The sequence below is a fragment of the Mercenaria mercenaria genome, chromosome 9 (assembly GCF_021730395.1).
Source record: "Mercenaria mercenaria strain notata chromosome 9, MADL_Memer_1, whole genome shotgun sequence".
NCBI lineage: Eukaryota > Metazoa > Mollusca > Bivalvia > Venerida > Veneridae > Mercenaria > Mercenaria mercenaria.
In genome coordinates, this window is record NC_069369.1 from 57,386,169 (window position 1) to 57,530,347 (window position 144,179).

The following is a 144,179-nucleotide window of genomic DNA, read 5'->3' on the forward strand; positions in this document are numbered from 1 at the left end:
AAAGAAGCAAAAATACATGTATATTTTATTTCATATTTGACTATAGCCTTTTTGATTTATGATTTTTTTATCATTTCAGAATCTCTGCCATGGACACACGCTGATGTTGAAATCACTGTTCATTTCATTATCCATGATTTTCACAATAAAATATCATTATCTTAAATTTTCATGTTTATTCTTTCACCAATATCTTAGTGTTTTGACCTGGTTGTATGAAATCAATCAAGTCCTTACTCTTATATCTCAAGAGATTTAAACTGCCGGTGGTTAGTTCGACCTCCGATGTAGGCCTATTTTACCCCCAGAACAACGAAGTTGTAAGGGTGACGGGGGGTGGGGGCGGGGTATACTGGTTTCAGGATGTCTGTCCGTCTGTCTGTAGACACAATCTTGTGCGCACCAACTCTCCTCATCCCCTTGACAAAATTTAATGAAACTTCACACAAGTGATCAGTAACAACTGTTGTTGTGTATGGTGCATGTTATGTTCCTTCAGGAAAAAAATGCAGAGTTACGGGACTTTGATTTTTGTTACTAAAATAGTATACATAGAGTCTGCATATGTAATTTTGTGCGCGCCAAATTTCCTGAACCCGTGCGCACTAAATTTCTTGAAACTACACAAGTGATAAGTAGTAACCCTAGTGGTGCATGGTGCATGTTAGGTTCTTTCAGAAAAAAATCTGCACAGTTATGGGAATTTGTGTTTTGTTAACATACTATATACATACAGTCTGCATATGCAATTTTGTGCACGCCTAATCTTCCGAACCCTTGCACACAATTTAATGAAACTTCACACAAGTGATCAGTACCAAGCCTAGTGGTGCATGTTGCATGTAACGTTCTTTTAGATAAATATTCTGCAGAGTTATGGAACTTTGTTTTTTGTTACTATACTATATACATAGAGTCTATCTACATACAGTCCACATAATTATGCAATCTTGGGTGCGTCAAATTGCAATGTACTGTGTCAGTGTGTGCGGAGGTACTTTCGTCACTTTTAGTGATAACTCTAATTTTCGCTGTTGACCAATTTTACTGAACAAATCATTCAAAGATATTTAGATGCCCTCCATTATTCAAATGTTTATATAGCACTACAATGGTACTTGATTATCTGATTAAAGGGTGGGGGGGGGGGGGGGGGGGGATGGGAGGGGCAAACCTGCAGATGTACTTATTTCTAAACAGACAGAAACGATTACATTTATAAGGTATTAAAATGCATTATTCGATATCAGTTTAGAGTTTAGTTAATATTTAATAAAATCAGTATGACAATTCTGTCGGTCTTGGATCAAATGTATATTGCGTCGCTAACGCAGTATTTATACATGTGTATTTAAGATTTCAACATATAGGTCATATGATGGAATGGCGCTATTTTCTGTCTAGAATTCACAAATCAGTTGGGACTGGCTTTTCATTAACCATTATATAAACAAATGAAATTTAGTGTTAAAAGTTTCAAAACAAATCGAATATAAATCTGAATAAACTATAAAACACGAAAATGAAACTCAGCTGTAGTATTCAATAAAATGAAGTCATAAAACATGTAATGGGTTTATTTTGTTTCTTAGTACATTTGTATTTATTCTTCATATATACAACTGAAACAAACTGTCTGAGATACCTGTAAGATGCATGCTTTTGTGTGTGTGTTTTTTTTTCAAAATTGGTACATAGGCTGTCATTGATAAAATAATATTAAATCATGAATAAAACAGATAAAAAGAAATAACTGTAAACATTTACAGGAAATATTTATATAGCATGTAAAAACCAGAAGCCCACTTCACGAAGACAAAGTTTGGATGTATATAATTTCATTTTAACTATTCAGCTATTTCTAAAACCTAAGCCAAAAAGAACAATATAGGTCTGTCAAAAAATTAAAATAAGGACGTTTTTACATAATATTTATGATGGAAACTAGGTAGTTATCAATGAACACGCATGATTTTAAAGTCGGCTTTATTGGAATTGCCCGGGCTATAAAATTTGCATCGGACTAGCCCGGACCACTAAATCTACATTTGAATTGCCCGAGTGTACAAGATGTCGGAAGATCAGTCGGTAAAAATCAAACACTACTAGTATGTACAAAGTCTTTTCTAACATCAACATTGACATTCTGGTCAAACTAGTGTTAAAACAACGAGAAACTAGAAATTCAGCTAGAAATTTAAATAATTATATTCAGATAATTACATAAATGATTTATTTTTTCTCTTGTGCTTTAAGTATTTTATTTGAAATAGGCAAAAATGGTTCACCCCTTAGGAAGACTAAGGAAAAAAAATCCAAATTGCTATACATGTAATTTTCTTTTAGTTATCTACGACAATAATTATGTTGATGTTTAAATAAATAAAAGTTTGTGTCTCCTGACACTGTACATGTAACGTGTAGATTTGTTCCCTCAAGGTCACTAATCAATGTTACTAGTCAAGATCACTGGTTTGGAGAATTTTATTTAACAGTGATATCAGCTGTATACTGTCCCTGGTGTCTTGAACGCACTTATCATTGAAAGAACAAGCACCTGAAACACACAGAATAAAGCACATGAAATACATAGATTAAACAACGTACATATTTCTTTCTGAGTCAACAATTTCATGACAAAGGGTTTAGAAGAAACATCCCTTTCAAGAACAAGAAAGAAATTATACATAATTGTAAAGGTCTCTAGCGGTGTTAATAGGAATGTTTTGAATTTTGAATTCACTGTTTTGATTGTATGTCCAAGAAGTGTACATACTTCTATACAGACAATCTGCGTGTGCAAACTTCTATACTTAACCAAAGTCTTAAAGTCCTCTCGATATGTTAGCTATATGTTTCATATTACAAATAGTACATGTAATACCATTTATGTAATGTCTTACACATTTAGAAAAGTGTTTTAAATAACTTCATAAAATCGAGTAATGCTTTTTGCATTTTACGACTTCAGCTCAATTTTCTCTAAAAAGTCTCTAAAATGCACAAAATATCTACAATTTATAAACGAACGAATTTCTTTTGACCCTTATCATGCTGGACACGATTGATTCTGCCTTTGCGACCAGTGAGAATCATGATCAGCCTGCACATTCGTGCAGTCTAATCATAATCTGCACTGTTCGCCATTCAGTCAGTATCTTTTTGGTAAGCACCCCTTTTAACAGTTAATGGTAATGTTGAAATTGAAAGATGGACAAGTTCATTATAAAAAATTAGCAAGGTAAGGATTGAAGGGCCTAGAGACGTTTCAAAATAATAAAAATTATGTATATCTGTGTAGAGGACGTAACATGAATAAAATTATACAATTGCAATACTCAACTTTGTTGAAACTAAAATAAGCCCACTTGCAATTCATTAACTGAAGACTTTAATCTTCACATCCACGATGACACAAATGCAGTAACAGAATTCAATAATTCTTTGTACGCCATGTATTTACAACAACATGTACAATTTAGTACACACACTGGTGGTAACATTCTTGATTTGGTCCTTACGGAAGTCGTAAATGGAGTTGAGGTAGTTTCTTGTGAACAGGGTCCATATATTTCTGATCACTGTGTAGTCAAAATTGTGACAAATGTTAGAAAGGAAATTATAACCAGTGAGGTGGTGCTCTTTAGAAATTTCAAAGACATGGATACGAAGACATTTTCAAGCGATCTGAGAAAAATGACAATCGAAAGTGATAATGTCGACCTTTTTGTTGAAGAATTCCAGACAGCAGTAGAAAAGATTATGAACTCACACGCACCATTTATAGAAAAAACAGTCATCCGTCGCGCTCCAAAACCCTGGTTCACAGAAAAACTTCTTCACCTTAAAAGAGTGGCTCGCAAATCTGAACGTTTGTGGAAGAAACATAGACAATCACACCTGCACGAAGCCTTCAAAACAGCTCGTAAAAACTACGAAAAAGAACTCGAACATGAGAAAAAATCATCTCTGAGTGAAAAAGTTCTTAATGCAAAAGGTGACTCGAAAAAGCTTTATAGGTTTGTATCTGAGACAACAGGCACTAAGTCTGAGAACCCTATGCCAACTGGACATGACAGTACACTGGCTGAGAAATTTGCAGATCATTTCATGAATAAAATCGAAAAAATTCGAGAATCGTTGAAACATTTCGATAATTTTCAACCATGCGAAAAAGATATTCCTTGTTTTGACAGTTTTAAAGATCTGAGCGAGGAAGAAGTTAGAAAACTTATAAACCAACTACAGACAAAATCATGTGAACTTGATATTCTACCAACAAAAGTGCTAAAATCATTCTTGGATGAGCTGTTGCCTGTTATTACCAAATTGGTTAATTTGTCGTTGCGCGACGGCGTTTTTTCCAACAAAGTGGAAACAGGCAATTGTAAGACCTTTGTTGAAGAAAATGGGACTGGAACTTGAATTCGCAAACTACAGGCCTGTTAGTAATCTATCGTTTCTGCCGTTTCTGCCAAAATTAATTGAAAAAGCAGCTCTGTTCAGGCTCAATGATCATGTGAACAAACACAATCTTCTATCAAAAAACCAATCTGCTTACAGGAAAAACCATTCTTGCGAATCAGCATTTTTACGTCTTGTAAATGATTTACTGGATGCTATGGAGAAGAGAGAAGTTACGGCGCTAATTGCCATCGATCTCAGTGCCGCCTTTGATACTGTAGATCATGACATTCTTGTTGATGTGTTAAACAAGCAGTATGGCGTTCGTGGAACAGCACTGAGCTGGGTTGATTCCTATCTGCGCCCCAGAAGTTGTCGTGTAAGTGTCAATTCAGCCATGTCATTCCACGCCAATTAAATTGTAGCGTTCCACAAGGGAGCTGCTTAGGGCCATGGCTATATTTGACATATGCGGGGACACTGTTTGATGTTATTCCGCCGTCGATTTCAGTTTACGGCTGTGCGGATGACCACACTGCTAATAAACGCTTTAAACCATCATCTCCAACAGTAGAATCCCAGGCAATACAAGAACTTGAACAATGTGCTAAAACAATCAACAACTGGATGAATGAGAATAAGCTTAAAATGAACACTTCTAAAACCGAGTTCATCATGTTTGGAAGTAGGCAATAGCTCTCTAAGTGTTCAACTGACAAAATATGCATTGTAGGTGATGAAGTGAAATCAGTGAGCTTTATTCTATATCTAGGTGCATTCCTGGATGAAAACTTGAATCTAAAAGAGCATGTAAAACGAAAGTGTAGAACAGCAATGCACAACTACTTCAGAATAAAATGTATCCGGAAATATCTTACCAAAGAGGCTACCGAAACCCTTGTCCTGTCATTGGTGATATCCCATTTAGATTATTGTAATGTCATTCTGTTTGGTATTGCTCAAAGCGAAGTAAACAAAATGCAACGAATTCAGAACATGTGTGCAAAACTTGTCCTAAATCGAAGAAAATATGACAGTTCCAAGCAAGCGCTGTATGACCTTCATTGGCTACTAACAAAGCCAGAATCACATTCAAATGCTCACCTACATGTATAATTGTTCAGTTGGAAACTCTCCAGAGTATCTTTCTGAACTTCTCATAAAACAAACACAGACAAGGAACTTGCGTTCTTCAAATTCCGTTACTGAGTGTTTCGTTGTTCCTTTCAACAAGCGCAAAACGTTCAGCGACAGAAGTTTTGGTACTGTTGGACCTAAACTCTTGAATGAATTGCCTCTCGAAATAAGGAACTCAGACACAATAGATGTTTTCAAAAAGAAGTTGAAAACTCATTATTTTGGAAATTACTTTGCACTCTTTTAGAGACTGTGACTGTAATTTTTAAGAAATTGAAGTAACGTGAACTGGATGATTTTATTGTGTAAATACATTCGAATATGAACTATATTATAACAAATACAAAATACAGTTGTTTGTAATAACTTCTGGACATGTCGCAATAACCCACTTATTCTTACTTAATAACAAACAGCTGTCTTACTGTATCTTAATATTCTAATATTTTATTAATCTTATCTGATGCCTGATCTTTTTTTAATGCTTACTAAATAGTTTATTCACAATGATATTTATGCTCATTTATGCCATATGTCATTTAAAATATCTTATTTTTTGTCGTATTTTTTATGTATTTGTAAAACGCCATTGAATATGTTTTGCGTAAAAATAGGCGTTTAATCAAATAAAACAGTTTCAGAAGATATACGAGAGGTTTTTGTGCATTTTGTAACATAAATATCATAAATATTACAAAAAGTACAGTTATAAAATTTCTCATACGTTGTGAAAAATAGATAGTCAATGGACATACAATACATAATCAAGCACCGCAGTTATATAGACATGTAATAGTTTTTACATGTTATATCAGGAATAGCTTCTAATTTCAGAGATAAATGCAAAAATATTCAAATTTGCTCATGCATATACTACATATCTAACACTAAACACTTTGAACAAGTAGGACCTTCTCCCCAAACTTCACAACTGTAACGCCAACTAAAGAAAAAGGACCTACATCTTTAACAAGACAATGGTCATTATTAACTTCTCTTTCCGCTCTTACTGTTTTTCTTACACCTTGTATATTATTAAATTACTGTCTTAAACAACTATTCGGTCTTAGAAATAAACTTGTAATATACGTATACCTGTTTCAAGTTTTTTGATTTTCTTATTATTAGAACTTCATTTTCCCTTTTCATACCAAATCAATCCATTAATTCTGCTTACAGTCTTTATTTTTGCTAGGATCAGTACTACGTGTTCTTTTTCGTTTAATTCACACATCTTTGTTCCCCAAAAATATAGTTAATTGTTATGTAAGTATAAAAAATAGAAAATTGTGTAGTTATTACATCGTGCTATGTGTTTTACAAGAGAGAAATTTATATACTTCTTAATCCTGTTGATATATAATATTGTTGACTGACAGCACCACAAACGCATGCTCTGCAGGGTCTACTTTACTGTACTTTATGCCTTAAGATATGTAGGGGATGGTTGGAATATCAGTATTTATAGCAAGCTCAATCAGCAGGCTGCTTTGGGCCTGCTCGAGATAATGCTAGTGTAATTCATTATATTGATGGATTTGAAAACTTTTCTGGAAGTCACCAAGGCGCTTCTAGCGGATAAAGAGCTGAAACAGGGAAGAGACAGAGTCATTTGAATTCTAAAAATGATTTATCACTTTAAAAGCCTACACGACAGATTTCCAGTTAGTTGACAATACTGTATAATTACATTCTTAAAATCTTTAAAGCTACCGCAGTGAAAAAAAAATATTGTCAACATCTGCTCTAGGCAAAATGGCTTGTGTGTCTGGTTGTGTGTTTGTGTGTGCGTTGGGGGGAAGGAGGGGGGGGGGGCGGGGCGTATGGTTTGGCTATTTTACAATGTTTTGTAAGCTTAGTACCACATTTTAAACATCATACTATTCTCTATTTTACACAAATCTTAAGATGGTTAAAACAATTTTATACAGTCAAGTTTTACATATTTGAATTATTATTATTTTATAAATCATAAAAACGAGAAGTAGCGAAAACTAATGCTAAATAAAGATCATCAAAATAACATGGAAAATAAAGGGAACAGAAGTCAGTTGAAAGATGTTCTTCAAAAGGGAGAGGGTAGTATTATGTTATGTTCAGGAGAGTTTGAAGTACTGATCGCTGAAATTGATTAGGTTTCTAAATAGGATAGTGTTCAGTGAGTATTTAAGTACAAATAGTCAGACCAATTGGCCATCTTGAGGAAAATATCAACATCCCCGTTGAGGAGCCTCAAATGTTTCTAAGTGAGTTAATTTCTTCTGTCAGATGTAAAAAATATGGAAGGATAACATTAGTGGTTGGATACATTGACTTGCAGATTAGTTATATTTTATATCTAAACGCGGATTAATTAATATTTGCTTACGAATGGAGAGGGAACAACAGAGGTTGCGAAAATGGATGGCACAAAACATGAAGATTACATTGAAATGCTGACACTTTAATTAGATAGTGTTTAATTGATGTCTTGAATTGTGCACTATAACAACAATTAACTAAATGTGTTGTTGCAAGTAAAGGATGCGATGCCTCTTTCTTCCCTCGCAATCACTTGCTTTTTGTAGCCGTTACTGGCAGCAGCACATTTAGTTAATTGAGCACGCAAAATGGTCCGTCTTTAGATTAAAATTTTGTAAGTGGAGTGACAACTTATATACAGGTAACACAGTATTGTGCTATTGTATTTTTCAATGTTCTAAGTGAATGTATAACCAGTTGTGTAAGATGTTGTTATTTTTTTATGCATTTTATCGTTAGCTAACGGAAATTTTAACCTGAAAATTTAACGATTCCTTAGCAAACAGAATAATAAAAATTCGAGCGTCAAGTTAACGATTCATTGTTTTATTGCAATAGTCTTTCGTGGCAATTCAGACATTTCAGACATGTTCATGAGCTTTTAATATGAATTCATTCAAATTTGGTCCCGGAAGTGTCTGCATCTGCCATTATTATCATGATTTAGATTGGAAATAGTTGCATATCTTCTGTCCAGACGCACTTTCAAGTAATTTAGTATGTAAATGCCATAATAAGAATGTACTTTATATAAATCCATAAATGAGCCACTTCGAACATGTGTGCAATGTTTATATTAAAGTGTATGTGTGTAGGTTTGCATTATGTACACAGGTGTGACATTTCTAATCTAATATGAGTATAGTTATTTTCACGTTACACCTTGTAACAGAGTTGAAAATGTGTGACTCTTTTATAACAACATTTTGTTGAAAGTTGCTAAAACATTACTTACTGGGGTGTTACACTTTTGTCCAGTTGTAACTTTTACCGAGCTCAGACAGCTCTTTCCAGGCAAGCATTAAAAGCTTTGTATTTGTTTAAGTCATTTTTATGTGCTATCATTAAATAAAAGAGAAAAGTGCAGAAAAGGTTAGATTCTTTGAAAGTATGGTCATGCCAATATTGTCATATGGGTTAGAACTATGGTAGTTCCATTTGGCAGCGGATATTGCAATAAAATACAGCTCAAATTTGTAAATTACATCTGCTGTATAGGGAATTTTGGCATATCACCGCTATCATTAGTACGTAAAATCAGAATAATTAAATACTGGCATATAATTAGTAAAAGTCTAAATGCATTTGCATATGTATTGTTTCATTTGCATATGTATTGATGTACTATGCGTTTAACAAGTCTCATAATTAGTCTAAGAATTCTATTAGTTGACTTGTGATACGCATGCCTGCGGAATAATGTTTTGTGATAGTGTACTATATTTTCAACAATTGTGTTCTGAGTTAAATAGTTAGTGTGAATTAGAGAACTAGTGACTTTATTCAAGAAATGTACCCCAGTGTTATAGAAATTGAAAAGTGTAGAAAAGCGTTATCACGCTTTAGTTGTTATTCAAATGAACTAGCCACTGCAGCGGGATGATTCAGAAACAAACATTGACTGGAACCAACGTTTATTTACCAAATGTAATATGCATCATATCGTTTTTGCTTGTATGTACTTATTACTAAAACTTTAGAAGAGAACTATTACCTAAATGTTATAGTGTACATGTATAGCCAACAGAAACTAAACAGAAGTATCTACTGAAATCAGCTGATAAAAATAATTTATATATGAAGTTAATCTTAAGAGAAATAAAATAAATTGCATTAACATGCCACTAAAACGCAAACTGTGGATTATATATAAAATAGTTTTTGATTAAGTGAGATTTATTTGAATGTTGTATATATATACTACTTTAAATTACTATTCGTACCATGTATAATACTTTCCAAATTTCGTGTATAACGATGGACATTAAGAAGGATTATGCTTATAAAATCTTTGACTTTGAATTGAATTGTAAGTTGAGAAAGAAACCACGTTAAGTTTTTAGTTTTTATAGAAATTAAGGATGCGATTTTCCACAAATTTCTCAATTTAATAAATTACGCTGGTTCAGTTCGTCCTAGACGTATAATAAAGACTTCCGTCTGCTTATACAGCTTTTTCACTTAAGCATTAAAATCTAAAATTCAAAGTAAATGTGAAATTACTGTCATAGTAACAAAAATTTCCTGAGAGAATGACTTTATTCCTTTAAATTTTCTTTTTATTAAAACAAAATTCTTACTAGAATCGCAGCAAATACCGTCTGCTACACAAGAACCTTGACCTCTGGCCCCGCATGGTTCACCACGGATTTCACAGGCAATAGTGCGTTCATTTTCTTTTTGACAAATCTGAGTTTCTGTTGTACCAAAATAGCAGCCGAACGGCCCACAGCAAATGTTCGGACCAACACATTGTCCGCTGTTTCCAGGACCACAAGACAGACACTGAAAGAAAAAAATATGATGATAAAGATCCAGTAATGGTAAAAGCAAACTAGGACACCATGTTACTCCCCCTTATTGGTACAGTTTGACTGCTTAACAATATTACGTCAAAAGGTCAGTAAGGGATACAGTCAAAATTTACACTTCCGCAGTAAAGTCAGAAAAATGTCCAAGATAAGTATTCTCCATTTTCGCTCTTTTAACAGGTAATGCAAAAGTGCTGCTATAATCTCGAGTCGTCTGCTTCAAAAATAATAGCAATGCTTAGTTTTTCAAACCTTATTGTAATTTCATGTTTATTTTTGGCCTTTAGAATTTTGCATTAATTTACTTACCAAGCTATTATATAATTATATTCTTTTTTGCTAAAAACTAGTAAAATGTTTAAATATAAACGGTCCCCTTTTGCGTGACAGCTCAGATATAATACTTCTCATTGTTTCGTACGAAGAACATTGTTGTTTTTATAGAAAACAGAATGTACTTTTGAAAAGCATAATTCAGCTCTACATGAATATTTTATTTCTGTGTAAATTGAACCAAGTGAAAGCATGTCTAATTATATTTATCACACCACCCACTGTAAGGAACACATTAAATTTTATCTTTTCAGCTCTGAATAGAAATGTCTATTTAAGGAACAAAAATAAACACAAAACTCTACAACTCGTATCTTAATTTTCGTTTATTTGAAACCAAGTTTTAAAATTTTAATTAGAACTGCTTGCATTAACAAATAACATATATAAGATAGTATTTATACTGCGTAAGATTTATCTCCCAACTGAAGTCAAAGACAAATTAATTTGTACGAAAAATAAGACAAATCTTGCCAACAGCAAATAGTATTCCGGAAATGTTAGTGCATGAAGCTACCTCCAGCAATGCAAATGTTATCGATTTGACGTACGGAGAACATCTATAATTTGGTCAAGAAAACCGAGTAATTTAACAGCACTTAACCCCTAATTTATTCTTTTATACAAGAAATTTGAGCGTAGAAATTTCTGTTTATTATACAAATTAGTTGTTTTCTGAAAGCGTAAACAGAACATGCGTCATTGAGTGTTGTCAATGCTAGACATGTCAATGGAAAATGTAATTTTAGACATGTTATAGAAAATGTGGGAACGAGTTAACAGGCAGTGTAAACTCTCGTGTTAAAATAAGATCAACTGCATTTTTAACAGTAAAATAGAAGCACAAACGATACACTGTCAGAAAATATGATGTAGATACGGCTAATGAGCATTATATGTGTAAGGACGCTTCATAAAGTTTAATCTGTAATGCAATATTATAAATAAATTAATTTAATAATAAATAATATATCAATAAAAAATTTCGAATGAGTAAGCAACTTTTCATTTTAAAATGCCAAAAATCTTAGCGTCCTAGATATGGGTTTACAGATGGGGGACATGTTTTATAACCTATCAATAAATAGATGTTAGTAATGCCCATTAAAGATGAAATTATGTACTAGTGTGACAAATACTAGTGTGACAAATAGCAAAATTACCTGTTCTGTTTAAGTTATAAATGTTAAAAGACACAATTCTAAGCTAATCTTAAGTCAAACAAAAAGAAATACATCTGAAAAAAATTTAAACATCTTGGCATTTTTTTCATGTAACTGAGCCGCATTTTAAAAATTTCAAAAAGATATTATTAATTACATTTTGCATTTCATCAAAACATGGAACCAGCGCTCAGCGTACTCCAGAGCCCGGTGGAAATCATGTCAAATGAGTTTTTGTCTATCCTTTTATGCAGTCAGTTTTTTCATTTGAACTTTTTTTTTTGATAAATGAAATGACCTTATATGCCATTTTGACCGAACAATTGAGTTTATCGGAAAGACTGTCATTTTTTTTTGTCGACGCTAGAATCATTACGTGAGGGTGAATCTAAGTTCACCTGACCTATGACATCAATCTAAGAAATCTCATTTTACATAATGCGATATATATTCTAACATCGAGCACGTGCTCTCTTTTTTGTCGGTTAGCAAAACATTTACATAACGTCTGCTTGCCCAAAAATACATATAATTTACTTTTTTTAATTTCCACCTATGTAATAATTTGTAAAAAATTGGATTATGAATAAAAATATCAAAAATAAAGTTTTATGTACGTTTAGTTTCATTTTAGGTTAATATTCAATGTGAAATAACACTTAATGTCGATTCCACTATTCCATGATACCTTTTGTTTATTTTACGAGCTCAACCAACTCTAAAATGTCATTAAACACCCAAAAGACGTAATAAGGCAAGATATTCAAAACAAAAACAATACACCTTTTTATCATGTCATTGTAAATGAATTTATAATTGGATTGATATTTGACCAAGGCCCAGTTGTTCGAAACTTTAACCAGCTGTTAAACTAGCTGCCTATTAAATCTTGATTCAAAATATTAATCTTGGTGGGAAACATTAGTATAATGATTTTATTTTACTGTAAAGATGTTTAAGTGTTCATACTTTTTAACCCATATATTCCTTTTTCTAAATCTTCTAACGTGTCGTAATATATCTCTTAAAGTTAATCGGCCGTTAGCTTAATCGCCTGTTAAAGTTTTAAACAACTGGGGACAGATATCTAGTATTTTTGTATTCTTATCAATGCTGTTTGCTCATTTGATAATAACAAAAGATTTCTCTGTATGTTTCTGACATGCTACAAAATGTGTTTAGGTCTTAAAATGAATAAAAAGATACATTTGCACCATTTGATTTTGTTAAAATTATGGAATATTCCTGAACACACATTTAGTTAATGTATTTTAAGAATTAGAAAAGAGATTACAAAAACATTCAAGTGTCGTTACAAGTTAGTTCTGTAGAATTCTTTTGTGCGGTTGCGATTCAATTTATCGCATGTTTTTGAAATTCAATGGACCGACCAAACAACCAGTCAATATGAAACGCGATCTAGTGCATTCATTTAAGTGAGCAGGGTCACATACTTTGTACCAAGCTGACTTCGCTGTTTGAAAGAGTGCAACTTCGCTTATCTTTTTGTAACAAATCGCATATAAAAGAACAACAGTAAATACAGTAACCATAAAGTAAGCCCGTCATGAAAAAAAGCTCTTCAATAAACATCAACCGACGCAGTTTAATACAAAGAAGAGAAGTTTTTTTTTTTTATTTATAGACCAATAGGGCATATATCACGACCACTGAGATCAGGATGATCGCAAACAGACAGTTGGACTCCCACGAGAATTCCATTCAACTTGCTGGTCTATTGAACGCCGACAGTGTTTGTCAAATGATAAAGAACCGGACAAAATCTGAATCCCTTTGGGAGACCACTTTATCTAAAAACAACAATACTGTTAACGTATAAAATGAATTATGTTTGTTCCTGTGTAAAAGTTATAACTGATTATTTACATGAGTGTAACTTGATAAGAACTAATGAAAATAAAAAATTAGGTTCATTAAAGTTATTAAAGATTAAAATGTACGCAAGTTCTAGTATTATGACCTTTCAAGCTGCCATAAACTGAGCATATAATATTACCAAAGCGCGTGCGAGCGTATGAAACATAACAAAACAAGTATTAGTATTACAGAGTGCAAAACATAACAAAACAAGTATTAATATTACAGAGTGCAAAACATAACAAAACAAGTATTAGTATTACAGTGTGCAACTTTTATAGAAAAGTAGAATACGTTGTGTTTTTATAATAAACTCCCATTGTCTGTTCAAACAATTGTGAAGAGACCTAGATTTGCCTTGATGAATTTAATATATGCAAAACGTTGCAAAATTATTGTTCAAAGAAACTTTAAATGCGATTTTAGCATACATGCAAATAAAATTACCGAAAATGCAAACGTGTGAAGTTTTAGCCTATACTGTTCGTTTTACTCATCCCATAATACTTAAGCCCTCTACAGACGGTAGGATTTTGTTGTACAACACTAATTATCTCAAAGATGTACAATTTTGAAATTGTACATTTTTCACATACAGACAGTATTCCATTCCAATATAAATCACAGACATTTACCTAGTAAACATAGTGCATCAGGTACTAAAAAGAATGTAACCATTAATAATAAAAAAATGATATTCACCTTTTTATGTCCCATGAATTTGATTAGCATGACACAATTACATAAGCCACACCATGAGAAAACCAACATTGTGGCTTTGCGACCAGCATGGATGCAGACCAGCCTGTGCATCCGCGCAGTCTGGTCAGGATCAATGATGTTTGATTTCAAAGTCTATTGCAATTAGAGAAACCGTTAGCGAACAGCATGGACCAGACTGCGCGGATGCTGGTCGGAAACGCACTATGTTGGTTTTCTCACGGCGCGGCTCAAATCATTTAACTTTTCAGTGTCATCCGTTTTCCATTATGCATAAGAAGCCATTTTATATTCAGATTTGTGTTTATTTTTTGGGCAATTGTTTCTGGAATTTCATTCACTTGCCTCTTATCAACTAATTATTTACCAATGTGTTGCTTGTCAACGTGGGTGGTACGTAAGGCAAAACTTACAGAATAGAACATGTCCTAATCTGTAAGTCAAGACAGTCACTTAAGATTTACGAAATTAAGGAATAGCATCATACACACGATAATATTCGGCTGTACATCTTGAATTTAATTGGTGTTGTACAACAAAAACCTACCGTCTGTAGAGGGCTTTGGCAAACTGCTTCTTACTGGTGTGTTCTTCATGATTCCCCAAAAATTCAGAAAGAACCCGGTTCTTATTTCGTAATTTTTGACTGACAGGTTTAAAGTGTTATTGGCAAACTGCTTGTTAATGGTGCGTTCTTCATGATTCCCCAAAAATTCAGTAAGAATCCGGTTTCTTATTTCGTAACTTTTAACTGACAGGTTTAATTGGGAAGGTCATGATAAGACCACAATCAGGTGATAACGGCAATTTATTTATCAGATTCATTTATTGTGGTGTACTATACAGGAATGCAGTGACATACTGATATTATGAAGTGTGAAAATATTTAATTAAACATTTAATTCTTTGCTCAACATAATCCTTTGGAACAAACTGAAAACGGTCCACCATTTTACTAGACATTCACATCTGTTTTGGCTCCAAATTACAGACAAAATAAATGACGTAATTCACACTCAGCTAATACCTCTGAAGATACAAATTTGTTTGACAACAGCAATTTCATGGTTAATTAGGAAGGTCAGATTTCTTCACCCCCACATATTTGCCAATAAGTAGGTAAGAGGTTCTGATAACCTCTTACCTATACATAAAGGCAATTTATTTATCAGACTCATTCATTTTGGTGTACTTTACAGGAATGCAGTGAGATACTGATATCACAAAAGTTGTTTGACAACAGCAATTTCATGGTTAATTAAGAAAGTTAGAATTCTTCACTCCCACATATTTGCCAATAAGTAGCTTCGCCCGGTTATCAAAACCTCTTACCTATACTTAGAAATGTCAATCTTTTTTAACGTTTTCTGATCCTTTAAGGACGTAGGAGCGATTTTTTTCTAACGTTAGAATTTTTTTCATACTCTGTGAGCTTGAAGAACATTAGTTTCCAAGACAAACAAGAGAAGAAAAAACACAGGTCACCGAACTCGTTTTAATTTTATAGGGCATTTTCTTCACCCACTGTTCAAGCATTTCTGAAATTTTTGTAAAGTTGAAAAAATGGTGGTACTTTATAAAACATATAAATATTATAAGGATTTCAGGTCTTACATGTTAATAGAGTTAGGGTTAGGGTTTAAGGTGATGTTAGTATTATATAAGCATAAATGTCACTAACAAATCTCTTTCATATTTACATGTTGATATAATTACCCCACCCACTTTATTTTCAATGGAAAAAACGTATTTAGATCTACAAAAAAAAAATTCTGACGTAAAGATTTTCAAAATATTTTGCAGCTTTAATGACACACAAACATGCTTCAAAATGGAAAGAAAAAAAGTTGGGGTCACCGTGCATCTAAGAGATTTATTAAGAAAAAAACTGTTAAAAACCTGTGAATTTTTATATTTTTTGTTCGTTTTGATTTAATTTATATTTTCTAGATAATATAAAGTGCTATCCTGAAAACTTTTATTTCAATGATATCATCATATCATTATATGTATCAGCCAGGAAATATCGAAACCAAACCTGATCTAACGCTCGTACATCCTTAAGTCACCTTTTGAACTTTGTGTAAGCTGGTTCATACTGATTTTTTGGGGAATCATGAAGAACGCACTATTAAGAAGCAGTTTGCTAATACGTACAGGTAAGAGGTTTTGATAATGGGGCGACGCAAATATGGGGGGTGGGGGGAGGGGGGGGGGGGGGGAAGAAATCTGACCTTTCCTAATTAACCATAAAATTGCTGTTATCAAACAAATTTGTGTAATATTTTCACACTTCGTAATATCAGTATGTCACTGCATTCATGTAAAGTACACCACAATAAATGAGTCTGGTAAATAAATTGCCATTATCAGTTGATTGTGGTCTTATCATGACCTTCCCAATTAAACCTGTCAGTTTAAAATCGGGTTCTTACTTTTTGGGGAATCATGAAGAACGCACCATTAAGAAGCAGTTTGCCAATAATGGGTGTAATAGTACGTCTTTAACTAAGTATATGTAAGAGGATTCATATAACCCGCTACTTGTCTTACCTTCTTATTGACAACACGGTTCAATGCAACTGACATTGATGCTGATTAAACAAGTCGAAATGTGAACCCCAACATTCCATCCAGTACAATTTAGGCTAGATATATTTTTTACAGTGTTTGAAAACAATGTATACATTGTCATCAAGGTAAAGGGTTCCTAGGAATAAATTTAAAAGTACAAAATGAGATAGGAATAATGGAGAGATGCATATGAAATTGAATGCATCTATCATTTCTGAATGCCAAAACAAAGCGATAGCAGACAGGGCATTAATTAGTACTGATAAGAAACAAACAAGACAGAATGTATCCAGAGACGATATTATCCAAATAAAGGTCAAATCTGCTCTTTAAACAGCACAGGTTTACTCTTTATTTTAAATTTCAGTATTTTTTTGGTTGCCTGGTAATGTTGTTGTTTCCATCTAATGAACCTGTTGTAACTAATAAATTTGATAAACTCAGAAGAGTGGTTGTTATTATCAAAAAGAGAGCACTTTTGCATGGCCCGTGGAATTAAACATGTCAATTATACAATTACCAATATACCCTACTGCCTATAACAAAATTTGTAAAACTGAATAAACATGGGTATTTGTCAATAATTAGATGATATATTTTTAAGAACGTGGCCCGCATATGTATCCACAAAGAAAAGAAGTATATGACCTAGTGTACGAAACTGAAATGAACCAATGCTTAACCTGATGATCACATTATTGTTTAACTTAATTGCAGGGATATTCAATACTTCTATTTTCTTATATATAAACTCTCTAGAGAATATATATTTGGTATGGTTGAGATTAATATAACACCTTGATACAGACCCGTCTGTGTTAATTGAACAACTGTATTTCATACCCAGATCCATTGAAAATTATTTAGAACAAGTAGGACTCAGTAAAGGTTGCTCTGTTTCTGCTATCATATAGTACATAGCACTGTGTCATAGGTTATAAGAGACATTTTATATATCATTAACATGCTAAATTACCATTAACTGTTAAAAGGGGTGCTTACCAAAAAGATACTGACTGAATGGCGAACAGTGCAGATCATGATTAGACTGCACGGATGTACAGGCTGATCATGATCTACACTAGACGCAAAGGCAGAATCAATCGTGTCCAGGATGATACAGGTTAAAATCAAGAAATATCCCTTCATCATGGAACTTAGGTTACACAATGACAGTACCAAAATCAAGCCATGATTATATAGCCTTAATGCTAAACAGAAAATTCATTATGTGCAAAATCAAAATCCAGAAAGATCTCTTATTCAAGAATTATTATAGAACTGTAACTATGAACATAGAGGCATCGTGCCTCTTAATTCAAGCAACACATAATGTGTCAAAATGTAATTAAACAAGAGCTGTCACTACCCCGAAGCATGCCCAAGAAAGCTACAGTTGTCTGCGCAAAATATACCATAATAGTTCAGGTATGAATCATTTTGTGACCTTGACCTTGACCTGAGAGACCCGGGTCATAAGTGCGACACATCTTCTCAAAATAGTTAACATTTGTGTCAAATTATTATATATCCCTTGATAAATGGCAGAGTCATGGACCAGACAAGAAACAGACCATGTTAACCTTTGACTTCTAAGTGTGGCCTTGACCTTGGAACTAGTGTCTTGGCTTGAGCATGACATGTCATCTCATTATAGGGAACATTTATGCCAAGAGATTTTAAAATTCCTTCATCAATGGCAGAGTTATGGACCGGACAAGAAACAGACAATGTTAACCTTTGACTTCTAAGTGTGACCTTGACCTTGGAGCTAAGGGTCTGAGTCTTGTGCACGACACATTGTCTTATTATGGGGAACATTTATGCCAAGTTATTTCAAAATCCCTTGATGAATGGCAGAGTTATGGACCGGACAAGAAAAAGACCATGTTAACCATTAACCTCTAAGTGTCACCTTGACCTTAGAGCTAAGGGTCTAGGTCTTGCGCGTGACACATGGTCTTATTATGGTCAACATTTATGCCAAGTTATTTCAAATTCCCTTCATGGATGGCAGAGTTATGGACCGAACACGAAACAGACCCTGTTAAACTTTGACCTCTAAGTGTGACCTTGAAATTGGAGCTAGGGGTCTAGGTCTTACGCATGAAACGTCGACTCATTATGGTAAACATTTATGCCAAGTTATTTTAAAATCCCTTTATGAATGGCAGAGTTACATCCCGAAAGATAATTTACACAGACGCTTGCACGCACGGACGGACGGACAGTGCGATTTATGTATGCCCACCTTCGGGGGCATAAAAAGATGTTTCCAGAATACATCGTGGGCATTGTGACTGTGACAGAATCTTTCATGGGTTTTCGAACAAATTTACAGAAATACATAACAACAGAGCGAACTTGCCGCAAGTTGAGGGGACTAATATAAGTATCTTAATACATACCCATTCTACCCGTTTCCCCCACCCCTATTAAAATCCCCACCCAAAAGAAAACTTTCTTGTTGGTCATTCTTCCTTGTCTTTGTCTTAAGTTACTCCATATTGTTTCCTAGTATCCCTCATACACATCAATTCTATTCTTGACCCTGCATTTTAAATCCAAATATCCCACAATTCAAAAGGAAATTCTTGTTTTACTTCATTCTAATTCAATAGTTCTTTTTTGCTTTAAAAATGAAATGTTTGTACGGATAAATCTGCTTACAATTTTCTAGGGATATGGTCCCAAGTTACAAAATAATTGTATCTTTATAAAGAGAAGCTGAACATAGAGCACTATGCAATGTTGGAAAATCTGATAGGTTTAGTTATGATCCTTTGTAATTTGATAATGAACTGGAAACAAGTACAAGAAGAAAGAAAAGAAAACCTACTTTTGGTAATTTTCAGAACAGAATAGAAAGAATACGTTTTATATTGCATGCATTCATAGCATGTCCATACGGTGAATATCAGAGTCTGGACTGAGCACCAGTTGAAACCTGTCAAGTTTTAATTGCAAACCATTTGTTTTTATCAACCGGTTACGTTCGTGGCCTCAGGACAGACAGTGAATGGTGTCTTTTAACTGTTACTTTGTCATTAATTTTATTTAATTCAGATGGATCTATGACATTTCTTGATCCGTGCCTAAGTGTTTTAGGCCAGGCTGCTTACAAGAAAAGCGTTTAAGACCATCCCATTAAATGAAGTGATTTTAAATAACCAGCAACGCTCGACTATTTAATTGCATTTTCCGTAGAAATATTGAAGACATGAACAAGTCCAATTTTGTGACACTTTCTCTACTGAGATAACTGACTACAACAAAAATACAAATTTGAAAAAAGGTCATAACTTTGTAAAACTGCTAAACAGAGTAATGGAACATGCGCACTACATTTCAAATCACCACTGTGCACAAACGTGTGAGGTTTCAATCCATTCCCATCAGTCGATACTGGGATACCTTCTTACAAGCAAACCTTAACCAAATCGTGACGTCAACGCCTACACAGACGCCAAGACTGGCACCAACAGGTGGTGAGTGCAGAGGCTCTACCACTTCTTCGAATAGCTGAGCAAATTATTTATAAACACCACCCATTTTATAACAACGCAGGATACCGGAGGAACCGAGGGAAATACATTTGACCATTGAACCAATTAGTAATTATATACTAGAAAGTGAGAAAAACTTCTAACCTTGGGAAAATAGGTTTGACTATTGACAGTCAAACCATATAGTGTACACTGGAGAGAGAGAACAACATTCGTACCTCGGGCGAGTAGTTTTGACAATTGACTGATAAGCCATTAAACAAGTGTATTCGAGAGAGAGAGAGAGAGAGAGAGAGAGAGAGAGAGAGAGAGAGAGAGGGGGGGGGGGGGGGGGGGGGGGGAAGAGAGGAGAGAGGGGGGAGAGAGAGAGCAACCTTCGAACCTGGAAAAAATACTTTTGACGATTGACCGGCAAGCCATTAAATAAGTGTATACTAGTTAGTGAGAGCAACCTTCAAATCAAGGGCAGAAAGGTTTGACAATTGACCGGCAAGCCATTTAAAAGCATATATTAGAGAGTGTATGCAACATTAGGACCTCGGGGAAATAAACTTGACAGGTAAGTCAATTAATGAATGAACACTAGAGATTGAGAAAAACTTTCGAACCTCTAGTAAATAGTTTTGTCTGTTGTTCCGAAAGCCATTTTGTAATTGTATAGTAGAGAATAAAACAACATTTGGAGCATTGGCAAATAAATTTGACTATTGACCGGCAAGACATTTAATAAATGTATACAATAAAGTGGCTTGAGAGTATGAAAAAACGCTGGATATTAATAAATTACTACCTGCGATAAATACACCTTATGAGCCGTGCCATGAGAAAACCAACATAGTGGCTTTGCGACCAGCATGGATCCAGACCAGCCTGCGCATCCGCGCAGTCTGGTCAGGATCCATGCTGTTCGCTGTCAAAGCCTATTGGAATTAGAGAAACTGTTAGCGAGCAGCATGGATCCTGATCCGCGCAGGCTTGTCTGGATCCATGCTGGTCGCAAAGCCACTATGTTGGTTTTCTCATGGTGCGGCTCATATATTATATCAGCGGAACTTGATTTTCTTTCTTAATTATAATAGCACAGTAATATAGCTTCATTCACCACGGTGACATTTTGTAATAATTAATATTGATCATCCTAGACCTTTCCTTACGATCTATGAATATTAGAATATATTATGAGTTTTAATGTAACAAACAAAATACTTCTATTACTGTGGTAAGCCAAAAAACATACAAAAGTTGATGAGATCTCTGCGTATTATAAACAACTAGACTGCAGCGTATAACAGATATTACGATTTAATTAATTATTAAAATATAAGTATGAAAAAAATTCTGATTTTCTCATAATGGAAGATATCAAATGTTTTTTTTTTTGTCTCTGGCACATAAGTATAAAATTGATAAAAAAAATTGCTAGAACAAGAAAGAAACATGAAATAAAAGTAGAATTATTTAATTTGTTAATGAGAAGTCGTTGCTATGCCACTAGTGAAAATAGAGCATCGGGTGTTCACTCGGTGGAACATATTTTGACACTATCACAAACAAATATCTATATATATTGTGGTAAAATGCTCCGACTTTTAATAACGATTTTATGCATTTGTCAATTATCATTTGTTTGCATTTTAACAACAAAATAACTACAAGCTTAATAAATCAGCTATTATCTTTTATCAAAGCCCGCCCGCTTAGCTAAATCGGGTGAGCGCAGATCTACGGATCGCGGGGTCGTGTATTCGATCCCCAGGTGAGACGTTTGTTCTCCGTGACAATTTGATAAAGGACATTGTGTCTGAAATCATTTGTCCTCCACCACTGATTCATGTGGGAAAGTTGGCAGTTACTTGCGGAGAACAAATGTGTACTGGTACAGAATCTAGGAACCCTGCATGGTTAGATAAACTGCCCGCCTTACTGAAATACTGTTGAAAAACGGCGTTTAACCCAAAACAAACAAAACAAATGTTTTATCAATTTACGACCGTTTTTTTTTATCACACAATTGCATAATACTGAGAAGAAGTTTATTACCTTAAAGGCTAATGCAAATTCAAATATATTAAGTTAAAGAGAAAATTGAGAGATCTGACTTTCTAGTGAAAGGTTATTTTGTATACATAGCTCTCAGTGTCAAATGCAATATTACAATAACTCTGATCATTAATTAATAGCCAGCCAGGTAATTATCAATATCCCCGTTAGCTAATAGTATTATGGGCATTGAATCAATCATTCAACGTTTACCTTTCAAATTGCAGGGAATGTTATATGTTTGCTTCAGAATTACTGCGTGATATAAATCCCTGCAAGCAAGGTAATAACAAATAGTCGAACAGAGTTTGTTGATATTTGCAAGATAAATTATCCTTTTAACAGACAAATATGCCGGTATAACATTATCCGTAATTGGTCTTAACTGTAATAAACAAGCTATTATTTATAAGGAACACTTTACTCTAAACCCCATACATAGGCTCTCAGCCTATAACAGATTGAAGTTTTTTAGTTGAATGGACATTAAGAAGTTTGCACAGACTTGTTCGGTTATTTTTGTCAACAAGTTAAAAGCAGAGGCATTAAGAGGACATACTCATGAACATGAAAAATTGAGAAATATTCAAATAAAACACAATCTTACAACAGGAACTCCAACTTGTCTTACCCTTCTTTCTACATATCAGCATCGCTTCCGTATGCATATTTGGAAGTAGGACATTTTGAAATTTTATCATCTGAAAAGTTAACAGGTTGCAAACCTTTGACTCTTATACAGGTGTCTTAGATTAATATCGATCTGACGTTTATTTTTGTCTGTCTCGCTCAACAAGCTTAGCAATGGGTTACCCTCTATAAATAAAGAATTTATTTACTTACTTACTGGTCATAAAGCGTTTAAGACCACCCTATTAAATTACCTTCTATAAAGGTTACTGACCTTTCCAAGGCGGTGCTTCTATTTTCAACGTAACATATTTTGTTTTGTCTGTCTTCTGTCTTCCCCAATTTTATATTATTTTTGTTTATAACATATTTGTTTTTCTTTTTAATCGTATCTTGTTGATGGGGTCACACATTCCATCGTCCTTTGTATCTCTATAATGGGCCCATACATTTTACTGTCCATTGTATCTCTATATATGGATTGTCCCATATATCACACGGTTCATTGTTTCCTATATGTTGAAGGGCCTATACATCCTATCGTCCATTCTTTCTCTATATATCGATGGCCTCATACATTCCACATCCCATCGTCCAATATATCTCTATGCTGAAGAGCAATACATTGCATAGACCATTGTAACGCTATATTTTGATGGGCCCATACATATACCTAAATGTTGATGGGCCCCATACGTTACAACATTCATTGTATCTCTGGGTGTTGATGGTCCATACATCTAACCGTCCGTTGTATCTCTGGATGTTGATGGCCCATAAATCCAACCGTCCGTTGTATTTCTAAACAGTGTTAACGGTTGAAATCAATTCTGAATTGACGGTATCAATTCTGAATGGCTGCGTGTAGCTCAGTTATGTAATGGCGGCAAAATATTGAGGACTTCGTGCCAGTGCTGATTTGTACACTGCAGGTAACGTACGAGTTTCCCACAGGAATCAGAGGTGGAGGACAACCGATTTCAGAGTCATTGCTTCCTTTCAGATCGCCTGAGAAAACATCCACCTCGTTAAGGAATCGAGCTCATGACTTTGTAGTATTGTCTTAAAACATACGTTTCTTTCAATGATACAATCTTTAAAGATTCTAATACCGTCATAATGTTGTCAATAAACCACGCTCCAACGTTTATTATTGACTCGCATATAGAAATTAAAACCGTATAATAATTCTGAAACAAACATATGCTGCTTTAAAATTTCTAAAGTAAACGTTGAATAATTGACTTTGTGGTTATACTCTCTTTGTACTACAGAGGAATCGTTAATTGCCATGTTATATATGAATTATCAATTAGAAATATTGTAATATTGCACTTAACATTGAGAATTATGTAAACAAAAATTAAGTTATCCTATTCTCATAATTCTTCATGTGTTGTTGTCACCGTAAAAGTGTTACTGTAAAAAAAAGTAGATACTTGTATTTTCTCAATATTTCGATGCATATTATCATCATAGATACTCAGAAGTCTACCGTTATTCTATTAAAGGGATATGCAAAATTTGAAAGCATGTACTATTGGAAAAAGCTTGGTAAACATTAACCCTTACCAGGCTGGAAACGATTGATTCTGCCTTTGTGACCATTGCAGATCATGACCAGCCTGCACATCCGTGCAGTCTGATCATGATCTGCACTGTTCGCCATTCAGTCAGTATCTTTTTGGTAAGCACGCCATGGCAAATGATATAATTTATTTATGCGCTATATATGTCTTGTAAGGCCATTTCCCATTGTTTTTGAGCAATTTTCTTATGTTCTGTTGTTAACCGGTTTGACATGTTAATGTTCTGGGACTGCAAAGACGTTTGCAATGTACAAACTTTATTGAAACACACTTATACATTACCAAGAACATAAATGCATCATAGCCCTGATAAAAGTGGCAAGATATTCGAAATAAGGCTTATCAAGATTTGATGAAATCTGCTATGACGCTATGAGCGAATTCTCGGCATATATGGCCGTATGGAATTTCTTAAAAAACTCCCATATTTTATATAACATTTGAACATCAGAGAAAGTATAAAAGAAATTCTTAGTACAGAGTTCTTCACATAACAGTTGTACCAGATGGAAACAACGAAGGATCATAACTGAAGTAACATTAATTAGTCAAGATTTTGATGATTATCAAAAACAATTGGTTCAAAAATTATTTCCAAGGCTATGATGACGTGCCAGTCTTACGTATAAAAGTAATTATTACGTGGAGAATGACTAAATCCGCACCTTCGACAGAGATAAGACGATCCTATACGCTATATTATGTTTCTAAGATGTTCTTATTTCATTAAGTTATTTTTTCGTACAGATATACAGCTAAGAAGCAGTTATTATTCAAAGGCAACACAATTCGTTGTAATGTAATAACAATCGATTCTGAATTTACTTAAAATATTTTCACGCATTTCATATAAACTCAGGGTTAACAAGGCCCTCATTATCTGAAGCATTCAAGCAGCTTGCTTTCTGAAAAGATCTGTGATCGTGTACAGCATCTCAATGATAACCTTTTTCTATGCACCAGTAAGCATAAATTGTTAATAAGCTATGCTTTCGTTGGAACCTTGCACTCATTGTTGTTAAGCGCATTAGTCATTGTTTTGACATGAAAAATGGTTATAACTTTCAGCAATTTATTTTCTGTATTCCAAAGTCGTATTTAAATTCATTGAAACAGACAAACCTAAAAGTCAATTAGTTTCAATGGGGGCTCTATTTATGTATTTATGATTGATTGCCAAAGACAATATATATCGTTTTGTGTGAATGCAAGTAATAAAGAGCGGTAATAAAATCAAGAATTCAATCTTTTATTTTGCAATGACGGATCAGAATTGTAAATGTTAAACATTCGTCTTATTTGTCAAATAAATATTAAAATACAGATATTTGTCTCTGATAACTTTTACTATTTCAGACACATGCTTATAAAAGAACGATGACAAAACGTTTTAATTTTGATATTGATTAAATCTATAAGAAGATCCTTTGGAAGCACAAAGTGCAACAAAGCAGTAAAAGCAGATTCTGTTCACAGAGGTATTGAAATGTGCAACACGCCCCCACCAACAGCACCAGCTTAAGATGAATTCTAATTTCATGAGACGACATATCAGTATCGTACTGAAAGACTACACTGCAGTACTTAGACATCACTGTTGTGATTGGTGTATCGTACTGAAAGACTACACCGCAGTACTTAGACATCACTGTTGTGACTAGTTATAAAACTTAAAGGAACATTATTTAGAATCAAAGAATGCAATCAAACGTTTATCTTCAGAGAAGACGTTCATATATATATACCTCGGGGACAAAGATCGAAGGGAATCTGTTTTTGGTATTACGATTGAAAAAAATCCCAACCGGTTTCACCATTAACATGAATCTTGAGGAGAATGTTAATAATGACGTCATCCTCAGGCCACGGCGTTACCGATGACGTCGATTATGTAAATAATAGAAAAAGTACTTGTAAAACTGTCGTTCGCATTATTGAAAAAAAAAAACACACAGTAAAATATGAAATCATTTTTAAAATTTAATTGAAGGTTCTGCAATTACTTCATATAAATTAAGCATTCAGAGACGATTTAAACAGTTTGATTAAATATGTTCCTTTCATCTTCCAAAGGGTAGTGCTATTTTCTTTCGACTTGTAAAATGGAAATATGTGAAATTTCGGTAAAAGTACAGTTTTAGCACATCTTGCTATGCATATATGCTTATTGTTAGTATCGCCGTGACGTTGATTATGAAGTGTCGCCCTGCTTGTTAGATTGATGGTTTCTCCTATATAATTTTCTTCAGAACCAAAGTAGCGTATCACATATACTACATTAATATTTTCGTCAGTTGCCAAACAAACTTGAGTTCAGAAATTACAGTAACCTAATATTATCTGTTTCTTTGCTACATTTTCCTACGTTGTTTTTTGTGTTATAAATGACTTCTTGCAAATGTAAAATGATGTTTGAATATATGAATAAAGATATATCCTTTCAGATGTTTTACCACACAAAATGACAAATGCTGATTAAATTTGTTCTGTAGAGAATTTTAGAAGCCCTTATCATTTTCCGGCTTTATGTGTAACACTAATTTACCTACTATTACCGCAAGCAATGTTGCAATTTTCTTAAGCCATGCCCTTCCATGATGCAATATTATGAAATATAGGCAGAACTATATCTGAATTAGAAATGTTTCTGAGAAATTACTGTCCTCATATTTTCACATTAGCGCTAATGTTTGATGCAGAAGTAACCCAGTAAATATAGTATGATTTATTGACTATACATGCTGTAGAGATACCATATAAGCACGCCTTTAGTTTGTGGACAACGAGTATAAGTGAAATACATTTTCTACATAATTGTTTATCTATAACTTGTTCCATTTCTTACTGCTTGTAGAAAAGTGAATAACGTACGTAAAAGCAATGTGTGTGTGTGTGTGTGTATGTGTGTGTATGTGTGTTCGGGTTTAACGTCTTTTTCAACAATATTTCAGTCATATAAACGACGGTGTCTACTTGTAGCAGTGAGCACAATGCCCAACTTTATAGTGCTGCCTTACTGGAATATCACGCCGTAGACACGTGGCATGATACCCCACCCAGTCACATTATACTAACACCGGGCTGACCAGTCCTAGCACTATCCTCTTAATGCTGAGCGCCAAGCGAGGAAGCTACCAGTACCACTTTTAACGTCTTTGGTATGACGCGGCCGGGGATCGAACCCACGACCTCCCACACTCGAAGAGGACGCTCTACCTCTAGGCTACCGAGGCGGTACGTAAAAGCCAGGTTTAAATTTGTAACGAGTTTAGGTAAGAAATGAATAGGTATGAATTATTTTTCGAAAGATTTATGGTGAATCTGCGAAATAAATTGCACTGACTTCATAGGTTTTGTATTAACTACCCACACTTAGTGTATATAAGGAAACCATTGAGCAAACTCCCTGATCTCACAGATACAGAACTGATGAAAATATTGGGTTAGATTGCGGTTTGTAGGGGTTAAAGGGTTTTGTTAGGCGCCAATAAACTAGTTTAAATCCTCTGTGGTATTTTGCCACTGACCGTTCCAAGGCGGTGCCATGCCTTGTTTCTTCTTCATGTTTGTTTGTTACTTCAAACGTTTTATCATTGCATTGCATGAATTATACTCACCACTGTGTATAGATTTACGCAACACAATATTTCCACGAGGGGTGTTGTATGGGCGGCTGTGCTCTTTGAATTAGTTTTTTCATTTTAGACTTTTGTCTTTGTACTTTTAAACCGAGGTGGTGCTTAAGAATAAAAAAAAATCCCAAAGACATAATAAATAAATAAATAAATAAATTAATTAATTAATAAAAAAAGAAAGAAACGCCAAAAAAGAAAGCAAACTAATTAATTGAAAACAAAGAAGAAACTTTCATGAATATTGTACTAAAGTAAAAAATACTACATAGAGTTTATTTTAAGATTATTTGGTTCAATTTTTATTTTATGTCCAGTATAAAAGCAATTTTAGTATTTTTTTCCAAAATAGTCCATAATCAGTTTCAATAAATTTTTCCTCTGTTGTTATCCGTGTTTGAGTTTTCTTTTTATTGTTTTCATAAATTCTAAAGTTCACGAAATTAAACCAACGCTAACTACGTCTGTCTTGCTTAATTAATACTTATTGGTTATTCTAGGCAGGATTCGTCTTATATTATTATTAAGGTCGTTTAAGCAATTTAGTCTTAAACAAATTTAGGGGTCGGCGTACGTTCAGTAAGTCCATGTATCCTTATTTGGAGTTTGAGTTTTCATATTAGAAAATGAATAAACTGTACGAGAGCGAAGGAATCTATAAGACAACTGAATAACCCTGAACTCTCAAAACAATTTTTTACAATAAAAGCAAGAATGTATCAAGTTTTGAAGAATAACTAAAATAAGGTCTGTTAGTACTTCGTAAATAATAAATACGTAGAGAAAGTTTATTCATTCAATTACTACGTACAGAAATATGAACTTAGTTTATCTCGCGGTGTAATTATAAGTAAAGAACTTCTGTGTTTTGTTAATTAGGTATTGCTTTACAATATCTTATTATTCTTAAGGGAATGTTTGGCTTCGGAAATATTTTGTTTACTAGTTAATCCATGCCACTGCCAAGTATCCGGTTCGTTCTGACCCGAGGATAGACCATTCGCTGTTTCGATATTAGCCCAGAAATTTTCAGAAACAGAACAAAATTCACGAAATTAAACCAACGCTAACTACGTCTGTCTTGCTTAATTAATACTTATTGGTTATTCTAGGCAGGATTCGTCTTATATTATTATTAAGGTCGTTTAAGCAATTTAGTCCTAAACAAATTTAGGGGTCGGCGTACGTTCAGTAAGTCCATGTATCCTTATTTGGAGTTTGAGTTTTCATATTAGAAAATGAATAAACTGTACGAGAGCGAAGGAATCTATAAGACAACTGAATAACCCTGAACTCTCAAAACAATTTTTTACAATAAAAGCAAGAATGTATCAAGTTTTGAAGAATAACTAAAATAAGGTCTGTTAGTACTTCGTAAATAATAAATACGTAGAGAAAGTTTATTCATTCAATTACTACGTACAGAAATATGAACTTAGTTTATCTCGCGGTGTAATTATAAGTAAAAAACTTCTGTGTTTTGTTAATTAGGTATTGCTTTACAATATCTTATTATTCTTAAGGGAATGTTTGGCTTCGGAAATATTTTGTTTACTAGTTAATCCATGCCACTGCCAAGTATCCGGTTCGTTCTGACCCGAGGATAGACCATTCGCTGTTTCGATATTAGCCCAGAAATTTTCAGAAACAGAACAAGACTTGATAGGTTTAATCAAAACACATAAAAACATATATGTAAATATATGATTTACATTGCGGTTTCAGAAATTATCATTTTGGTAGCAAATACATCGATAGTGTTAAAAGTAACTTACTTTAAAAGCTTCCAAACGGCAATTTATTATCTATTACCTCTCTTGGTTAATAAGCAACAAGTTGAATACTTGTATTGCAATAATAAACTAGCTTGCAACTTTTGTTTAGTATGTATTTCGAGCTGTATACTTTCGTAAAATGTATGTCATAGCAAGAAATTTATTTATTAAATACTTTCATAGAAAAATGCTTTCTAATCGAAAATGTTGTTATATTGTCTGGTCCTTTGGTCCAATTTAGTACATTCATTTTTCGTTTACGCCAGTGCTTGGGGCGTGAGGGGTGTTTCACATTTCATTACCTCTCAAGAACAGGCTAAATCAAATCGAGTCTACAAACACGTTGCTTGGTTCGGTTCTATGCTTCCAAAGTATCGTTTCACACATTTTATTATGATATGAGCCGTGTCATGGGAAAACCAACGTAGTGGGTTTGCGACCAGCATGGATCCAGACCAGCCTGCGCATCCGCGCAGTCTGGTCAGGATCCATGCTGCTCGCTAACAGGTTCTCTAATTGCAATAGGCTTTGAAAGCGAACAGCATGGATCCTGACCAGACTGCGCGGATGCGCAGGCTGGTCTGGATCCATGCTGGTCGCAAACCCACTATGTTGGTTTTCTCATGGCACGGCTCATATGACTGCATTACAAGTCATTCCGAGGGAGCATGGTACGTTGTAATGCAGACCTGAAAAATATTATGCGTGCTGGGATGACAATGGACGTGCATAAACAAAACAATAATGTATTAATGATTTGTATCATTTATCTTAGTATAAAAGGTAACAAATTTAAGTTAAATGTTATATTGTTTATAAAAGAATTGAGAAAAAAAAAACCAAACCTCTTTTTATGCACCTAACTTTACACAAGGAAATGAATAAAATTGGTCAAGCAAGTGAAATTATTTAAGAAATATCTAAATTTAGAAAATTTATACTACTACCTGGTGAGACTTTTAAAATACCTAATTACATAAAATATTTTGATCTTGCAAAATGAATTGTTAGTCGGTATTTACTGAACGTATCTATCAAACAATGTAGCTGAAATACTTCGTTAACATATTTTTTCGATAATGCAGTATGCGTATTACATTTACACGCATGTTTAAACAGACAGAAATGTGTGGGAATATGTGGGAAAACCATGTATCTAATTACTGATTAGTACAAGGGACAGTTTCGGTGTTTCAAACTTTCTCCTTTTCACTTTCATACTTTCTTCCCATTTCCTTTACTACTTTTCTCCAATCAAAGATATCGAAATGATAAAGACTTATTATTTGAACAGCATTTTAGTCTGCTATTCCATTTGTTTTAAGTGCAATGACGGTCAGCTGTATTGGCTTTTATGACCATTGTCCAAAAACCATAAGATCTGTAATCTTTATTGCCTACATTTACACATTCTAAATGTATACATACAGTTCCTTACTAAGCAGAATATTCGTATTTAAATGCACTCACTAGTTTTAATAGTAAGGAGATGTTGCGTTGTTTTACTTTATTTCAGCTGTTACTGTTTTAGTCAAGTGAGTGGTGCTATATTGAATAACACTGTACTGTTTTACTAAGATGCAGGATGCTATAATGGTTTCGTGAACTGTGGGCACTGTAATGGTTTAATAATTTGAGGGAGGCTGTCATGGTCTAATCATTTTAGGGGCGCAAGATATTCAGTGAACTGAGAGCGCTATAATTGTTTATAAAACTGAGGGATGAGGCAACATATTAGTAAGTTGAGGGGCGCTGCAATTGTTTAGCCAGCCTAGGGCACTGTAATGGTTTAATAGACTGAGATGTACTGTAAATTTTCAATAAACTGAGATGTGCTGTAGTTTTCTGTAAACCTTAGAACTCTGTTATAGTTTAGTAAATTAAAGTACGCTAGATTGTTAAGTGAACAGAGAGACGCTGTAACGATTTAGGAAATTTAGTGTTCCCATGTAACATTTTAGTTAATTGAGGGGTGCTGTGATGGTAGAGTAAATCAAGGGGCGCTGTAAAGGTTTAGTAAACCTAGGAGCACTGTGATGGTTTTGTAAATTGAGGGTGCTGTAATGGTTTAGTAAACATAAAGGCACTGTGATGGTTTAGTAAATTGAGGGTGCTGTAATGGTTTAGTAAACCTAAGAGGACTGTGATGGTTTAGTAAATTGAGGGTGCTGTAATGGTTTACTAAACCTGTGAGCACTGTGATGGTTTAGTAAATTGAGGGTGCTGTAATGGTTTAGTAAACCTAAGAGCAATGTGATGGTTTAGTAAATTGAGGGTGCTGTAATGGTTTAGTAAACCTTAGAGCACTGTGATGGTTTAGTAAATTGAGGGTGCTGTAATGGTTTAGTAAACCTAAGAGCAATGTGATGGTTTAGTAAATTGAGGGTGCTGTAATGGTTTAGTAAACCTTAGAGCACTGTGATGGTTTAGTAAATTGAGGGTGCTGTAATGGTTTAGTAAACCTAAGAGCAATGTGATTGTTTAGTAAATTGAGGATTTAGTAAACCTTAAGGCACTGTAATGGTTTAGTAATTGTGAATAACCTTCTCTCTGTATTCCCATCATTAGTCTTCAGTTTAAACAGTATGTTGTAAGAATTCACATGTGGGTTAAAACCAGTTACATGTAATTGAGAATAACCTTCTCACTGTATTCCCATCATAAGTCTGCAGTTTAAACGGTCTGTTCTAAAAATTCACATGTGAGTTCAAATCAGTAACATGTATTTGAGAATAACCTTCTCACTGTATTTTATTGTAACAAAAAGCACATGTTAGTTTAAACCAGTTACATGTAATTACGACTAACATTCTCTCTGTATTCCTATCATGTTCCATGCTATACTGATATTACTTATTTTTTCTAATGTTTATCTTTTTGTTTCACTGAGGATTAAAGTAAAAAAATACTGTTACTTGTTTCTCAGTTTTCTTCAATTAACACAACATCATTTTTGTTGCACTAAGATGTTAAAAGATGACATAACGCAATTACTGAGTTATTCTTGAATTGTTCCTTAAAGCAAGTCTTTTCAGATTTCTTATTAGTGATGTATATTTTTTATTCAATGCGATTAGAAGTTCTTTTTAACTTCTTAATGGGAACACGAATAATTGCATTGTCTGAGGAGAATTACACCCTTTGGGAATTAGATCTTTTGCTAATGCACAGAATCTATGTAAATTGTCTGTATTTGGTTCGGGCAAGACAGATATGTACCATATAATCCATGAATGGTTATTTCATAGAAATCGGGTACTAAATTTAGATTTATAGAGTTAATTAGTTAGTGCATGCATGTAGAACCTGTGCAAAACATAATATAACGTGTGTATAGAAATAGGTAAAAGAATATGTACACCAATTTTCTGATAGCATAAGCGGGGATGAAAATACATGCACGGTAAATATTAAAGGAACAGATGACACGAGCTACGGTTATGATATTCTTTCAATGTTTGTAGGTACAGATTGAAATATTCGATCGAGTTACTACCAAAACTAAATACTTGAGAGCAGGACATTCCTGTCCGCACCTATAACAAGTGATAGAATCTTTTTCTTGTATGCAAGATTCACGAGTTATAGCAAAATTAAAATAAAACGACTAATTTTATAGCAATATTTCCTAACAACAGCATTATTCAACCAAGCGAAGGAAAAATGCCTTTATACGGGAAAGACGACATGACGGTTCAATGGCATACAACAATTCGGAGTTCCGATTTAGTTTCGAAATTTATATTATGTATTTCTGGTAAGCTAACATCGAAACGGTTAGTTGTAACAATAAAACGATCGTGGGCGTTGCTGATATAAAGTTATATAAAACATTCTCTTTAATAGGAATGAAACGTGTTTGTTACCAATGTTAATAAAAAATGTTCATATACTACTACTAGTTATAATTCTACCCAAAAGGGCTTGTATTTTATAAGTAGAATCAATAGTTTTTTCCTAATAAATATAACGTTTTATAAACAAGCGTTTCTACAAAAATAGACACATAAAGTTACTGAAATACGAATTAATAAATTGCATCTTATACATTGTGTGTGTTTTTGTTGAGTTTTAAGCCTAAATGACTTGCAGACAAATACGGCGCCGAAAGAGCCGAGTGCCCCTTCGGAACCTTATACAAGACGGACATATTTAATATGTTACATAGTGTAATTTATATATTTTACCATATTGGCTTTGCGACCAGCATGGGTCCAGATCAGACTGGTCAAAATCCATGCTGTTCGCTTTCAAAGCCTATTGCAATTAGAGAAACCGTTGGTCTGGATCCATGCTGGTCGCAAAGCCACTATGTTGGTTATCTCATGGCGCGGCTCATTTCATTTCAACCTTATACGAAAGTTCCCTTTCATTTATTCTTTGTGACTGTTATGTTATATTAATGAAGGATTCTTTGGTAACTAAATACCGATAATTGTTTAATCTTTTTTTATTAGATTTAGTTATTGCTGGCTAATTCTGAAATTAAAACGGCCGATGATAAATCGGCATTGATTTTCTTGATATAGTGGTGTAAGCGGAATTGCTGCAGGCATCCTATAACAGAAAAACTCTAGCCTTGTCAAAGATCTATTCCATAAAGATGATTAATAAAGTCAAACTGAAAGTTTTAAAGAGACTGCGACAATTTACAACTCGTGTTTGGAAACTTAAGGCAAATATAGGCTTGTCAGTAACCAGGTGCTATATTTCACATTGATAGGATGGTAGTTATGTAACTGGCATACAAATGAATCATAAACAAATAAATAATGCATGCTGATGACAAATTTGTATAACAAATTCATTCAAATGTCTTAAAGAAGTTTATCTCTGGAGTATAAAAATATCAAGTCAAACTTTTGCTCGTAGAACAGAAGATGATTCGGTGACGAAATATGCCTAATATAGCAATGTTTTTAAGCACCTTTTACATTCTAATGTACATGAAGACCTTTTTCAGATTTTCAGACATCTGAAAAAGATGCGTCTAACACGTCAACGACATCCTCTGTCACTAACATTTTGTAAAGCAAACAACAATGTTTCCCATTTTTGTCACTTGTGAAGAAGTTTTGTGTCACACAACGCTTTGTCAAATTATATCGATGTTTCAAATGTATGGTTTTCAACATTAATCTTCCTTATGATACATCAATTTCAGTGAAATTATATGCTTTCTTCTTGAAACTTGAAGCAAAATATAATTTGCCGAACTTTATATTTTCCAATCTAGACATAAGGTGACAAATAACAATCCCTTCGTTGAAGTACTAGATAGTTTAAAGAAAAAAAATTAAATCGCCTCTGTTCCCAAGAGATGTCTAATTACTATCGACAATATCAGAACAATTTGTATTTTGATACATCATATAGAATAACAGTTCCAAATTACATGTTTGATTCACCAATTTCGTTACTGGATTTTTCAAAATCATCCCCTAATATGGAAAGAAAAAAGAAACATTTAAATTATATATTATTTACAAAAATCACAAGTTGTGGAAGTGGAATCCGTCTATATAAATTTAAGGCACAAGTCAATACAAGTTAATAAGATGTTTTTTTAATAAATCTTGTATACCCACGGAAATGATTATAAATATAGATTCAATTCAACAATAACATATATTTTTTATGCTTTTGGCAGAATTACTAAGATATAAGTGAAAAAAGATATTTAATAATTCCGCAGGAAAAAATATCAAATATATACTTTTCACAGTACTTAAAAGTTGAGACTATTTTAAATAATTTCCCCTTATGGTACCTCAAACACTGTTATTCATTCCGACAATTGAATTTGTTTTAAGCGTACAAATCAAATTCATATAGAAGCCAAGGCTTCCTTAGTTTTTAGCTTCCGCCCCGCGTTGGGCCATGTATGAACAGAAACAGACATCGTATAATTTAGTATGGTTTAGACTTACTAGTAGTTGTATCTGATAACATTATAGTAAAACGGTCTGTTCTGTAAAAAAACAACAACAAGGATAAATATCAAACAGGGAAAACGCAGCCTCCCCGAAACGAAACTCACAGCACGCAGATGTGCACACTACAACACACACACACACACACACACGCACACACACACAAACAACACAGTTATGCACCGCCTTGGAACGGTCAGTTGCAAAAACACCACTGGAGAGTTTAAACCGGTTTATGGTGCGCACCCAGCCTCACTCTTACCCCCACCATGTTCCAAAGACGGAGCAGTGTTACAACAGTAAATAAACGTAATCCCCGTCACGTGAATCTCTAACACACGCCTTGGAAAAAAGGCATGGCATGTAAAACACAAAAATGCTACAGTACTGTATAATTATATAAAAAGTAAACCTTAAGAACCAAAAACGTATGTACTCAATGCCTTTGCAGAAGACAGAGCATCTAGAGAAACACCCTTAAGGGCCAGACGAAGCAGGTCAGAAGGGTTCAGTTCTGGTGGGATTTAAAACTGCTCATTACAGAGTCCCCCCTCTCTTCCGCCAAACACAATCAGAAAGAGGCTGTAAACGGATGAACACTAAACATGCAGTATGTCTCAAAACAGTTGGGTCGTAACCTCTTTTAATAAAACGTTTAATAATTTTACCAAATACAGTTGGAAAATTACCATGACTCAAGATCTTACGAAGTTTGTAAACCACATCAGGTTTTTAAAATATACCTTCTTTAAGTCGTCTTGCACTACATTTGAAGATTTTCGGGCAGCTAAAACTGACATTAAATTTATAAATCACAAAAAATCTGTATTTTACCAGGCCAGAGAATACAATATTCGTAACTCACTCGGTAAAATAGAATTACCTCTTACACAAAAATAACAAACAAATATCCTATATACATATTTAGATTAAACAAAAACACAATATACTCGTATTGCCACTGTCTGAGTTCTTCAAGTAAATGTTTTTCATCATTGCCATTATCAACTATTTAATTAAACAAGAGAATCACGCTGCAAAGAAAAATGTCAACCATAAGGCTGGGTTAGAAATATCCGAGCTGATTTTGTGAAAGCAATAACTTAATATCGTTTTGAAATTTAATAAAATTTGATTCTAAATCCTATAGTGATTACATTGTCGAGTTAAATTCTGATATTTCGTTTCAAATCTTAAAGAGATGTTCTATCATACAATGTTTATCTTATTCAAAATATATAACCGCAACATGCTCTGCACAGCCATGTGTATTTATTTTAAAATGTACTTATATGGTCAATACCTGCATGTCATAACAGGTTGGCATTTACAGCAGACTGAAAAATGTCGAAGTAATGTGTAAGTAAATACGTATTTGATTAATTTGTCACTCTGGTTTGATTCCCAAAAGTAAATGCTAATTATGAAGAGAGAGTGAACTGTGCGGTGGAGACGTCCTCCATAAACATAAATATTAGAACAAGATCTCGCTATCATATGCTCAGAGTGATAATTGCAGGAAAACATTCTGAGTATAATAACGTCGAAATTATCTTGTGATGTGAAAAGGCGAAATGTGCCTTTATTAATTTTACATGATCAATCAAGTTGTGTACGATTTGATACCCGCCTGCTGATATCATGGTCTCCATTAAGCCAATCAGATTACGTGCATTGCCTCGATTAATAGATAGGAAGACAAATCACTCCTCTGCAAAGAAGGAAATTATTAGTTTTCATAATTATCTATTTTTACATTTTAGAGTTGTAGTCAATTAGTTACATTGTCATTTTTCATTATCATCTGTTTTAACATTTAAAGTCGTAATATATTAATTATGTAAATGTATAGAGTTACATTTTTTATTTACACACCATTTTCAGTGTCAGTATAAAAGTCACATATTATGATTTCAATTTTTATTTCCACTATTTAGCATAAAAAGGTCTAAGTTAATACTGCCAGTGAAATCTAACTTTTTCACGGCTTGTACGCACGCGTTTAAATGCAGGGCGACGAAGAAACAATAGACCTATTCTATCTTTATAGTATATAGTGTTTATACTGTATCTGATTTTTATATGTATACTTTTATTCTCAATTACTCTGTAAAATCAGATGTGTGCGCATAAAACATTTTTCATATGGTACTCATATGAATGCAGCCAGCCTCGACTACGTTTTATATAGTTCACCAAATTTTGACAATAATTTATGTGGTAAATGTAATGTTATGATTACATTATTTCTTTATCTAAAGAAAAGTATTTAGCGTAATACACATAGTAAACCGTTTTTGCAGTTGCAAATAATTTGATTTCAGCAGTTACGTCATAAAAAATTACTTATTTAAAATAATACGTAATGTTTGTAAAGTAACCTGTTGAAAGATTACAATTTTATGACATTGTTTTCTATGATGCTACCACTACGTTTGTTGTTCTCAATGGTAACATAAATTAAACAAACTTAGGTCTCTATATAACATTTTATTAGCTATCAAATGTTAAAATATGACACATGCACTCGTCTACATGGGGTCTATTGTTTCATTTGTTTAACTCTTCAATAGCTTTTTACCTTGAATGACTGTACCACAATGATCTAACACAATTCTACGCGGGACAATCTATTAGACCGTTCCGAGCGTCTACGTGCTCTGATGGTCAAACATTGTTCAACATCAATGTCAACAAGATGCCTGCTGAGTGTTTTGATTGCAATAAGCGCGCGAATAAAGTAAGAGATTATCTCAGAATTTTTGCAAACAAATAGGGAAGATGACTCCAAATAATAGAGTGCCTGCTGTGATATGGCTAGATATTAATGGTGATTTAAATGGCGACTTTAATGGTCACATGTGTAGGATACTTTTAAAATGGATATTTATAATAGACTTCATATTAGATATATGGTCGTATATACTGGTTCTATATTGAAATATATTGTAGAGTTACAGATACATTATGCCGTTGTTTTCATTGCCACTGTTTTTATTTTCCTTTGAGTGATACATTCTTTATTTCTAACATTGTAATTTTGTATTTGCTATAAGCATTGTACAATGTTTTACGCAATAAATTGTATTGTTGTTGTTGTTGTAATTCGTAGTATTTAAATTTTATTTTCTATGAAAAACACTTATTATATGCTAATATCCACCGAAAATCAACCCAAACTTTACATATACATGTGTGGATGTGTCTTTATTATATCCTAGTACTTATACGATGTGTAAATGTTGAGTTGTGCTTAACCCGGGGCCAGAGGGTGTGGACGGTAGCTTGCATCCCAACTACCGTCCATAAACAGGGTCAATCAAACCCAGTCTGCAACATTTTCATTTATGCCGTGCTGGATTACCTGTGATTTTCCACTTCTTTATGTTACAAGTAGTCAAGGCCAATGACTCGACCAAAAAGTATCTTTCGAGTATTCAAATACAGAAAGTCGATCATATTGTTTTAGACGTATATTTAAAGATGATATTTCTACCCTGCTTGCTGTATTGTTGCTATATTGTAGGGAAAGAAATATTACATAAAAATGTGGAGAAAGGCTACGTCCTAGATTGCAGATTTATTGTCTATGACAATATAAGTGTAGGAGCTTTGTAAAATAACATTACAGGTCTAATGTATACAATTTGAAAGAAAAACAAATGTCTTAAAAAGCGTTCAGCCAGTGTTTACAATGCAAACAGTTTTTACTGTCTTTGTTGTGGAACATTACTTATTCTGGTTTTTATTTGAAAACTTGATATACGTCTCAGGAATGAGAGTCTCAATATTAGTTTGTTCTAACTTCAAAGATTTATTACGAGGGTTATTTCTAGTCACTGACACCACGAGAATACATCAATTAACATCGCTAATTACTCCAGTATGACTTTTGCTAATTCAGCAAAATAGTAAGAAAACGTAAAGTAGATATTGTACACACAATTCTTAACTATAAATGTTGCAGCCTTTATCTACGACATTTGAGTTGAAGAAGTTTATTAAATAAACACAATACACACCAGTTTTACTGATTGGCTAATGACATTGCTTGAAATTGGGTCACCTTTTCTATTTCAGGTCAAAGTATTAAGATCAATGACATGGCATTCAGGTAAATAATGGGTGAATTAGTGAACAAAACACCTGTATGATCTTAATAAACACTGTAGGTAATGTGCTGTCTATTGAAGGTACAAATGAGCCGCACCATGAGAAAACCAACATAGTGCAATTGCGACCAGGATCCATGCTGTTCGCTAACGGTTTCTCTAATTGCAAAAGGCTTTGAAAGCGGACAGCATGGATCCTAATCAGACTGCGCGAATGCGCAGGCTGGCCTGGATCCATGCTGGTCGCAATTGCACTATGTTGGTTTTCTCATGGTGCGGCTCTATTGAAGTTGCAAAACATGTCTTCCAAATATTTTATACGTTTATTTAGTCTCAGAACTATTTTGTTATAGTTTTTGAATATTATGCTGTCCTTGTCACTTGTGCTAAAAAACGATAGAATTCATTTACGGTATGAATAATATGGTAATATTTAATACATAAGTTAAAACTCCACTTAACTGCTGTATCAAACTCACAAAGTACAGTTATCAACAAGGGTATTAAAGCTCCGTTACACTTTATATTTTATCTAAAAACAAATAAAGCAGCTCTCAAAGTACAGAATATGTTAGAAAAACACTATAATGTTGAATGTTGCATATAGACATATTCTGTCGGGACATGAAGGATATGTGTGTGGGGAAGGGGCGGGTGAGCAGGGGTGACAAACAATTCTTTTTACTACATTAATAAAAAATTCAAACATATGACAAATACATGAGAAAACTATTACCAAAAGCTAGGAAATAAAAAGAAAGTAATATTGTTTATATACATAGCACAAATGCGGCAACAACATTATAGCCGAAGTCATGATGATACTTTTAGCTATACAGCATTACCTTCAGTTATATAATAAGTTTAGTGAAAAGATTATGTGGAAGCAACCAAGCAAGATAATATGATAATATGATTGATTCAGTCTGTTCACGAGAGGTAATGAAATATGCAGCACCCCTAGCACCGGCTTGAGCGGAATTCTATTAAAGTAAAATTGAACGTTCTCAATGATCCCAAAGATCTAGAAAATATTTTTTAAAAAATGCGTCAAAAGTACGTGGAGACTTTTTACAGTCGCCACACGGCATCAAAGACTTAATACAAATCTGTTTAACGATCCTTTGGAAGCATTGAACGTAACTAAGCAACATAATAGCTGGCTCTGATTGAGTCTGTTCACGAGAGGTAGTGAAATATGCAAAACAATTCACGCCCCTAGCACCAGTTAATAAACCTTTCTCGGTACTACTAAACAAATACGGAAATGTTATACCTTTAATTAGCTGATTGATGGCGAAGGCTGTATTACGAATTTTAGCAAATATTACAATTTCAATAGCACCAATATGTTTCCATATTGTGATAATGTAAATCCATTATGATAGGACATTCAAGCATAATTACTATAGCATGTATTTCGACACGATTCTATTTTATAATGTTACAGTCCCCATCATATTTGACAGGTTTTGTGAAGCTTTAATAGATCAAATGCAAATGAAAATTAAATGTTCTTAGCTCGAATTTCTTTTTAATGACAGTGCTTATAAGCACTACATTTTGATATGTGTCCTATTTCTTCAATAATGGAAGTTCATAAATAATTTATTAGGTTAATCAAAAGGGACGATCATAGAAAATTATTCACAGAAAACGATCACCAATACAAAAGAATTGAATCCAAATTGCTTAATATTCAAACTGGAATTTTAAATTGATATGTTTCTTGTTTTTTCTTATGAAATACATATTTTACTTCGTTGAAAAAATATCAATCGGCAGAGCCTCTTTACCGCCTACATAGCAACCTTGGAACTGTAGATTCTCATCTGGTTAAACAGACCTAAATAGTATTTCCTAAACATTCTATATAACATTAACAATGTCACACATAGTTATACCCATTCCAGAGTACAGTTCTGTACAACATGCTGAGTAATGATCCTAAAACTGTCTTACAGATCTTTGCTTACAGCAAAATTACGTTTAAGGTACGCTGCTGTGACCTGGCTACTCATACTAAAATTGAGTTTTATTTCACAAGACATAACCTTCACTTTCATTAAACAACAACACTGTCCACCGGAAGGCTGCCGCTCTGGTTCTTTAGTACTTTTAGGTCATCTGCCTCTTCAACCAGTGACAGATTATCATATGTTGAAATTTTCACAAGACTGCCTTATTTTGCACATCTCTCAAAAAAGCAAACCACGGTGACATTATCATCAAAGGAATGTCTAAAAGGACATATCTTTTAACTATTGTATAATCCAAATTAATATTAAGTAAGGCAAAGCCTCAAAGCGAGCTCGAGGAAGTCCGATGTTAGAATTTTAAAGAATTGTTTAAACGGAACTATTCACTACACAAAATTTGCAAGAAACTATTCACTTTAGAAAAACTTTAAATTTAGTTTTTTCGTAACTGTTACAAGAAAGCAGTTGTTATGGTAACGTCTTTATCTATTCAGTACGTTCTCATTAGGAATACCTTTGACAAACGAAAGTTTTTGCTCCCTATCGAAAACCTATCTTGCAGGAGCTTTGAATTCAGAAATAATTGTTTGAGCAATCTAGAGACGTTCTCTCTTCACTGCGGAGATACAAACGACTTCCTGCTTTAGTCACTTCTGGCGAAAGTTCCAAAATCCATCAATCAGAATATGGAAGTATACTCACGTTATCATAAAGAAGTCTTTTGGAGCGGACCCTTTGGACTTGCTTTTCAAGTACATTTCGGGAATTGAAATTAGTTCAGTAAAGGCAAAGAAATCAAACATCCAATAAATACATCTTAAATTGGCATTTTTCCATTCAAAAATGTATTATCTTAAACGCCATTCACATGGTTCAATCGAAAGCAAACATTAAAGGGGCACAACAATATACGGTACGGACAAAATAGTAGCAGCTTGATGAAATGAGGACATTGTCGTGTAATAGGCACTGGAAAATGTAGGCATTTTGAGGTTTAAACAGGTTTCCATCCTCGCATTTAAAGTCTTGCTGTGCTGTTACACAACAAAGTGCATTAATTCTGGTTAACCATTAGCGTCGGTTACATCACTTTTGCAATGTTCCCCTTATATCGATGTAGTAAAAGCTATCTTTTCATTTGTTAATAGCGCTTAATTATTAATACCATCTAGTTATTTAAATGACTGGCTTGTTTTGTTCAAGAAGAATGTGCCTTTACAAAATTAATATGGAACACATGATACTAGGATATGTGAATAGTTTTTGTTTTTAAATATCAACGTACGGGGACTATGTTTACATCATCAAGGGAGCATTTTCCTTTGCACAGACCACGAAATACCATCAGTTATTACAAAAGAATTTTGAAAAATAAACTCCCTATATATATATACATGCTTTTAATGTCAAATATCCTGTCCAAACACGGGCAATAAATATCATTACTTATTTGTTTCTTTGTTTAGGGTTTAACGCCGTTTTTCAACAGTATTTCAGAAATATCATTAATTAAGTTCTATGTAATCAAAGAATATGATATGACACATGGTGTATCTGCAAAATGCAGTCATTAAGATAAGTGTCTGCGATCGCTAAAACGCATTCATTAGTTTTATACCTTTTGTGAAAAAAAAAAATAGAAAAGGCAAAATGTTAGCATAAAATGTTTTCTATGAGGAACAACCGACTTACTAATTAAAAACAAATTAAGTTTATTTAATCGCCTAGTTTAGTCTTCTGTACTGTCCTTGTTGCAGAATAGATAATCGTTTTTTTTTATTTAGACCTTTATTCTACAAAATCCATAACTATCTGAAATACAAACTTACTACGCGTAGCATAATACTGACTGTAAATCAAATATCTAATGTTGATAATCATCTTAGAATCAGTAATATTAAAAAATATTGACTTTTAAATGTAGCCAAGTAAAAATTAAAACAATGAAACAATTTTTTTTTATGAAGTTACATGTTTATTTTCAGTATCGAACAAATGTCTTAAATGAATGAAAAGGTAACGACTGCATTTTTTGAGAACATTCCTTCAATTTTTTTTTTCATCAATTGAATCAAAAGTCGCGCAACACGAGTTTCAAAAAAGTGATATTTGTAATTTTAATTAATATGCTATATATTTGGGCGCTCTCACTATGTTAGCAATTATGTAACAAGTTATATAAAAGAGGCTTTGTCTGTACTTCAGATTTAAATACATTTTGAATTTAGAAATAGCTTTACGATTTCATCATTTTTCCAATAGATATATCACTTGATATGTGGAAATTTAGGACATAAAAAGATAAGATTTAAACCAGAAGATAGCAAACGATAAGATATAACGTTGTTTTATGATTTAACACTCGTGAAAAATAATCATCCTCTAACTTTTATATTCATTCAAGATTCAAAGTTTATTTCTTGTAACGTATACATAAAGTATCTTGTTAAAAACAGATGTATTAACAAATACGTCGTAGATATTTATAGATAACCAATTCTCAACTTTCACTAAAATGTTTTATCTTTATATATTTATTTAACAACTATTAAAATTAACTAAAATTATAAATTAATTGTACACTAAGTGTCATTAATAATGAGTTTAGCTAAACCTATTGCATAGTACTGTTAATACATATTTACGTGTTAATTTTATGTCTAAATTAACTCTACGAAGTAATTGTTCATTTTCTCAACTATGAAAGTTGGGTCTAACCTCTATTTTTTTAACAAAGCAAACAAACATATATTGTTCTCATCTGCAATAGCTATGCCATCATTAGGTTAAAATACTGTGATAACGGGCTCTATTCCACCCATATCTTGCAAGAAAATGAAAGGGTCATTAAACATTACTTTTCTACGGAAGTTATAAAACTAACTGCAAAAAGAGGCAGTAAAGAGTAAAATTACTTTTCGTTTACTTTTGTTTGCTTTTTTAAACCTTCATGTTTAAAACGCGGATTTATTTAGTTTAGTATAAAAATTAGTTACTAATTCTAAACTCATAATTATTCTACTAAATCTTATTAAATACCTTATTAGTTTGTAGAACTGAATGTAAGGAAATGTATTTAGTTTAGTATAACAACAGTTACTAATTCTAAACTCATAATTATTCTACTAAATCTTATTAAATACCTTATTAGTTTGTAGAACTGAATGTAAGGAAATGCTACTTACCGGTATCGTGCCCCTGGAAACAACATCTACGCTTCTTTTTCCTCCGGGTGGACAATTTCTTATAAAACAACCATATGTCGTACCCGATAATAAAACAACAAAACTGGTCGCAAATAAAGCTGTGTTTAGAGTTAAATATGCATTTGAACCCATATTAAATCGTTTCTTTTTTCTTTCAGCACTTCGCTTAAACAAAACTATAACTAATCTCTTGAACTGTTTGACAACAAATGAACGTTATGTAGTTTCTAATATTGCTTTATAACGAATTGATTGCACTGTCGTTCCTTAATGCCCACGTTCCGTACAGAGAGTCGTTTCTCGGAGGAATTTAAGTACTTTGTTCCAATAACAATATGTAATCTTTCAAATTTACAAGTTATACTAATAACTGAATATAGATGATGATGAAATCTGTCTTTAAAACTACAGACGACCACGATAAAACCCTATTGCAAAATTTTCTGATAAGAAACCGCAATGTTAGTTTATTTATTTTTAAACGTGAGTGATTTAAGTACTGAATACGTCATACAATTAAGATTATTTGTTTTTAAACAAAAATGATTTAAGTACTGAATACGTCATATGATTGTAATATTTTCATGTCGGTAATCTGTATATTAATAACCTCCACCGCACCTCGCCGTTCAAGAACTAGTAACCAGTTTATCTGTAATGTGCTCCTTATAAAGTGTTTACACGGCGTGATGTCGCATATCGTAACAAGCTAACTGAACGGAATCCAGATCAATACGCAAATTGCAAGCTAAACCTAGGTATCTATTTAGAAGTAATTATATACTCAAATCATTCCGGGCTTTACAATATATGTCGTTATCTAATATATAAAAGACAAAATGACAAACAAAAAATCCCACAAAAAACAAAAAAACAAATAAACTAACCAAAAACGAAAAAGCTGAGACTGCACTCCAAGATTAATGAGGAAAATGATTTGTCCGTATTGTCAACTGATATCACTGATTCCTTATAAAATGTTAACGTAAGTATGTCCTTATCGAATATATAAAACAGTAAATGTATGAGCAAACTGATTATGAAAGTAAGAAAAACGACAAATTTTCGCCTGAGGTGAAAATTCCAGCTGAAACAAGGACTTTGTAGTAAAGCCAGTTTAGCAACATATCATTTCAACCTTTATATAATTTGAGAATAAGTATTTGATGTTACTATAAATGAAAAAATAAAATATAGCTCTGCAAATTATCTTTAATAAAAATGACAACAAACGACACCGTTGACACAGTCAATAAATTCCAACAAAACATTGATGCAAAAAATAAATAAAAACATATTGAAACACAGCTATTGGGATAGAAGATTATATATAAACATCTAGTGAAAAATATTGTTTTCATGCGAAAGAATGTGATGAAGGAATTTGATAATATAGTATATTTACGCTTTTCATTATTTTTTCCACACTTACATCAAAAGATATAAAAAGTATTTTAGGCCTGTCACTGCTTACAGATAAAGCACATAAGATTAACTTATAGATAATGCAATCACTTCAAATACTCAGACTTTATCAGTAAGTATGCAAACAATAACCCAATCCTTTTTTTAAACTATCTCAAATGCTTAAAATGTTATTTAATTTCTTTTAAATGAAAATTTAATTAATACGCACACAAAACGCATGTTAGACCTTATCAGCACAGCTGCTGTGTGATTTATCCATTTCATGTCAAGTTTTGTTTTCTTAGTTTCGTTTTAAATAATTTATTAAAACAGCTGACTCATTCTTTACAATTTAAACGCGATCTCCTTTGACTTCTTAACTATCATCTTGCAGCTTTGAATAGTTAAAAAAGCTAACTTCATAGGAAGTATCCATTGAAATACCGACAGTAATCAGCAACAAAATTTCAAAGAAAACTGTCACGCCAATTGTTGTCGGTTGCCCATTAATATTTCAGAACATTTTTGTTAGAACAGGAATATCACATTTATGTTTACATTTGGTAAAATCTTAAACTATGCAAAATGCAATTTTCATGAGCCATTTCTTAAATATCGAAAATGAATTTACGTCTGATGTAAGAGAAGAAAATGTCAAATAAAGCATGAAAATCCTATTTACATAGATTTTTAAATTAACACAGATCTGTATGTATTTTCGCTAAACTTAATGATTTAATTTTAATATTTTGATTAGAGTTAGCTCGCTATCACATAATGTTTTACAGTCATTTTTATATTGAGAAGTACACATCCTTTAAACATTCCGCTGTTTTAACCAAAATATACAAATAGCCTACAATTTGGTAAATCATAATCACTTTTGCAGGGACTTGAAACGGTATTGATCTGGAAAACAACCCGTTTCAGCCTGGGCATGTGTCTTCAAGCAAGCATCCGAGCCAATTTTTAAAAACAAGAGCATTTTCTCCTAAAATTATCTATAATTCAATTCTTGACTATAATTTTAATAAATATTAAGGGGTTCATCAAGTGTGAAAAAAATGTTTGTAAAATTGCCAAACTTTATTAAACCATATTTTTCAAAACATTTTGAATGCCAGTAAAAAAGGTTCGTTTGTTTTATCGTTTGTTAGACCGGCTCGCAATGTGTTTCTATGCGCGCACGTTTGACGGCATTTCCGCTACAGAAATTTTCCATGACATAGATATTCATAAAATACTTCATAGTTGTAGATTTACCTATTTTCAATATGAACAAATACGCTGTATCGGTCCTTATGAATAAGCTTTCACAGTTATTAGCCGTATTACGGCTACCATGCACTATTCTAGGTTTTGTTCGTTAGAACGTCACTTCCGGTTATCAATCATTCAGAGCTACCTTAATGAAAAATCTGTTTCAACATGTATACATTAGGTGAGTACGTCTTCATTTACGACCTGGGAATTCAATGAAATATGAAAGAATTGCAACCAATAATTCAAAGAGGACTTACAAAGAAAAGGTGTAACTACTACAAAACATTCATGCATTCTGATACTCAATAAAGACATTCGTATCCTTACTTTTTAGGGCATTCTTTGAAGTGACTGTGCAAGTAGAATGACCTTAATGCACTCAAGAACTGTAATACAAACTGGCTATACATGGTTATCATATCAATGAAATGCACCAAAGTACTGAAAAAATGAGGTCTATTGACTTAATTGTTTATATGAAATAAAGAAGGAACTGCATAAGTATTAATTTACCGAATGCAGAAACATTTTTCGTTCAAATTAAATTCTGCAATTATAGGTGATGAAAAAATGAAGATATTGGAGACATATTGGACGTTTTCAGATACTTTAAAATTTCATATTATTGTTACAGAAATTTACAAAATTCATAATGTCTTCATCAGAAAATAAAATATTCAAGTCGACTGTAAAAACATAATTATAAACAATTCTACGGCAAAGGATTCGAAAGTCACAATGGTGACATTCCTTTCGGCAGCTGGTTCTCAGCTTACCAAAGCAATTGCAATTAAATTATTATTGCTCTCACAGAAAACTATCTCAATGACATTCGAGGGCTTCGTTTTTTTTTTCGTTGTTTTTTAAACAAAATCCTATCATAATACAGTCCCGTCGAGACGGGCAAAAATAACGAATATTCGTTATTCTTTCCCTTTCGACGACAACCGGTTTTCTATATATCCGAATAAAAAACGTTTGAGAATATGAGCTTCGCTTCATGAACGGTAGTGCTTCGCGTAGCACAGAAATATGCTATATTAATTGCCTTAATTATTATATATATTTCATATATATAAGCATTTAGATAAATGGAGTGTTTCAAGTCTTTGAGGGCATTTAAAATCAAATGATAAATCAGCACAATATGCCTTTTAAAGGGAAGTCGTGTTACAGTATTAATTTTTTACCGTTTGGTTTGAAAATGGAGCCATTTTCATAATTGTCATGATTTCTTTGACAAGGCAGGATTTTGAAATCACCTCGTGAATTTATGGTTTCATATGAGCCTTTTTGTATGCTTTAACATATCTGAACTAGCATGACAAACAAAATTATTCAATTAAAAATGTTTAGCTATGCCTATCATTTAACAGTGTCATTGATTATCAGATACAAATGGAAACATGTAAAGGTATGTACGGGTTCCCCGTGTTACTTATATTGATCATAACTGATTAGAAAATAGAGAAGATAAGGTTTAACTATTTTGAAGACGTTCTATTGCAAAAGACCACGCTTGATGAAACTTTAAGATTTGGATACAATGTCTGATAGTTTGTATAACGTTAGGTTTGCATATTGCCCAGTCACTTAATTTATTTACGTAATATTTTCGTACACGTGTAATTCATACGTTTTCCTCTAAACAGGTATGTTGTCAAATCATAATTTAGTCATATGAAAAAAAAACAACAGATTAAACATTAACTTATTAAAGATTAATAATTTGATATTTAACCTTTAGGTACCTTTCGATTGCTGCAAACCGTGGAAGTTCTTCCTAAAACCCTGTTACAAAATCATTGAATCAATATTAAATTCGGGAAATGAATCAAACATTAGTTTTCATTGAACTCATGTTTAAAGATAAAAACTTGTGATGTCGCCAATTATTATGTATCTTTCTTTATTTTTTTATGAATGTGAATGAATTATATTTAAACAAAACAGTAATATAATATCGACAGGAATGAAACAAAACGTAACATTTCAATCAAGATATGAACAGCTTGGCACATTCACAAAACTGTACTTGTAAGAAGATGCACGATATATATTTTATATATCAAGTACCACGTTAAAGGTCCATGTCTATAGGTAAATCGATATTAACTTTTGATGATATGACACAGGAAAAGATGTCATTTGCCTTCTAATTGAACAAGGAAAAAACACTTTCAAACCATAATCCGTATGTTCTATATCTTCATTGAACAATACATTTGTTATTCTGAAGATATCTTATAATCAACTCAAAGCAATGTCTTGAAATTTAGCATACGCGTAGAACATTATGTTTTCATAAGTTCAACATCATTTTACGATTTAACCCATATTTGAAAGTCACAAAAATACATTAGAATGTTAATCTGTACCTTTAGTTTTGACCTCCCTGGCCCTGGTGACATCTATATGGCTTTTTTACAAAGTAAATAAATATTTGTATCAAAACTTGAACCAAGGACATTAAAAAATGAAACTTTCTAAACGCATGAAAGACCTACAGCTCAGATCACTAAGTCACGGTAGAACTTCTAAATAGTGTTGAAGGTAAGGAGAATATTATCGTTATCTTTTCAACAGTGGTCCCCTTGTAAACAAGAGAAATATGACAAACATACCAAGTCTCTCTAAAAGTAATTACCTTTAAAGGACAAGGAAAGCCTGACAATAAGTTAATTTCATATGAAAGCAATCAGACCACTATTGAAAAAGATATGGCAGTTTGAAAATTAAGATCATGGAGGCAGCCACTTTGTGTGTTTATGACGTCATTTACACACTGCTGAATTCTTTTTTTTAGCAAATAACCTTTTAAATAGATTGATTTTATATGTTTCTTGAATGTAATATGTAAAACATGCTAATTTCTTTCATTATAGCTGGGAAAAATAGAGAAATTATTTTAAAGAAATGAGTAAATACAGTTCAAATATGTGTCTAGAAATTTAATAAATCCGCCATTTTGGTTTTTGTTGCCATGGAACAAAATGGCCGCCATTTTGATCAAATATTTAAATGCTCATAACTTTCTTATTTTTAAGTCGATTTTGAAAGTTATTTCACATCTTTAAATGATTAAAGAAATCCCAGCAGATAGAATTAACGTCAAAACAACATTGCCTTTCCCTTTAACTTCCTTTCTCTGAGGTTGTTGTAAGATTAAGGACTCGCAGAATATTTTTGTATATTTTAGATTATCCAGTGATGTCTTAAAAACTTTTAAACATGATTTAGAGCCTCAGTACAATATAAAGCCACACATTCCGGTACAAAGGAGTCACATGTTGAACATAGGAATGTTAGCTAAGGTCATATAGATGTCAGAATGATTTTAAATTTCATCCACTATTCGGCCAGAACCTCGTTGTAAGGAAATTAAATCTACAATAAAGAAAACAGAAATGTCCAATAGAATATGGCATTTTCTCAGTCAGCTTATAACAGCTACCAATTCAGCTGAGCTAATTACCACAAGCTAAATCAGTCGGAGATGTACATATCTGTCATTGATGTTCTTGGAAGCTATCTATACAAAGGCTACATGAAAAAACAAACATGTTGCCGCGAAGTATTTTACTTCAAGAGCCATCTATACAAAGGCTACATGAAAAAACAAGCATTTTGCCGCGAAGTATTTTACTTCAAGAGCTAGCTAATGCTGATAGTCGGATCTGGATAGTTACCTAAAAGAGGCAAGGCGCAGTTTATTCAACTCAAGTCTTTTGTAAATGTTAGACAACGCTGACAGATAACGTGCAAAACGACTTACAAAGGCATTGATGCTAAAAACATGTCTTGAAAACCGTTCAGACATTGTTTGCAATGCAAACTTTTATTACTGTCTTTGTTGTGAAACATTACTTATTCTGGCATTTATTTGAAAACTTGATGTACATCTCGGAAATGGGAGCCACGATCTTAGTTTGTTCTAGCTTCAAAGATTTATTACGAAGGCTATTTTTAGTCGCAGTATTACGTATACTGGCACCACGAGAATGCGTTAAATAACAGAGCTAATTACTCCAGTATGATTTTTGCTAATTCAGCAAAACGATAAGAAAACGAATAGTACATATTGTACACACAGTTCTTTACTATAAATGTTGCAGATTTTATCTTTGACTGTTGAGTTGAAGAAGTTTAAACATGATACACACCAGTCTTACTGAATGGCAGCTTGCTTGAAATTCAGTCACCTTTTCTATTTATGGTCAATGTATTAAGATCAATGACATTGCTTCTAAGTAAATCATGGATGAATTAGGGAACACTGTAGGTCAAGAGCTGTCTGTTGAAGTTGCAAGTTGCAAAACATGTCTTCAAATATTCTATACCTATAAACAGTCTCTTATTTATTCTGTTATAGTTTATGAATATTATGCAGTCCTCGTTACTTGTGCTAAGAAAGCGATAGAATTCATTTAGAGTATAATTAACTATGGTAATAAGTTATACATAATTTAAAATTCCACTTAACTGCTGTATTAAAATCACAAAGTTCAGTAATCAACCAGGGTATTAAAGCTCCATTACGCTTTATACTTTATCTAAAAACAAATAAATCCTCTCTCAAGATAAAGGATATTTATAAATTTATTGATAGAAAACACTATAATGTTGAATGTTGCATATAAACATATTCTGTCAGGGCCATGAAGGGTATGTGTGTGAGGAGGGGCGGACAAACTATCCTTTTTATTATATTAATCAAATATTCAAACATATGATAAATACATGAGAAAACAGTTACCAAAGCTAAGAAATAACAAGAAAGTAATATAGTTTATGTTCACAGCACAAATGCGGTAACAACATTATAACGGAAGTCATTATAATACTTTTAGCTATACAGCACTACCTTCAGTTATATAATAAACTTAGTGAAAATATTATGTGGAAGCAGCCAAGCAACATAATATGATAATATGATTGATTCAGTCTGTTCATGAAAGGTAATGAAATATGCAATACCCCTAGCACCGGCTTGAGCGGAATTCTATTAAAGTAAAATTGAACGTTCTCAATGATCCCGAAGATCTAGAAAATATAAAAAACATTTGAGTCAAACGTACGTTGAGACATTTTACAGCCGCCACACGGCATTAAAGACTGCTGTTGTTATAGAGCAAATCTGTGAAAAGATCCTTTGGAAGCATAGAACGTAACAAGCAACATAACAGCTGGCTCTGATAGAGCCTGTTCATGAGTGGTAGTGAAATAGGCAACACAATTCACACCCCTAGCACCAGTTAATACTACTAAATAAATACGGAAATGTTATACTTTTATTTAGTTGATTAATGGCGAAAGCTGTATTACCAATTTTAGCGAATATCACAATTTAGTAGCACCAGTTTGTTTCCTTATTATGGTAACGTAAATCCATTATGATAGGACATTCAAGCATAATTACTATAACATGGTTTTAGACACGATTCTATTCTGTAATGTTATAATCCCCATCATATTTGACAGGTTTTGTGAAGCTTTAATAGACTGAATGTTATCAAGTGATAATTAAATGTTTGAAGCTCGAATTTCTTTTTAATGATAGTGCTCATAAGCCCTTCATTTTGTTATGTGTCCTATTTTTTCATTTTAAATAATTCATTAGGTTCATCAAAAGGGACGATCATAGAAAATGATTTCCAGTAAACAATCTCCAATAAAAAAGAATTTAATCCAACCTGGCCTAATATTCAAATATGAATTTTAAATTGATATGTTTCTTGTTTTTTTATGAAATATATATTTTACTTCGTTGAAAAAAATATATCCCTCGTCATAGCCCCTTTACCGCCTAAATAACAAACTTGGAACTGCAAATTTGCATCTGGTTAAACAGACCTAATTAGTATTTCCTAAACATTCTATATAACATTAACAAAGTCACACATAGCTACCCATTTCAGAGTACACAATTCTGTACAACACTCTGAGGAACGATCCTAAAACTGGCATAATATGCAGAGAAAAGTATGAGTCATATGTCTTCTAGATATCTGCTTACAGCAAAATTACGTCAAAGGTACGCTGCTGTGACCGGGTATTACTGCTCATACTAAAAATGAGTTTTATTTCACAAGACATAACCTTTACTTATATTGCTTCTACGAATGTCAAAGTAGACCCTTGTGGAATTTAAACAACTACACTGTCCGCCAGAAGGCTGTCGCTCTGCTTCTTTAATACTGTTAAGTCATCTGCCTCAAACAACCAGTGACATATTATAATAAGTTGAAAGTTTCACAAGACTGCCTTATTTGGCACATCTCTCAAAAATAGGAAAACCACAGTGACATTATCAACAAAAGAATTTCTAAAAGGACATATCATTTAACGATTGTATAATTCAAACTAATATGAAATAAGGCAAAGCCTCAAAGCGAGCTCGAGGAAGATAGATTTTAGAATTTTAAAGAATTTTTAAACGGAACTATTCAAAACCCTAAATTCGCAAGAAACTATTCACTTTAGAACAAATTTAAAGTAAGTTTCGTCGTACCTGTTACTAGAAAGCAAATGCGGTGTCGTCATTATCTACTTACCGCGATTTCATTAGGAATAGCTTTAACAAACATTTTAAATTTCTTCGGAATTTTTTTCGAAAACCTCTCTAGCAGAAACTTTGAATTCAAAAATAATTCTGAGCAATCTAGAGACGTTCTCTCTTCACTGCTGAGAAGCGACTTCCTATATGCTATGTGCGCTTTGGTTAACTTTCGCCGAAAGTTCTAAAATCCATCAATCAGAATATGGAAGTATACTCAGGTTATCGTAAAGCAGTCTTTTCGAGCGGACCCTTTGGATTTGCTTTTCAAGTACGTATTGGGAATTGAAATTAGTTCAGTAAAGAATCGAACATCCAATTAAAAAATCTGAAATTTGTTCCTATCCATTCAAGCATGTATTACCTTAAACATCACTAACATGGTTCAATCTAAAGCAAACATTGAAAGGGCACAACCACATACAGTACTGACAAAATACTAGCAGCTTGATGAAATTGGGACATTGTCGTGTAATAGGCACTTTAAAATGTAAGCAGTCTGAGGTTTAAACAGATTTCCATCCTCGCTGTGCAAGTGTATTAATACTGCTAAATCATTAGCGTCAGTTACATCACTTTTGCAATGTTCCTCTTATATCGATATAGTAAAAACTGTTTTTTTTATTTGTTAATAGCATTTAATTCTTAATATCATCTAGCTATTTAAACGACTAGTTTGTTTTGTTCAAGAAGAATGTGCCTTTACAAAATGTATATGTATGTAGACAGTTTTATAAAATATCGTTCAGTATCACCAAACGTGTACTATGTCTACATCAATTTCAATATCTTATCGAAAGAGTATTTGCCTTTGCACAGGCAACGATATAGCATAACGACACGGGTGACAGCATCACAAGCACAGATTTACAGGTGGTGGAAGGTTGGGAATTGGTGAGCTAACAATTTCATACTTTATAAACTCATACCCCAGTCTAAGAAGTATATTAAAATATATCAAATTTATTATATAGTGTTCGGTCAAAATATTCCGGTGTAACATATATTTGTATGATTGTATTTTTCATGAGAGGTGCTACTTTTTTTGAAAAAAAAAAATAATAGAAAATAAAACGAACCAGCTTGGGACAGAATTTCTTGTAGCTTAATATTAGATAAGTGAAATATAGCATTTAGATTAGATTGTCATTGTTGTAAAGGACTGAAGGAAGCCATATTTTAAATTCAAAACCAGAAGTGATCTTGTGGAACTTGTTGGATTGGAATAGAATTTTTGAATTGAAATATTTATTCTTAACCTCAAGTTAAGGGGATCCAAATGTGAGTTCTTCAGACCTCAGGTTCAGTATCTTGGACACATTGTGAGTTCCAGAGGTGTTGAAACTGAGATTGGATAGGATGGAAAGGAGCATGTTGTATATTACGCAAGCAGGGGTTTGAGAGCTAGTGAGAAACACTATCCAGCTCATTAGCTTGAGTTCCTAGCTCTCAAGTGGACTGTTTGCGATAAGTTCCATGATTACCTATATGGCAACTCTGTGGAAGTTCGTACTGACAACAACCCACTCACTTACGCTTTTTCTCCTGAAAAGATCAGAGCTTGAAAATCTATCCAGTTCCTACAAGTATTCAGGATCTCCGAAGCTTTTTAGGTTGTCTGGATACTACAGACGGTATGTGGAAAATTATGCTCAGATTGCCAAGCCCTTGAACGATCTCTTAGATGGAATATCTACAAACATTAAGGTTCCTTTTGTTTGGGGTCCAGAACAACAGAAAGCTTTCTCTACCTTGATTGAGAAATTAACTTCTCCTCCAGTCCTGGCTTTTGCAGATTACACCAAAACTTTCATTCTTAATGCCGATTCTTAATGTCGACGCTAGTTGCAGTGGTTTAGGTGCTGTTTTTTATCAGATTGGACAGGATGGAAAGGAGCATGTTGTATCTTAGCAAGCAGGGGTTTGAGAGCTAGTGAGAGACACTATCCAGCTCATACGCTTGAGTTCCTAGCTCTCAAGTGGGCTGTTTGCGATAAGTTCCATGATTACCTATATTGCAACGCTGTGGAAGTTCGTACTGACAACAACCCACTCACTAACCCTTTTTCTTCTGCTAAACTCGATGCCACTAGCCACAGACGGCTTGCTTCTTTGTCCACCTATGACATCAAAATGAACTGCAGGTCTGGTAAGGAGAACATCGATGCCGACACATTGTCTAGAATTCTCTCTTCTTGTCTTGACTCTAATATTCTTCTTTCTGATGCTGTAAAGGCTTTGCCTCAAGCTCAATCTGATTGTCCAGGTCAGCGACCAGCTATTGAATGTATTTTTTTCAGTCAGCAAGTTCTTACTGACAACCCCCGTGATGAGGTACCAGTTGGAAATGGTTTGAAGTCGACAGACTGGAAGCAGGAACAAGCAACTGATCCAACTCTGATCCGTGTTATTCAGCTTCTTGAAATAGGCCATAGACTCAACGATCGTCAGAAGACGCACTAGACTTCACAGGTGAGAGCTTACCTCAGAGAATGGAGTAACCTCTATCTCAAAGACTCTGTTCTTTTTCGTAAGGGTATGTCCAATGGCTATCCAGTCACTCAACTTGTTCTTTCTGAACATCTTTTGGACCTTGTTTTCTAAGGGTTACACGAAGAGGCAGGTCATCAGGTCTGTTCCCGTACTATTTCTTTGGTCAGATCTCGTTTCTTTTGGCCGCAGATGGGGCAAGCTATTAAACACAGAGTACGTAACTGTCCTAGGTGTATTCGACGGAAGACTGCAGCCAAGCTGAATCCTGTACATTCCAGTTATCGTCTGTATGGATTTCTTATCCCTTGAGATGTCTCGTGGTGGTTACGGAAATATTTTGGTCATAACCGATCATTTCACTCGGTTTGCTCAGGCACTCCAAGCCAAAAACCACACTGCACATACTACCGCAAAGCTTCTCTTTGACAATTTCATCTGCCACTATGGTCTCCCTAGTCGTATCCATAGTGATCAGGGTCGAAATTTTGAAAGTGAAGAGATCCAGGAGCTCTGCAAGATCGCCAATATCGAAAAGTCCAGGACGACTCCCTATCACCCGCAAGGCAACGGAATGCCAGAGAAATTTAACTAGACACTTCTTAACATGTTGGGAATGTCGCCGCACTAGCTTTTGTTTGGGTTCGGTAGAGCTTTGGGTTGTATTTGGGACCTGGGGTTGGTAGTAAGGATTAACAGATACGATCCTGTATGGTATGATCCTGTAATTATATATACGCATTCGTACACACAAATCTAATCAATAATGAACAAAATACATAAAAATTACATCAATCGACCAATACAATTCAATGAAACACATATAAAGGTAACTATAACACATGTTTACCTGTAGTTATATAAATATACAATCACAAATAATGGATTTCATTTGATGGGGCACAAAATGGCATTGTTTACGTTTTGAATGATGGCGGAGAAAGCGGAGTTGTGTGATTGGTTATTGACGAGTGCAAAAGTTAATCGAACAAAATGGATAAGTGACTGAGAGACTATCTAAAGCTCTAAATACGACTACATATTTTACTACTTAAACTATTTAGAATACACTATTCCTGCTATAAAACGGGTTCTTTTAGAATACGGAGACTTACAATTGACATATTGAAATATACATTTCACAAAAAGACCTATTAAACATAAAGATGCTAACAGGGACCAAACTGTACAAATCCACCCTTCGCCACATTCCCCCCGGCTGAAAATGTCGTCCCGACATTTCAAATACATAATTCCAGAATATTATATCCTGAAACAAAACACGTAATTATTAAGCCTTAATATAATAGTGGTTACTTCTGTTACATATCATTAATAATAAACAATGCAAAAATTAATGTAATATTTGCATGAAAATGCAACACACAACTTCGCCACCGTAAATATAACTGGCATGCTTATGTCAGGCAAACCTGTAATAAACAACATAACAGTTAAAACAATAATTTCTAATATCATGTCATACACTTTTAAGTCAAACATATATATCTATGAATACAGTAATTCAGTAATGAGGTAATTCTATTTTAAACAACATTGAATCAGCATGTTGGAGCATATCAGTTTAAGGTAACCCTATATTTCCTCAGACAACTTCCAAAGGTAAGTATATCTATACGTATTTCACACTCATAAAACATGTAGTATTTCATCGTAGATTAGTTTTCACAGTTTAACAAATACCGTTCATATTCATAATTTCATTCCAATACTAAAATGGTAAGTATAAAACTACTTTCATTCATTTATGGCAATGGCAATTTATTTTATCTTTCACACTTATTCATCGTCCATTCCGATGCATATTTACACGTGAATACTTTTGTATAACTTGAGCATACAGGTAAGTATTTCATTTTTCACTCGTTCTTCAACAGGTAATTGTTCTGTCTTCAGTTATGAAGGTAAGTATTAATAAACATTCCTAATACAGGTAAGAGTTCATGTTTTCATAATACACCAAGGTAAGTATTTTTCAGTTCACTATGTATATATCCTGATTATTGAATATCATCATGAAGTTTATATTTCAGTTACTTCATTATCCATTCGTCTGTGCGTTGCCATTGTGGAACTCGCCGGGATCGTTTAGGCCTGGGTGATACATTGTTGGATTCATCTTCTGCATCGTGATTTCTCCGTTGAGGGATTATATATTTGGGGACGTGCTTGTTATGTGCAGCAGCATCTTCTGTTGGTAATGGATCTTTAAGTGGCAAAAGGAGGTTTCTGTGAAGCGTGCGGATTTTTCTAGACTTCGGATTCTGCTTCTTTACTTGGTACACCGGGATATTCTTATCTGGTTGTGATAGTACAATATATGGGTCTGACTCCCATTTGTCGGCTATCTTGTGCTTGCCTCTGATGGTAACATTTCTTGCCAGAACAATATCGCCTGGATGTAGTTTAGCGGCCCTTGTCTTCTGGTCGTATATGTTCTTGTTTCAATTTGCCTTTTCTTCTGCGGTTTTCTTTGCCTTTTCATACGCAAAACTAAGTCTGTCTCTTAGTTTTCGGACATATTCATTCCTTGTCTTGGCTTTGTCTTCATCGAAATGAATACCAAGCAAGGCGTCGATGGCAAGTTTTGGCTGTCTCCCGAACATGATGTAATACGGAGAAAAACCAGTACTATCATGAATGGTAACATTGTAGGCATGTACCAAAGGCGCTACGTATGATTTCCAGTCAGCTTTCTTGGTTTCCTCCAGTGTTCCAAGCATCTTTAAAAGCGTCTGGTTGAATCTTTCCGTCATACCGTTTCCCATGGCGTGGTATGGAGTGGTGTGAGACTTTTCTGTGCCTCCCAGAATACATAGTTCTTTTATGAGACTAGATTCGAAATTAGCTCCCTGATCGCTATGTATTCTGTCGGGAAATCCATAGTGGACAATGAACTGTTCAAATAACACTTTAGCTGTAGTCTTAGCAGTTTGGTTCTTGGTAGGGTAGGCTTGGGCATATCTTGTAAAGTGATCTGTAACCACAAGTATATGTTCAAAGCCACCTTTGGACTGCTCTAGACTAAGGAAGTCAACACAAATAATATCCATAGGCGTGTTCGAAGATATGGACACCAACGGTGCTGTTCCTGGCAATGTTTTCCTCTTAATACATCTTGGACATCGTTTGACCTTTTCTTCGATGAAGGCATCCATCCCAGGCCAGAAGAAACGTTGTTTGAAGAGTGAAGTTGTTCTGTCACGGCCTTGATGTCCAAGGTCATCGTGAAGAGCATTGAAGATTTCATCTCTTATTGCCTCTGGAAGTAGCAGTTGTTTGCATGTCTGACCTTTGTACTGACCGGATCTAAACAATACACCTTCTTTGAATTCAAGTTTGTCCCAATCACGTAAGTACTTGACCGCTGGAGAGACGCTGCCACTGACCCGCTTAGCTGTCGGTCTAGTGCCCTTTTTCATGTGGTCGATAACTTTAGAGATGATTGGATCTTGACGTTGTGCCCGTTTCCAATCCTTTGAACTCAAAGAGTGTGACTGAATGATGTCAGCTGGTACTTCATCTGATGGAATAGGATCTAGTTCTTCCATAGATTCTGGTGTCAATACTGATGTTGCCAAAGGAGTTTGTGACGGTTCAGCTGAGGATGCTAATGACATAGCCATGATAACGGATGTATCGATGGTGCTTTCATTAGACGTGTTGTCGGTTATTCTTGATAATCCATCAGCGTCAGCGTTGTTCTGCCACTTCTGTAAGAAAATGGTTAAAGTTGTAATTGGACAATGCAGCCATCCACCGTTGTCCAGTTGCATCTAATTTTGCTGAGGTGTTGATATATGTCAGTGGATTGTTATCAGTAAACAACAGAGAATACTGCGCCATAAAGGTAATCGTGAAATTTTTCTGTTACTGACCACTTCAAAGCGAGATATTCCAGTTTATGAGCAGGGTAATTTCTTTCTGATTGTTTGAGGCTCCTGCTCGCATATGCAATAACCCGGTCCTTTCCTTCCTGTTTTTGATAAAGTACTGCGCCAAGACCTTTCGTAGATGCATCTGTGTGTAGTTTAAAAGGGAGTTTGTAGTTTGCATATGCTAGGATTGGAGGGTTTATCAGTTTGTCTTTAGTGTTGAAAAGCGCTTTGCTGCTCATTTCCCCAAACAAATGGCTGTCGTTTGTCTCTTCGTTTGGTGGCTGGTTTACTTGATTTAAGAGGATGACCAATCAGAAGGTTGTTCAGTGGTCTAGCGATGGTTGCAAAACCTTTGATGAAACATCTGAAGTAACCGACGAACCCCAAAAATTTCCTGACTTCTTTGACTGATGTAGGTGTTGGCCAATCTTTTACAGCTTTTGTCTTTTCAGGATCTGTTTGGATACCATCTTTCGAAACGACATGTCCGAGGTAAGTAATTTGATCTTTGAAGAAATGACATTTTGAAGGATTAATTTTCAGTTTGTTTTCTGATAATCGCTGGAAAATGGAGTCTAGTCTATCAATTTGTGAATCTATGTCTTCTGAGAAAATAAATGATGTCGTCTAAATAGATTAGGCAGTCTTTCAAATTTAGGTCACCCATGCACCGTTCCATCAGGCGTTGAAAGGTAGCGGGCGCGTTGCAAAGCCCAAATGGCATACGATTGCATTCATAGAAGCCAAGTCCCCACACTTGAAAGGCTGTCTTCTCTTTGTCTGTCTCCTCCATTTCGACCTGCCAATAACCAGATTTTAAGTCCAATTTCGAAAAATAACGAGATCCTGACAACATATGTAATGTATCATCGATTCTGGGAATTGGGTATGCATCTTTCTTTGTTCTAATGTTCAACTTCCGGTAGTCAATACAAAATCTGATTGACCCGTCTTTCTTACGAACTATAACCACATTTGATGACCAGGGACTGTTTGATTCTCGAATTGCACCGACGTTGAGCATTTCTTGAAGGTGTTCCCGAACTTCGTTGTAGATTGCGGGAGGGATATTTCTATAAGGCTCTTTGAATGGGATGTTGTCTGTTAGTTCGATTCTGTGTCGAACCGCTGAGGTATGTCCTAGATCATGATCGTTCTTTGGAAAAACAGACTCCCATCTCTTAAAAAGATTATAGACTTTCCTCTTTTGTTCAGACGATAGTTTAGAATCTTCTATGTCAACACCAAATTCTTCCTTTATGTTTTGTTCGTTAAATGAAGTTTCTTTTTCTTTTTCAGGTAACCTATGTTCGTCATCTAGCGAAGAATCTTGTGATCTTGGTAAGTATGCGTTTTCATTTTGGTCATTATGTTCTGGTGTAACATGTTTGTTTTCTATTTCAGACTGACAATGAAGACCCGGAGATGGATCTGACGTTTGACTTGGAAATCTAGGTAAGTAATCCGGCGAAGGACTTCGATGATCAGGTAAGTAGTTTTCTTTTTCCATTACAGGTGCTGTGATTTGATTAACGTTACACCTTTGTTGGAGACTTGTATATTGTTGTCACTGATAGAATTGATATTTGTTTTATTAGGAGCTGTATCATTACTTCCAATATCTATGTTCCGTAAAACCTTCACTTCATTCAGATGACAAATTTCTGATCTGGGTGGTATTTTCATGACTTTTGCAGATAAATTGCAGATTTTCACTGGCACACGAGCTGTTTTTCCTGCGTTTGTTAGTTCGACAACTCGAGGACATACTAAAGGTTTCTGATGGTAACTATCATCTATTGGTTCCGTTACAGCTGCCTCTACATTTCTCACTTTTCGAACGAATCCACTTATGGTTCTTGTTTCCATAGGTTGAAGTGTGACTGCCTGTGTAGTGGTTACTCTGCCAACTGATGCTGATCCAACAGACATAAATGCAGCTTTCCATTCGTCAGGCGTTTCTTCTAATACTTTATGCTTTTCTTTCAGTTCGCGAATGATATTTGTGCCGATCAATACAGGGACACTGTGATGATATTCCGTAGTAGGTACCACTAAGAATAAAGTTGTTAAAGAACCATCTTGGATGTGTTTACTCACTACAGCTGCTTCGATGTAACCGAGATAAGGTACCACTGTTCCGTTCGCTGACTTCACCTCTAATTCAAATTTATCTAAACTGTGAAGTTCTGGTTTGTTAGCCATGTTGTTATAAAACATTTCAGAAATTGAGCTAACCATTGAACCGCTGTCTATCAAAGCTTTTGTTTCTATGCCCTTCAAGTAAATAGATGTTTCATTTGATGAACCTACAAGTCTGTTGAAAATATTTATAGTAGGGCAATTTTCAGTATCTTTGCTAGCATCATGCCCTGCGATGGAAGCACTTAGGAGTTTAAATTTTCATTTGTAGGCTTTTTATCACTTCTGTCTTCAGCCTTTCTATTTTCAGCTCCTTTAGAACCATCTTTATTGTCGTCACCCTGTTGCCTAGGTGGACCATTATATCTGTGGTTTGTCTATCAAAGTGTTCTCTGTAATATGGTTGTCTAGGTTGTCCGTAGTATTGATGATAGAAGGGTCTTCGACCTCTTGAGTAATTTCCTCTATATGAGTATTGATAGTTTCGTTGTGATGCTTTGTTGTCGTTGCTTTTACTTTCTGTACCTTCTTTCCTTATATTCTCTATTTCTTTCTCTAATTTGTTCATTTTGTCCATCAGTTGTTGCATCATCGACATCTGTTTGTCAATGGCTGAACCTGTTTTCATTTGTTGTTGCTGTATAATTGATTCCTGTTTTATTGGAGGTGGTGTCTCTTTTTCTTCTTTCATCTTTGAAGTGTCGTCTAGTTTCAACATTTTGTAATCAGCCGCTGACCTCTTCAGTTCTTCTTCTTCAATTCTCGCTTTCTTCCTTAGCTGTTCAAAGTTTGCTGGAGACTCAAATGTTACCCTTGTATTGTTTCTCAATTTCTCACTCTTTAAACCTTTCCAAAAGCGTTGCTTTAACAAGCTATTTTTCTTGCTTTCAGATATTTCTCCAGTCTCGACTGCTAGCTGCATAATTGACTCAAGTCGTAACGCCCAATCTGATGATGTTTCTTTTTCTTCTTGTTTAGAATTAAACAAATCTTGCATGATAGAATCTTCTGTTTGTGTTGTTCAATATATATCCTCTAATTTTCTAAGTATGACATTGGAGCTTGCCATTGGGTCCATTGTGAGTAGTATTTTTCTTGTTTGACCCTTCAATGAATTTCTCATTGTTTGTGCTATAATGGTTTCTGGATACATCCTGCTTTTAATGATGCACTCTACTTCTACCTTCCATATTTTAAAGTCTGTACCATCGAATGGTGGAATCTTTGGTTTTCCAAATCCAGAAGTTAGTCTTGTTACATTATCACCACTATAATCACTAACAATGTTATCAGATGTTTGTCTTGGATTTATGTTCATATTTCTGTTTCTGTCAATCACAGTTTCATGGAATCGTTGTCTATCGTTGTAAATATCATTGTCTCTATTTCTATCGCTGTATCTGTCCATATATGTGTATCCTTCATTACATCTGTCTTCAGTTCTGATTCCATAACTATCTCTATATGTCATCTCTGTCCTATTTCTATCTCTTCCCTCTAGTCTATCTCTATCTCTTCTGTCTACTTTTAAAGCTAATTCCTCTTCTCTGTTTTTCAGTAACTTCAGTTTCTGTTCTCGCAGGTTCTCAAGTTCAATCTTTTTATCGATTTCTTTTTGTAGCTTTACTCTTTGTATTCTCTGGTTTTCTAGCTCACTCTCGGCAAGTTCTAAACTTTGTATCCTCTGTATAAGTTTAGCTTCTTCATCTTCCTTGATTTTTCTTTCTAAATCTATTTGTCTGTTCTGGTCATGCAGTTTCTGTATCATGACATATTCTTTTTCCAAGTCTGACTGAACTGAATTTTGATTTGTCATTCTAAATCCATCTTCTTTGTATTGTCTCGAGTATGGATCACTTGACGCTTTTGTATCTCTGAGATTCATTAATCGCCTTTGTCTGTCATAACATTCTTCCTGTTTCACCATATCTGGTTCATTGTATTGTCTAACATAGTAACCTTTATCTTCATTGTCGTTGATTATATCGGCGTTTCTATACTCAAGGTCGACATTTCTATGTTGTGTATTTCTCTCATATCTTCTGTCAATATTGCTTTTTGTAATATACAACCTTCCAGCTCCATCTCTGAAATGTGTTGGTATTTCAGAATATCCTTGTTGGTTAATGCTGTCAGCACCATACATAGTATCTGTTATTGTGTTTCCTTGTTGATGGTAGTCATATTGCGTATCTGCATCACCATATTTCGACGAAATTTTATTCCTCTTACTACTCGTGTCTTCATTTCTTGTTATCCTCGGATTTTGTTCATCCGTTCTATAATTCATAGTTTTATGCCTGTCGTTCTGCCGATCTGTGAATTTTGTTTGTTTATTTTCAGGTGTAGATTTAATCATTGTACTTGTTGCAACATTAGTTTGATCTAATATGTTTGCATTACTCTCTCTTAGGAATGTCAATTTTTTGTCTAATTCCATTATTTCTTCAGTCAAGTTGATATAACTTGTATCTGGATCCATTTCATTCTCATCTTCACACCTTTGAACTACTTCATCAAAAGATACACTTTTCCTTGCGGTATTCTGTTTGTCACCTGAATATGAATTGTTTCTAGTGTCTTTTTCACTTGTTTCATATTTTCTGTGTCTATCATAACTGCCTCCTGTACTACTATCTGATCCTGCGAATCTTTCACTGTTAGCACCATTAAAGTCATGTCTCTTATTTATGTCTGCTAAAGTTATTCCCTCATTCGTAACATCCTCTTCATAATCTCTATACATTTTGTAACTATCAGAACTTTCTTTATTATGATTTCCATGTGTCTTTATATAGCATAATACAAATATATTAAGTCACTCTTTGCTGGGTCTATCACTGGAATCCTTTGAATGATATATTGTAAGGTCAAAGGTCAAATTTCCTTTGGGTCAATCTCCATCCTTGAATATAGACACTTGTAGTAATTTCTCAAGTTTATAAGGCCTTATACTTATTTACTATAGTACTCACTATACTTCATCTGTGCACAGATCTTTATAGCTGTCTCTATTTACCATATGGTTGCTCAACAGAGGGGATGATCCCTTGAAGTCTGTGAACGTTCTTGCGTGCCAAAATACCATTCTTGGATCTTTGAAATTCACCCGTTGGGCACCACTGTCGCCGCACTAGCTTTTGTATGGGTTCGGTCGAGCTTTGGGTTGTATTTGGGACCTGGGGTTGGTAGTAAGGATTAACAGATACGATCCTGTATGGTATGATCCTGTAATTATATATACGCATTCGTACACACAAATCTAATCAATAATGAACAAAATACATACAATTACATCAATCGACCAATACAATTCAATGAAACACATATAAAGGTAACTATAACACATGTTTACCTGTAGTTATATAAATATACAATCACAAATAATGGATTTCATTTGATGGGGCACAAAATGGCATTGTTTACGTTTTGAATGATGGCGGAGAAAGCGGAGAGTTGTGTGATTGGTTATTGACGAGTGCAAAAGTTAATCGAACAAAATGGGATAAGTGACTGAGAGACTATCTAAAGCTCTAAATACGACTACATATTTTACTACTTAAACTATTTAGAATACACTATTCCTGCTATAAAACGGGTTCTTTTAGAATACGGAGACTTACAATTGACATATTGAAATATACATTTCACAAAAAGACCTATTAAACATAAAGATGCTAACAGGGACCAAAATGTACAAATCCACCCTACGACAGGAACATTAGAAGATGACCAGAAGACCAACTGGAAGTCTCATGTCCCGGCCCTCGTCCATGCCTATAACTCTACCCCTCATTCTTCAACTGGTTATACACCTCATATCCTTATGTTTGGGCGCCATCAAAGGCTAGCAATCGATGCGTTCTTGGGCATCGAACCAGATATGTCTGAGGTCAAGGACAAGACCTATGTTTCTGGTCTTCGCCACAGACTAAAGTTTGCTTATAGTGTAGCACGCAGAGAAGCCAGGAAGCAAGGTAGAAGAGGTCGTATGATCTCCGGATTAGGGAAGCCAAGCTTGAGGTACGAGACAGAGTCCTTGTGAGGAATGTTGGCATCAGAGGGAAAGCCAAGTTAGCAGACAGGTGGGAGAAGGATGTATACCACATTGTTGGTCAGCCTACTGAAGGTATCCCCATATTCGAAGTGAAGAAGGAGCATAGCAGAAAAAAGCCTAGAGTTCTTCACAGAAACCTGCTACTCCCTTTTATGGGAATTCCTTTGACCAAAACCCCATCCAGTCCAAATCTAGATTCTCCCAACAAAGGTTCTCTCAATGCACAAAATTCCTCTCCAGAAACTTCTGTTCATTCTTCAGCTACTCCTGAGACAGAGAACATTCAGCATACATCTGTGAATACATCATGGAGAACGTCCCTAACAAATGATGTTTCTCATTCTGTTTCAGATAAGGCAGTTCCTGTTGAAAGGATAAAACACAGTCCTGCTCCTAGTGCAAAATATGTAATACCAGCTCTACATGGTAAGCCTGGCGATCGGACAGAGGTACAGAGGCCTAGACGAACCAGAGCTAAACCTGGGTGGATGAGATCAGATAGCTGGAGTTTTAAGTGATACTGATCACTTTCATGAACTGATATTATTCAAATAGTACACTGTATAATAATTGTATTTGATATGTTGCACACCTGGTTTTATTATTTTGTTGTCCCTAGTTTATTATGTGGTTCATTGAATGCATCACATAAAGTACTGAAATCCTTGATTTATGTACTTCACAGTACACTGATTGTTAATATTTATTGTAGACTGTGCACATCTTTACGATGAATTTATATATATTTGTTTTTGCGATCCGTTGTTGAAGATTCAACGTATTACTTGTTTCGCGGAGTTCGGTGTTCGGTGGTTAGTCTTGTGAAGCGGAAGAATTTTATTTACTATATACACCATGTAAGGTGTTATTAGTGTTTGTACACATATATCTGTAGAAAACGTGTGCCTTACTGTTTTGAGTAATATGTAATAGTTTAGTTACTTTACAGTCTAGACTGACGTTGATAGTATTTCTGCTCCAAGCTGGTATATTTAGATTCTTCTGAATGTCCGGACGACATTCCCCGAAGAAGGGGAGTATGTCACGAGGTCCAAAACCACTGAATATCAGTATTTTGTCTACGTGTTGTATTGTTCTCTTCCTTGTATATATTGTTTTAAATGTCTTTATGTGTTATTATTTTGTGTTATGTCCATACAGCCCGATCCTATATGAATTCCTATATCATTTTCATTTCATTCATCAATCTAACATTTTCTAACACTTAACAGTTTATTAAAGACTTAACAAGATTTGCATGCCAGGCCTCTTTTTTTAAAAAAATTCCCGGATGTAATTACACGCATGCGCACTTGGAAAATTGATTCTTGATGGCTTGCGCCTGAAGATTTTCCTCTCGATAATCTTATGTATCAAGGTTTTGTTTTTGTGCCTTTACAGGTAATTGTTATTGCATTCATTTTATCATGTATTCATGCATCTTTCCATATCTCATTTATGTATTTCGGCGCTGTATTTATTGAATTGCACTTGGAGAATAGATTATTGATGGCTTGCGCCTGAAGTTTTTCCTCTCAATAATTTTATTTACCAAGGTTTTGTTTTTGTGCCAGAACGCCCCATCCCTAGAGAAAGAGAACACACGACATGTAAATCAAATATCTAGTGTTGACAGTCGCTTTAAAATCAGTAATATTAAAAGTATTGACTTTTAACTGTAGCCAAATAAAATTAAAACAATGAAACAATTAAATGCTCAAAATGTTTATGCAGTTATTGTACATATTTATTTTCACAGTGCCGAAAAATGTCTGAAATGAATGAAAGGGTAACAACTGCATCTTTTTCAGAACATTCATTTTTATATTTTCCATCAATTGAAACACAATTTAAAAAAAATGATATACATACTTTTTAATTGTGCTATATGTTTGGCCTCTTACTATGTCAGCAATTATTTAACAAGTAATATAAAAGGAGAGTTGTCAGTACTTCTGATTTAGAATTTATTTTGTATTTAGAAATAGCTTTAAGATTTCACCATTTTCCAAATAGATATATCACTTAACTTTTGGAAATCTAGGACATAATAAATAAGATGTAAAGCAACAGATAGAAAACGACAAGTTTTATGATTTAATACTCGCTAAAAATAATAACCCTCTTACTTTTAAAGATGACCAATTTTCAACTTTCACTAAGATGTTTTATCTTTAAATATTTATTTCACAACTATTAAAATTAACTAAATATATAAATTAATTGTACAGGCAGAATTAATGTCATGCAGTAACAGTTGATATTTCCATACATCCAGTTTTTGGGGATAGTACACTAAGTGTCTTTCATAGTGAGCATAGCTAAACCTAATGCATAGTACTGTTAACGCATATTTACGTGTTAATTGTATGTTTTCATAAACTCTATAAAGTAATTGTTCATTTCTCGAAGTCTAATAAACCTTTAATTCTTAAAAAAAGCAAACAAAAATAAAGTGCATACGCAATATCTATTACATCATGAGCTTTAAACACTGTGATAATGGGCTCTATTTCATTTATACCTTTAAAGAAAATGAAAGAGTAATTAAACATTTCTTTTCTACAGAAGTTATTAAACTTACTGCAAAAAGAAGCACAGAAATAAAGCAAAATTACCTTTCGTTAACTTTTGTTTGTTTTTAAAACCTCCATGTTTCAAACGCATAGTATAACAGCAAATACTAATTCTAGTACCTTTTGTGTTCATAAATTCCTAATTATTCTATTAAATCTTATCAAATACAGGCGCGTAGCCGGGACATATTTCATAGTACGCAGATATAATGCGTGGTTGAGGTATCCTCCCATTGAGTAGCTGCCTTTACGAAGATACGCAGCTGCGTAGTGAACACGTGGCAATAGTTTACAATTAATTGACTAATCTATTTGGTTGCAACAAGTCTATATTATGCAACGGAGATTGCTTCATACGTAATCATTGCTTACTTCATATTTGTTTGAAGTACAGTAAACTCCGGTTATAGGGAACACATCGGGACAAGCAAATGTGTTCGTTATAGCTTGAGTTTGTTATAAACATATAGCGAAGATGTTCCTTATCTAGGCATTATTTGTGTAGCGAACTGATTTATATAATTAGTTGATCTAACGTGCACTGTAATTCACCAATTGTCTTTGTAGTTTTATAACAATTTTGGTACAGTTTTGCAGTTTACATCATTATCCTACTATTTGATTGTTTATTTTGTAGTAATCCTGACCATATGAAATATTACAACCCTACGCCGCCTATGCTAACGGTTTAAGGAGGAAATTTCTGTAACAAAATTACAATACAATGTCAAAATTTATAAAATCTTGTTTGCGAAATCGGCAAAGTTACATTTTCAAGCCTAAAAGCTTTTGAATATGACTTTTTCAACTCATTTAGATTTGAAGATTGAATACTGCTTAAGCCGGTGCTAGTGTTGCATTTTCCATTACTGCTCATGAACAGACTCAATCAAACCGAGCCTGCAGTTTTCACTGTTTGCCTTGTTCTCGGTGCTTCCGAGGGATCTACTTTTCAGATTATATTAACTTCACAACAGCGGATGTTAAGTGCTGTGTGGCGGTCGTAAAAAGTCGCCCCGACTTCATCTCAGTGTTGTTATATTTTCTGGTCCTTCGGGAGCATTGATTTCAACTCATTTAGATTTGAAGATTGAATACTGCTTAAGCCGGTGCTTGGGGGCGTCGGCAGTGTTGCATTTTCCATTACTGCTCATGAACAGACTCAATCAAACCGAGTCTGCAGTTTTCACTGTTTGCCTTGTTCTCGGTGCTTCCGAGGGATCTACTTTTCAGATTTTATTTTTTGTATAACACTGCTGACGTAATTTGTCAAGCATAATAATTATGTATATAATCAATTTTTATTTTCAGATAGACATAGCTTATAATTGTACTGAAATCTATGAAATTATCAATTATTCCATGGTCACAATGTTGTAGAAAATAAAATCCGATAGAAATCAAATAATTACACCTAGTTAAATCCTACGCGTATCTCCCAGGTATTACACCGTTACAAGTCATTCGATACTCGTATTACAGTATTTGACAACCAATTCACAGTGATTCTTTATAATTGGTGATTACATATTTTTCAATGACCTAATAGGTAACTTAATTATATGTATTATATTTCAGAAGACTTTAAACAACAATCTTAAAAATCATCAAATCAAGATTTCAGTGTAATATTTGGTTTTTAGATGTCGTTTAGATATATCAACAATCACGCTACATTTTAATAGGGAATCGATCATACAGAATTTCGTCGTGAAGCGGCGACGAAAATCGGGATCGATCCCTCTACGGTAACATGCGACATACCGAATGAGATATATTCTATCGAATTAAAACATGTGTACTTCCGGCACGTGCACAGAGCGTCTGACTTCGGATTGTTTGGAAGAATACGCTTTTTCCTTGTGCCTAATAAGCGTCCACATATCTTGTCCGAACCGCAGCTTCTTGCACATCAGTACAAATAAAAGCACCTAGTGAGCACAGTTCATATAAATGAATATACCTCTCCGAAGGGTGCGCATATCCAAGAGGCGGAAATTACCTGTCCGTTCCGTCATTAGACAGTTCTTTTCAAATGTTATGGGATGAGTTGAAGTCGGATCGATTCCCGATTGAGGCAGTGCCTTATTTCATATTATTTGTTTTATAATTCAATATTGATGGTACAATGTCTACCCAATGTTAAAGCCTGAAGTTTTCATACTTTCGCACTTCGCCATTGTGATCTCTTGATTTCGCATTTTACGCTTTTCTATCATGGACATGCGATACGCAAAGCGCGGGATCACGATGGCAAAGCTCGAAATCATGATAGGCAAGCGCGCGATTACGATGACAAAGCGCGAAATCGAGAATTTTTCGTAATTTTTCGCTTCACCATCGTGGTCTTCTACTTCGCCATCTTGATTTCGCGCTTCATGCTTCGCTCATATGCGCAGGTGATATGCTAAGTGCTCTTAGCGCGAAATCACGATGTCTTCTCCATGTTGCTAGACAAAGCAATGCATGAATCGCAAAGAGCAAGATCCTGATGGCGAAACTGTGAAATAATTTAAAAGGTGTAAGAGGCTTTTGCAGAGTACTGTTTTGGTTGAGGAAAATGTTAAGGGAAATACCCTTAACGAAATTGACATAATGAAGACGTCGCTGACCTTTGCCGGAATGCTTTCCATGCAAGGTATCAGTTTCATATTTGGTACATTTGTAAATGTATCATGAGTGAAACTTAGCATGTCTTTGTTGACTAGTATTCAGTTTGGAGTTATAGTAAAAATCCTTTTAACAATTATCGTGTATATACTTATAGACAAATCTCTTGAATGATATATCCAATCATAATGATATTTTGAAAGTGTGTTACCACCAACCATCTGTTTTGAATAAATACTTGCACACATATAACATGGATCAATGAACCACAGATTACACGTGCAATATTACGAGTACACCTACTAAAATAATACCTTTTATATAAAAGATGAGAAGGAATAAGGATTTTGTGCGATATTTTTGCTTCAAATACACGAAAAAATGCACCATTTGCCGTTCTCACATTAAAAGAATAATCAAGGGGAGGATACCCTCGACCCCCCGGTCATTACATCTGCATACTATAAAGAATATCCGAGCTATGCGCCTGACTTTATAAGTTTGTAGTACTGAATGTAAAGAAATGTTACTTACCGGTATCGTGCCTGTGGACATCTACGCTTCTTTTTCCTCTTGGACAATTTCTCAAAAAACAACCATAAGTCGTGCCCGATAATAAAACAACAAAACTGGTCGCAAATAAAGCTATGTTTAGAGTTAAATATGCATTTGAACCCATATTAAATAGTTTTTCTTTCTTTCAGCACTTCGCTTAAACTAAACTATAACTTATCTCTTGAACTGTTTGACAACAAATGAACGTTATGTAGTTTCTAATATTGCTTTATAACGAATTGATTGCACTGTCGTTCCTTAATGTCCACGTTCCGTACACCGTACATAGAGTCGTTTCTCAAAGGAATTTACGTACTTTGTCTCAGTAACAATATAATCTTTCAATGTTTCAAGTTATACTAATAACTGAATATAAATCTTTAAAACTACAGACGACCACGATAAAATCCTATTGCAAAATTTTCTGATAAGAAACCGCAATATTAGATTATTTATTTTTAAACGTGAATGATTTAATTACAGAACACGTCATATAATCAATATTATTTATTTTTAAATACGAATGATTTAAATACTGAATACATGATATGATTATAATATTTTCATGTCGGTAATCTGTATAATAATAACCTCCACCGCACCTCGCCGTTCAAGAGCTAGTAACCAGTTTATCTGTAATGTCCTCACGGTGTCACCCCGGTATTAAGGTACTTCCGGATCGTTGTGCCCTATGAAGTAGTTCTTTGAACTTTTGAAGTTCCCAATTTGAAGCCATCCCTACTTCGACTTGTTAAATTCCAAATGTATTTATTGACACTGTACATTTTGTGTCATTTCTGATGTCTTTAACAGTTGTTTTGTCTTATATTTCTTTGCGGAAGGATTAAAAAAACTACTCCAAACTGGCGGCCATGACAGATGTGTGTGGGAAATTTGAACATTGACTGAATACTTTGATGTGTAGCAAAAAAGTTCATTGTTGATTATAGCGTTTGTCTATGCTATATTGACTGGGACAGTATTGCTGTTGAGAAATACAGAGCTATCAATGCCGTACATTTGTTGTAAAATTCACAGTCCATGTCCAAATGTGCTTGTTTTACTAAAGATAAAATAAGGAGAAATTGTACCTGGCCGACACCTCACACGGCGTGATGTCGCATATTGTAACGAGCTAACTGAACGGAATCCAGATCAATATACGCAAACTGCAAGCTAAACCTGGGTGACTATTTAAAAGTAATTATATACTTAAATCATTTCGGGGTTGACAATATTTGTCGTTATCTAATATATAAAACTCATGTCTAACGTATAAGATCAAAAACAAAAACGAAAAAGTTGAGACTGCCGTCCAAGATTCGGTAGTAAAGACAGATTAAAAACATACCATTTCAACCTTTATATAATTTTAGAATAATCCTTTGAGGTTACTATAAATGAAAAAAATAAAATATAATTCTACAAATTATCTTTTATAAAAATTACAACAAACGACAAAGTTGGGGCAGTCAATAAATGCCACCAAAACATTGATGCCAAAAAAAATCAATAAAAAATCTGAAAACACAGCAGTTGGTATAGAAGATTACAAAGAAACATCTAGTGAAAAATGTTATATATGTAAACGTTTTTATTTTTTTTCACACTTTTATTGAAAAATATAAAAAAAACCCATACGAAAATATGATTATCGCATATAATTTGTCGTACAGATAAAGCGCATAAGATTAACTTATAGATAATGCAGTCACTTGAAATACCTAATACATTATCAGTAAGTATGCAAACAATAACCCAATCCTTTTCTAAACTATCTCAAATGCTGAATGTTATTTGATTTTATTCAAATGGAAAATTTATTTAATACGCACACAAAAACGTATGTTAGACGTTATCAGCACAGTCAATTGTGCGTCAAGCTGCTGTTTGATTTATCCATTACATGTCAAGTTTTCTTTTCTTAATTTCGTTTTAAATAATTTATTAAATGCTGAATCATTCTTTATAATTTAAAGCATAATTACACGATCTCCTTTAACTTCTAAACCATCATCTAGCAGCAGAACCTGATTTGACAGGCATTTTCCATTGAAATACCGACAGTCATCAGCAACAAAAGTTCAAAGAAAAATGTTACGCCACTTGTCCTCGGTTGCCCAAATCTTTGTTAGAACAGGAATATCACATTTAACTTTTCATTTAGTAAAAACTTAAAATACAAAATGCAGTTCTCACGAGCCATTTCTGAAATGTCGGAAGCGATTGGCCAATACTGGAATTACGTCTGATTAAAGACAAAAATAATGTCAAATAAAGCATGAAAATCCTTATAAAATTTACATAGATCGTTTTTAAATTAACACAGTATTTTTCGCCAATCAAAATAATTCAGTTTTCAAATTTTGATTAGAATGAGCCCGCTATCAAAGTTGAATCGTAACCGCTGTCACATGTGCACGTGTAGCTCGTGCTGAAATTCAAAATTGACAGAATGTCTTTACAAACAGTTAATCTAAATCTTAATTTACATGTTGACGCCGATAAAGATCTCATGAACAATATTTTTCAGGATTTAAATTAAATGTCTATCAATCCATCTCAAAAGTACGCGTTTTTACAAAACAAATATTTAAGCCATTTAAAGCGATAATCTCAAACATCGTCCAGTTATTTCGGTATGAAATAGACACCGAAATTATACTGGACAGACTGCATCTCAAGGGTTACACATTTGACACAACCACGTGAACGTTTTGATTACAACAGCATCACATCTGCGTTTTGCAACCTGATAATTAATTTAACTTTTAGCTTGAAGACACTAAGTCTTGTCTATTCATCTATCTTTTAACAGATTACGACTTGTAAAAGGTTAGCCTTTTTTTAAAAGCTAGTCAGCGGCCCACCATCACTGAGACTGAAAGATCTGTGAAGTACATAATACTTGACGTATATTATCGAGCAGTTAAAGAAAAAAGAACAAATTTCATTTATAAAGAGTGTTTTGCAATAGCTGTTTCTCAGCTTGCCAATGCAATTGACATTTAGGCAATTTTATTGTTTTTATCAAAATCAGCTAATTATCGAGAAAAAACTTTTTTCTGCCTTTAAAATCAAGTAGATTTCGTTTTATATTATTCGCCTCCTCGGATCGGCCAAATGTTTTATTGAATTTTGATAGGTTAAAGTTATTTTGTGTTATTTCAGTTTTAGTCTAGACAGATTTCTTTCTTTGTTTAGATCATGTCCAAAAATTACCTCCTCAAAAGGTTCTTTTACACTTAATAGGAAGTGACTTCTCAGTGTTAAATGTGAAGTTGTCTAAAAGGTAGTTCGACGTTGTTGATTAAATATTGTATTATGGGGCATATAAGGACACGGCAGTTTTATTTTTGGCTTATTGCTTTTTGTATTGAGAAAAAACCTAAGCAACGTTTATTGTGAATTTGCAGGTTTTAGGGAAAATGTCTACAGATGCATAATTGCTAAACAGCAAATTTCACGGGAGCATTTTCGGACAGTGTTGTTTTTCAGAACAGATTATGTTTCTTATATGTAAATGACATATCTTAATATTTTTCATTGTTGGTAAGATATACAAACCGGCTGTGTGTGGTTTTCATATCAAAGTACTGAAAATGAGGTCTATGGACTTAATTGTTTATATGAAATAAAGAAGGAGCTGAATAAGTATAATCTACCCAATGCAGAAAAAATTTCGTTCAAATTAAATTCTGTATTTATAGTTACTGAAATCATGTAGATATTGGAGAGGATTTTCAGAAACATATTGGAAGTTTTCAGTTACTTTAAAATTTCGTATTATTGTTAAAGAAATGTACAAAATTCACGATGTCTTCATCAGAAAATAAAATAGTCAAAACATAATTATAAACAAGACAACGACAAAGGGTCCGAAAGTCGCTAAGGTGGCATTCCTTTCGGCAGTTGGTTCTCAGCTTACCAAAGCAATCACAATTAAATTATCATTGTGTCTCGCACAGAAAACTGTCTCAATGAGATCCGAGGGCTTCGATTTTTTTTTTGTTTCTTTTACAAAATCCTTTTATAATTCGAGCCGAAATAACGAATGTTCGATATTCTTTCCATCGACGGCAACCGATTTTCTATATATCCGAATACAAAACTGTTCAGAATATGAGCTTCATGAACGGTAGTCCCGCCCCGCTTAGCACAGAAAAATATTATACTAATTGCCTTAATTATTATTCATATTTCATATAGTTCTTTTTTATATAACCATTTCGAAACCATTTTAATAGATAGAGTGTTTCAAAGTCATTGAGTGCATTTACAGTTAAATGAAAAATCAGCATAATTTGCCATTTGAAGGAAACATGTCTTGCATTATTAATTTTTTACCGTTTGGTTTGAAAATGGAGCAATTTTCATGATTGTCATGATTTCTGCGACAAGGCAGATTTCGAAATCACCTGGTTTGAATAATGATTTAAATTGCTTTATGATTTGAAAGATACGTATGAGCATTTTTGTATACATTAACATATCTGAATTAGCATGATGAGCAAAATTATTCAACTAAAATGTTTAGCTAGGCCTATCATTTAACAATTTCACTGACTACCAGATACAAATAGAAACATGTAAAGTATGTATGAGTTCCCCATGTTAATTACATTGATCGTTACAGGATTACTTAATAGAGAAGATAGAATTTAATATAGCTTCCAAACCATTTTCAAGACATTCTGTTTCAAAAGACCGTGCTGGGTGTAACTTTTACTAAGATTTGCATTCAATATCTGATAGTTTGTATAACGTTAGATTTGCATATTGCCAGTCATTCAATTTATTTACGCTCTATTTAACCACTTACGTACTTTTCGGTGGCTTCAAACCATGGAAGTTCCTAAAGCCTAAAACCCTGTTACGAAATCCTTGAATCAGTATCTAATTAGGAAAATGAATTACACTTTTTTTTCATTGAACTCGTGTTTTCAGAAAAAAAACTTCTGATGTCGCCACTTGTAACATATCTTTCTTCATATTTTTATGAATGTGAATGAATTATGTTTAAACAAAACAGTAATATAATATCGACAGCTAGTAAACAAAACCTAACATTTCAATTGAGATTGCACAGCTTGGCACATTCTCTAACAGTATACTTATACGAAGATGCAAGATATATAATTTACATAATTTTTAAGTACCACGTTAAAGGTCTTTGTCTATAGGTAAATCGATGTTAAATTTTTTGCATGTTTTTGATGACACAACATGTGAAAAGATGTTATTTGCCTTCTAATAGAACAAGGAAAAAAAACTTTCAAACCATAGTCAATTATGTTCTATATCTTTTTTCTTGTATAATGGATATACCTTTAGTTTTGACCCCACCCTGGCCCTGGTGACATCTAAATGGCTTTTTTACAAAGTAAATCAATATTTGTATATTAAAAACTTGAACTAAGGACATTCAAAAATGAGAACTTTCGAAACGCATTAAAGGCTTCAGCTCAGAACACTCAGTCATGAGTTTTGAAGGCAAGGAGAATAGTATCATTATCTTTTCAACTGTGGTCCCTGAAGCTAAATCAGTCGGTCATTGATGTTCTTGGAAGATAATCATCTATACAAAGGCTACATGAAAAAAAAAAAACAACATGTTGCCACGAAGTCTTATATCACTTCAAGTGCTAGCTAATGCTGATGGTCGGAAACGGATAGTTACCTAAAAGAGGCTAGGTGCAGTTTATTCAACTTAAGCCTTTTGTAAATGTTAGAAATGTTAGATAGCGCTGGCAGATAACACGCCAAACAATAAACAAAGACACTGAAATCAATATTGAGAACAAAAATTACAAGCTATCTAAAATTTCCTGCATCACATCGAGTCCATCATGAGGTATAGCGACAGTGTATGCATTTAAGAGAGTGACATATCTCAAGTGCTGCTATATAGACTAAATACCGTGGCGACTTAGTAGATATATACCAAGTAGGCTAGCTTGACTTCAGAGTGGCCATTTCACATAAAGGTTGGACAACATCGCTTACACATTTATACACAAATTATAAGCTTGGACGTGACACTTATTTTCCCTACCCATTTTGAAATTTTTCATTGCTGCACGTGACTACGCATATATTAGGCTATGAAGAATACCAGTCACATATGCAAAATTACGATGTCAGTGCCAAAGTTATATATAACGTCAGTCAGTTCTTAATATATAAAAGTGTACTGGCTGTGAAATTATGCACCTGTAACAGAATACCAATACAATATATAAAGATTGTAACTTTTAAATAGAGTCTAACCAAACCGCCTGCAGCATTTAGCTTGTTGACTTTTGTTTTGCTTTATGTGTGTTGTGCTGTGACAACGTAAGTGATCCGTGCTCGTCGGACATTTTTTTTTATTAATTTCTGTATTTATTTTTTTCTGCCTTTTTAAGGTAGGTTGGTCTGCGTGGGAACTAGTTGTATTTGGCATTGGCTAGGAATTTGTTTTTTTCTCTTCCGATTCCAAGACTAATCATACAGATGAATAAAGGTCAGAATATTTCGGCAACAGAAAGCCAACAAAATCCGTAACAGGAATGTTTTCGTGCTTTCTTCGTCATTTTGCAAGATCAAACTATATGTTATATATTATTTACGGGTGTTTATTGGTGGCAGAAGAAACATTTTTAAATGCTTTGCATTTGTTCTCTTCTATGATTAAAATATAGTTTTCATAGAAAATCTTTATTTTTATCAAAACTTCATAAATTTCATTTTTATTTATGTATAAATAGATAAACCTAACAGTTATTCAATGAACCTGTCAATCGGTTTGGTAACTAACATGTCTGTTAATCAACCCGCATCCCACATGTTTTTATTCATCTGAATTACCGTGTCTACGGATTGTCACTTAGAATGTCATAACTATTTGTACCTCATTACATTCAGTACCAGAACTTTGCATTTTAGATGCTTACATATAGAAAATACAAAGCCCATCCAATTTAGCTTCAAATAAGTGTCATTTTAGTAACATCTTTTAGAGGGCTTTATAAGAAGATCCCCTGGAACCATAGAAAGCAACAAAGCTAATTGATAACTGACACTGTTTGACTATGTTTGTTTATTGCATGTAATAAAGTGTGTAACACACCTCATACCTCATGCTTCGGCTTAAGCTTAACTCTGCGATAGTAAAATCGAAAATAATCCACAATCCAGAAGGCCCAGAAAATACAACACTAAGTCCAATGACAAAGAGATATTTTTCAGCCGCCATACGAGAATTTAAGACTATTATGATAGTTAATAAAATGTTATAAGATCTTAACGCATCCAAGCAATATAATTGTTGACTCGGTTGGACTGAGTCTGTTCACGAGAGGTAGTGAAACGTGCAACACCTCCTCCTTAGTGCTGGCCTAAGCGGAATACTATTTTAATAGAACAGCTGTCACAGGAGATAGCGCTCTCGACTATTTCGATGCTGGATAGTAAAACTAGGCACATCTGAGGAAGCTGGAGCTGTCACTGGAGTGTTTAAAGACTCCAAGGTGGATGAAAATATTGGACAATAGCTTGAGTCTGTGTCAAAAGTAATAACTAATAAGAGAGATAAAGATAAAGTGTATCAAAACATTAAAGTTAAGTATAATTCTAAGCAAAAGGGGGCATTATTCATAAAATATTGGTGCAAGAGTGATGCACCTTGAGTCATATGATGTGGGTGATGATTTTGAACAACTACTTTAAGTATGAATCAAATCTATTTAGTAATAACTGAGATAGAGTGAAAGTGCACCAAACCTGAATTCTGAGTGAAAAAGGGGAGATAATTCATGAAACACTGGGCTAGAGTAATTTTCCTGGTGTCATATGATGTGAGTGGTGATGTTGAACAGCTATTTTAAGTTTTAGTCAAACCCTCTCTGTAATAACAGAGATATAGTGAAAATGCATCAAAATTAACCTTAAATTCTAAGTAAATGGGGGGCATAATTCATGAAAGATTGGTGCCAGAGTTATGGCCCTTGTGTCGTATGATGTGGATGATAAGGTGGAACTACTATTTTAAGTTAATCAAATCCATTTAGTAACTACTGAGATAGAGTGAAACTGCACCAAAACTTTAACCTGAAATTCTAAGCTAAAAGGGGGATAATTCATGACGTATTGGTGCAAGAGTTATGACCCTTGTGTCATATGATGTGCTTGAAGATGTGGAACAACTATTTAAAGTTTTAATCAAATCCTCTCTGTAATAACAGAGATATAGTGAAAAGCATCAAAATTAACCTTAAATTCTAAGTAAAAGATGGGCATAATTCATACAAAATTGCTGCTAGAGTTACAATTGAGATAGAGTGAAAGTGCAACAAAACTTTAACCTGAAATTGTAAGTTAAAAGGGAGATAATTCATGAAATTTGGTGTGAGAGTTATGACCCTTGTGCCGTATGATGTAGGTGATGATGAGAAATGACTATTTTAAGTTCGAAACAAATCCATCAAGTAGTGCTAAAGAGAAAGTGCATTAAATCTTTAACCAAGGTGGGGACGCGGAAAGACGCCGACGCCGGCGCCGGGTCGAGTAGGACAGCTCTCCATACTTCGTACAGTCGAGCTAAAAATGGAATGTACTCTTCGATCCCAAAAACCCTGAAAAATGAGTCTAAACTTAATTTAAAACTAATGTATGATAACAACCTCTTCTGATTTTACAAAAGACAGATTAAATGGAAAAGTGGCAAGTAAGAACGATTTGTACATTTTAGAGTTAAAGGGAATTCCTATAGTTTTTTATGCGCATCTTTCTGCGCAGCCGACACTTTCTATGGAAAACTGAAGTGAAGGCAATATTTGGTGAAACATGTGACAGACAATGTTAAATATGAGGAATCTTGAATGAAATAACATTTTTGATAAGTTTTATCAGTAATCAAATGTTGATACTGGTTTAAGTTGTATTGACAAGTACCCTGCCTGACAGGTATCTTGCCATTTTTGTGGTTGTGTTTTCACATCGCATTTTAGTACAAAGACAGTGTCGTTCATATAATGTAAGAATATTGACTTAATACTGATAAGACAATATCACCTTTCAGGTTATTTAGTATTCAATTATAGAAAGATTTAAGAATTTTAAAACTTTTTTTAACTTCTAGCAGATATACATGTAATCAGTTTGGTCAGGTTCGCGCCATTTTTCGTCCGAACAGGTGTTGTATTCAAGTGGTCTTAACATAATATTAAGCCTGGTGACCCATACATTTTTAGCCATTTTTATGCTCACAATACAATTATTCATACACAAGAAAAACAGGAAAAAATTCTATGAAACAGTTTTCTCAAAATTTAAAAAAATTCTCTTCACTATGGGTATTTTTCATTGGAAAAAGTTCACAAAAGTGAATAGGAAACAAGATTTTTTTTTTCATTTGTAACCATTATTGTAAGGATATAGTATTACAAATATGACTATGATATCAAATAAGTATATAATAAAATCTGTAAAAAGAATAAACTTTATTGTGCTGTATTGATGTATATTTTGGTTGGTATAAATTTATAAAACAGCAGAAAATTATTAAAATGTTGAAAAATCGCTGGCAGTTTCAGCAACAGTGGGTGTGTTCAAAACAATTTTTCACAAAAACAAGCCTGGTAACCCATTGTTTTTATTTGTTCATTGTTTTCAGCACAAATTTTCCTATCATATATGTGAATTTAAAAAAATTCTATGAAAGGAAAAAAACTATAGGAATTCTCTTTAAGTATTGATAAATAAGGGCCCTGCTTTTTCCTGTTGTGTGCATTTGAATAATACTAAAATAAATGGTATTGTTTCATTTGCATAGTGTAATTGATTCATGATTTTTTTCAAAGCATTGATTGACCGATAAATGATTACATTTTCTTCCAGACAATAAGAAAATGGATATAACTAATGATTTAGATATGGCAATTGTTGGATTTATTTGATTAAACAAACATACAAATAGATAATATCAGGATGGCAAAATAGATTTTTAAGTTGTATAACTATTCAAATATATCTGTTGGTTTCTGCTTGTTTCTTTTTTTACATTTTTATTTCCAAGTTTCCCTTGTTCGGAAATAAAAATGAATGCATTTAACAAGTGAAATGGGCCGTTATTTTCCGAGATACTTTTGGAGGCAATGGCGGCCACAAATGAACAACAAGCTACTGCAGAGAATTTCTAATGCAGCCGCACGAAAGGACTAAATGATTGTTACAATAAACCTTAATTTTCAGGAGAGTGAGTACAAAATGTAATTAATATACTGGGATACTGTTTCATTTCTTCAACTAACGTTTAAGGTCTGAGATGGAACTGAATAGACTAAAATATTGTTTATTTTTATATGCTTTAGATTCCTATTTGAGGTCGAATCTTGAAGTCCATTTTAATAAATTTATGCTTATCATAACCACGTGCAATGGTAATGCTTCAGCAAGTTAAGTCACCTACCTTATAATTGTCCGGCCAACAATCTATCATTTATTGAGATTAAGATGTAATCAATAACTGCACATTTAAGATTAGATCAAAGCGAGACCGGAACTTCAACAACAGCTCATATCCTTCATAAGTAATGTCTTGCAATGGGAATCCTAGAACAAAAAATTAGTATTTGCCCTATTTCCTAGCCTGCTTTAACACATAAGGTTCACAGCTTATAATTTTGAACAGGCTAATTAGATGCTGTAGGTTTTAATCTGAAAGAGTTAATAAATAGCTACTCTCCCTGGAGAAATCAGAGTTTACCGAATCTTGTAGCATTGTTTTAACTTGCTGATAATAAGAATTGATCTTGGATATTAAAAACCATAGCAAGGAACCGTACTTTAATCAAAAAAAAAATTTATGAATGATTTAGCGTTATCATTTTGTTTATATAGGTGTTAGGGGTCTGTTAAATCTATGGAATTAATCAATCTGTAAATTTGGTTAATAACCTATGTTATCTATATTGTGATAATTTGTTATTAAATTTTGAAAATGAATAAGAGTAGCTTAAAATGAATTGTACAATGTTTTCTATAAGGATTTAGAACTAACTTATTAACAGACATAGAATATGATGACATTTGTTTGATTAACTAAACGATAAAATGCGTCATTTATGAGCACAGAATGCATTCATACAAAGTAATGGCAAACTTGTTTTGACATTTGTTTGTTAATGGAAGCTATTATAAACCTTACTTTAAATAAAAACAAAACTGCAAAGGACAGAATCCGGCACTAATAACACTGGCAGAATAACCGGAAGCGAGCAATATAACCTGAAACGGGCACTACCGGCTTTTTGGCTCGCCAGGGATGTGTGACGTCATTTTTAACGTCTCTTTACCTTGTGTCGTCGCGATGAAACAAATCGTTAAATTTGATATTTTATAAAAGATAGTGTTTCAAGTAATCAAGTTATCCTATTGTGTTTAGGTTTATTATAAACATGTTGTACTAATAACTAATTCAGGCCCACCATTTCCGTTTCATTTGTTTATAGTGATAAACTCTGAAACACCTTGACACAGGCCCCTTAACTAAAGCCGAACTCTATACAAATACTTTAGAAAAGTATAAGGTAAATGATCGTAAAGCTAAGTGTAAAAAAATAACAACTTTGAGAAATTCGAAAACTTTTATGAGTCTGTTGAACTGCTAATGTTAACATTCCTACCGCCTTCGTTTGAAATATTTTAGATAATGTGCAGTATAAACGGAAATGTATATATCGAAAATAATAGGTGAACCGATTGTGCTATGTTGAAAACCGTTAGTAACTTTTCAATAATCCCTTTGTTGGGAACAATCAGCTTGCTACTAACTATTTAAGACTTTTGCTTACTACATTATGTTTACTTACAGGCTTTGCTTCCTACATTATTTTTCGTAAAGTCTGATTTGCAGAAGCTTTGCTTACTACATTCTATTCGCGTACAGTCTGATTTACAGAGGCTTTGCTTACCACATTATGTTTACGTACAGTACGATTTACAGAGACTTTGCTTGCTACATTCTGTTTGCGCACAGTCTGATTTACAGAGACTTTGCTTACTACATTCTGTTTGCGTATAGGTTGATTCACTGAGGCTTTGCTTACTTCATTATATTTTGTACAGTCTGATTAACAGGGATTTTGCTTACTATATTATGTTTTCATAAAGTCTGATTTACAGAGGCTTTGCTGACTACATTCTGTTTGCGTACAGCCTGATTAACAAGAGGCGTTGCTTACTACATTCTGTTTGCCAACAGTCTGATTTACAGAGGTTTGCTTACTACATTCTGTTTGCATACAGTCTGATATACTGAGGCTGTGCTTACTACATCATGTTTTCGTACAGTCTGATTTATAGAGGTTTTGCTTAATACATTATGTTTACGCACATTCTGATTAACAATGGCTTTGCTTACTACATTCTGTTTGCGTACAGTCTGATTTACAGAGGCTTTGCTTACTACATTCTGTTTGCATAGAGTCTGATTTACAGAGCAGAGGCTTTGCTTACTACATTCTGTTTGCGTACTGTCTGATTTACAGAGGCTTTGCTTACTACATTCTGTTTGCGTACGGTCTGATTTACAGAGGTTTTGCTTACTACATTAAGTTTATGCACAGTCTGATTAACAGGAGGAGTTTTGCTTACTACATTCTGTTTGCGCAGTGTCTGATTTACAGAGGTTTAGCTTACTACATTATGTTTTCGTACAGTCTGATTTACAGAGGTTTTGCTTTCAACATTTTGATTTCCATCTTCATTTATAACATCCATTTTATCCAGGAGAAGGGTTATATTTCTTAATAGCTGTCAATGGTAATTGTGTGTTATCTAATCTGTAATACCAGCATCCTATTTGTTACGTTTCACACGTATAACTGCATAAATAATTCAGTATAATAAGACCAAAATGGAAATTACCTACATCTGAACCATGCTGTCTCGACACAGAGCATTTTCAATTAAACTGTAGATTTCCGTTATGAAGTGAAAGACACAATTTTTAGCAATGTAACTCATTTGGAATCTATAAAGTGGTACCCAATAACATGATGATTTCAATTTATAGCTCTGGTAACTATGCTATTTTACTCACATGATACAAACTATATTTAACAATACAAGAAACATCAGTTATGTCATATTCCAATGCCACAGATTAAAAATATGATTTTAAATCTAGAGAATGTTCACTTTTGTCCAAAAAATGGTTTAAAAATGTAAGTCTCTAAAAGGAATAAATTCAGGGTTTCTTTCATCAAGTTGTATTGTTTTATCAATCTGCATGGACCATTTTTGTTTATCATAGGATGACTTAATATCTTTTAAATATGTATATATGTTTGTCTTGTTTTGTTTTATCTATATGTTTTACATTCATGTTTTACTTAAATTCAGTGTTGTTATATTTTTTTTCCTTTGGGATCATGGAGTCCATTCAATATCTGGGTAATAGTATTCCGCTTAAGTCGGTGCTAGGGGACGTGAGAGGTGTTGCATATTTTATTACCTCTCATGGATAGACTCAATCAAACCAGTCTGCTATTATTTTGCTTGGTTGCATTCTTTGCTTCCAAAGGAATTTCTTATTGAATTTATTGTTAATGTAAAAATACATTTTTTTGTTTGTGTTGAATTAATAATTGTACTTTTTATAAATGTAGTAAAATAATAGTAGTAGTAGTAGTAGTAGTAGTAGTAGTAGTAGTAGTAATAATAATAATAATGATAATAATTTTAAAATTTATTAATAATGATAACATATTTTGAACAATATATTATATCTGTTTAAAAGAATCTATATTCACTATAAAAAGCTGCCGGTTTCTTTTTGGCACGCCGGTAGTTGGTAAATTTAGTCTCTATTTTTACTCATTTTACAAATTTAAAGTGAAAACTGTCTTAAATTGTAACATTGGTTGATATGTTTCAAAATTAGTATGAATTAATTTCATATCATTATTATTTTTTAGTAAACATATATGAAAAGATTGCATTTTCCATGGCAAAACCCAATTTTATAATAGAAGATAAACAGTCTGGTAGCAAACAATAACTTTTTTTTTCAATTATCATCAATTTGAAAATTTTCCAAATTTTGTAGGCCATATGAGGCTTAAGTGAACCTTGTCCTTTGCAACATTATTATTAAAATCAAATTTATTTCTGGTTTTGCCTGCGTAGTTAACTGTTTGTTATACAAATCTGTTGCATTACAATATCCGCTTTCTCTTTGTAAAGTTTCAAATATCTGTAAATAAATTCCGTAAAACAACACATAAATGGAAATTACCCATATTTGAAAAGTATCACTCCAGGTTTCATTTTGCGTTTACACATTGCATTACCACTTGGGTAGTGTAAAGATACAGGTTGAAACTCTTAGTAATTTAACGTTCTAAAAGACTGTATGATGGCATTTATTAATATGAGAACGCATGTAGCATTTAACTTAAATAGATACTGCAACACCAGTAATTGTTTGGTTGTTCTTCCATTTCACTATTAGAGAAAATAATTCTAGAAGCATAAGAGTCATGCAAAAGTCCAATACCAAAGACTTATTATAACTCTAAAATTGCAGCATGGTTTATCAGACACGTATTGGTTGGATTTGTTTCAGGATTTGTCTGCCTAGAAACGAATAAAAATAAATTGTCTTTGTACTGTAACATACCAAAACAGAAATGTTCCGTGCGTAAATTGTTCTATAAATAGGAGTTGTGAACCTCGGTTGCAAACGGGAAGGGCACTAGCTTCAAATCACATGGTTCTCACGGCTATAGGTTCGAACCCTCGTTTAGGACATACATCATATCGTCGCGTGAGTGGAACGATGCTCTATCTACCATTTTTTAAACGTGGCGAAAATCGCTTCCAAAGTTTAACTCTTGTCTAGTTTCTTTATTTCTGGGCGAAAATGGTGATAAATATATCTGCTTGTTCCTTGCGCTTAGTTCTTTCAGACTGTAAATGCTTTTAAATACATTTCGTTTTTATTTTTCTGCATTTATACATTTCTCACTTTGGAGATAGAGCAAATTTGGCAAAAATAGAAAAAAATGTTAAAGGTGTATTGCTCTATCGGGAGATAGAGCACTGTGAATTTACAAAATTGGACATAGAGCCAGATAATATTTATTACACTTGTATATTGAAAATAGTGCGAGAGCTCTTAAACAGTAATGACAGTCACTGTACTCATTTTAAAATTAAAGGAGGATTGGATTTGGTTTTAGTATTATCAAACTGACACGATATCATAGGCCATATTGCAACTTTCAAGATTTTCTTTGAGGAGGAGGACTCTAGTTGGCACGCGCGGATACCTGGGTATATGACCTTCTTCGTGTCAACTGGATGGCCTCCCCTCATGAAAAAGCGAGATTTCAAACAGTGGTGAGGGGCAGGTGTTCAAAGTCAGAAGATTTGGACTGATTTGCAAAGGTTTTACCATGCTGTCCGTACTGTTCAGGGTTAACTGAACTGCTACGCTATAGACTTAATCGGCTATTAAACTAGGCACATTGGTCCTACTTACTTGCAGATGGGTATTTGTAAACCATATCGTAGTATTATGTTAAACAGAAAGATTTTGAAGTTTAATTACTCAGTAACCGCAATCATTATTGTCAGCAATGAACAAAGATCTAAAATCTTTTTTAGTCGTAACTATTCTATTTGCCAATTACAACTTGCTTTTCATTACGCTGAGTAAGATTTTCCGTGTTTTGTTATCAGTTGGCATTAAGGTTGATATAATACTAAGCATTATAACAATAGCTAATGACATTGTCTTTGCATCTAAATATTCTCAGTAATAACTGTATTCTTTCACAAAACGACAGTTTTTATATTATGTTCAAATTTTGCATGTAACTGTACTTGTCAGTCATACCAGTTCTCTTTTACACAACACAATCAATGTTATATTCATGTCTCTTTTTTAGCTATTAAAAAAGGTTGATTGTACGGCGTCCATCGTCCGTCTTCCTGCGTCAACATTGTACTTAATTTTTTTCTCCTCTGAAACTACTGGTCAGTAGAATTTTTGGAAAGATTTGATCAAATGTTTAATCTTGGCCCCTTTAAGGGCAGCTACTGCCAGCTAGAGCAAAAAAAATAAATAGGAAAAACATTTAAGGAACTTCTCATGAACCGCTTGATAGATCTTTATCAAACATAGTCTGTAGCATCATTATAACATCCTCTCCCAAACTGGTTCAGATGGGGACGATTGGCCCTTTTAGGGGTTACCATAGCTAAAATTGGAAATTCCCTTAAATGATGTTATCTCATGAACCACACAATGGATCTTCTTCAAACTTGATTTGTAGCATGATTTTAAGAATCTTCGCCAAAATTGTTCTGTTAGGGGCACTTGGTCTGTTAGAGTTCAAAACAGAAATACCTTTAACGACTACTCATGAACCATTTGATGGATATTCACCAACTTGGTCTAGAGACCAGTATAAGGTCCTTTCTCAAATTTGTTTGATTAAGGGCACTTTGCCCTTCTTAGGGGCAACTAGAGCTACAAATATAAATATATTCTGGTCATGAATCGCTGGATGGATCTTCATCAGAGATGGCCGGTGGCATCATTAGAGGGCTCTCTCTCAATTGTATTCAAACGGAGACTGTTTGCTCATTCTAGGGCTAAAATCAAAAATATTTTTAATGACTACTTCTAATGAACCACTCAATTGACTGTCATCATTCTCGGTCCGTATCATCATTATATTGCCCCCTCCATTTTTTTTGATTGTGGGTTGGGGTGGGGGAGCGCATGGCCCTCTAAGGGACCACTAGACCTAAAGCTACAAATGCCTTTAAATGACTACTTTTCAACCGCTTGATGGATCTTCATCAAACTTTTATTAGGTCCTTTAACTAATTTATTCAATTAGTGTGGCCTCTTTTAGGGGCTGCTAGAGTTGCAAAATAGAGATACCTTTTACTAAATTCCTCTCTAACTCCTGAATGGGTCTTCATAAAACCTTGTCCTGACTGAGCATCATTATAAAGTCTTTTACCATGTTATGTCTTATATAAAATCTATTCAAATAGGGACACTTTGGCCCTTTTAGGGACCACTAGAGTTGAAAAAGAAATAACTTTAGATTATTTCTTTCGATGGTTATGCTTTGGTGCGTGACAGCAAAATGATAATAAAAAATAATGAACAGGTTAAAGGATTTTCACCAAACCTAGTTAGAAGCAAAGTCAGATGGTTAAGGTTCAGTTGAAGGACTTAGGCTCATTTAGGCCTCTTGTTAACTTTTCACACAATTAAATTAAGGCTCAAAGATATTACATCGCAAATAATATGTCCCGGTCATACCTTTCATACTAATCTTATTGTATATATTCCATTTAGTTTCTGCATGTTGTTCTCAAATCTGGTGGCATACATTTTAACTTAATGCGGAGTATCATAACAAGAATTCATAGCATTTATTTTGCAACTAAACATTTGCAGTCACAGCACACATGTTTCATATTTGGTAGAGTTACATCATGTGATACTTTAATAGTTTTGTGGCATTGATTTTGATTTACACCACCATTTGGAATAACTGACTACTTACAATTCTAAGAAACATATATATCTATTCTCTCTCACAAACGCAATCGTTTTTTTTATATTCCTTACAGTTTCTCTTCATGTACGTACTTTCATTTAGTGAATTGAATTTCAGCATTGCATTCCTTGTTTGATATTTAACATTGTTTTTTAAGTATTTAATTTTCAATTTTCTCTGTTGTCAAGGGTTGCAAGTTGAACGATAGGATTTTTGCGTCTGGAAGTAGGGATATTGTACTGCCAGTTCTTGTTGTCTTACGAATACTAAATTCAGCAAAATTTGCATAGTTAAAAAAGTGATCAACAAAAAAAAATAGTTAGCCCCTTACTGTAACTTTGTAACGTAACATATGTTCTGTTTTTTGATTTTATTTCTACTGCTCTTAATAGACAATAACTTACTATCACAAATCTGCTTCTCGGAAACATGTTTGCAAATACTGTTGTTATATTCAGTGGTATTTCTTAAGATACAGCTTCAGAATGACGAAAATAGTTTCTATCCGAAATACACATCAATAAGGTCTGTTGCAAATCTTGCATGTATTGTCTACCTACAGCTTAATTGACAATGATATGTGTTTGTATTAGCAATAAAATGATAAAATAACCTGTATAAGCAATCTCACCTATGGCTAGCCAATGCATGTCGTGTAGATAGGCATTCTAAGTATATTTCAAACATGCTACAACTATGCCTATCCGCCATATTTTGTTGTGATCACATGCATGTAACTGTGCTTTCTATTGGTTAAAATGGAGTTAGAGCAATTCTGGATTAAGTTAAATGGAGATAGAACACTCCTTTACAAAGTCTAATGATGATCACATGATATTAGTTTATGTGTATGATTGGTCAGAATAATTTTAAACATTACAGTGCTTTAAGTCCTGGAGATAGAGTACTTTAATCGTTACTGTTACATTCAAACAGAGGACATGGAGCAAAGTATTACGCAGGATCTTTCTGTATGACGTCAAATGTTACGTTTTCTTGCTCCAGAACGATAGAGCTCGGCGAGACAAACAAAATGATGTAAAAATCTCATTTTTTCAAAAAATGGAGATAGAGCACTATAAGAATCAGGCGACGATATGCTTTTTTTCATCATCCTCATCATCATCACCAAAAACAACAACATAACTATCATCATCACGTTTATTTCAACGTCATTATCATCATCATCATCGACTTCATAGTAATTATCGTATGCCTATTTCTATATCATCATTATCATCACCTGCCATAGTTATCTATATGTGCCTATTTCATCATCATTATCAATATCACCATAGTCATCATAATGTGCCTATAACATCATTTATCATTATCATCATTTTGGCTTAGCTCAGTAGGTAGAGCGTCGGTCTACGGATCGCGGGGTCGCGCGTTCGATCCTCGGGCTGGGCGTGTGTTCTCCGTGACTATTTGATAAACGACATTGTGTCTGAAATCATTAGTCCTCCACCTCTGATTCATGTGGGGAAGTTGGCAGTTACTTGCGGAGAACAGGTTTGTACTGGTACAGAATCCAGGAACACTGGTTAGGTTAACTGCCCGCCGTTACATAACTGAAATACTGTTGAAAAACGGCGTTAAACCCAAAACAAACAAATATCATCATTTTGATTATCACTATTAAGTGCCTTATTAGTCACCATCGTGCTCATCATCATCATCACAGTTATCATGATGTGCCTATTTCTTTATTATCATCTTATTAATCATTATCATCATCATCCTTACATTCAATAAACGAAAATCCGGACTTCAATTTTACATTTTAATGTTGAACTTAATATGAAGATAAAAAAAAAAACAATTATGGTCTGATTCTATCAGAGTTGGTTGATTCTTTGTCATTATTGGGATTGTTTGAATTTTGGCGGGAAATATTTTGTTCTGGAAAATATCATACATATATTATTATAGCAGATGAAAGTGGGCGTGTCACTAGTAATATTTGTACTCTGCGGCACATCGTGTAGCAGAGTACCGTTGTCCTCACGGACACTGTTTTACAAACCGGTTTGACTGGTATTGTTTGTTAGAGCGTATAGTGAGATGCGTTAGAGGATTAGATACATGTTGAAATCAGTTCTAGCGATACTCTCATTGTGGTTTCAAATTCAATGCTCTTTTACAGGAGTAAAATGCACAAATAAGCGTTATGTATAATGAGTATTTGCATGTTTACATACAATGTTCAAAATATCATACTTATTTAAATGTTTAAGCCTATTTATCTGCATGTTTACGTACGGTGTTCAAAGTATCATAGTTTACTTTTTTGAAGGCTTTAATATACATATGAAATTATAAGAAAGATTTTTTGTAGTGTATAGAAGTATAAACTGTCCGAGTATTTGGAAATATCCAATTTATATCAGTGTGTAGTTTAAGGTATTATGCAAAGGTTTAATTAGGAAATACTTAATGTAATTGAAACCGTCACTTGTAATACTGTTATTTTATAGAGGAGGCACACTATTACAATATGTATTCATAAGTGTGTCAAAATGTCATGAAACGAGAACATCCCGCCGTTTCTTGTCCGGAGAGATGTCCAAGCCAGCCGCGGTACAGGGTTCAAGAGGGTTTTTTACTCAAAGAGTTTTATCTCTGGTTTTACATGTGCAGCTAGAGGTTTCGTCGATGGGCATATCGGACATATATATTTTAACATTATAAACATGAAATTTTGTCACTGTTGAAGTATGAAAATACCTGATGTCACTGATATCTTAAATTACTGAAGTTATCGTTACATACTATTGTTACATAGTGAATATTACATGCATAAGTACACATGTCATTATTTCGTGCATATGAATTTGGTTCACTATTACAGTGACTTAGATTTTACATGTTATTGTACGCAATGATACTTGTAATGACTTCTTAACTCTTGTAATAATGTTGGCACAATATAATCGTTTCGCAAATCGCAAACGGAGTTTGTCTTTTGTTTGTAAGAAAGGTAGTTAGGACTCTTAAATATTTTAACTTTCGACCTAGAATGACCAACTGCATTTTGCGTAACCTTGTGCACCGGTATTTTTGGCGTTGACGGTTTGTTTGAAGTGATGCATATCGTGCTGGCGCCACATACAAAAGCTTTATGTTTGGTACCTTTTGAAGTAATTTAACGTAGACGTGTGAGGGTAGAAACGTCTCTGTCTCAATTATCTGCTTCGCCTTGTAGGACAGTTGTAGCTTGAACGATATCAAAATAGGGTGTTTTTGCTGTTTGTTTGATTTAAAAAAAAACATGTATTTTTATCACCTTGATCATTCCCTGTCAGCGTGGTATAGATGATGTATTGTCTGCATCTCCGACGTCTGTTTGACTATCTGATTTACTAACATCAAAATTACTCAATAGAATTTGATGCAACTATATTTTTCGTAGCTTGGTAGTACGAGGGCTGTTAAAATTACATAGACTTCGCTTTGCTGTCAATAGCAAAAATTGCTGCAAATGCAATGTGAAATATATGATTGTTCTTAGTTTGGTCATTAACGTTTCGCTAACAGGCAAAGCGCATAGAACGTTTTAATTACCATAGCTACACACAACCGGTGCAGTCGCTTTTCCATCCTTCATGATTTGAATTTAACCTATACTATTCGCACTGGTAGTCCACGTGTTTAAAATATGTAAAAAAGCAGCCAAATAACAATAACAATACGTCCTGGTGACATGCACGCCATCTTTCAGACGTGGGAGGGGAAAGAAAGCATTGATCTAAACTAAATGAATATTGGTATTTATAACTCATTTAATATAGACACGACACCAGGTGGCATACATTTTAGACAGTTGTTTAGGTATGTATATAGACTTTGGCAAAATCCTACAGAAAAATCATAAACGACAATAATGTTCGGTTGTTTGTGTCATGGTCTGCAAGTGGTACAAATTATTCGCAAATAGTATGGCATTGCTAGAAATAAATAAAAAAAGCAAAGGTCGAGGGAGAAAACAAACAATATGTGATTTGAAGTTAATGTCAATCTATGACGCCATGGAAAGAGATAGAGACCAACTGCCTGGCATGAGTGCATACAGTTTCAGTATTCTAACCAAAGCAATTCATAAAACTCAAGTTTTATTAATCAAAATTAACAAATGAAATTTAAAATTATAAATAAATGCAAATTTAAATGAAAGCATCTCGATAAAATCACAACGTCGTTAACGTTGAAATATGACCACCCTTGGCCGTTCGTTAACGTTGAAATATGATCACCCTCGGCCGTTCGTGAAAGAAGCTGTGTTCGAATTGGCATAACTTCTGTTTGTATGATCATAATCACGTCAAACTTGCAGTGAAGTTTATAGAAAGATTGCGGATCACGACGGCGTATTTCTTGTTTTACTTCATTAAAGGATATAAAAGCTACAAACAATGTCTACGTCATTTTTGAAGAGCTCTCGTATACGAAGGGATTTCAAAAAGATGTATGACCTTAAGAAGAACATTCTGACTTTAGTTTAGTTTTTGTCATTCAAGATTTAAAAATGGCCGGCTGGCGACATTCTGATTCTGAGGAACAGTTGTTTGTTAATTTTTCTTCAGTATTGTTAGGTCCATAGACTTTAAACCTCTCAGAATGATTGGCCTTCTTCAATTATGACTGATTCCGATTGTTTAAGGGCCATAGGTAAAGGTCACGTTAAAGCTGAAAATGTTTTGCTTTAAGCAATATCCGTACCGCTTTACCTGGAACATTTAAATTTCTTAAGCTGTTTGAACGCCTTCAGTAGAGATAACCTATATTGTATATCTATTTCGGATCACTAGACCAAACATAAAAGTCGCGGCGACTTTCACCCTAAGAATCATTTTTGATAGATACTTAGTAGCGCTCGACTCAAAAACATCAAACCATATATTCGTACAATGTACACGTTTTGCTCATATTCATCTATATTGATGTTTCCGAAATGTTTGATAACATTCCATTTTGGCATTAATTGGCGCTAGTTTTGTTGATAATACATCTTGCTGTCTTGCTAAGCTAATATATCGACATATCTATATTATGTGCAGCTGTCGACCACAATAGAAAAATACAAGACCATAAATATTGTGTGGACTTTGACGGTGCTCGTTATTACCCTTACCCTGCTAAATTTCTAAAATGGACTGGTCCGTCATTCAATTTGGATAGCATCACTTATTACTTAAAGGGCTGTTCACTGAAAATTTACCGACTGAATAGCGGACATTGCTGACCATGATCGTGCAGGCTGATCTTGGCCTCCACTGGTCGCAAAGGCAAAATCACTTGCCACCAGCAGGCTAAGAGTTAAAGACATTCCAATAAGTCGTAAATATGACAATAATATGTGTTCTTAAAATATTTGATTTCCACAATACTTAATGATATCTTTAACAAAACAATTATTATTTTATTACGTTTAAAAAAATATCAGAGTACATGCATATTATAAACATTCTGGTTGAAAGCAATATATAATAAGTTTTCCATTTATATTCTATTATTTTGAAATCTTTCCAAATGAACCTGTGAACCTGTGTACCTAATCCTTTGCATAATACATAGATTTGTGTTTAGAAGTGGTATTTATAGACTTGCCATTCTTGTATTATTATTATTATTATTATACCACATTTATATAGCACTCTTTTCATGCACTTGTACACGTTCAAAAGTGCTTTACAGAATAAATTGCAAAAATACAAACAAATACGTATACAAAGATAATGCATTCCACATTAACAAAAATCATGAATGAAAACAAGTATAATTTAAAAAAAACAAGATAAAAAAAATAAATGTATCGGTCAGTTAACAAAATATTGTACAAAAAAGTGGGTTTTGAGCAGGCTTTTGAAAGCAGCTAGCGTGTCAGCTTCCCTGATTTTGACAGGAAGAGAGTTCCAAAGCTTTGGAGCAGTGCACGAAAAGCTGCGATTGCCATACATCATGGTATTAGATTTTGGCATAACCAGTGACAGCGTGTCTTGCGATCTTAGGGTCCTGACCGGTTTATACACTTCTAGCATATCCCTAATATAGGCAGGGGACTGATTGTGTAACGCCTTAAAGGTGTGGGTCAGAACCTTGTACTGCACCCTGTATTTCACTGGCAACCAGTGAAGCTCCTTCAGAACCGGTGTTATATGATTGCGACGGGGCGTCTTAGTGATTACGCGAGCTGCAGTGTTCTGGACATGTTGCAACTTGTTAAGTGTGCTGTTTGGTATACCACTTAACAAGGCATTACAGTAGTCTAACCGTGAAGTAACCAGGCTGTTTATAAGGTTTTTGTGGCATCACTGTAAGATACCGTCTGATGTGACCTATTCTGCGAAGTTGTGCATATCCAGCCCGGCACACCGAGTTGACTTGTTGTTCCATATCCATACCGCTGTCAAATACTGCTCCAAGATTCCTAACACATTTCGTGGATTTTATCACAGAATCACCGACCTTCACAGAAACGTCATCAATGTACTTGGAGTTACGCTTTGATGTCAATAGCATTTACCTCAGTTTTGTCAGCATTGAGCTTCAGCATGTTGGAATTCATCCACGAGACAATTTCAGTCAGACAGCTCTCAATGCGGCGCAAAGCTTCACTTCTGGCCACAGCCTCTATCGGCTTAAAAGATAGGTATAATTGAGAGTCATCAGCGTAGAAATGATGAAGAAGTCCATGACGTCTGCATATGGCACCCACGGTTAGTGTACATGATATAGTTCTTTGGACCAAGCACTGATCCCTGGGGCACACTGTATTTCATCAACGTAGGCGTCGACAACTCACCATCAACGCATACAGTTTGATAGCGGTCACTAAGATATGATGACATCCATGCAAGTGCTTTGTGTGTGACTCCAAAATGATGTTCGAGCCGGTGTAACAGTGTTTGGTGATCAATCGTGTCGAAAGCCGCAGAAAGATCGAGTAGCACGAGGACTGTTACAGAATTTTGATCGAGAGATGTGAGGATGTCATTCTGTACCTTTATCAAAGCCGACTCAGTTGAATGAAACTTTCTGTAAGCAGACTGCAGTCCCTCATGTAGCTCATTTTCACTCAAGTGCCGCTCAAGACGCGCATCTACTACCTTTTCTAAGATTTTTGAAATGAAAGGGAGGTTAGATACAGGCCTGTAGTTTTTGAGAATGTTTGGTTCAAGACCTGGTTTCTTAAGCAGGGGTCTTATCCTAGCACTTTTAAACTCTTTTGGTACATAACCTAATTCCATTGATGTATTTATGATGTTTGTTATCAGCGGCAAGAGCTCATCGAGACATTTCTTCAGAAGCCATGTTGGTAAAGGGTCAAGTTCGCAGGATTTGTTTGGAGATTTTTGTATAATTTGTTCTACCTCTTCTATCGTTGTAGGAGCCAAATCAATAAGACAGTTTGCTACTTCTTGGTGTTCTGGACAATGCAAGTCTACTGAATCACGATCAGTTTGGCTATGCGAAATAATATCATTCCTAATGTTCTCAATTTTCTCGATGAAAAAGTCACTAAACTTCTGCGCAAGTTCCTTTGGTGATGTGTTAGAGGGACGGGAAGCATCTTGGCTGTCTCCTAGTAGATTTTTGGTTATCTTGGCCAAACTTTTGTGGTCAGTGCCACAAAAATGAAATTTAAAATTATAAATAAATGCAAAGTGTTTAGCCTCATGAAGTTCGTCTGTAAACCACGGACAGCTAGGTCGAAGAACGATAGTTTTTGTGCGTAAAGGAGCGTGTTTATCTATCAGTAAGGATAATCCTTTTGAATATGCATTTACTAGCTGATCCACGTCTGCGCCTTCTGGAAGCGTATTTAGTGCAAGGGACGCTGAGATGTCTTGTTTGAAAGAACTTACGTCAATAGAGCGTAGTTTCCGAAAAGAAACTTGCTTCCGTATCGGAGCTGGTTTTGCGGCACTGGCGTTGAAGTGAATTGCATGGTGATCCTGTGACATATTACCAGTATTGTCACAAAGACCTGGATCGATGACCTCGACACATGATATTATTTTGCTGTCGTTCCTGGTTATTACAACATCTAATGTATGACCGCGGGCATGGGTTGGTCCGTTCACATGTTGATGCATACCACATGACTGAAGTACACTTTTAAATCTGACAGCATCTCGGTCTGATGGAATATCAAGATGGAAATTCATGTCTCCCACAATGATGATGTCTTTATCAACTGTAGCATACCTGCCTAGGAAAGTAGCCATTCTTCCTCTAGAAACACACTAGTCTTTAAACCGTTTTGTTTTGTTGGTGGTGGTCTATATATCACTGCCACTCGTGCAGAAAATCCATTGATGCTCAAATTACAATCCATGTATTCAAATTGTTTAAAATCTTTGTCACGACTAGATGCAACAACACGAAGAGTAAATGCAGACTTATGTATGAGAGCCACACCCCCTCCACGGCTGCCGCTGCACCGTGCCACACTTTTAATTGAATATCCATTCGGTACAAGTTCGCCAATACACGTTTTATCCATGGTAGTTCCGAGCCAAGTCTCAGTGAGTGCTACCAAATCAAAATCATTTGAAACTATGTGATCACACAGAGAAACTGTCTTATTTTTGACAGATCTTGGATTGAAACTGCATACACGAATTTTCTTCTCACTTCTTCCTGTTGTAATGGATTCACATCTAATTTTGGTAACATTTTTGGTATTTTGCTGCTGAATTTCAAGGTTTTGGCTATCTATACAATTTGAACTGTTTATACAGATTTCATTTCGTGGTCGAACTATAATTATGATTTCTTCAGGCAGTACTTGTAAATTATACAAATGGACCCCTTTATTGACATCCCATATTGATTTAACTTTATGTTTACCTCCTCTTGAACCTCTGTATTTTAAAATACCTAACTGTTTTATTGTTGTTAAAAGAGGAATATCTGGCCGAAATTTCCCCCGGGCATACTTTCCAATATCAAGTAGTTCACGTCTATTGTATTGGTGTTTGACATGAAAAGCTACAAGTGATAATTGGCCAATCATTGTGTGTGAAGAGAAATCAGTTGAAAATTTCAACGTTATTCTGAAAAAAAAAATGCACAAATAAATTGAAAAAATACCAACAAAATGCAAGTATTTCACAATATTTCACAAAACTATTTACATCAATCTTCCCACAATCAACCAATACAAACTCAAGACAACTTCCACATATATATGTTTAGTAATTCTCGAGAAATAATCAAATAAATGTCAGCGAAATGAAATGCAGCCTACACTTGGCGCAATATATAACTTGTATGTATTGATCTCTTCATACTGACGAGATATAGCTGAAGCACATATCAAATTGTCAAATTACTTGACCCTTACTGATTACGTCTATCAATAATACTTCTTTCGCATCATTCTCTAGCACATTCATTCTAACAATAATTTTCTAAATCTACGAGGGGTGTTCAATAGGTAGGTAGCCTGTCACTAGAACTTTGCAACATAGTTTGACTGGTACCGTTATAACCTGTCACATATCCGCTAACAGTTCTCCGTTTTTAACCCTTACCCTGCTTAATTTCTATAATGCACTTCAGGACAGTACCATTATCTATTAAAAGGGGTGCATACCAAAAAGAAACTGACAGAATGGTTAACAGTGCAGATCATGATCAGACTGCGCGGATGTGCAGGCTGTTCAGAATCTACACTGGTCGCAAAGGCAGAATCAATCGTGTCCAGCATGATAAGGGTCAAATAGAATGACGTCGCAATATATAGAATCACATATTATTTAATAACCATATTATCCCGTTAACGAACGAGCCAACATGCTGACGTATTAAATGAAAAAAAAAAAGATCAATACCTAGTAAGTTGAGAAAAGTTTCTACCAAAGAATGACTTCAATGATTTTCGTAGAAATAAATGACAAAAAAAGTCTCTTATCTATATGCTTGAACTAAATTTGATTTTTTTAATTAACAGGGATTGATGTCTTGTTGAAAGTGAATAGAAATTTTCTTCACGGGTTTTTAATTAGAAAAGTTGTTTCAGTACTTTTAAAAATTAAGAGATTAAAACATTTATTAAATTGATTACAAAATTTACGTAAGCAAAGAAACGTCACTGGCTTTAGCCGAGAGTCGTACCCCTAGCTTAAACAAATGACAACCAAAGAAATGTAATACAAGGTAACAATTTTATGGTTGGTATACATTTATAGCAGGAATATAAAACATAGTACAAATTTAAGACGTTTTTATTGGCTGAATTTGAAGTTATCGCATTAGTCTAAATACAAAGTCATTGTGAACAACCCTTATATATTGTTAAAGATACATTTCTTTATTAGATTTTAAACAAGTATAATAGCTTCTATCATGATATATAACCCGATAAAGGATATCATACAAGAACTTTTATTGGGGGTTATGTCTCCCTTAAAACTACCTTACAAGATCTCAATGAAGAGCAATGTATCTGAAATATTTGGATCTAACACCCTTGATCCATATAACACAAGTGTGACTATAATTCTATCAAAAATTGAACGTGTGGTCTTAACATCTAATATCTTTCATGATAATGAAAACAAATTATTTGTGAACTTTAATGCTTGTTCTGAAAAGTTTTAAACAAAATATCCCTATAAAAAATAACTTCACTCCTTCATTTTTTAATCATCGAGATACAATACATTGTGAGCCCACGTATTCCGAGAACAAACAATTGCTTTATTCTCACAATCCCATGAATAAATTTAAATATACTCTCTACCTCTGCTTTAAAGCAAAAATATGTCATAAATATTTTACAATATGATAGACAACTGTTATATGTTTCACAGAAATAAAAGGTTAAGATATTTATAAACAAATGTACACGAGAATGTCATGAAAAGTACCATCCTACATTTATTTGTGCATGCAGACCAATATTAAAACAGATCGCTGAAACCCATTAAACCAGCGAGTAAAAATTTTAAAAACTAAATATTACAGATTCTCTACGAAAACCAAACGCAAAAAGATGAGAAAAAAAATCTGAACTTGAATTTAAAAAGAAAGTGTTTTGTATTCCGAATCGTTTCATTCTCATGAACGTCAATTTACCCTTTGAGACAGAAAAAAAAAGACTTTTTGTGCTCTTGAAAATGCAGTGGAAAATTGAAATAAAAAGGTAAAATAGGAACCTGAAGAATAAATGACGTAAACCAAAAATCATAAATGGTAATAGCAAAAATCATTTCGTCCTTACGACAAGTATAATTGGAACTAGAAAGTCATTAGACTGAATAAATCACTTTTCATTTTCGCTCTTAAACATTTATTCTAGTATAAAAGTGCTGTTCTTGTCATGTTTCAACTGTGTTTGACAGAAGAATTATAGCTTCCGTGCTATTAAAACACTTTTTTCGAAATGTGCATGTGGTGCCGAAACGTACATAATTGATGAAGATCCATTGGAAATAGAGAAAGGAACAAAGCTAATTGATCAACTGACACCAGTTCGTCTTTTTGACCTTGATCAGGACATTCCATCAAGTGACGACATAACATAAGGTTAAAGTAGAGGTCTGAGTTTCATTAAACCCTTATAATGAAACCAGAGCCATACACAGTGCACCATGCCAGCCACAAATTGACAATAAAAGCAAAGAAAGGATTGCTTCAAATACCCAAGAATATTCATAAAAGTATGCCTTCTAAGTAATCTGAAGAAATCTATGCATGTGCTGAAGTACTGAAAATCACTAGCCGCCATGAGGCTAAAGGTTAATATATGGAAACAGAATACAAGACTGGCGTATATTACTTCTGTCTTACAATTAGTGTTTATGCGTGCGCTTCTTTTGTACATAAAACTAACTATTAGGTACTCAATAAAAGATGTAGAAAATAACGATATTTAACCCTTATCATGCTGGATACGACTGCTTCTGCCTTTACGACCAGTGTAGATCATGATCAGCCTGCACATCCATGCAGTCTGATCATGATCTGCACTGTTTGCTATTCAGCCAGTATCTTTTTGGTAATCACCCCTTTTAATAGTTTATGGTACTGTGGACAAGTTCATTATAGAAATTTAGCAGGATAAGACTTAAAAGCACATTCATGTTGAAAACTGGAAGACAAAATGGACTGTCTTTTTATCGGTAGGAATGTTTGTTTTTTAATTATTGACACGAGTTCATGGCTAAGATAATAACATCAATCTGTCGTATCGGAAATTGGTTCAGTTGATATTTCAGTAAACCTCAGAAAATAACATTTTTTTTACAATTTATGACATGTATTGGACAATACCTGTACTGCTTTCCATATAAATGAAAATACCAACATTTGAACTATTAGCCAGTTGAATATCTTTGTCACTTATGACATATTTTGCAAGCCATATTTTTGCAAGTCATTTTGACTTTTAGTCGTTTCGCTGAATAAGAACTAATCTCCCAAGTTTACTGTGATATCGATCAATGATGTTTTAAAAACGTATATTTATATACCATGCCTATTACAGAATTTACTATAAAAAGTTATGGCTATATAATCTTGGTGTTGTTACCCATATGTATGTTTTATTTTTATCATTATCTTGTCTGATGTTGCACATGTAACCTGACGCAATAAAGAAATATTGTATCGTATCGTATCGTATCGTATCGTATCGTATCGCATCGCATCGCATCGCATCGCACCGCATCGTACCGTATAGTATCGTATCGTATCGTATCGTATCTTACTGTAACTGGTAAGATTTTAGTACAAGGTAAATTCAGGATATGAAAATTCTAGTACAGTTTTATAACAAATATAAAAAGTTTAATAAAGTAACATTTACGCTTTGCTTGTAGAAAGAAGTATTCCCTTCTCACCGCTAGAATCGTGTTTTTAAACCATCCTCAAAACAAAAAGGGAGAAAACTCTAACGCTACTGTATTCAGTAGAATACCTTGGATAGTTGCTTGATACACCTGGTTTGATCAATATTGACACTTTGGTTTTACATTTTATATCTTTGTGTAAAAACTCTTTCATATAATATAGATAATGTCTTTCATTCCTACTCTGAAGGGATTTGAATGTCTGTATTTTCAATTATCTGTTGCACGGGAAATGTCACTATTTCGCATTCCGTATTGTTTTACAGTCGCGAATATCTAATTTATCTTGGGACAAAAACAATATCAAAGTTGTGTATATTCAAGTTTGACACAAAAACGAATTCAAAATTTCAATACACCTTTGGCTAAATTAAAAAAACAAAACTGATTAAAGCTGAAGTAGAACAGCAACGTGCATCAGTAAAGTCGAAAAACATTTTGTCTTTCAGCTGATGAATGAAAACGCCATGTACATTAACTTAATGATAACTTCGTGGCGTGTTGGAGGACGGAATTGGAAATTCTTTTGTCAACAAAATTTAAGCAAAAGCAATTCTACAGATTGATTACCTTTGCATGCGATTTTATGTAATCCTTTTTTAAAAGTAAGTGAACGTGTTCTTAAGACAGTGTTGATCATGTTGCATTTACCAGCTTACCATCAGCATCCCTTCTTGAAGAACAACGTTTAATGCAATTTTATAAGATAAAAGTGTCCACGGTTTGTATTAACCTACATCTATACAGTTTTATGAACAGACAGAATTAAACTTATATCTGACTAGTCTAAGACTTCAAAATGAAACAGGTCACAGTAGAGAACAAAATGTCTTATCCACCAAGTCTCGCAGTTATGGATAACGCCCTACACTCATACGTTTTACCTGGGAAATAGAGTTTTGTTTTGCGTGCTTTGTTGGCAAATAAAACACGGTTTTGAGTTCAGATGCGTAGTAATCTAATCACGAAGGCCGAATTACACCAGGAAGGGATACTAATCGGGAATAAAATGCGGTTTTGGATACGAGGGAGTTAACCGGAACAGCCAAATGTAGGCTATCTTGCGAAACGTGTTCTCAGGGGCGTCGGAAGTGGGGCCGCAGGGGCCGCGATCGCGGCCCGAATAATTTGCCCAAAAACGATTTTTTTGTAAATTCATAAAATTAGAGCCGCAGATCCCGGGACCCAATATTTTGTATAGTATACTTAATTTTGCTTCCCTTTAAACAATACATGCGTCCAGATTAGTGTGTTACCGTGGTGACGGTGACACGATCGGGGGTGTTAATTGAAGTCATACACATGTGTCCGTGATTGGATTTTACGCATGAACAAATCAGCATGTTTTTAATTGGCATGTCTTTAGTTAATGGTACTTTTAAGCTATATCCCGCCGCAAAGATCTAATTAAGGTATTAACTTATAAAATTCAGAAAAAATAATAATATCATGTTTTTAAGATGTAATGAATTAATTACATAAACTGAAAAAAAGAAGATATTTCAAACAAAATAAGAAATGAAATTTAACTTATGTCATATCTTTTATGATACTCATAATGGATACTCCTAACCAACCACTAAATTTCAAATTTCCAAAACGCACTTTTGGAATAAAAAATCCTGAACAGCGCTCTTTCAATGTTCAGTGGTTCAAAATTCATCCTTGGATTCACTATGATGAGGTTTTGGAAAAGTTTAAGAGACTGAAAAAGTCCATTTAGCTGATTTGAGAATGTTGAAAACTGTTGAGTGAACTTACTTGAGTTTATTGAATGTAGCATGAATGATTATTGTTAAATACATTAAATACGAAGAAAAAAACATACATGCCTTCTTTGTATTGCGTTACACATTATTAATTCTGATAAGAGTTCATTAAACATTATTTTTCTTATAGTCATGAAAATAGTAAGAAAATACTGGAGGCTTGAGATGCGATTCAGTACCCCCAAAATGCACCAGAACTCACTATTTATGATCCTGTTTTTAAAACATTTCAAGAGGAGGTCCCCCTTACACCCCTTACGAGAGGGGGATACCCCCTCCCGTACTTACCCCCACCCTTCCCACTCGCGGCCCCAATATCAAACACCTTCCGACGCCCCTGGTTCTTATCGACTAGACAATACACGGTAAAATCATTCTTTGTTGATATAAAAGAAAATCTTAAAAGTGTTGGATGTATCTTTCACACTAGACTCTGCATGAGGGAGTCATATAAAAGATAAACCAAAAAAAAAAAAAGACTATTTGTTTCAATGGACCTTGTATGATTGAGGGGTTATTCAACTGCACAGAACAAAGCAAAAGGAAAAAGTTTATTTTTCCTTTCAAACAGTATTTAATACATATCCATCCAAGGTATAAGTGTGTATTAACACTTACCCTGCTAAATTTCTAAAATGGACCGGTTCATTATTCAATATCGGCAGCATCACTTATTATTCAAAGGGGTGTTCACTGAAAAGTTACTGACCGAATAGCGAACACTGCAGACCATGATCAGACTGAACGGATGTGCAGGCTGATCTGGGTCTCACTGGTCGCATAGGCACTATCACCTGCCACCAGCAGGCTAACATCAACCAAAACCAAAGTTCAACATTTCTTTTCAACAGTATTTCTTTACAAATTCTGTAATTTATTTTATTTCTGAAAATGTCATCTATTTTTTCAAGACAAAAGTAGATATTGAGTGGCAAAATATTTTGAAAATCACCACAAAAAAACTTTGAATTTTTAATTATATTGTAAACTATTCACTTTTATAGAAATAAACGAACGCTCCAATCACAAACGGAGTTAATGTGTATAATTAAGAAATGATGGTTTCCAAAATGGTTATAATTCACGATAGCGAATACCAAAAATATTTGAGTGAAGGAAACAATTTCTAAACCTAACAATCTTTTTCTAAAAAAACTAAAATTCTATATTATCACCTTTTTAGCCCCCTCAAAAGACACATAAAATCAACCTTTTCGATAAGTATTAGAAACAAAATTATCAAAAACTAAGACATGAATCAAATAGTTTATGTCAATCAAGTAACTATTTTACACAGATAAATCACAAAAGATCGACATGTGGTCATAAAAGGAAATTTTTTGACTCAGATTTCGCCGCCTGTTTTGTCTTTACTTAATTGGGTGAAATGGGTTTTGTAACAATATTTGGCAAGACAGCGTGTAACCATACAAAAGACAGCTGATTTCGATTTCGTTACGGATATGACCTCAAAAAAGGGCGAAATCGAATAGCCGAAGATTTAGGCGATCAATCAGCAGGCGACTTCTCATTTTATTATAAACTAAATTGTGGTTTTGAAACGTGGAATTCTCAAATACTTGTTCTGCAGTGTACATAGTTTCAGAACTGAATGATAAATTTCACACAAATTTGCATGAAACTTTTTGAGGGTTAATAATTTCAAAATATAAGAAAAAAGATTAGAATTGATGCATCACCAAAACTTTAAAAATGACATTTGATCTGACGTGGAATTTTGGTTAAATACCGTAAGACAACAAAATGACTTATTATAGATTTTATTGGTTTTCCAACAGAATAAGTTTAATGGAAATAAATAGAAAGCGTTTCACTTTTACTTTCCTTTCATTGGATAATGTTCCATTTTAGTTTAAAGAAATGACACATTTCTCATGCTGCTGTAAGGCTTCCAGCTAGTCAGAATCACCGAAACTATACTAGACAGACTGCGGCTCTAGGGTTCCACGTTTGACTTTATAGCGTGAACGTTTTAAATAACGTAGACATCACCCATTGTTTTCAATTTTAAAATCGACCGTATCTTTCATAACTTTCATAAATTAAAATACTTGTCAACATATTTAACTTTTAACGGTGTAATGACTTAACAAATATTCCATAGTCTTTTCTGAATCTTTATATGTCTGAATAAAATTATTTCAAGATTGAGGTTCCCGAATCTTTATATGTCTGAATAAAATTAATTCAAGATTGAGGTTTGCGAGCGGTGTTGAATGGTGACATGCTTCACTTGGCGCAAGGCATGACAATTACCACTTTAACACCTACATTAATTATGTTTATTTAAAAATATATGCATTACAAGAATCTTTTTTCGACAGAATATTCCACATGCATAGACAAGGCTAAAGTTTAAAGTTCTTAAAATCTAGTATCTCTTAATATTTCTAACCGGCTGAAACAATAGTTTTGTATAAAATCTAGTCTGATAAAATGTATGCATTTATCAGGGCAGTGTACAGTCATAATGGCCGACCTTAAGGACTGAATTCCCTTTATTGAATTTGCTAGCACATAACCTAATACCTCATGTCCCACACGCCGAGAGATGTGTCTACCACAGAGTAACAAAATCAATAAATCCGAGTGGTGGTGTTAGTTTTTTGAGCTGTATTTTTTTTTCATTTTAGTCATTTTATGTCGTAGAGACACTCCGCATTTTTATGCTTTCGTCAACGTTACTAAAAATCCCTGCACGATGGGAGGAAAATTATTTCTCTTTTAATGTGCATAGTACCCATGTATCGAACTGCGCGTTTTAAGTGAGAAATGCGCGTTTATGATAGTATACCTAATTACCTACGGGTAGAATACAACTTGTACAGTGGCATTTTGTCTGGTCTAGTGCAAGTGTCATTTAGGACTAAATCCAGACCAATCAATTCCTGAAACAACGTTTAAATGTATTTATGTGTAGAAAAGTATTGATGGTAAAGCGCTGCTCACATTAAATTTGTTTTAATTACATCTCCCAGGTTAACAGGTGGTTATATGATTTTGGTAAGCTTATGAATAAAGGCGTACGATTCTCTTCAAGTCAGTTATTGTTTAGTTTTAGCCTAGTTTACTAATAGACAAAATAAATTCCCGTATGACTTGCTTCAAAGTGCTGACAGCAGCCTAAACGTACACTATACTTTATTGCATTTATATACGTTTCGAGACTTTTGGTTTAAACAATATTTTATTTATCATAATTTCAGTTGTTACAATATTACATATATTAACATAGAGGATTGAGTAAGAAGCTATTAGCTTTCTTAGAAACTCTCTCCCTGTTTTGAGACTTTTGATTTTGGTTGTAACTGAATAAATCCCAAATTACGGAAGACTTGTCAATACAGGAGTTATCAAGTTTGCTTCTGATATTTTTAGCCTGGTATTTTCTGGTTTTTCTTTATAATTAGACGGAAAAAACACACAAATATACATCTGTAGTAAGCTGGTGAACAAAGCTATCATTTGACAATCGAAAAATTCTGAATATGCGACCTTGGTCTTTTTTTTAAATTACTATGCCCACCCTGATATATAATATTTGGGTTGCATCAGTGTGGATAGAGCTTTGCTGCATTGTCATGAGAACAAAACCAACTTACGTATTAAGACAATTTATATAGAAAGACGTTATTTTGGTTTGAAATCTAATGTTTAACGACAAAAATATATCATTGTGAAACTTGAGAGAAATTTTCTGCATATCCGTTTTAATTTGATTTTCAGTTGCAAAGTGCAACTGCAAAAATGTTATGACACGAGTTTGAATTCATCTGGTCTCCGGGGTAGAAAGATGTTCAAGAAAATAATCACTACGAAATACAAAAATCCTTTCTCTTGATAATTGTAAGATAAATTTTGTTCTGATTTTACATCGATTAGAGATACCAGTTGCACACCTCCCACTAGTTTATTAAGATTTTAACTTTGAATGTAAAAGCTTCTCACCAATGAATTTAATTTGTCTTAATGGATAATCTTAACCGTGTTTGTAAAGTTATTTTCAGAATTAAATGTCACGTGAGACAGTTTTTTGTTAAAAGACTTCCAGTTCATAAGCTATACATGAATTAGTTGTGTACTATTTTAAATCGATTAAACACAAAAAAACATGTTAATTTTGTATAGTATTAAGTTATTGTACCTATTTTCCAAAAACAATTTAAGTATAATATGTTTTTAAATTCTAGACAAATTACACTCCTGAACTGCTTCCAAGTGAGATATATTCAATAGTTAATAGTTATTTCTTAAATTATTGCCCATAGGAAGTCCAACTGCGGATGAGGAAGAGATGAACATGCATTATGCATTCTACCTTCAAAAGGTCAATGTCCAGGAAATTTGTCCAGCGTCGGAACCAGAGACACACACGTGGCTACCCTTGCACATATATGTTTTCCGAGTCTCTCACGATCCCCCAGCGACTCAACTCCATCCAAAAATGTTGATACCACCAATTCACTGGTACCCACAAGTGTCTTATTACAGTTCTAAACATATCATCACCTGAAGGACAATAAAAGAGATTCCAGTCGTAATCGAGTTTTGAAATACTTTTAAAGGTCCAAAGTATAAATATTCTCCATGTATAAACTTTGAAAACTTGTCCCTCTGAAAGACCTCAACCAATTGATGAGTCTGCTAGCGACTGGTGTCGAAAGCGAAATACGGATCTTTATACTATTACTGAATTTAATAAGAATATTAAAAAAAAACACATAAAGTCTCATAATATACAATTTTATGAATCAAACCCTTCCTTGTTACCATTAGAACTCTAGTTTTCACTTCGAAATTTAGAAAAAATGCATGTTGCACCTCAGACACTACTAACTTAACATCACGCATTTATTACACAAACACATTATTAGTTTTCGTCACTAGAAGTGACAAATACTAAATCAATGACTGCATTTATCAGCCGAAATTAATGACAATTTATTAAATCTACAAAAGAAGAAAGAAAACACATAAACCTCAGTACATTGCTAATTCAACGTTATTTACAACAAAAACGTAATTCTCCTTTACTGACTCCGATAAAACACATGTAGCGGTATGGCTCTAAAGGATACGATAATTCTGGTGTTAATCTCTTTTGGTCCATCAAGAATTCTGGAGTTGTTAACAAAAAACGATTAGATTTTGATTATTAGTACCTAAGAGTTTTCATCTTTGTACTAATTCCACATAATCTCTAGTAGCTTTAATTGAGAAAACATTTGCAAGAGAAACTACTGAATATTTGCCCTGTCATAAAACAAGAGCATTTTATCTTTAATACATATTGTGCACCTGTGATCCGTTAGGCGAAGAGTCGCTGTTTCTCTTGGAAAAGATGTTTATTAAATCAGACAAAACAACATATAGAGTAATGCCGCTGTGCTGGCAGTAAATGTTTTGTAAAATCAATCACTCAGTATTCCGTTTTTATACTTTAATGTTAATTTCTTAGTGGAGAGCCAGGTTATCCTGACATTAACAACTAAAGTACATATATCTCAAATAGTATCAAATTACTTTCTAGTGGAGAACCACAATGTTATCACTTGGAAATCCAAATATATTCTCTTTCTGACTTTCTATCTTTACCAAATTTCAGAATTGTTTATTTGAAACTGAAACTGTTTTATTTGATTAAACGCCTATTTTTACGGAAAACATATTCAATGGCGTTTTACAAATACATAAAAATACGACAAAAAATAAGATATTTAATGACATATAACATAAATGAGCATAAATATCATTGTGAATAAACTATTTAGTAAGCATTAAAAAAAAAAAAAAAAAAAAAAAAAAAAAAAAAAGATCAGACATCAGATAAAATTAATAAAATATTAGAACATTAAGATACGATAAGACAGCTGTTTGTTATCAAGTAAGAATTCGAACGTATTTACACAATAAAATCATCCAGTTCACGTTACTTCAATCTCTTAAAAAAATACAGTCACAGTTTCTAAAAGAGTGCATAGTAATTTCCAAAATAATGAGTTTTCAACTTCCTTTTGAAAACATCTATTGTGTCTGAGTTCCTTATTTCGAGAGGCAATTCATTCCAGAGTTTAGGTCCAACAGTACCAAAACTTCTGTCACTGAACGTTTTGCGCTTGTTGAAAGGAACAACGAAACACCCAGTAACGGAATTTGAAGAACGCAAGTTCCTTGTCTGTGTTTGTTTTACGAGAAGTTCAGAAAGATATTCTGGAGAGTTTCCAACTGAACAATTATACATGTATGTGAGCATTTTGAATGTAATTCTGGCTTTGATTGGTAGCCAGTGAAGGTCATACAGCGCTTGCTTGGAACTGTCATATTTTCTTCGATTTAGGACAAGTTTTGCACACATGTTCTGAATTCGTTGCATTTTGTTTACTTCGCTTTGAGCAATACCATATAGAATGACATTACAGTAATCTAAATGGGATATCACCAATGACAGTACAAGGGTTTCGGTAGCCTCTTTGGTAAGATATTTCCGGATACATTTTATTCTGAAGTAGTTGAGCATTGCTGTTCTACACTTTCGTTTTACATGCTCTTTTAGATTCAAGTTTTCATCCAGGAATGCACCTAGATATCGAATAAAGCTCACTGATTTCACTTCATCACCTACAATACATACTTTGTCAGTTGAACACTTAGAGAGCTGTTGCCTACTACCAAACATGATGAACTCGGTTTTGGAAGTGTTCATTTTCAGCTTATTTTCATTCATCCAGTTGTTGATTGTTTTAGCACATTGTTCAAGTTCTCGTATTGCCTGGGATTCTACTGTTGGAGACGATGGTTTAAAGTGTTTATTAGCAGTGTGGTCATCCGCAAAGCCGTAAACTGAAATCGACGGCGGAACAACATCAAACAGTGTCCCCGCATATGTCAAATATAGCCACGGTCCTAAGCAGCTCCCTTGTGGAACGCTACAGTTTAATTGGCGTGGAGATGACATGGTTGAATTGACACTTACACGACAACTTCTGGGGCGCAGATAGGAATCAACCCAGCTCAATGCTGTTCCACGAACGCCATACTGCTTGTTTAACACATCAACAAGAATGTCATGATCTACAGTATCAAAAGCGGCACTGAGATCGATGGCAATTAGCGCCGTAACTTCTTTCTTCTCCATAGCATCCAGTAAATCATTTACAAGACGTAACAGTGCTGATTCGCAAGAATGGTTTTTCCTGTAAGCAGATTGGTTTTTTGGTAGAAGATTGTGTTTGTTTACATGATCATTGAGCCTGAACAGAGCTGCTTTTTCAATTAATTTTGACAGAAACGATAGATTACTAACAGGCCTGTAGTTTGCGAATTCAAGTTCCAGTCCCATTTTCTTCAACAAAGGTCTTACAATTGCCTGTTTCCAGTTTGTTGGAAAGATGCCGTCGCGCAACGACAAATTAACTAATTTAGTCATAACAGGCAACAGCTCATCCAAGTATGATTTTAGCACTTTTGTTGGTAGAATATCAAGTTCACATGATTTTGTCTGTAATTGGTTTATATTTTTTCTAACTTCTTCCTCGCTCAGATCTTTAAATCTGTCAAAACAAGGAATATCTTTTTCGCATGGTTGAAACTTATCGAAATGTTTCAACGATTCTCGAATTTTTTCAATTTTATTCATGAAATGATCTGCAAATTTCTTTTTTTCATTGACCCATAAAACTGAAATCTTTTTGTAACTAAAACAACAAAATAACCAATCAGATTTAAAGTATAAAATAGAGTAACAGAGCAACATGGTATTTAATGTTACTTAACAACAGTAATCACCTAGCCAATTTATCAGTCATAAGGTCTTATAGCGAAATAAATCAAGACAGCTTAATTTGACCTAATCACTAAAATAATAAAAAACAAAGATAAATATCAAACAGGGAATGACATGTTCCAAAAACGGAGCCTCCCCAAAACGAAACTCACAGCACGCAGATGTGCACACTACTAACACACACACACACATGCGCATACAAAGCAAACGCACGAGGACGAAACGAACAAAAAAGGAACACAGAGGGGCACAGCCTTGGAACGGTTAAAAACCATTCTGACTGAACAAAGAAGAAAAAATGCTATGATATATCAAAGTTTACATAATAAAAAAATTTTGACATCTATTATGAAAACATGAAAAAATTGCAACTTAAACATATCTAGATATTTTACATTTTTTGTAGATTTGGCCTATTTAGACTTACAGAGGTTATTAAAAGTCTGTGTTGAAACTTCATAGTATACATTTTTATTCAGATTTTTTTTATAAAAGACTTATAATGACTTTCAGCTGCACAACACTAGACAAGTGATTGGTATTACAGTGATGGACTAACTGAGCTCTACTGATTGCCGATTTATTTTTATACTGTCAATAACGAAGTTTCATGCTTAGTATGTCCACTGAGACCCAGTTTTACTGACACATCGATGTATCTTGATTATATTTAAATATGGACAACCTTATTTTTCAGAAATGGTGAAATACATTTGAGCCGCACCATGAGAAAACCAACATAGTGGGTTTGCGACCAGCATGGATCCAGACCAGCCTGCGCATCCGCGCAGTCTGGTCAGGATCCATGCTGTTCGCTAACAGTTTCTTCAGTTCCAATAGGCTTTAAAAGCGAACAACATGGATCCTGACCAGACTGCGCGGATGCGCAGGCTGGTCTGGATCCATGCTGGTCGCAAACCCACTATGTTGGTTTTCACATGGCACGGCTCATTTGTCTGAAGGAATAACATCTTAACAATGCTAATATCTCAGACGTATAAGACTTAAGTGCCATTTTGGACTTATTTAGAAAAAAATATTTGCAAAGACATAATTTCATTTCGAACATCAGCTATACCGGACCATGAGCTCCATAGTAATGACCCCTGAAATGGAAAATATTACTGATTATTTTTTCATAATATAAAATCCAAAGTTTTCTTTTACCTGTAATATATATTCTAATGAACTCATTGACATACAATAAGTAAATAACATATGGAAGATGTTCCCGTTTGTGAAGAAAGCACCAAAATTTAAATGAAATTACTTTAAGGTATCTCAAATTCTATAAGAGGAGGAGAAACGCTCTATCTGCCCTGGAACTTCCTTTTTTAGAAGTTTTTAAAAAGGAGGAAAACAGGTTTGATAAAGTTAGTGCTTCCTTGAAATGGAAATATATCTATATAGTAATGCTTTATCATATCTAAATTTCGTGGTGAAGCGGTATATAAATGTTATAATTTGTTTCAATAAACTACAAGGAAACAACAACAAAAAAAAACACTTCCTTAATTATAAAGGAACAGATAATCAATATTTGAGCCGTGCCATGAGAAAACCAATATAGTGGGTTTGCGACCAGCATGGATCCAGACCAGCCTGCGCATCCGCACAGTCTGGTCAGGATCCATGCTGTTCGCTATCAAAGCCTATTGGAATTAGAGAAACTGTTAGCGAACAGTATGGATCCAGACCAGACTGCGCGGATGCGCAGGCTGGTCTGGATCCATGCTGTTCGCTATCAAAGCCTATTGGAATTTAGAGAAACTGTTAGCGAACAGCATGGATCCTGACCAGACTGCGCGGATGCGCAGGCTGGTCTGGATCCATGCTGTTCGCTATCAAAGCCTATTGGAATTTAGAAAAACTGTTAGCGAACAGCATGGATCCTGACCAGACTGCGCGGATGCGCAGGCTGGTCTGGATCCATGCTTGTCGCAAAGTTTTCTCATGGCGGGGCTCATTTAATGAAAACAAAAATAATTTCCATTAGGGTTTGATGTTGACAGTAAATGTTCGTGATCTTCACAACGTATAAATATAAGACTTGGTTTTATCTTAGTTTTATGTGTTCCAAGTCATGTCACATTTCAGTGTAAATATGTATTGTCAGTCTAAATGGATTTTATTTCTCGTATACGGTCCTTACAATAGAATGAAAAGGAGTACTTAAGCTAATAACAGGTTTTAGAAGAAGGAATTCAATTTGCGATATACAATAGCATAAGCATTTCAATATACCTTGCTGACAGAGGACTTGATAAATACTATATTTGTTTACTTGTTTCCCTATATACAATTCTTAGGCAACATCGGTTTGAAATTAAATAGGATTAGCCAAAAAACGAGACCCAAACATTAGTGACTATATTTCATTAGTAATATTAAAAACATGAAAAACAAGGTCATGAATCCAATAGGAACATCTGCTTTCCCAGAACGCAGCCTCCAGAACAAAAACCCAAACAGCAGCGTATACGGGCAACACAGGCAAACAAAACGCATTAAGGAACACATCGTGTCACCGCTTTAGTCATTGGCAAAAAAAAACAAAAACAAACAAACACCACTGGAGAGCTTAAAAGAGTTCATTACCTTACGCTTACCTTTTATCCCAATAATTTTCCAAAGTCTAAAAACAATGTTAATAAAAGTTATCCCGGTCAGGAGAATCCATAATATACGAACTGGTAATCACAGGTAAAATTTGTAAAAATATATAAAAGAAAACATAATGAGCCGCATGCGCATGCACTCTGTGCCTTTGCACAATGCAGAACAACACGAGACACATCATTTAGAGCCCGGCGAATAAAAGACCAGTGGACAAGTATCAAAGCAACTAAGTCCCAGTGGACTTTAAGAACTGCTTATCATAAATTCTTTTATCTGTGCCGTCAGACGCAATCAAAGAGGAAAGCGTAGCATCCGTAAAACACTATTTTTTTTGCTTCACTTGAATACTTTAAAATTGCAGAATTCATACACCGATGAGTGTATTTCAAGAGCAACTTTTACAAAACCGTCATGGAAACAATATTAAGAGGACCTCATATTGACAAAAAAAAATTCAAAAGTGCTCATTATTTGATGTTTGAAAAGATATAAAGCAGTTCTTTAAACAGACATTCTGCAAACTTGAATTGCTCAAAAGACATAACTGGTAATGTCATACAAAACACAGTGTTATGTATGGAGGTAACTACAATTATCGAATTGAAAAATTCTACAATTATTTGAGATACCAAACTACAGACAATACGGGGAAAGAACTAAAGTTAATATCCTTCATCAAACGAATAAGCCTCAATTTTATTAGCAAAGGTATTATGAGCATTGCACAATGTAAAGGATCATAGTGCACTGGACAGACGTAAGAAGACAATCAAAACACCCTGGACTACACACACACACACACACACACACACACACGCGCGCGCGCGCGCGCGCACACGCCCAGCACGCTCGTACGACAGAGAGATATGCCCGGCTAACATAGGCTGAACCGTGATTCGACCAGTCAAGCGTGTTATACACGTTCAAAAGACTAAAAAGAAACCAAAGGCTTGTCTGTTGTATTGCCCTCAGTGTTATAAAAACTTTCCTCATTTCTGATGATTAGAATAGCAAATGAAAATAACATCAGATATAATTCGAACCGATAATCTGATAAAATGCATTACATGACAAAAACATTCTCATCAGAACGTGATTTTCATCAACCTTAGTCGCAAAATTGCTCTTTTAATTTTGATTAACCGCTGATTGATATAATACATGTAATCCCAACTGAATTGTTCATTTTCATGGAAAGCATTTATTTTGTGTATTCCTTCTAAGCATAATTAGATATTTGTTGTAATTTTGCTGAGAGTTGAATATAATATTGAATAAAACATATCAGATTACGATTTAGTCAATAAGTCATTTTTATACATTAATTCCGTTCACATGGTCGAAATAAAAGAAAAAAAAACATAGAGCAACATTTAAATTTTGATTAACGTTCGTATGACACTCATTATGATCGTCATTTTATTTACGACGTTGCATTGTTATTATTACTTGTATACCACATTTATATTGACAAATTAAATGTACTCTTTTTATGTAAATATACACGTTCAAAATTGTATTACAGAATAAAGTCTAATATGACTGAATTCAAAAAATGATATATTAGCAGAACCATGTTTTAATATATTTAAACACGACGAAGATGTTACACACATTTGGATTTTTATTTCACGAGAGCGTGGATTAATAATATATAATTATTTGATCAGTTATACTAAGTCCTCATGATATTTCAAATGTGGACGCTGAAAAAGAGACTAGTTTTCTTTAACATATTTTCTAATGAACTTAATAACGTACAATTAAAAAAAAAAGAAACAACTTTAGCGTGTTTTAAAATAAAACCGAAGGATAAGTTTCATATGATAAGGCTTTAGTGCTATTCATTTCTTTCCCAGTATGTATGGCGCATTTCCCCTAAATTAGGGACTGATAAGGTCAACAATAAAGTATTATTCTCTTACCTTACCTAAAATAGTAACAATTAAATGGTTAGAATTTGCATTAGGCTAGCTAAATCTGACACCACTGATTACCAGACCTGTTACATCTCCTGAAAAAAAAATAGAGAATATCTATGGATGTCGTCGTAAGCGACCGCTATTACACAGTGCACATTGATTGTAAATTATAAACGACTATGTTGATGTTATAAAGTGCATCAATGGGAACTGATGGGTCCTTACAGCTACACATGTTCATTAAACCACTGTGTACTATAAGCAGGCGCCACGTTCGGCTTCTACACTGACGACTCCAAGTAATAACCGTATTTTAAGCCAGTAGAAGACGTGGTTAGGAGTTAGTAAGTGTATCACATCAAGTGTTTTCTCGTTATTATTGTCTCTTGTTGCATTGCAACACAATGAAGCTCGATGAGTGATGTTTTTCACATTCAGGCCTATCCCAAGACACATTTCTGACGTATATGTGAAGGCGGTTAATTTGTGATACAGGCATCTCACTGTGTAAGGAATCGTTGGGGGTAGTATTGGACACCTGTATGCTTATTTAACAGTAATTAGCTCTGTGTGCCCTGCTGGATACGCACAACATCTTACCAGTAATACTAGAAGGTCTCTTGATAATTGTCTGGTAACCTCTCGATTAGACTTCTGTCACGCATTTTGTGTAGTATTCCAAATACAAGTACCACATCTGATAAATTGTATCATGCTTAGAACACAAACTCACATTATTACTTGGACGCCCCATCACAGTTATAAAACACCCATACCAAGTTTACGAAAAAAATTATTTGCACATTTCAGAAAGATCTCATCAAACTAAGAAACATTCATACACAATCTGTGTTATTGTATCGTATGTATTGCTTTTGGATCTTTGTCCCTAATTCTTATAATACTGTTGGTACTGAATGTTTTATTGAATATACATGATAGATATGATAATAATGATGCCCTTCTTGATATTTTTCATAAAGAGCAATAAGCTTGCGATTGGTAAAAAAAAAGACAAATATCAAACAGGGAATGCCACGCACCAAAAACGCAGCCTCCTCAAAACGAAACCCCCAGCACGCAGACGCGTGCACCACACACACACACGCACACAAAGCCAACACACAAGGACAAATCGAACAAACAATGGAACACGCAGACGCGTGCACCACAAACACACACACAGGCGCGCGCGCACACACACACAAAGCCAACACATAAGGACAAAACACACAAACAATGGAACACAGTGGGGCACCGCCTTGGAACGGTCAGTGGCAAAAACACCATTTGGGAGCTTAAACCGGTTTATGGTGCGCACCCAACCTCACTCTTACCCCCACCATGTTCCAAAGACACGGGACAGTGTAAATAAAAGTAATCCCCTCCAGGCGAATCTCTTACACACGTAATGGAAACAAAAAGGCATTGCATGTAAAACACAAAAATGCTCATGTATAAATATATAAAAAGCAAACCTTAAGAACCAAAAACGTATGTACTCAATGCCTTTTCAGAAGACAGAGCAACAAGAGAAACACCCTTAAGGGCCCGACGAAACAGGCCAGAAGACAAATATCAAAACAGTTCAGTCCTGGTAGGATTTAAAAACTGCTTCTCATAGAGTCCTTCCCCTCATCCGTCAGACGCAATCAAAGAGGGAAGCGTAGTGTCCAACTGTAAACGGGTTGAACACTAATCAAAGAGGGAAGCGTAGTGTCCAACTGTAAACGGGTTGAACACTAAACAGATTTCTTGGTGGAGTGGTATATAAGGTTCATCATTTGTTTCGATAGGCGACTTTAAAACAAAACATCTCTTTCATGATTATAAAGAACAGAAAATCAATACCAATGAAAACAAAGTGATAATAATGGGTTGATTGAGCGACGATGTATTGTTTCCATTAGAGTTTGATATTGATAGTTAGAGTGTGTTCGTAATCTTCACAACATATAATGACAAGCCTTGGTTTCATCTTAGTTTTGTGTGCTCAAAGTACTGTCACATTTGAGTTATGTACTTGGATTTCTTTGAATGTAATTTTGTATTGTCAGTCTTAAAGTATTTCTCGTAAGGATTTTCTAATTTGTAACGGTTATTTTAACAAAATGCAAAGGAGTACCTAAACTAGTTAAAATTCTTAGAAAAAATTGTTTAATTGCGGTGTACGTTAACATAAGCATTCCAATAAAATTACGATGTGCGTTAACGTAAACGTTTCAATATATTTGCTTTGTACTTTAACGTACACGGTCCAGTATATTTGCTGTGTACTTTAACATAAACACTCCACTAAATTTGCGATGCACGTTACCATAAGCATTCCAATAAATATTGCTGATAGTGTACTTAAACTTTAGCCTGCTGAAGCCAAGTGATTCTGCCTTTGCGATAAACACAGACCACGATCAGCTTGCTCATCCAAGGCGAAAACCAACTGGGGAGCTTTAACCAGTTAATTGCACGCAAACCCTCACTTTTTATACCTACTGTGTTCTAATTTCGAGTTCAGTGTAAATGAATGTATCCCCACCAGGAGACCTCCTAACATACGAATAGATAACTGAAGTCAGATATGTTACATACAAAATATTTAAAGAAAATCTAATTAGCCACATGTGCATGTAGTCAGTGCCTTGGTGAAATACAGAACAACAAGACGAACACCAATTAGGATCCGTCTCTTTTACCAGTTACAGCGGACTTTAAGAACTGCTTATCTTGAACCTGTGCCATCAGACACAAAGAGGAAAGTGTAATTTCCAACTATAAATGGGTGTAATCACTGTGTCTTTGCTTTACTTGAATACCTTCAAATTGCAGAATTGATACATTGATAAGATTATTCCAAGAGCAACCTTTACAAAACCGCAATGGAAACAAATATTGAAAGAAACTAATCGCTTTAAAATTTCACAATGCCCATTATTTTATTTAGGAAAAGATGAAACAGTTCTTCAAAAAAGATAATTTGCAAACTTGAATGACTAAAAAGCCATTACTGATAATGTCATACAAAAACGTAGTCAGTGCTATAAATGGAGGTAACACCACAATTACCAGATTAGAAAATACATTACGCACACAAATATATGAGACACAGAACAACAGAAAATGAGGAGAAAGAGATAAAATTCATAGCCATGATCAACCAAATACGCAACAACTTTATTAACAAAGGTATTAAAGCAATTGATCATAGTACAATTAAATACGAAAATATTGCGGTTACCTGTATTACATTATGTCACATTCAAAGGTGCTTTACATATAAAAGCAGCGACTCGGGGCGCCTAATTTTTACTCTGCCAGTACAGATTCGGCGGGATCTGAGCAGAGGAATTGAGCGAGATAATATATCGCAAAAGAGAGCGAGAAAAAAATCATTTAGATACAGGTATGTCTGGACATTGTTAACAGATTTAATATAGAGTAGTAACAGACGCATTAAAATGTATTTGTTTTGATTTTGTTGGATTTAACGTCGGACCGACAAAGTTATAGGTCATTTGGCGATATTCAAGTTATGAGGTTGGCATGCCCTAAACGCGTTTAATTCCCCAGTTTTGTTTATATAGGTTATTAACCGTTCCAAGACAGTGTCCCTATTTTCAACATTTCTGTCCGTCTTGTATTTTGTGTTGCGTATGTTGTCGTGTTTGTTGTAAGCATTTCTTTCCTCTTTCTCCTCACTACCCCATCGCCTCATCCCATCCTTTCCCTTTGCATTAGCACTCCCTTGCTTTTGCACCCCTCTCCTTTCACTTTGAGTAAGTTATCGTGCCAATCTTAATTTTGACTGCCGGCCGTCCTTGGACAGTGCTCGACTGTTGTTTATTCCTGCTTATGTGTGTACGTGTTTGTGCTTGTGCGTCTGTGTGTCTTGCGCGGTGCCCCACAGTATTGCTATATCTTACTTTCTGTTTTGTTTAGCCTATCTATATATGTTAGCTATGTGTGTATGTGTTTGTCTTTTGTACGTATGTGTCTGCGCTGCTGTGGTCTACGTTGTAGGGTACCTGTGTTTATGGAACGTAGCATTCCTTTTTGAATATTCATCCTTGTTCCACTTTCCCCTCCATCCCCCTTTTCTACCCCTCCCCCACTTTTCTGTATTTTGCATAAAATTAAAATGTACTTGTTGTATTTTTGAAGCAACCAATCTATATTTTTTCCGCCACAGTTTCTTGTTTTGTGGGCCTACATTGCAAATACGTGGCTCTATAGCTGTGTTTGGGATGCTCAGTGCTTCCGGAAATCTACCATAACCTTTTATCTTTTGATGTCGGAAGAAGACCCCAAGGTCCCCTCCGTGCATTATTTCATCACGGACGGGCACCTTTGTAGAAAACCCGACCTTTCATTAGCCAGCTGGATGGCTTTCTCACATGAAGAATGCCCCGAGTCATGCTCGAAAGCACATCGATGAGGGACAAGTGATTCGAAATCAGCGACCTTAACCACTCGGCAACGGAGACCCCTAAAATAAGTACTCGTATCTGAAGCGTGTACAGTAATTTAGGCCATACCAAATTGATTTGTCGTTCGTCGGAACTACCGCATCAATGATTTCATTCCCGAGAAAAAGAAAAAAAATCACCCGCCCGCACGTACGTAAAAATCTCCGAAAAAAATTTTTTTTTTTTGATTACGCGGTCCGGAATGATAACGGCAAAACAGGTTTTATCGCTGTTTTAATGCGTCAAAGTGATATTGATCGGAATTCATGCGTTCGTAATAGGAGTGATCGTGTTTGTAAACAAATCCATTGTATTTTCTATTTTTAGAACTGATAAGACAAAGACCGGGTGGGCCGACGCCGAGCGTCCATGTTTTTTGTAAACAGTGATGTTTTTCTAACGGCTTAAACTTTCTTAAAACACAAATAATATCAATATTTTTTTGATCAATGGAAAGTCTATAAAACAAGCAATTTATTGATTACTTTTGATTATAAATTCGAAATTAAATGGATTAATTATGAACGCTTAACTTACAGTGTTTTTCCAAAATGTTTGGAGGATCGCTACGCCGCTATTAAAATCTTATGTCATTTAAAACGGATTTTCATTTTAAAAAGATATTTAAATGGGAAAATATGAAAATCCTAAGCATTTCAAAACTTTTTTAATTTTTAAAATCCATAAATGAGCGAAAAAGTTATTAAAAATTAAAAATTCAGATCCCATACACAAACGGTGTAAAAACATTTGTTTTACCCACCACCAAATAAACAGGTATTTATGCGTGACGTCATGGCGATCTCTCCTATACATGTAGCTGATGACTCAAACTAAAAAAGTCAGGAATTATGATGTTGTTCATCATTTGTTTTAAATCTGAAGTGTCTGTGCTAATGCCACACTTGGCCTTCGATGTGCCGGTATGTGATGAAGTAGGCACGTTCTACGATTGTTCAATACAGAATACAGCGAAAAGAACAGAGCCCGACTTGTAAGACGTGCACGGGGATTCATTTAAAAATATTTGGATTAAACATAGAAATATTGTTCAGATAAAATTTTCACACAATTTGTTATCAGTTGTTTAGTTCAATATGTTAGATCTAGAACCAAAACAAAGTGCTTTCTTTAAAAAAAAAAGTTTGTTCACAGATCCTGACTGATCCATCACATTAAATTTAATTGTCTCGGGCCCAAATCATTTTGAACGTAAATTCTTTAGTACGGCAGTCAGATATTTTATCAAATGCATATATTCAATCAAAAAAATGTTTAGCTTTTCAAATAAGTAGTGTAGATATAAAGATAATTTCTGTCGTATTGTGACCCCAATTTTCCCTGTTTGTATATTAATTGGCTGTGACATTGATTGAAAGAAAGAAACTGAAAAAACAGACCTTCCCAACTCAAAATTTCTTGGTCAATCAAAGCACAACAAATAACACTTTTAAGAGTGGCCATATTGGGATCATTTTTTGTCCGTCTGTTATCATTTTTGACTGAAATGAACCTCTACCATAAAAACTTAAGCTATCCTGATCTGTTAAGAAATTATTCCAATGGGATTCAAGCAATGTTGAAGCATTTGTGTGCCCAACTCCGTTTGGTCTTATTGGTCAAGTGATTTATTACTTTCCCCTCACCTCTACCGTTTGGAGTTTCACTAGAGGCACAAAGTTGCTCATGTGTCGAAGCCATCTAACTGGGTTTCAGAAGATATGTTATTCCACTTGGGTGCCCGTTTTGTCTTAAATATTCCTCACCATCCTCTGCCGATAAATAGGCACGCCTTCAGATGAATGTAGAACAATCAAAATTAAAAATAAGACACTCATCCCTTAGTTATTATAAATACAAAATAAAAACAAACTGATTCAGTGAGTTTTGGCAAGAATTTATTTGCAAAACCATTCATGTAGTCTTTAAAACATATAGAAAAGCTATCTACTGTGTTAGTCACACTGTAAATGTTTGATTTCTGTGTTATTCTTAAAGAAATGTTAACTTCATGTATAATCATAACTGGTTATGCCTCCTTTTAGGGTCCAAGCTGGAAAAAAAAAGAAAAAAAAAGAAAAAAATACCCGCTCGCTCCATGTAAAATCTGCCCGCCTCTGAAAAAATTAAAATTCAGAAAAAAAAAAATTTCGCTCGCTCGCACCTATTTTTTTTGAAAATTTTCCGAAGAACTATTAATCAATTTGGTATGGCCTTATAAAGAATTAATACATTTATACACTCGTATGTGAAGCGTGCACAGTAACACATAATTTGTTTGCAAGAGTGTTAAACAAACAAACAGTCTGGTATTCGGCATATTCAAAAGACAGTCTTGTCTGTAATATTTGTCACAATTTATAAATGCTTTCCTCATTTTTGATGATTAGGTTAACATAATTATGAAAATAACATAGATGTAATCGGAGCCTATAATCTGATAATATGCATTACATGACAAAATACATTTACATCGAAACGTGATTGTCATCAACTCGAGTGACAAAAATTGCTCTTTTAATTTTGATTAACCACTAATATTGATATTATACATGTAATCCAAACTGAATTGTTCATTTTCATGGATAGCATTTTTCTCTTTTCTCTGCATTATTATGTATTTGCTATCAATTTTGACAGAATTTGCTGTAATATTAAATAAAGGATCTCAGATTACGATTTTATCAATAAACACTTTTATACAGTAATGCCGCTCACAAGGCAAAGGAAATAAAAATAAAACAAACGACGTAACATTCAAATTTTCATCAACGTTTACATCACACTCGTTATTATCGTCATTTTATGCATGAAGTTAATACAACAATAAGTTTGCATTTTCATTATTATTGTGCATTTTAATCGACGGGGCGGGGTTTCGCGACGTTTCACTGCATTATTGTGCAGGATATGTAGTATATTCGGCAACCTGATTTCTTATTCCCTGGCCATCTACCTTACACTGTAACCATTGTAGCCCTACCTAATTTGCTCGTTTTTTTCCAGATTGCCATGATTATTTGCATAAGCCAGAGAATAACTCCGCCCCGCCAGGTCAGATAAAAGCACTATACTTGTATACCACATTTGTATTGCACTTGCATGCACTATTTTATGTATATGTACACGTTCAAAATGGAATAACAAAATAAATTCTAACATGACTGAGTTCAAGAAATAATATATTGCGGAACCATGTTTATATATAATTAAACACGAGAAAGAGGTTTAAAATATGCCTTTGGAGTTTTATTTCACGAGAGCGTGGACTACGCGGCATATAACCTATTTGGAGTGTTTAGATATACTGAAACTAAGTTCTGCTGTATACTATTTTGATTTAAGTACACCTTTTAAATAGATGGACATTGAAAAAAGAAATGTTATTTCTCGTTGCTTGTATGGCGCTTATATTAGTGCGGCATGACACCAATTGTACCGTGTTCCAGTGATATTAAACATGGCAAGGAGGTAACACGTACCGCGGAATGGTTTAGGATCGCTTAGACGTATGTGGGCCAAATAACCAGTTCAAAGCATGTGACTTAAATTTTACAAAGTTTTGATTCATCAATTTGATATTAATTTACTTAAAATACAATAGCAGATGAAATATAATAGCATTCTTTCTCTGGGTCTGTATGGCGCAAAATAATATATCGACGTAATGTTAATATTTCCGGTTTTTATAATGGAAATATAATTTTATTAACAAGCAATATGCCACATTATCTGGATGACATTGATAAACTGGTTTCTTCTTCAGTAGTCCATACGTTTTTATCCCCATGTCGTCCCGTTTAAATACAAGGCATTGTTCGGTTATTTTGTTGTCATTTTCTCATTTAGCTCTCGTGTTACTCATTGTCCACAAAACAGATTATCACTCTTATACATTTTTTTCTAAAATTTACTTGAAATCGAGAAAGTGGAATACGGCAAAGGTGTCAGTTAGGGATTGTAACATACTGCATTTCAGTGTTAAGTTTAAATTAGATCTATTGCCAAGATGCCCTTCAATAAATCATTGTTATAACTGTTATTATTATCAATATTATTATTAGTAGTAGTAGTAGTATCATTACTATTATTATCATTATTATTATTATTTCATTATATTATTATTATTTTCACATCAAATTATTCTCTTAGAGAATCCTGTGACAAACATATTCATGAAGGCGGCTAAAATCCTGCGGTTGTTTCATTAAACTTTCGTATTAACATTTCACAAGAGCCAAACAACAATGCAGTTACCTATTCTCAAAGATATTTCATATCTTAAATGTCAAGTAGTGGCTGATCAGAGCCTTTATGACTGACAATACTGTTCAGACTTTCTCTTATAACAGCTATAACAGCTTTGTATGTGGAGAAAAGAAATTAGAGGCATAATTTACATACTGTGTATTTGCGTACATGATCCTTCTTAGAGTCATAAAAGTATATATGAGCCGCGCCATGAGAAAACCAACATAGTTTCTCATGGCGCGGCTCATATGTAGAAAATAACTCGACACTATAATGTTACGATATTTTTTTTTGCGATTACGTAAACTGCAATATACTGATTTTTTTTTAATGTAGCTAACTGTTTTATCTGCAAGCGAAATTAGCGTTTGTTAAGCGTCAGTCTTTAGATTTCTCTGTTAAATTGAATATTGTCAAAATCATATTTTGTCTCGTAAGCACCAAAGGCTGGAAAACAAACCAACATCATGTGATACGTGTGCCTTATTATAATAAAAACATGATTACATATACTTAATCGCTATATAAATAGAATGATATAAGTGACATGCGAAATATAATTATTTGATCAGTTATACCAAGCCCTTTTGGTATTTCAAATGTGCATACATTTATGGAATCACTCAAATTACCTTAAATACAATATTTCTCCACTTTAGATATAAAAGCTTATCTTAAAGGAAATCCAGTCTATTTTTATTTCAAATATTAAAACAAATCACTTTTATCTCTGTATTTTCCTTAATTACATCAAAACAAGTCATTCGCACACAGTCTTTTATATTTATTTGTGACCACACGTCTCCTTTCCAAAACTTTCTTTAACTCATTGGACAATAACTTTACAAATATGTAGCTGATTAGCAAATATACATAAAACAAAGCCCATGCCACAATTTAAACAAATCATGGTTTAAGGTTACCATAAGGTCCACTAATTAGTTCTGATACTATAACTCTGAATAAGATAGTCAGTCATTTTAACAATTCAACTATTTTAATTATTTGGTTTACCGTAATCTAAATCACTCAGTCATTATAAATAGAAGAAATATTTTTTTCCGGCCACAGGCCGGTATTGATTTCACCTTTACTTCCTGTAAATAACTGGGGTGAAGGCCATTTAACAGCTGATTAAAACTCTACATTTTGATTGGTGGATGAAAAATCCACAGGTTTTCAAGTGGAATAGATAATATTTTCCTAAGGGGTGTGCAGGTGCTCTGAGTTGTATTGTTATACTGCAAGACTCCTGTGGAAATAGCTTACGTCATAAACCTGAATCCCCTCGGTAGTGAAACTGCAGTAGAGTTCGACTGCCAACTCTGATACGGAGTGATCTCCCGTAAACGATTTACAGTCAATTCGTCCGCTAGTCAACTCGTCCTCCAGTCAAGTCGTCCCCATTTTGGTCATTTCGTATCCCTTGACGATTTCAAAAATGGTCATAATCGTTCCCCATTTTTCGCGCCTCCTTTTTAGTCTTATGTTTTGTCAAGGTTTCCTAGATTATGATTAAAATGTGTTTTGAAAAATATGTTCTACATAAAAAACATGAATATTACTTTAAAAACTACATTTTGTTTTGCTTTATAAATACCCGATCGTATGTAAAAGTGCGGAGTGTATGCACGTTTCGTAGCTTAAATTGTGCATTTACTAATGCGGCCGTGTTTCTTTTTTTAAAGATACTTCTTGTTTCAAATGAGTTGGCGTATTCTTTTCATCTAAAAATCTTATTAGTGTAGCTTTGCATGATTTTAATTCGAGCGCATTGTATATATAATACATCGATTGTGCCTATTGTGTGTATAATACATTTTATTGTTGCCACACAATATTAAATTACTTCATTTGCAATGTATCTGGCCAGTTCACATTCCCACCTAAATCCTATATCAGTTCTCCAACTGCTTGTACCACGGATGGCACTAAACATTGTACATATAAAACGATAATCACTTTTTAAAATCGCTTCATTCTTTCCCGGTGGTCAGGTGGTAACGCGCTTCACTGTCAATTAGGAGGTCCGAGTTTTTTTTTATTCTGAACTGTAAAAACGTTGGTGAATATTTATTTACCCAGGAGAACAGACAAATCATAAATTGAGACTGTTTGTACTAATTTTAAATTTGCATCTGGAATGAAAATAATAATGGGAAAGTCAATTTGTAAAATTAAACCATCCTACAAAATCTGAAGAAATCTGACAAAAATTAAACGCATCGTTATGAAATTTGAAATTGTCAGAAAAAAAACCGACAATTATGTTACTCCTTTCTGTCAGTATTATGCCTTGAGAAACCAAGTTACAGATGTCTGTTATTCCGATATATGTCTGTTGAAGCAGTATGCTGACAAGGTACTTTAAAGCTTAAAGGCTCATAATGCCTTTGTATAAAATGTGGTTGCCATATTTTCGATTATGAACATGAAAAATTATTTTTTTTTGTTAAAATGACCTGTTCGCTATTCAGGAAGTAAATTTTCAATGAACACCCTTGGCATTGCCCAAATTGAATGATAGACCAGTCCATTTTAGAAATTTAGCAGGCTAAAGGTTAATGTATTTCCGTTCAGCTTATTAAGTGTACTTAAAGATGTGAGTGTGTACGTGTGTCTGTCTGTGTACGCTCGCGGTTGCGTTTATTTTTGTTTTTACGTTTTAAAAAGCATAAAATCTATATCTTAAAGGTACATTTTAAGGGTCTTCCTTTAATGTCCAGATTAGTTTACCAGATTTCCGTTCTATGGTAACTAATTGTTAGGTCTGAAACTGAATGTTGAAGAATTAGTATGTAACCCGTCTCGCGTTTCATGACAGCAAAGATCGTTTGATGGTTTAGGATTTCATTTATCGTTCTCGTTAGCGTAAAATCAGTTCATCTAAATAATTTATTCTGTTTTTATATACTATATAAGACAGAAAATATTGTTATATATATATAAGTCAAACTGTAAAACTATCACTAAGATTTTAAGGTCATGTCCCGTAGGAATCGAGCATATTTTTACCTTGTCGCAGTCATATTTGAATAATAAACAAAGTACGGCTCATTGTGCCTAATTAAGTAAAGACAAAACACGCGGCAAAAATATTACTACTTAAGTTACCTTTAAAGACAAAAAGTTGACCTTTTACAATTTATCAAGATTTGTTATCAAGATTGTTTAATTGATTGACATTTCGTTAAGAGAACATGTTTTTTAATTGTATCAACATTTGCTAAACAGACGTTTTTCAGCATAGCATAAGTTTTCAGTCAGAATAACTTGTACTAAATAGTGTATAGTGTAAATTAATAAAATCATTAAACATCCTGGCAACAGTTGATAGATTAGTAATGATACGTACGGCTTACTTTATCATACGTAAGAAATTCTTACGTACGATTTACTTACTCTTGCGTACGACTTATTAACTCATACGTGTCTGACATAGTTACGCCTTCTTATGACTAAGTAACTCGTATGTATGACTTAGTAACTCCTACGTACGACATAGTAACTCCTAAGTACGACTTAGTAACTCCTACATATGATATAATAGCCCCTACTTGCGACTTCGTACTGATACGTATGCCTTAGTTACTCCTTTGTACGACTTAGTACCTCCTACTTAGGACTTTATTTTTATTTTGTTTTTGTTGGGTTTAACGTCGCACCGAGCATTACTTCAATACGGGCGGGTACCTTGGTAAAACTATCGCCCTTCAGTAAGCCAGCTTAAAGGCTTCATCAAACGAAAAATTCAACGCCCCGAGTGAGGCTCTAACACACTTCGGGTAGTGGCAAGTGATTTGAAGTCAGCGAACTTAACCATTCGGCCACGGAGGCCCCTTTAGGACTTAATAATTCCTACGTGTGACTTAGTGACTTCTACACACAACTTAGTAACTACCTACGACATAGCAACTCCTACGTATGACTTAATTTCCTCTTTATAGTACTTCTGTCGTAGCATTTTCTATGTAATGCGTAAGAGCTATTAAGTCCTACACAAGAGTAATTGTGTCATACATAGATTTATTTATTTTGCTGGGTGTAACGTCGCACCAACACAATTATAGGTCGTATGGCAACTTTTCATCTTTGATGGTGGAGGAAGACGCCAGGTGCCCCTCCGTGCGTTGTTTCATCACGAGCGGGCACCTGGGTAGAGCCATTGACCTTCCGTAAGTCAGCTGGATAGCTGCCTCACATGAAAAATTCATCATGTGAGAAAGCCATCAAGGACATTGGGAAGGCACCGTGGCTTTCCCTGTTGGATATGCATCCTTGGTTTTTCGTTTTAAAATTTTATAAACATTTCTTTTCTAATTTATTTTGTGAAGAGCTAAATCATTAAAAATAATACTTCGGTGAGAAAACATGTCTGCTTGGAATTTTAGGATTAGATTATATTTTTCTGATGTTCATGCATGTTTGAACCGTTCGAGAGTTTATTCAATGCTTGGTATTCGGTAGGATTTACAGATGCATGATCACCTTTAAAATAGTTATTCCTGCAGTAATACATAGTCTAATATCCTATACCTTTGTGAGCGTAATTACTACTATCTAAGACAAGGTTAATGTAATTCAGTTTTTAACCTGACAAACGATTATGTTAACACCATAAAAATTGCATACAAGCATACAAGCCGTATAGGTAATATGTTTATGAACGCTTCAGTACCTGGATGTTTTGATAAAACATATACCTTTTCAATGCAAGCAATACGATCTATAGAAACATCCTTTGGAAGCATATGACACCTGCGCTTTTCAACTGCATATTTTCATTTTTCAAAAGCCACTTCTTTTCGAGAATAATAATATCTGTCTTGTGTTTACGAATCGGATAGAAACATACGTCCCGAGGGCACCTGCGCATTGGGCGGTAATGAGGCTTGCCGAATTACCGCCCATGCGCTGGTGGCCGAGAGACGGATATTTCCATCTGATTCGTAAAAACATGACTGATATTTTTTCTTGCATATCGTATACATGTTAGCATTTTATTCCGGCTGATTATTTTTCTTGCATACCGTATTTTACAAATAACAGGTAGAAATACTTTCGTTGTAGCACTCTTTCTTATAGTAGAGCGCGGGAAATTAACGTCCGTAAGCAGAAATGACGTCATGGTGTTTTGCGTTACGCACAATAACAAAGTTCCACTTTAGTTTTATCGTTTGTAGCGTAACGTTATGTTCTTACGGGAAACTAACGTATTTTGAATCGAGAAATATACTATAAGGAACGGAGAAAAACTATCAAGGTACCTGCTTTTTTTCGTATTTTTACAGAAACAATATATTATCAGTGCATGAACCACTAGTTGCCATTAACAGCACGTGAGTCATCTGGCATGGGGGTGCCTGATGGGTTTTGCCGGCATGGGTAAAATCACCGGAAACGCCAGTCCGGTGTGCAAGAAAAATATGTTTATGTTCATTTAACAGAATACCCAATTTTGCTAATTATCATATTTGCAATTAGCGATGCTTCATTCTTATTTTCCAGTCGCAATCTTCAGTGAAGTCTATGACGTCATTCATGGCAACAATAAAAATAGCAAGAGCAAAATAAAAGATACATTCTTTCATTGAACGAAAACCTTTATTGATACATGTTAATCTTTATACAATACAGTCGAATTTGACAATACATAATTTATTCTTGTTTATGTACGAACTCAAAGATGAACAATTCTAAATATAACTGGTATCGCAAGGTCTTGTACGGATAATTTCTTCCTCATTTATTGTTCAATTTCTTCAAAATCTGAACAAATGCTATTACATATAAAATAACTGCAAGGGTTATATGTTGTATATTCAAAAGTAAATAAGATAAGATAAATCTATTTGTTATAACCATTGTATGTCTTATGTTGCGGATAGTAAAATTATTTAATTTCGTTGTCAAGAAAGTTCAAGTTTTATTTCCAAAAATATACTATGTATCTGAGATTTGAATTCGTGGATTTCAGCTTTTGCGGAATAGTATTTCTAAATGTTCGTTTGGATTTAACATCGTCAATAGAACCCTTATTTCTTTTCATCCTAAAGCGAATGCATCAACGTAATTTTGCTCTAAAATCATTACACATTTTTATATTTGTTATCTAATTGGTGAGAGTATCATTTACTAGTATATCGATGGGAAAATGCCATAATCGTAGCAGGATTTATGAAAAATAGCACCTATTTCTGTTCCATTTAATTGACTTAGTGAAATATCAAAAATAACATTAATCTATTACTTGAAGAAAGACCTGAATATCCTGTCAAAATCACAGTAAGGTTTGTGGAACGTTTCTCACATAATTTGTACTTTGATAACATAATTGTACATCCAACTATAACTGTCAATATGTCTGTTTAAAATAATTGCATTTCAAAAACAAATGTAGCATAATGCTTGTAATATTGAATAGATAGAAATACATCCATGTAACGACTAGCATACTATTGCTACTGAAACGTACTTAAATATTTAACTGAAACAATATTGCATTAAGATGTTAAATACACACAGGTTGTCTTTTAAATTGTAGGGTTATACGTATCATAGTTATATCAACTCCAAAATCTGTTTATATTTAATTACGTCTAGAAATGATAGACTTTGAAACCGACTTCGAATGTTTTAGAATTTCCCGAGCATGCTGTAGAAGAAGATATATAACATCTCGAATATTGTCACATCCTTTTGGCCCAGTGAAATTGACATGAACACGCACGTTACATTGTGGTCTGTAAATAGAGTCGCCATATCTGTCTTGGATACTGTACCACTTTTTCAGTATTCTATTCTTCAATCGATGGAAAATCTCGCTTGGATAAGATAAGCAACAATCCTCGGCAGCCAGAGACAATTCAGAATCTAGATGATTCATCAGAAACGTCAGTGTAGAAATCGTGAGGTATGTCTCCGTTATGTTCGAACTTACAGTCTGAAACACATGTAAACGTCATAAATATTGTTTGCGGTATACTTGTGTAAGGACATTTTGAAGCACCCATCAACTTGTTCTTACAATATTCGGTAATGATATAAGTGTTATGCTAGGACATGTAAATGAAATCTATAACCATGGAATGTAACCAAGTAAACTAATGGCATGCACGGTTTAAGTCGGTCTAATTAATAGCAATTCTATTATCTCATTTAATCTTAATAAACTCCATGATCCGAAGAACCAGAAAATATAACAACACTGAGTCCGAAGAGCCAATTTATTGTCGGTTTTACTTTTGGCCGCCACAAGGCACACACGTTAGAGTTTGTTGCATTATTAATCAGCAGTGCAGATTCAGCCTCTTAGATACCACCACCTTATATCTTTATTATAAAACATTTAAGTACTCATTATGTATTTTGGTAAGAACCAATGAGATATTCTTCAATCAGTATATTATATATAATTAAGGCAACAGAAGCAAACTAGTCTTCACGAATTCGTAATTTAAGAAGGAGAAAATGCAGCTGCATTTGTATACATACAAGGCTTGTTTTGGTAGATGTCTGTATCTTTATAACATCTTCCAAACGCTTCTCTTTTATCTTTTGTAACCGATGCTTGCATCTAACTGCTCTCTCCTGAAAAAAATATGTACAAAAAGACATATTCGTAAAAATGAAATATTCCTGTGACAATTTTACAAAGAAGTAAGTTAACAATTTGTATGTATAAAATGTTTAATATATCAAATTATAAATGCGCTTTACGATGGCAAGCCAAGCCCTTAACCGCAAACTCATACCTCGACAAAAAAAACAGGTAGACGTATTTACACTGTACGTCCTACACAATCAAATTTCTTGTTGCGTTGTTTATATATATTACATTCCTTTTCGATATATCTAATTTTCAGCAACCATCAGTTATTTGAATCTAGGTAATTATTTATTTATCTATATTTCTGATGCAATCTTATAAATTAGCTTCATACAATAAATGTATAAATTTAATTGACTTACAGCCCTAATAATTCCTTTTATGTAATTTATCTCATCTTCGGTTATTTCGCGAACTTCGGCTAGGTACTTTTCATTAACCTCGACTTTATTTTCTGTTTCTTCAAGCAAAGCTTCTGCATTCTGGTCATCTGTTGGAAATCTGCATGTGTTGAAATTGAAATGGTTTTCATTATTTTCGGGACCGTCGATTGAACAACCTTTGCAGTTTTCATGACGAATCGATCTTGAAAACACTGTAAGATGGAAACCAAACGAATAAGATGTATTTAATGTTTTAGTCTGTAAGCACAGCTTGTAACATGTATGTAAGCAAGTATTCAAAAATGCATGCAAAAATTCATATAAACATAATTTCATTTTCAGACCATATCAAATGAATTGCAATGTATTTAACGATTGACAATCATTGACTGAGATTTTAAATAAACAGTCTTATAGTTTGACTGAACGACCGGATACTAGGTTAAATCATATGAAATATAGCGCAATAATAGTTGTGACAGCATACGAGTACCAGTCTACTGAGCAAAACATAACTCCTCTTTGCCGCAAAACTAAATATGTATTGTTTTTAGTGATAATTGGTCTTAACACATTCGTCGCTCCCTTCTGGTGCATGCAAGTTATTTGTTGTTTAATTAAAGGAAATACTCATATATTATATGTATTTGTTATGAACCTAAGGAAATTAGAGCCTTCGTAATCGAAATGATATTGAAATGATTTCGATACATATAGAGACATACAGAAATTAGACTAAGATAGGCATTCAGTATATAATAGATATGTTATTAAGAATTTTAAAAATCATACTTTACCTGGAGCTTTATTACAGACAAGAAAAAAGAAAATCAAAATGTTGACACAGGGAGACATTTTGCGCTGCATTTTCAAAATCAAATTTCTGAATGAGGACTATACGTAACATACTAGTAAACAACAATTAAGTTCTTTTATACTTACATTTTTGGATTTTCTGTGTTGAGGAGGAGGCTTTCGGCGCTCAAATGGAATAAATCCCAGTGAATAATGAAAATAATTTAACGTTTCATCCAATCGCATTCCATTTAATAACATATTTTATTTTCAGGTGTTTACAAATTCGTTTGAAAGAACCAAGTATTTTATCAATTTCAATCTTTCTTTCTGCTTGGTCAGCAATAGCAAATAAAATGCTTTGTGTTAAATGAAATAGAAAGCTAATACTGAGTGATTCCATTTTTATAAAACAATATGGCTTTTCACAATCGAGCCGTTGATTATTAGTTGGTGCTGATTGGCTGTGCCAATAAGACATTTCACAGGATCCTTTTACAAAATCGAGTTATCTTACGTTTCTGTTCTACCCACCATATGCGGAATGTATTCTTGGTTTTTTCTTTGCCACCTCCACATGTATACTATAAAAGACATATAAATGCAAACCAAAACTGAAAATCGGCAAGTAGCATAATGATATATCATATCAGATCATTTCGAATGTCGAATGTATATATACAGTGATTGCAGAACATGCATTCTATTATTATTTTATACTTTCAAGAAGGTGTTGCAAGAAGAATGCATGCAATTAACTGTTAGGACTGACTTTATGAAAACAGAAAGGTAAGTGAATTATTGTTTTTTAGACAGCAAAATGCTGTATTTTTATAATTTCTAGTTTGTTTTACATGTTAGCATGGCTTTCGTTTCACACTCATTGCACAATTTAACAATTTTTTCCCACAAATTAAACATTTCTATAATACATTTCTAAATTCATGTCATTGTGTCTTTTTAAAGAATTTAGGAAGAGTAAATGGTCAGTGCACATTTCAACAGTTTGGCCTAGTGTATCGTGAGTTATTACCGGTACTTGGTTGAGACAGATGAAAAGTTTTTAATTTTATACAGTATATGTCATAGATTTTTGGCAACGAGCACAACTAATGCCCCAAAGTATTTGAGACGACTTTAGACCTATTGCTCGAGGCTGTCAGTCCCCGATACCATGAGGTAATATCTCCCCATTCCCCATTAAAAGAAGATTTTATTAATAAATTCATATCCGAAAATACCTTATAACTGAAGCTTAGACCTTAAACAAATTAGCATGTGTATTAGTTGACGAAGTCACAAAACAAAACCAACAAAAATAAACTAAAATGTCAACAAAACGCTCTACGTGTCATGGTCGCGGTATATTATATGTCTATGCGTACTTCTGCTGCCCATTTAGTAATACGATTTATAGACTTTTTGAATCCCTATATCACAGAATGAGAACAAAGAGTTGTCTGACTGGGGCTGGATGCCATGGCTTCTAAATACCGACCAAGGAGTGCGTGTGACGGAGGGAATCCTAACATAGACAGGGGAATTTACGAGTGCTAGGAAATTACACTCTCGTACAAGAGGCCTACTGTAATTGTTCCCTGATTGAAACTCTGGCACATTTCGTCGACACAGTTTATCCACTCTACAAGTGATACGTAGCAGCCAATCAATAACGTTTCGCGACAGTTCTTCGCGAATTGATTAAAACTGTATTTTGAGACAGAGCTGGGGTTGCAGAACTGTGAGTAACTAAGTTTCAAATCCTTCTTAAGAAATAGAAAAGTACATGCGTATATGAATCGTTTGTGCTGCACATGCGATAAAACTGTCTTGTACATTTTTACCACGGTCGGGATGGAGATTGAAGCACATTAACCGCATTTAACTATCTAAAATGTACAAAATAGAAGGCCGTACAATAAAATCACCTCTCTTTCAAACTCATCTGCAGTCTATATGACAATGATGTTTGTAATAGACTCAATGAAACAGAGTCTGCTATTATATTGCTTGTCTGCATTCTATGCTTCCAAAGGAGCTTATATTAGATTTTATTACTTGTTATCTATATTTTTTGACTGCGTTACAGACAAAACATTTCAGTTGTCTCTGTTGTGACGACTTTTCATATTAAAATTTGCTTAATAACTTGTAACAGGAAACATTACATCAACTTGAATATATCAAATATGTATGGCTTTGTTTAACAAAAATTAATGATGCCGATGATATACATTTATGATGAATGATGATAAATGATATTTAGGAATAATAATGATGATATATTTATGTCATTGTTTAATATTTAAAATGCAAACATATAAATAGCATAACAAATACAACTCAAAATACGAGCCCGCCCGCTTAGCTCAATATGGAGAGTACAGGTCTACGGATCGCGAGATTCCCGGGCGGGGCGTATGTTCTCCGTTGCGATTTGATGAAAAAAGTGTTTGAAATCATTCGTTCTCCACATCTGATTCTTGTGGGGTAGTTGGCAGTTACTTGCGGAGAACATGGTTGTACTGTTACAGAATCAAGGAACACTGGTTAGGTTAACTGCTCGCCGTTACATAACTGAAATACTGTTGAAAAACAGCGTTAAACCAAACAAAAAATAACAAACAAACCACAAACAAACAATCAAACAAATCAAAATACGACTCTTCTTCACACAAACAAGGAAAGTTTTTCAAAATTACCAATGCTGAAACAAACCAATTTTCAAAAAGTATATCGTTCATACAAAGTCTTTTAATATTAAGGGTAATGGAACGGCTCCATTCCAAACTTTTATCCTAATGCTCAATATAAACCACAGAAAAGTAGCGATACTCAGCTGATATATCAAATATTTGATATGAAACAAAGACCATGTCAAAGGTACTCATTGGTATGGGTTTTAGGTTACCGTATATTTCACTAATTACTTTAAACTTTATAAACTCTAAATATAATGCTTGACATTTTAGACTGTCACTCTAAATATTTGGTCTTATAGTAATATAAATTTAGTGTCTTTTTTACATGGTGGTTATTTTTCGAAAATGGTTTATTTTTATTCTCCTATATATAATTTTTACACTCATTAACCGTGTCTGTCATTAGTTTGCTTGATTTCAAGCTGACAAAAGACATTTCATATATATTTGATTAATAAGTATAATGTAACGTTGCATGTTTATCAATTTGTAACATTTTCATGATTTATATAAAATTGTATTTATTGTAACTTATATGCATCACCGTTTTATAAATAGCGATTACAAAAACCACATTAAGATCTGTTTTTATTACAAATTTTGTACAAACAAAACGGTAGAGGTATATAATAAAATAGTCATTATAACAGTAACCAGATCCGGGATATTTTGTATTCGGTTCTCGTTGATTTTCCTAGGACAGATCACGCTTGCTCGCCTCGCCTAATCCGACCTAGCAACACCAATTCGAGCTGAATACGGAATCCTAGATTAAGCTACTATTATAATAACCCTATTATATCCTATTTATAACATTTTAATGTATTACTAAGCTAACCATTGTACAAAGTAGAGAATTGTAAGAAATTAGTACCCTCTTTCCACATAGTGTTGTTTGACACTTAACTGTTCGAAGCATTAGATATAACAAAAACTAGTCCCTATAAAACAATGATTGATTACAGATCTTAGATAAAACGATTAAACGCCCCGTTGTTTGTTAAATTTAATTGAAATCTTAAAAGCTTGACATAGCATGCAATCCATGAATTAAGTTTTACAAAAAAATATAGAGTGCATTTAAAATATATATTAAGCATGTGCACAGATTAGATAACGCACAGTGCAAATAAGTCAATAACAGTAATTGAAAACAGAACTGTCACATACAGGCAGAAGTCAGTATTTTAACTGTTGGTATACCTCATTTACTTACAAGACTTTATACCTATATCTACAGTTCTCCTAGAGATAAATTATGAGCAAAACTCAATTGGGCAACCAACGAACCAATGGAACGATGCTTGCCTGATAACATCATCCTCGGGTAACTTAGAACATGCAGTATATTCTTGATTTATCTTATATATTGTATACATGAATAACTTTAGCGCGGTTAGATACTTTGTTACTGACTTAGTTAATCCTGTTGTGAGATATGGTTGTAACTGAGATGTGCAACAATTTTGTCTTATTACAAAAGTTAAGTTTATCATCCTTAGAGTTTTGATTATTTTTAACTTCAATATTAAACCTTTCCTCCAGATATTTTAAGGAACTGAACCATGACTTGGATCATCCAACCTATAATATTTCATTGCATTTGAAAACACACATAAGCAGTTTATTTGACGTGTTTTCACAAATTCTGTTATTCTTGTTGGGCAATATATTATATTATACTAAGGATGACAATTTACCCAGTTCACGTTTAGAGGCAAAGTTTGAAGGGTTTTTTTTTTATACACTCCGAGTGTATTTCTACAAAATCTATTGTGTATTTTTTTTAAAAGGATATTGGTCAATATTCTGTTTATTAACGTCAAAATCGCTTATCTATATTTCTGATCCATATGTGTATATTGTCATTTACATCAATGAGTCGAATAATTTCAGACTTAGTTCCATGCTAACATTTTCTAAATTTGAAAGTTTTGATCGCAAGGCAAAAATGCTTTAAGTGATTTATTGTAGACATTCTCTGCAGCATGTTTCATGTTTCCGTTAATTAATAAAATTATCTCTAGATATTTGTATTCGTCTACTATCTCAAGATTTTGGTTTCCAATTTGAAAAAGAAAATTTTGTTTGTTAAGTTTACCTTTACCCATTAGCATGATCTTCGACTTAGAGATATTTATATCCAGTTTCCAACGAACACAAAATGTTTCTAAATTATAAAGGCATCTTTGCAACCCAGAGCTACTTTCCGATAGTATTAGCAGACCATCAGCATACATAAGGTGACTGATTTTAATATCATTAATAGTAATCGGTTCACAGTCGGGGCTGCCGAAACTACCATCTATGTCGTTGACATGAATGTTAAAGAGTTTAGGGATCAGACTGTCCTTTTGTCTAACACTTTCCTTCGTTTTTCATTCTGGGCTAATGATTGATCCCTTCTTTGTGGCAAACCCAGTGTTACAGTACATAAGTTTTATTAAAGTTAACGCCAATGCCATTTTTAGCAATTATTATATTCAAACAATTTGCAAGGCTTTGAAAAGTCGAGCGTTGCTGTCCTTTGACAGCTCTCGTGTAGGACGCACTTACTTATTGATGTTTGGTTATTAGTAAACAATATTGTCCAGGGCTGAACAGTTGATTCAGAGACCACTGTACATGAAATTTGATTGCTCCCAAAGATGCCGAAAAAAAAACCAACTATTTATATATGTGCGTATATACTAATCAAATTATATTTGGAAATGTCCTAATGTAGTATCCAGATGAATTTAAATGTACCATAATCCAATGTTTCGAAACACTACGGGAAAGCATGCCTTTGGAATCGAAAATAGATAGGAAAAAGACTGTATATCCATTTTATATATGGTATCACACAGTTATACATATTATTTCTGAAAAGTAATGTCAAACTTGCAGGTTATGAAACACACTACTCTACTTAACTATTGCTTCGGAAGCCTTATGGTAGAGTGAAAATGGTACAAGTAACTTCCTCGCTTGGCGCTCAGCAATGTGAGGACAGCTCTAATCCTTGTCTCGGTGTCTGTCTATTGTGACTGGGTGGATTATCACGTCTCGTGGTATGGCGAGATATTCCAGTGAGACAACACTATAAAGTTTGGCATTGTGTTAACTGCTACAAGTAGACACTGCCGTTAACGTAAAATGAAAAATTGTTGCTTTACCCGAACACATACACCCTAGGTAAGGAAAGGTGAAGGCGGGTTCTACTAAATAGATAATATCAGAGCAAACTGATGTATTTTCTACACTGATCCATTTCCACGAAAAAAAATTTTTTCGAAAGAAATGAAGAAACAAAAAGTTTATTACGCCATTAAAACAAACAAAAATGACCAGTTTTGAAAAAAAAAAAGTAATGTGAAAAATATGAGCGCATAAGCGATATATTAAACCAGATTGAACTTAGATATTGTACAAATGAGCCGCGCCATGAGAAAACCAACATAGTGGGTTTGCGACCAGCATTGATCCGCGCAGTCTGGTCAGGATCCATTCTGTTCGCTTTCAAAGTCTTTTGCACTTAGTGAAACTGTTAGCGAACAGCATGGATCCTGACCAGACTGCGCGGATGCGCAGGCTGGTCTGGATCCATGCTGGTCGCAAACCCACTATGTTGGTTTTCTCATGGCGCGGCTCAATGTTTCACAAAAAATACACAACATTTAAAGAAGCAAGATTAATTTAACTCCAGTAAAACTTTGATTTTATGTTAAAATAGATAAAGATAATACATGATGACATGGTTAGGTATGCACAGTGTCATAGAGGGAAAATATCAAAACTAATTTATTTAAAAAATAATTTATAGCAAGAGTGCTTTAACACTATTTATGCACGATAGGCGGTAATACGTCGGGCGTAATAATCGTAATTATTTGTACGACGTATTACCGCCAGAGTGTATAAATAGTGTTAAAACACTCTTTTGCTATAAATTATTTCGATTCTAATATGCCCTAAATCTAAAACAGTAGATAAAATATAGAAGCGCTCTTTCTTGGTCGCAACAAAAACTTTGACGTCACCGCACGTTAACGTGATGTCATTCTAGCGTAAGAGTGTTTTAACAGAGACAAGCATATACGAATGAATAATACGTCATACTAACTGAAGTACAGACCTTTGGCAAATATATATGAAAATATTTTTAACAAAATATAATGTCATGTTAGTAATAAAACATATGTCAGCCACATTATAAACAAAGTCATTACGTGCCATTAACAGTGGCATTTCATGAAAGCCAAACAGTACAGTATTTCAAGTTATCTGACAATTTTCAATTTTGTATGTGCATAAAGAAATGTCTTTTATAAAGCGTATAAGGAGGCAGTTTGTTTGTCTACTTCCATGCGTCCTTAGAATATTGTTTTTATAGTAAATACGAGATTGTCTTAAAAGCTCTCTCAATTTAAGTTTGTAAATGTGCCCTTTGATGAAAACAGAACACATATGAGACAATCAGGACAATGCTGAAAACAATAACTAACCTTTACTATATTTATAAAGTCATCTTACTTTGGAACAAATAGTGCGCCACCGGTCGTTGTTTATTTATTTCTCTGAAAGAGTATCCTAAGATACTCAGTTGCTACATTAATCTAGACGAAATGTCAAATACGGATAATTTGCATTGCTAATGCATATCCTTGAGCGTTTCCGTTTAAATAAGGCTAACAATGTGGATACCATTGCTTCAGATTTCATATAATTTATTTTCTTCTTTCCATTAATACGAAGGGAAATTAATATTGTCGATGTTCTTACTTTGATAGAGACGCACCTGATTGTTATACATGAACAGTTGAGGGTTACATGGTGATATTTGTTATCGCTAAACTATTTAAAACTTTCTGTTCAAGGCGGTTCTCTATTTGTTCCTTCTTCCTGTTTGTTTGTCTTTGGTTGTTACTTTTATGTTTTGTTATTGCATTTATTTGTGTTTTATAAACATTTGCGCATCATAAGTTCAGCCTGTGTTCACGTGTATATATAATTACAAACACGTGCCCCTACTTTTATATGGAGTACTAAATAGTTGGCTGCATTCTTTAAATGTGGCTTTCCACGTTGAACCTTTCTTACTTTCAGTTGTTCTGTTTCACAAAAAAATTAAAAACATAAGTCATAAAACTCTATATATTTTTACATCAACTATGAATAGGTATCTTTAAGACAAATTCTCTACTATGCTTGAATGATTTTGTTAATATTTTACGTTATTTTTACTAAATTGTAATAAATACCTTCATACATCATAACTGCTGCTAAAATAATTCATTTCAAACAATTTTGTAAAGCCGTCAGAAATGTGCAGTAATGTGAAGATACAAATTCACCCTACTAAATCTTTGTATTTTACAGGTGTTACGAAAGTGTGACATTACCGCGGAGCACTAAACTGTGGTTATCTTTCGTATTTCTACCATTCTTTAGGAGGAATCCTTTAGAATGAAGATACAGATACACCCGACTTAATCTTTGTATTTTACAGGTGTTACGAAATTGTGACAATACCGCGGAGCACTAAACTGTGGTTATCTTTCGTATTTCTTTATATTTCTACCATTCTTTAGGAGGAATCCTTTAGACTGAAGATACAAATACACCCTACTAAATCTTTGTATTTTACAGGTGTTACGAAAGTGTGACATTACCGCGGAGCACTAAACTGAACTATCATGAAGATGATAATTATCAAGCTTATCCGTTATGATATGAAAATGTTATGAATGTATTTGAAAATATGTCTTGATGTTAAAATAGAATTTGTTGGATCAATTGTTTATCTTTCCAGATGTGATATCTTTCCAGATTTACGTCTAATGTTTTTAATCATCTGCAAAATTAACCATCTCTCTTTTATACTTCGTATAATTTTGTTTGTTTGTTAAAAATTTACTTTTTGGGTTACCGCCGTTTTGCAATGATACAGCTGTTATATGACGGTGGGCAGTTAACCTAACCAGAGTTCCTGTTCCGGTATTTATTTATTTATTTATTTATTTTGCTTTAACGTCGCACTGACACAATTATAGGTCATATGGCGACTTTCCAGCTTTGATGGTGGAGGAAGAACCCAGGTGCCCCTCCGTGCATTATTTCATCACGAGCGGGCACCTACCTTCCGCAAGCCAGCTGGATGGCTTCCTCGCATGAAGAATTCAACGCGCCGAGTGGGGCTTGAACGCATATCGATGTGATTTGAAGTCAGCGACCGTCACTCCTATCACTCCTGCCACGGAGGCCCCTATTCCGATATTAAGTGTACCTCAAGGATTAGAATGACTACACAAAAATGAATGCTGACATTAAAACATTGTAACTCACCAAGCCTACATTTTTGATATCTTAAAATTAAAAAGGATTTTTTTTGTAACCAAATTTATATTCATGAAAACATCACAGCTTCTCGAATCTACTTTCTTCCA

The 144,179-nt window shown here is 34.1% G+C and overlaps 1 protein-coding gene across 2 annotated transcripts; it reads right to left on the reverse strand.

Moving 5' to 3' along the window:
* Nucleotides 1–1,562: 1,562 nt before the first annotated feature.
* On the reverse strand, nucleotides 1,563–73,411 carry LOC123547203 (conopressin/neurophysin-like). Of its 2 annotated transcripts, none has more exons than XM_045334130.2 (3): nucleotides 72,978–73,411; nucleotides 10,143–10,347; nucleotides 1,563–2,557 (listed from the first exon to the last, which is right to left on the reverse strand). In XM_045334130.2, the coding sequence occupies exons 1-3, from the start codon at nucleotides 72,996–72,998 to the stop codon at nucleotides 2,457–2,459; spliced, it is 327 nt and encodes a 108-aa protein (XP_045190065.2). In that variant the 5' UTR covers nucleotides 72,999–73,411; the 3' UTR covers nucleotides 1,563–2,456. The 2 variants fall into 2 exon arrangements, with proteins under 2 accessions (XP_045190065.2, XP_045190064.1); XM_045334129.2 differs by lacking the exon at nucleotides 72,978–73,411 and adding an exon at nucleotides 45,423–46,090.
* Between the last annotated feature and the right edge of the window lie 70,768 nt (nucleotides 73,412–144,179).

Coding starts and splice junctions, on each gene's coding strand:
- LOC123547203 (XM_045334129.2), bottom strand. CDS start 45,575: ATGGGTTCAAATGCATATTTAACTCTAAACACAGCTTTATTTGCGACC. Junction 10,348..45,422: donor TTTCCAGGGGCACGATACCG/GTAAGTAGCATT, acceptor TTTTTCTTTCAG/TGTCTGTCTTGTGGTCCTGG. Junction 2,558..10,142: donor CGGTATTTGCTGCGATTCTA/GTAAGAATTTTG, acceptor TGTGTGTTTCAG/GTGCTTGTTCTTTCAATGAT.